General features: G+C 50.7%; 4 protein-coding genes and 1 long non-coding RNA gene across 32 annotated transcripts; 3 read left to right on the forward strand and 2 right to left on the reverse strand.

Annotated features, from left to right (window-relative positions):
- Positions 1–50,236: 50,236 nt before the first annotated feature.
- JPH4 (junctophilin 4) lies at positions 50,237–60,565 on the forward strand. Of its 2 annotated transcripts, XM_001928670.7 has the most exons (6): positions 50,237–50,932; positions 51,460–52,009; positions 52,675–53,446; positions 56,801–56,919; positions 57,241–57,773; positions 58,988–60,565. In XM_001928670.7, the coding sequence occupies exons 2-6, from the start codon at positions 51,631–51,633 to the stop codon at positions 59,069–59,071; spliced, it is 1,887 nt and encodes a 628-aa protein (XP_001928705.3). In that variant the 5' UTR covers positions 50,237–50,932; positions 51,460–51,630; the 3' UTR covers positions 59,072–60,565. The 2 variants fall into 2 exon arrangements, with proteins under 2 accessions (XP_001928705.3, XP_005666308.1); XM_005666251.4 differs by lacking the exon at positions 58,988–60,565 and having other exon boundaries at positions 57,241–57,973.
- Positions 60,566–60,910: 345 nt separating this feature from the next.
- AP1G2 (adaptor related protein complex 1 subunit gamma 2) lies at positions 60,911–77,146 on the forward strand. 15 transcript variants are annotated; one of them, XR_014810808.1, is made up of 22 exons: positions 60,911–60,964; positions 61,378–61,582; positions 61,984–62,108; positions 62,252–62,393; positions 62,515–62,611; positions 62,784–62,860; positions 62,979–63,074; positions 63,856–63,936; positions 71,231–71,329; positions 71,500–71,555; positions 71,686–71,799; positions 71,939–72,079; positions 72,164–72,218; positions 72,297–72,419; positions 74,267–74,426; positions 74,514–74,641; positions 74,884–74,988; positions 75,279–75,390; positions 75,476–75,611; positions 76,289–76,452; positions 76,677–76,775; positions 76,863–77,146. XR_014810808.1 is itself a non-coding variant. In XM_084969180.1 (22 exons), the coding sequence occupies exons 11-22, from the start codon at positions 71,699–71,701 to the stop codon at positions 76,962–76,964; spliced, it is 1,356 nt and encodes a 451-aa protein (XP_084825306.1). In that variant the 5' UTR covers positions 60,911–60,964; positions 61,378–61,582; positions 61,984–62,108; positions 62,252–62,393; positions 62,515–62,611; positions 62,784–62,860; positions 62,979–63,074; positions 63,856–63,936; positions 71,231–71,329; positions 71,500–71,568; positions 71,686–71,698; the 3' UTR covers positions 76,965–77,146. The 15 variants fall into 15 exon arrangements, 13 of the variants coding, with proteins under 13 accessions (XP_084825306.1, XP_001928692.3, XP_084825303.1 ...); XR_014810807.1 differs by having other exon boundaries at positions 74,337–74,426; positions 74,753–74,988; XM_084969180.1 differs by having other exon boundaries at positions 71,500–71,568; positions 74,337–74,426.
- On the reverse strand, positions 76,094–80,568 carry THTPA (thiamine triphosphatase). 2 transcript variants are annotated; one of them, XM_001928723.8, is made up of 3 exons: positions 80,195–80,568; positions 79,266–79,817; positions 76,094–77,986 (listed from the first exon to the last, which is right to left on the reverse strand). In XM_001928723.8, exons 2-3 carry the CDS (start codon positions 79,810–79,812, stop codon positions 77,841–77,843), a joined length of 693 nt encoding a protein of 230 aa, XP_001928758.1. In that variant the 5' UTR covers positions 79,813–79,817; positions 80,195–80,568; the 3' UTR covers positions 76,094–77,840. The 2 variants fall into 2 exon arrangements, with proteins under 2 accessions (XP_001928758.1, XP_013833657.1); XM_013978203.3 differs by having other exon boundaries at positions 80,137–80,242.
- Positions 80,569–83,440: 2,872 nt separating this feature from the next.
- Positions 83,441–114,462, forward strand: ZFHX2 (zinc finger homeobox 2). 12 transcript variants are annotated; one of them, XM_084969183.1, is made up of 12 exons: positions 96,555–96,790; positions 97,167–97,293; positions 97,808–97,948; positions 100,160–102,240; positions 102,431–102,948; positions 103,524–103,764; positions 105,335–105,409; positions 105,869–105,939; positions 107,817–108,017; positions 108,416–108,542; positions 108,712–112,176; positions 112,409–113,761. In XM_084969183.1, exons 4-12 carry the CDS (start codon positions 100,209–100,211, stop codon positions 113,386–113,388), a joined length of 7,710 nt encoding a protein of 2,569 aa, XP_084825309.1. In that variant the 5' UTR covers positions 96,555–96,790; positions 97,167–97,293; positions 97,808–97,948; positions 100,160–100,208; the 3' UTR covers positions 113,389–113,761. The 12 variants fall into 12 exon arrangements, with proteins under 12 accessions (XP_020954891.1, XP_084825318.1, XP_020954886.1 ...); XM_021099232.2 differs by lacking the exons at positions 96,555–96,790; positions 97,167–97,293 and adding an exon at positions 83,441–83,870 and having other exon boundaries at positions 105,869–105,927; XM_021099229.2 differs by lacking the exons at positions 96,555–96,790; positions 97,167–97,293 and adding an exon at positions 83,646–83,870.
- LOC146401700 (uncharacterized) lies at positions 86,799–121,584 on the reverse strand. Its single transcript, XR_014810811.1, has 3 exons — positions 121,066–121,584; positions 120,675–120,830; positions 86,799–86,974 (listed from the first exon to the last, which is right to left on the reverse strand). It is a non-coding gene; the product is annotated as an uncharacterized LOC146401700 (long non-coding RNA).
- Positions 121,585–134,130: the final 12,546 nt, after the last annotated feature.

The raw sequence follows: 134,130 nt of genomic DNA on the forward strand, positions 1-134,130 counted from the left end.
ATCATTAAATAAAAAATTTTTAAGGGTGTCTCAGGAGTTCCCATCGTAGCTCAGTGGAAACGAATCTGACTAGCATCCATGAGGATGCAGGTTCGATCCCTGGACTCACTCAGTGGGTTAAGATTCTGGCATTGCTCCAAGCTGTGGCATAGGTCATAGATGTGGCTCGGATCCTGCATAGGATAGGATAGGATAGGATAGGAAAGGAAAGGAAGAAGGGAAGAAGGGAGAGAGGGAGGGAAAAGGAAAGAAAAGGAGAGAAGGAAAGAAAGAAAAGAAAGAGTTTCCCAAGAAGACCATGGGGAGAGTGAAGAGGCTCCATGCTGGCCTATTGTGGATGGTGGTTCTAGACAGGCCTGATGGGGGCAGCAACCAGAGGAACAGAAGCTGGAAGAGGAAGGAGAGGAGGAGGAGGGGAAGTAGGGAAGGAGGAGAAATCTTACCTATGAATAAAGTGTGAAGTGTTTATTATTTTGGTTGGACATTTCTTTGAAGTTTTTTTATCATGAGGCTGTTTGACCATATAGGAAGATCCATCACCTAGAGTTAATGATTCAACTTGGTGTTTGTACATTTCCTTCATCTTTTTCCTAATGGTGTTTTGGGGTAGAATGCAGACATCTGGGATTCCATGTTTCTGGATGCTTTAGACTGATTCTGCAGAGAACTGGGGCGCTTTCTTGCAGCCACAGCAATGCTGCTATACCTATTGGGGTTAATGGCACCTGACACCTGTATATTTCCCTCACTGCCTCCTCGGTGTCTATTGGGGGTGTGTGTATGATAATTTTATTGAAGTATAGTTGATTAGATGTTTTCTATATGGTTGGTTTGTTCATACTCAGGAAGATAAACTGGAAACTTTTAACTTCTAAATTGAGTCTGCTCTTTGTGACTTAAAGTGACACAAGACTCTTCCCAAAGAAGGAGCAGAATGCCATTCAAGAGTGGAGGAATGTTATCTCTGCTAAATAAATCTAAAAGAAATGACAGAAAGCAAGGAGGCAAATGGATATTTTCATAATTTCCAAAAAGAAAGATATTTGTATTTTGTGAAGGTACAGACACAGCCAGAAAGATGCTCTAATAAGTTTATTCACGTCCTGGTGACCCAGATGTTCAGACACTGCACAGGAGTCACATACATTCCTGATATGTGTGTAAATTGGTACAATCACTATGCAGGGTGAATGTGGCAGTATCTATCAAAATTTTAAAGGCATACGCTCTTTGATCCAGCCATCTCTTCCATAGAATTTATTCTGTACATATCCCTGCCATGTGAAATGACTAAGTAAAAGGATATGCCTTGCAGCATTGTTTGCAGATAACTGGAAACAATCTCAAAGTCCATCAGTAAGGGATTAGTTTTATATATATACGTATGTAATGGTATATACAATTTATATATACCTATATATCCATATATTTCTATAAGTGTACACTTAAATAATATTAAAATTCCTTCTTCTTATTTTTTTTCGTTTTATGGCCACACCTGCAGTGTATGAAATTTCCAGACTAGGGGTCGGACTGGAACTGCAGCTTCAGGCCTATGCCACAGCCATGGCTACCCCAGATCCCAGGCACATCTGCAACCTACACAGCTTGCAGCAATGCTGGATCCTTATCCCACTGAGTGAGGCCAGGGATTGAATCCACATCCCCATGGACACTATGGAGGATTAACCTGCTGAGACACAATAGGAACTCCTAAATTTTTTTATTGAATGAATTTGACATGTAACATTGTAAGTGTAAAGTGTACGGTGTGTTACTTTCATACATTAAATATTGTAATAAGGTTGTCCATGTAGCACTATTTATCACATTACGTTATTTACAGTACAATATTTTTTGTACCGTAGCCATTATACCATGCATTAGATCTCCACGTCTTATTTACTACTCACTTCAAGTTTGCACCCTTAAACACCATCACTCTTATCAGCAAGCCCCTCCCTGGTCACCATTTTACTCTCTGATTTTTACAGGTTAAACTATTTTTAGATTTCGCATATAAGTGATATCATGCCATGTTTTTCTCTGACTTATCTAGCTTCGCATAATGTACTCAAGGTCCATCCATGTTGTGACAAATGAGAGGATATCTTCCTTTCTCATGGCTGAATATCAAAAATAAATTTTAGTTTAATTTTTAGAAAATAATTTAAAAAATAAAAAGACTGCAGAGGGACGAGGTGACAGAAGGTGTCACATGCAGCTGTGCCTGCCATGCCTAGAGCCCTCCTTCTGTCTGTGGGGCCACTGCCTGTCCTGGCAAGTATTCCAAGCTGCCAACTGAATAAAGAAGGAAGGAAGGAGGGAAGGAAGGAAGGCAGGCAGGCAGGCAGGCATAATTAGCAGGCTTCTTCCACTATACGCTACAGTCTAGAGGTGCAATGTTTTGTTGTTTTGTTGCTATTTGGCTTTTTAGGGCCACATCTGCAGCATGGAAGTTCCCAGGCTAGGGGTCAAATCAGAGCTATAGCCACTGGCCTACACCACAGCCACAACGCCAAATCCAATCCATATCTGCAAGGTATACCACAGTTCTCAGCAAAACCGACTCTCCAACCCATTGAGCGAGGCCAGGGTGTGACCTGAAACCTCATGGGTGCTAGTCAGATTCATTTCTGCTTCGCCATAACGGGAACTCCTGGAAGTGCAAATGTTTTGAAAACAAATTGGCACATTAACTCCTAAAGCATTTTCCGATGCTCATTGGCAGACAAGGGGTTCCAGCTAAGGGCAGGAATTGCACAACCCCCATCAGCAGGTGTGTTGACCAGACCTTGTCCGTCCCCCGTGGAGGTCAGAGTCACAGTGACTAGGATAGAGTCTGCTCAGGATATTCACGCAGGCCCACTCTTTAATCCCTCTCTGACACTCTTGCCGCCCCACCCACAGAGCCCGAACCAGCCCTGGCCTGAGTCATAGCAACAGAGCGGGAAGTCTGGCTGGGAGGCCCTGTCCACCTGCCCCAGACTGGGCTCCTCCTCCTCCCATTCCTCCACCGCAGCCGGCCCTTCACTCAGCAAGTCTCTATTTTTATCATGCTCATTATACTGTGGGGCTCTTCATTTTCATCTCATTATTGTTGGCAGGGTCATCTGGAGGCTTCGTCGCCCAGGAGACGGGATGGGAGACTGCACACTCAGCTCTTCCCCATCATCTGACAATACACAGATGGGCTTGCTCTTCTGGTAGCAGGGTGACTGCCAGAGCTCATCGGCTGTCCCAGCTCTTCCTCCTTCCAGAACCCCTGGTTCAATCACAGTTCCTTGCATTGCTCCTTCCCTGCTTAACCAGAAAGGGAGAAACATATCTATATTTTATAGGCAGATATATAATTGATAGAGAAAACAGAACATCCATACAAGTCGTCGGTGTGAATCTTTCAGAGGAGAAAAATGTCTAGAGGTAACCGACTGCAGTATTAGAAGCATATGGAATAGAAACATGCCTGCCCTAAAGAACTGGTGTCACTGCCACTTCCGAGAGCTGTGACTAGAAGAACAGTCCCCAAAGCACATTTGCATAAAGGCTCCAGTACTTTTGCTCCAGACTCCACTGCAGCAACTGGAAAGAGATTGAGGACTCAAGGAGGTAGCCACAGGGAATAGGAGGGGACAAGGCACTGCTGTTGAAAGGAACTGAGGCCTTCACCTCTGTCCCCAACACTGTTTCCATCTGAGGTTCCTGCCCCTCCTCCCTCACACTCTGCTGTCCTATGACAGGAATGGGGGTCCCAGGCCTGCTGCTGTTTCCTGTGCCTTTCCTGGCATGACTTCTCGGCTGGAGCTCCTCCTTTTCATCCTGTGAAACCCCCATTGCCAGCGTCACTTGTTTAGTGAATGTTTTCTGGACCCCCTACCCTAACCCCTTGGGCAGAGTTAAACATGCTTTCCTCTGAGGTCCTTTGCTCCAGGATCACTATGGTTGGTTGTCCACTGATTCTCCCACTGCTTTGTATCATCAGACTTTGCTGGGTACCTGATGCACAGAACACAGCTTAGTTGAACAGTTCTGAGCCCAGAGAGATAATTAGAGGCAATTATGTAAAGCACCTACAACTGATGGTTTGCTTTGTGCCAGGCTCTGTGCTGAGAACTTCGCGGGCACACTGCCCCTTAATCCTCACCACAGCCCAAGAGGCAGGTGCTATTACTCCCCATCCAGCAGGGGAAGAGACTAGATGAGGGTAAGTCACACACTCAAGGCCATGCAGGTAGAAATTGATAGAAATTCGGCTTCAATCCAAGTCTGTCTGATTCCATGGCATTTGCTCAATTCTTAAACTTTTTTTTTTTTTTCTTTTTGCCTTTTCTAGGCCTGCTCCCACAGCACATGGAGGTTCCCAGGCTAGAGGTCTAATTGGAGCTGTAGCCACTGGCCTACACCAGAGCCACATCAACTCGGGATCCAAGCCACGTCTGCAACCTACACCACAGCTCGCAGCAATGCCGGATCCTTAACCCACTGAGCAAGGCCAGGGATCGAACCCGCCACCTCTTGGTTCCTAGTCGGACCCGCCAACCACTGAGCCACGATGGGAACTCCTTAAACTTTTTAAATTCAGAAATAATACCGGCATGTGGTAAGGAATAAAAAGAATCGAAACCCCATTAAAGTATAAAAAGTAAGCCATCCTCCTACCTAGATCAACAATCCGTTCCCAGAGCCAACCATTATTGTCATCTTCCTTTTTCCTTCTAAAAACTGTGCACAGACCCCCCTATAGATTTGCTCTTACTGCACACACAGCAGCCTACTCTACACGCTGTTCAACATCTCGCTTTTTTCCCTTTTTTTTTTTCTTTTAGGGCCGAACCCACAGCATATGGAGGTTCCTAGGCTAGGGGTCCACTCGGAGCTATAGCTGCTGGACTACAGCACAGCCACAGCAATGAGGGATCCAAGCCATGTCTGCAAACTACCCCATAGCACCAGATCCTTAACCCATGAGCGAGGCCAGGGATCAAACCTGCAACCTCATGGTTCCTAGTCGGATTCGTAAACCACTGAGCCACGACGGGAACTCCTATAGCCAAATATCTTACTTGGTTTATAGTAGGTGCTCCTGAGTGATTACCAGTGACAATGTTGGTGGTGATAATCATATCCACTGTATCACACCATCAGGGTGTGTTTGTTGAGTATACGAGCATACAGTTCATCCACATTAAGCATTAAGGATGGCTACCTGGTAGTCTTCTAACCCTCAGAGTGACCAAGTCCCAACCCTCAGAATGAATGAGTTTGCAAACTTCCTAAAAGCAGGTTTTGGCGTGGGAGGTGAGGAAGGCAAGGATACCATGATGGGCTACATCAAAGAGTAATGGCCCCGGCGGTGCTCCTGAAGACAAATGCTGGGTGATTTGTATAAGACATTCCTCGTAGAATGCTTCAAAAGAACCACCGTTAGCAGGCTAATTGGAATGTCCAAAGGCTGGAGGAAACAGGCAGGTACTTGTGCTAGGTGAGGTGATGGGTAAAGAGGCAAGGCCACCGGGGGTCAGATCAGAGCTCTGAATGCAGAACTGAGCCTTGGGTTACATGAGAACATAAAGGGCCTGTGACAGACATTTGGAGGCTTGTGATCGGTACCTGGTGGCTGGGAGATGGAGGATGCCATGAGAGAGAAATGTAATCTCCATCAGCTCTAAGGATGGTCAGAGGGAGATGCTCTCTTATCCAGATGAGCTGAAGTACAAACCCCACCAGCTGGGGCTTCCTAGGAGATGCAGGTGAATAGCTCTGGGGTGAGATTGCTGCTGCCCAGATGCTGGGTGAACACAGAGGAAGAGCAGGGCAAAGGCTGCTCCTCAGCCCTGGAGTTGATAGAAATAAGCAAACCCCCTACAGGGCAGAGGTGGGCGCATCTACGGAGAATAGTCAGTCATGTTCCAAAGGTCTGTATGAGGGCTTGGTAATAAGACATCATAACAATAGCTGAAACATAAACCAGGCCTGTGTTAATTCACTTAATTCTCACAACAGCCTTACAAGTTTATCCCCATTTTACATATGAGAAAACTGAGTCACACAGAGCTTAACCTTCCAGAACTGGAGTCATGTAACTTGTACCTATTATCAAAATTTTATTATGAGTTTTGTCTTGAGTTGGGTTTTTTTGGGGGGAGGGGTGTTTTTTTTTGGTTTTTAGAGAAGCCCCTGCAGCATATGGAGGTTCCCAGGCTCGGGGTCAAATCAGAGCTGTAGCCACTGGCCTACAACATAGCTCATGACAACACTGGATCCTTAACCCACTGAGCAAGGCCAGGGATTGAACCTGTGTCCCTATGGATACTAGTGAGATTTGTTTCTTCTGAGCCACAATAGGAACTTCTTGAGGGTTGCTCTTACAGATCACCTACTGTCCCCTAAGATGTGGCCTTCACAAGGCCAGCACCCAGCAGGATAATCAGGCCTTAGGTCACGTCTGTGACTTTCCTGAGCTGCTCCAGGTGCAGGCAGATCTCAGTACCACTCAGCTCCTCCCCAGCTCTCAGGGTGAGGCCTGTGGTAGAGACGCAAGCTGATTGTCTGAATAACCCAACCATGAACAGTGGGAGTTAGAGCATTGGGCTGGGAGTCAGGAAGCCCAGGGCCAAGGGATGGATAGAATGGAGAATGAGCCTGAGAGGAAGGCAGGAGATGGGCAAGGCTCCCGAGCCACCTCTGCTGAGTTACCAGCTATGGGCAGAACATAGAAGTCATGGGACCCACCTGGGTCTGGCAGGCTCCAGTAGGAGTCAGGCAAATGCTGGGGACAAGGAGGGAGGGCACGGCAGGCCACCAGCCTCCTACCAAAAACACCTCATCACTGGCCAAGCCAGGATACCCACCATGGGAATCAGGAAGTTTCAACTTGCCAGCAAGTTCTTTGTCTTGACCATCCTGGGAGGGGTGGGGTAATTTCTGCAGAAAAGCACTTTCTTTTTTTGGCCTTTTAGGGCCACATCCACAGCATATGGAGGTTCCCAGCCTAGGGGTCGAATCAGAGCGTAACTGCCGGCCTACATCACAGCCGCAGCAACACAGGATTTGAGCCACGTCTGCGACCTACACCACAGCTCACGGCAACGCTGGATCCTTAATCTACTAAGTGGGGCCATGGATCGAACCTGCATCCTCACGGATACTAGTCAGTTTCATTACCGCTGAGCCATAAGGGGAACTCCAAAAGCACTTATTTAGTTATGGGACACCTAGGAATGTGCCACTGCCTCCTCCACACCCAGGGCTGGACAGATATGCTCTGCTCCGGCTTTGCTACATCTCCAGGTACATATCAGCTGGCCTGGCCGGGGACAAGCAAAACATGAAGTCAGAAGAAGAACGAAGCCGTCTGCCTTCAGCAGCTCCAAACCTCAATGCCGCCAGCACCAGGCCCGCCCATCACACCCATTCCTCACTCACTGCTCACAGAGAGCAAGGCAGTGAAGAGTCAAGCTGTCCCCTTTCATCAACCACTTTTGTGACAATCATAATGTCCCCAGGCCTCTGTCCTTGCTCTGGTCTGTGAGGTGCTTTGGAGCTATCCTTCCAACCCTCACAGGTTGTCATGGTGCCTGCTGCTCAGACTCCTCATTGGACAGAGCAGCAGACTGTCTCCATGGCAATAAGAAGAATCTGTGGAGGAACGGCTGTTGGCCTTGGAAATTAACTCACAGGAACACTCCTGGGAAATAAGCTCCTCTTAGTGGGTCAGGAGACATTCCCCTCCTGAAGATGATAGTCCTTAGCCATTCCACAGGCCTGGGAAGCCCAGCTGTCTAAAGGCAGTACCACCATTCCTGTCGGCTCTCCAGCCATAGAGAATGCCAGTTCCAAGTTCCTGGCTGCAAGTCAGGAGAGTATGGTTGAGGTATAGAACACCTGCCCTCCTCGCACACCACAGCAGCATCCCTGCCCACACCACTCCCTCTGGCATCCCTCCCTGCTAGCCTCTCTCCACATCTGACAGGACCCTGGGCCTTCCTGCTAAGGTGTGAGCTGATAGAGTGGAAAACAGTGTCTCCCTCCCTCCCGCAAATACCTGTGTGTTATCCCAGGACCTTTAATCACAAAACAAAACAGATTCTGCTGGTCCAGCCCTTGGGGAATATTTCTCTGTCCTGTGTCTGTGTCTTTCTCTTCTGCCTTTCATGCCTTGAAGCTTGGTTTTTGCACAGTTCAAGCTAACAGGATAGCAGGGAGGTCACTACGGCCCACTGAAACACCCAGTCCCTTTCTAAACTGACACGTGCACACCTGCAATCAGGCTGAGCTAGGTTAAGAGAGAGGGCCTTTGCTACTTCTGCCTCCCAGGCAGGAAGCTTTTCCCCACCTACCTCAGGTCCAGAAGCCCTCATCTCTCCCCATCAATACTTGCTTTCACGGAACGATCAGAAACCCTTTCACACTTGAAGGTAACTAGTAACAGATTAAAGCATATTCTCTCAGGGAGATCAGAAGTTAAATTCTAAGGAATAAGTTCCTGTGTGGAATTTCAGCATGTTCAAGGAAGTGTTAAAAGAGAAGACTATGGACTTGACTCATGGCAAGGAAAAGAGGAATATCCCTGGGGGCTCAGTGGGTTAAGGATCTGGTGGTCACTGCTGGGGTGTGGGTTCAATCCCTGGCCTTGGAACTTCACATGCCAAAAACAAAAACAAAACAGAAAAAAAGAGGTAAGAAAGGAAAAGAGAAGCAATGCAGATCTTCTTTTCACCAAAGCATTTCTATATACTTGCTGACTCCCTTGGATGATTAAGGGAGTTTCTTTTATTTTAGGTCCTATCTCTAAAGGCAAGGAATGTGATTTCTTATAAAATCCTACCACTCTAAACCTAGTGTGGTGTCACCACAAAGGAATTTACCTTCACTGCCCCATGTTACTGGGTCCTTCTCAGCTGCTCAGAGCACAGCCTTGTACCCACCACATCCACCAGAGCAGCCCACAACAAGTACAGCACCCCCAACCTGCTCCTTCTCACCTCCACTTAGTGACCCTGGGTTTCTCCTGGAACTTCTCACTTCCTAGAAACAAATCAAAAAGTCTTTATCACATACACCTCATTTCAAATAGCAGCTTTGCGGAGTTCCAGTCATGGTGCAGCGGAAATGAATCCGACTAGGAACCATGAGGTTCGATCCCTGGCCTCGCTCAGTGGGTTAAGGATCCGACATTGCCGTGAGGAGTGGTGTGGGTCACTGACGCGGCTCAGATCTGGCTGTGGAATGGGCCAGCAGCTACAGCTCCAATTAGACTCCTAGCCTAGGAACCTCCATATGCCGAGGGTGTGGCCCTAAAAAGCCAAAAAAAAAAAGGCTTTGCCATTTATTTCACTGTGTGACTATCTTCACTTAAGTTCCTCTGAGAGCAGAACCTAACACAGGTACAACATTTGTGATGTGATCATTAACCTAAAACAATAAAAGAGCTAGTTATTTTATCAGCAAAAATGGGTTATTCCAGAACAACAATGAATTGCAATTTGGCACAAGCAACCTACAGCTAACCACAGACAAGTGCAAAGAACAAAGAGGAGAAACTTCTTTTATAAAGGAGAAGAGGGAGCTGAGAGGGGATGTTATAAACAGAGAGCCCACTGGAGGGAACTGGGAGTTCAAAGTGTAGTGGCTTTTCATTGGCTGAGTTGCAACAGCCCTCTTATTGGCTGGGCTGTGGCTGGGCAAGGAGAAGTTCTTTCTTCTACCTGCTGGGTAACAAAGTAGTAATCTTCTTCCTGTTGGAGATGTAAAAGTATCTCTCTTCCTATTGGATCTGCAATTGATGTGGAGTGGTAGGATGTAAGAGCGCCCCTTTCTAGCCTCTCAAGTCTATTTTAAATGAGGTTTCTGTTTATTAATTTCACATCATCTTGGGACACAGTAGTGAGGGAGAAGTGTCAGGGGAGAGAGATGCAGATCAGCCTTGTAGAGGTCCCTGCTGTGGGCAACAGGGATTGGCTCCATATGGACCCACTGAGAAAATATAGAATGTCTTCTGGATTTTTCCTCCCATAGGGCCAAAACTGCACCCACCAGCTCCTGTCCCCCATCACATTAACCCTGCCCTCTGGATTCCCAAGCAGGGCTTCCTGGAGTCAAACAAGCCACAGGGCATAAAGCAGATGATTTGGAGTGTGCGTCTGAGGCCAGTCTGTGCTCCTTGGGAACAGCCCCTGTGTGCTGTGGCCGACATCTGAGGTGGGCCAGGGGATGTGACCACACATAGGCCCGTTACTAAATCTTTCTGGAATCTCAGGTCCCCTGCAGGTAAGATGGGGCTAAGACCTGCCCTGCCTCACAGAACCATTACAATCTCCAAAAGAGAATTCCTGAGAAGTACTCAACACTGACAGCTACTGATCTCTTCCTGTGACTGGGGCCACTGGGGACCCCTTCTGTTTTGCTGTATGGCCCTAAGGGTCTAGTCCCTGGCCTCTTCCCTCTCTTTGATAGGACACGGATTGAGTGGGGCTGAAAGTCATGTACACAATGGATCCTGAGGAAGCAACTTGAGATCCAGGTCTAGAAAATGCTGCCACGAGTTTTCCCTTTGTTTCCCAAGGGACAGACTAACTTTTGTGGAATGAATGAGGCAGAGAGGGCTGTAGCTCTGGAGTGGCCCTCGTTTTTTTGTTTTTGTTTTTGTTTTCGTTTTGAAGTGTTTTGCCACTGTCATTTCCAGCAACTTGAGGTCTGAGAAGGGGTTTCCAGAAGGAAGAGTTAGACACACTAGACTAACCCCTCTGAAGAGGAATTCACTTGTTCACAATTCATTCATCTACTCAACAAACCTTCACTTTCTGTGCCAAGCTTCCTTATAGGGGCTGGGGCTTCAGAGATGAAAGACCATTCCTCAGCAGAAGGAGAAAACAGAAAGCTCTGACAACGATGCCTGTGCACAGGATACGCGTCGTGGTGGGTTCTGGCAAAGGCAGCGGCTTGTGCAAAGTTCTCACAGCAAGAGAGGGTGTAGCCCATGGTACCTGGGAACTGCAGGTCCTTCAACCAGCATGAGTAAAGCTCCTGAGGGTAGGTGATGGTTTGGATGCCGACAAAGAGGCGGAGGTCAGGATCTGAGGGGCTGTACCCCACCCAAAGGAATTTGGCCCTCATCCTGAAATTGATGGAAAGCTGCACCAAAGAACCCATTCTATACCCTGAGTCCATCCTCTCATCGTTTATAAGCTGCAACTTCAGAGTTTGTGTGGTGGCACAGTGGTAACCAACCTGACTAGTATCCATCAGGATGCAGGTTCGATCCCTGGCCTTGCTCAGTAAGTTAAGGGTCCAGCGTTGCTGTGAGATGCAGACATGGCTCGGATCTGGCGTTGCTGTGGCTATGGCGTAGGCTGGCAACTACAGCTCTGGTTTGACCCCTAGCCTGGGAACTTACATATGCCGTGAGTGTGACCATAAAAAGACAAAAATAAGATAAAACTTTTAGAGTTCCTGTTGTGGCTCAGCGGAAACAAACCTGACTAGCATCCATGAGGATGCAGGTTTGATCCTTGGCCTTGCTCAGTGGGTTAAGGATCTGGCATTACAGTGAGCTGTAGTGTTGTAGTTTGCAGACATGGCTCAGATCTGATGTTGCCATGGCTGTGGCATAGGCCAGCAGCTGTAGCTCTGATTCAACGCCTAGCTGGGAACCTCCATATGTCATGGGTGTGGCCCCCCAAAAAATAAAGACCAAAAAAAATTTAAATTAAAAAATAAAATTTTAGGAGTTCCGGTCATGGTGCAGTGGAAACAAATCCAACTAGGAACCATAAGGTTGCCAGTTCGATCTGGGGCCTCACTCAGTGGGTTAAGGATCCGGTGTTGCCATGAGCTGTGGTGTAGGTCACAGACGAGGCTCAGATCTGGCGTTGCTGTGGCTGTGGCGTAGGCTGGCAGCTGTAGTTCCAACTCGACCCCTAGCCTGGGAACCTCAATGCTGTGGGTATGGCCCTAAAAAGCAAAAAATAACATAAAATTTATTTATTTATTTATTTTTTTGTCTTTTCTAGGGCCGCATCCATGGCATTTGGAGTTTCCCAGGCTAGGGATCTAATCGGAGCTGTAGCCACTGGCCTACACCACAGCCATAGTAACGTCAGAACCGAGCCTCGTCTGCAACCTACACCACAGCTCACAGCAATGCGGAATCCCCAACCCATTGAGCGAGGCCAGGGATCGAACCCACATCCTCAAGGTTCCTACTTAGATTCATTAACCACTGAGCCATGATGGGAACTCCACATAAAATTAAATTTTAGAAAATAAAATAAAAATAAAAGCTACTACCTCTACCTCAACAGTGATATTCTGATCTATACTATAAGGGAAGGGAGAACCAAAAGCAATCCCTAAACCTCTCAGTAAAGTTTTGGCAACTGCTTAAAACACTACCAGCCACTTTCTTCCCTTGCCTTTACTTACTGGAAAACGGTCCACATGCTACCCTGAGTCACCTTGAGAGTTCCACTGCCTGAGACAGTGCATAGCATGGCTCTGAAGTCCCAGGTACAATAAGTATTGGATGAACAGATGGATGAAAGGGAGGACAAACAATGATAATAATAATAAATGAGATTATCCCTAAATTGATAAATATACAAGACCGCCTCTGTGTCTTTGGGAACAGCGACTGCCTCTGGGGAAAGGAACCAGATTCTAGGCTTAAGTGTGGAAAGGACTTAGCTTTCACTTTTCACTCGTTTGAAGTGCTTCAACTTGTTATTACGTTCATTTAAAATATTTTTATTTTATTCTCTTTTTTTCCTTTTTTTTTCTTTTCAGGGCCACACCTGCAGGATATGGAAGTTCCCCGCCTAGGGGTCAAATTGGAGCTGCAGTTGCCGGGCTACACTACAGCAACTCCAGATCTGAGATTCATCTGCAAGCTTTGCTGAAGCTTGTGGCAACACAGGATCCTTAACCCACTGAGCGAGGCCAGGGATAGAACCCACATCCTCATGGATACTTGTCAGGTTCTTAACCCACTGAGCCACAGCAGGAGCTCCTTTTTTCACTTTTTTAAAATTAAGGTATATTTGATTTACAGTGTTATGCCAATTTCTGCTGTACAACAAAGTGACCCAGTCGTTCATATATGTGTGTGTGTATACATATGTGTGTGTGTGTGTATTTATCTATGCATTCCCTTATATTATCTTCCAGCATGGTTTATCCTAAGGGAATAGATAGAGTTCCCTGTGCTATACAGTAGGACCTCATTGCCCATCCAGTCTAAATGTAATAGTTTGCATCTACTAACCCCAAACTCTCCCAGTCCCTCCCACCCCCTCCCTCTCCCCCTTGGCAACCACAATAAAATACTTTTTTAAAAATAAATGTGGAGTTCCCGTCGTGGCGTAGTGGTTAACGAATCCGACTAGGAACCATGAGGTTGCGGGTTCAGTCCCTGCCCTTGCTCAGTGGGTTAACGATCCGGCGTTGCCGTGAGCTGTGGTGTAGGTTGCAGACGCGGCTCAGATCCCGAGTTGCTGTGGCTCTGGCGTAGGCCAGTGGCTGCAGCGCCGATTAGACCCCTAGCCTGGGAACCTCCATATGCCGCGGGAGCGGCCCAAGAAATAGCAAAAAGACAAAAAATAAAAAATAAATAAAACAAAATAAAAATAAATGTAAGTGCCGTCAATACCCTCCAGCCAAAGACCGCCAGAACTCAACTGCAGTCAAATAAAACTGGGTTTATTGACTCGTGGCAATGAGGGAAAACACAGCACAGGAAAACATGGGGTGTCTCAATAGGAGAATGCTGGAAAGGACTTACAGAATTGGGCCTGTGTTAGGTGACTTTGGAAAGGATTCAAAAAAACAAGTCTTTTGTGGTACTTGTGGTGGCTCAGCAGTAACAAACTCGACTAGTATCCATGAGGATGTGGGTTTGATCCCTGGCCTTGTTCAGTGGGTTAAGGATTCAGCATTACCGTGAGCTGTGGTGTATGTTGCAGGCACTGAGGCTCGAACCTCACGTTGCTATGACTGTGGCTGTTCTGGGAGAACAAGTCTGCGAGGACAACTGGTCGACCCGTGCCGACTGGCTCCAGCAGCTACAGCTCCAGTTCAACCCCTAGCCTGGGAACTTCCATATGCCACAGGTGCAGCCCTACAAAAAAAGACACACAAATATACACATGCAAAAAATAAAAAATAAAAAAATAACCCCAAGGCTTTCCTCTGGATTGGATCCTGGGGTAATTCTATGATTAGAATCTGAATCACATCTTAACTCATTATGCAGAAGGAGAGAAGATGGCACCAAAACTAAGGATGCTATTGATGAAGCAGCAGCTGTCATTCCTGTTATTCAGGATGGAGGGTGGATGTTTTGCCATTTTGGGACAATAATTTTTTTTGGTTTGTGCTCAGATATGATTACAGAGTGATCTTGTTTTTGTTTTTATCCATCAAGTTAACAGAGTGAGTTTGTCTGATGTTCATATTTCCCAAAACTGTTTATGTCGAACTCAATACCCTCACCCGGCTGTGAGACCAGGCCAGCTCCTACCAGCACCAAGGTCTGGGTAACAGTGCAGATCAGCTCCTGGCTGCCAGAGGCCGCTTTTTATCCTTTTCAGCACCTTTCAGACTAACGAGTACAAATATTAATTCAATTCATTACTTTTACTTTTCTCCCTGAGTAGTACTAATATGGAGCTAATTTTCTTAAAATATGGATTCAAGACTAAGTAAGATCACTTCAGCAACTCTTTGAGGCAGGAGAGTTCTTTGATAGAATATATTCTAAAACCCAGCCAGGGTAGCACCTGAGGATGGGTCCCTGGTGCCTGGGATAGGTGGCCAGACTCTCTGACCCTTCAACACCACAGTGAAGTCACTTGGGCAGAGGTTAACATCAGCTCCATGGTCTTAGCTTGAGTTATTATAACAAAAATACCATCAGGAGTTCCCGTTGTGGCTCAGCAGAAAATTAATCTGACTAGTATCCATGAGGACATAGGTTCAATCACTGGCCTCGCTCAGTGGGTTAAGGATCCTCCCTTGCCATGAGCTGTGGTGTAGGTCATGGCCCTAAAAAGCAAAAACAAACAAACAAATACCATCAACTGAGGGACTGAAAAACAGAAATTCATTCCTCGCTGTTCTGGAGGCTCAGAGCCCAAGATCAGGGTGCCAGCATGGTAGGGGCCCCCTTCCTGGTTTGCAGATCATCATCTTGCTGTGTCCCCACCTGGCAGAGAGAAAGAAATATCACATCTCTTTTTTTATAAGTGCACCAATTCCATCATGAAGGCCCCATCCTCATGACCTCATCTAACCCTAATAACCCCCCAAAAGGCCCCATCTCCAAACACCATCAGATTGGGGATTAGAGTTCTAACATATGGATGTTGCAGGGGTTGGGGGGACACAACTTTCAGTCTATGGCATCCCTGTTCTGACCCTGAGGCTTCTGCCCTGGAAAAGGGAACTTCCTAGGCATCATCAGTGCAAGAGGGAGGGGACCGAGAGAACTGGGCACAGGGGTTTCCCATGACGGCTGAAAGTGAGAATTAGGAACCTGATTTGGGGACCACTGCTCCTAACAGCCCATCACATTAAGTCCCTTCCCCTCCACGGGGCCTTAGTTTCCTTAGCTGTAATATGACAGAGAAGAGGAAGGGGGGAGGGTACACCAGATGTTTTTATCTTTTCTAGTTCCCTTGCGCTTGATTCTAGGGTACAGCTGCCCCCGAGGCAGGTGAGGAGCAGGTTGCAACCTCTTTAGGAAAAGGTCAGAGACCAGGTGCACTGGAGAGAAATCAGCAAATCTGGCAAGAAAAACACAGCCTCTATGACAAGCAAGCGGCTTGGATATTATAAATCCTCAGGGGGCCACGCCTCCACACATCTGCATCAGCTCTTAACCCCCAAGTGAAGGAAGGCGGGAGAGGCATGGAGCCCCCGTGAAATGTCAGGCAGGGACTTGGCTACTAAGCATCAGGAGGATGGGGAAGGGAAGGAAGGAGTTGGTGGAGGATTCTGGAGATGGCTCCATCCGACGTGGGCTGTTGGGGCCCATATTTAAGTTGGCTGGTAGGAATGATGGCTTCTTTTGCTTGACATCGCACACCTCCCTCCTTCTCCCTATTAAAAGCAACTCTCCTTTTTTTTTTTTCTTTGTCTTTTTTGGCCTCCCCAAGACAGATAGAGTTCCTGGGTCAGGGTTCAGATTCAAGCCACAGTTGCAAACTATGCCACAGTTGTGGCAACGCCAGATCCTTAACCAACTGTGCCAGGACAGGGGTTCGAATCTGTGTCCCTGTGCTCCAGCGACACCATCGATCCTGTTGCACCACAGTGGGAACTCCTATTAAAAGGACCTCACCTGATGTGGGCCCACTCTCAGGAATCTGTTCAGCTAGCCAAGGGGACCATATGCTTTAGAGTAAAATCTGACCCAGGCCATTCAAGACCAAAAATGCCTGGTTCTCTGGTTGGGGTTACTGGTGATGTATCCAGTAGTTAAGCTCCCTCTCAGCCCCACCCCTGGGGTCCCACAAGTCACCAAAACCACCGGGATCCTCTCTCAATTGTCTCCAGAAGCTGGGTCACCAGAAATGGGACTAAAGGATGGCCTGCCTTCCTCCCCTCCCAGGTCCTCACATTCTATACTGTCCTGATTTGTACTCAGGGAAAAGTTAAGGGAGTTTTTTAATTAATATGTAAATTTCACAGTACTAAGTGTGCTGCATTTAAATGATTCTATTTTTTGACAAGTAAAACATTCGGTAGTTGAAAGACCCCAGCCCGACTCTTTGCGCGTAATGAGTTTATTCAGAGCTTCCTCCCTGATCTTTTCCTACCTCCCCATCCTTTTAATCCTCTGGCTTCTTCCAGGAGCCCCGTGGGCGGCCACCTGGACGGCTCAAACCATTAACCTTAGATTTGAGACCTGGCAGCTTGAAAGCCTCCAGTGAAAATTCCTGAAGTCTCTCCCTCAGGGGAAGTGAACTAATCGTTACTTGGGTAAGAGGAGAGATTGTGTTTCTCCCCGAAGCCTCACTGGAGCAAAGCTTGAGTGTTTTGTCTCCAAAACATAATTGAGGAGTTCCCATCATGGTGCATCGGAAGTGAATCCGACTGGGAACCACGAGGTTGCGGGTTCCATCCCTGGGAATCATTAGGTTGTGGGTTAAGGATCTGGTGTTACTGTGAGTGGTGTAAGTTGCAGGTGTGGCTCGGATCTGGCGTGGCTGTGGCTGTGGCTGTGGCATAGGCCAGTGGCCCCTAGCCTGGGAACCTCCATATGCTGTGGGTGCGGCCCTAAAAAAAAATTTTTTTTAAATGCAAAACATATTTGAGACCATGGACTGTTAGTTCCTTGTGACAGACACTCATTGCCCTGACTCACCCCCTTCTGCCTTCTGACGTGGGCCGTTCCTGTGGTCCTTGACCCCTTACATCTTGGAAAGTATCTTCCTCTTTGGAAATGTGGGGAAGTTGATAAAACGATGAAGCACGGGGTTAAATTCTCTACCTGCCAGCCTTAGGCTGGGCACTTCATGTCTGAGAGGCACTCCATTCTCTCTGTGGGACATCATGGGGGCGGGAAGGGAGGGGGGTGTGATTGAAGTCTGTCGCAAACAGTGGCACCCTTCCTATGCAACCCTGTGTGGGCTTCACCCTGTATCCCTGATCACTCACCTGTTGCCTCACATCTGTCCCAAAGCCCTTGTCTCTACTTTTAAGAGAAACCAAACTAAGACCTGTGGAGAGAATTGGGCTGATAGAGATTGGCCATCATTTTGTCACGGAGGGTGGTTGAGAGACAGACATGGCTTCAAATATCAGTCTTGCCTTTTTAAAATTTTTTTTATTCTGTGGTCTTTTTAGGGCCGAACCCATGGCATATGGAAGTTCCCAGGCTAGGGACTGAACCGGAGCTATAGCTGCCGGTCTACACCATAGCCACAGCAATGCCAGATCTTTAACCCACTGAGCAAGGCCAGGGATCAAATCTGCATCCTCATGGATACTAGTCAGGTTACCACTGAGCTACAACAGGAACTCCCTCAGCCTTGTCTTTTATAAGCTGCAGGTATGTAGACGGACGACCCTTTCTGGAGCAGGTAGCAGTTGGAAAACATCAAAGATCAATGATAAGAAGTTCCCATTGTGACTTAGCAGAAACAAATCTGACTGGTATCCTTGAAGATGCAGGTTTGATCCCTGGCCTCACTCGCTCAGTGGGTCAAGCATCTGGCATTGCCATGAGCTGTGATGTAGGCTGCAGACGCAGCTCAGATCTGGCGTTGCTGTGGCTGTGGCGTAGGCCAGCAGCTGGAGCTCCAGTTCGACCCCTAGCCTAGGAACTTCCATGTGCCACACCCTCAGCCCTAAAAAGAAAAAAAAAAACAAGAAAAACCTGGGCCTGTCCACTTTTTATTCCCAGGAGGCCCAACATCCAAACAAGGCTGGTGCCCTCAAGGGTCACAAGACAGACAGCCCTCAAGCTGGAATGCCATCTCCCCCGTTTATCATAATCCTCACCTGTGGCCATCACGGGATGCCTTGGAATTCCTCCTTACCCTAATACTTCTTTCCAGATTTTTCTTTTTTTTTTTTTTTTTTTTTTAAGTGCTGCACCTGAGGCATATGGAAGTTCCCAGGCTAGGAGTCAAATTGGACCTGTAGCCACTGGCCTACACCACAGCCACGGCAATGCCGGATCCTTAACCCACTGAGCGAGGCCAGGGATCAAACCCACGTCCTCATGGATATTAGTTGGGTTCATTTCCACTGCGCCGCAATGGGAACTCCCCTTCCAGGTCTTTCTTAAGGGATCAGAGATGAAGAGATTAACTTGAAATGCATAAATACAGGCAAAATGCTCCCAGGTAGAGTCGGATCTGCCAAGGGCCCAGCACCAGAGTCTGACCCAACCTAAGGACCTCCCTGCCACACCTGCCAGAGCTACAAGCTAATTAGCCACCTCCCACCCCCCACCCCACTTCACCTCCCACCCCCACCCTGGTACCCTCCCTCCCTAACAGGCTCTGAGGCCGCCTCCTCCCCAGGCCTTCCAGGGCACAATACTCGCAAGTCAGCCGAAACTCTCTGATATGCCAAACTTGGTGAGTTGGTTTTTGTTGTTGTTTTGTTTGTTTTGTTTTGATTTGTTCACTTATTAGCCCAGGTGAAAGCATCTCAGCACCCCCCCGCCCAGGGCTGTTAGAAACCAAGTAAATACTGAGATTACTTATTCCAAGAAAGTACTTGTGTGGGGTTAGCCAGCATCCACAGCCTCTAGCTAGAACCCTGGCCTGAGGACGACTCTGGAGAAAAGGAAGGGGGAGACTCAAACAATCCAGCCTTTGCCCTCATCCAGCCTGGGCAACCAAGATCCCGGGAGCCCCTGTCCTCTTCTGAGGCTGCCAGGTGAGGGCAGTGACAGTGGTGGGCACAAGGGCCTGTCCTTCTCCCTGCTTCCTGCTCCACTCCCCTCCTCTCGCTCCTCCGGGACCCCTGTGGTCCCTCTGCAGCACTCCCTGCGGGTGTCTCCCCGCAGCCCAACAGGGCACTGTGCTGGGCTTGCCTGGTGACTTCCCTCACTGTCCCTGCCCTCAGCCCCTGCAGAGCATAGGAGATCTTGGGGCTGGAGATCTGATGGCATGGTGCTGCCCATGGCCTTGGCTCCTACGGGGCTGTGGGACACTCCAGCAAGCACATCTCTGGGCCTGGCTTTCTCACTAAAGGATTCTGTCCCCCACTGCCTCTCTGCATCTTCCCAGCAGGCTTCACTGCCCACCCCAGCCCCACCACCCCAACTCTTCCAGGCCTGTAAAATCCTGGCCTGCAACACCTGCTCTGCATGGAAAAGATGAGCGAGAAGAAATTCCCCTCAACGGACACCTGCGGCAAATTGCATTCAGGTGAAAGCAGAGCAGCAGGTAAATTCCTAACTCATTTTGAGAGCGTTTCCCCTCCAAGGTAGCAGCAGATGTGACTTGGGAAGATTTCTGTCCAGTGGTGCAGAATTACTTACAGAGCTGCAAGTCCTTGGGGAATAGGGGAGCAGCAGAGATCAGGTGTGCTGTGGGCAAGTGCCCCCAGCTTCAAGGGCGGGGCAGATTACAAGCAGTTGCGGGAAGAGTGGTGATCCCATGCACCAAGATTCAGGAGGGTTAAGAGACTGTCAGCAGTGAAATCCCAGCTACCGACTCATCACAAATGAAACTTTGGAGGCATTAAGGAAGCTGAAGAGCCCAGGGAGGTCACAGAGGGCTCAGATTTCAGGCCATCTCTGAGGATGGAGAGAAGGGCACCCAGCCAAGGGCAGACACACAAGCGGGACCAGCCTGAGAAGGATGCCGGCAGAGAGCTGGGGAAAAGGAAAGCTCTGGCTGGTGCTTGGGGCACAAGAGGATGCTAACAGTAGCGGGAAGAATGTGACCCCATCACAGTCCATCTGGTCTGTAAGAGGGACGAAGGGACAAAACGCAGGAGTGCATAGGAGTCATAGAAGAATAACAAAGCCAGAGATGGACCTCAAGATGTTTTACAAAGTCTCTCCTGGACCCTTGTGGACCAGGTGGCAGGGTGGCTAAGTGGCCCGTGGTGGTTGGAACATTCAAGCTCATGGAACCTCATAGATGGGTCCAGGCCTGACAGGTGCCACAGATTCTGCTGAGGGACCATGAGAAGCCCTTGTCTAGGAAAGATGAATGGAGAATCTTAGCAGCTGGTGCCAAAGAGGAGCACAACCACCAAGATACCTCCCCACCATAGGTTGTGAAAAACCTAAGCTGTTGGCATAGAACAGAGATCTTATTGTGCTTGACTCCTACCAAGAGCAGAGACTTATGCCACAGCTCTACCCCCAGGGCCTGGCCCATAACAAGCCCTCCCATAGATAGTCCCTGAATGAACCATGCAAAAAGGATGGGAATAGAAAAGAGCAGGGAAAGTGTCAGAATCAGCTTTAAAACCAAATAAGCCAGAAAATAGCATCGTAGCATGTTCCAGGGGAGATGTGATCGGTGTCTGCTTGAACATCAGGAAGGGGGAGGAGGCTGCTGACCTCCGCGTGGGCCCCATCCTGGGCCAGACACTGGCAGATTGCAAAGCCGATCCCATGGCAGAAATGGAAGGGACAGGATGGCTCCTTGTTTTCCAGGGCTGGGAGGGAAACTCGCCAATATCTGCTTCCTTCCCAGCCCTGGAAATCAACAAAGCTGTGTCCTGTTCTACAGTCCTGGGGGCCTTCTGTGCAAGTGAGAGTCCCTGAGAGGGGTCAAGACCCACACGATAATGGGGGCACTTGCCCATCAGTGGCCCCCGTGACCATGGCTACCTGATTGGCCAGGATGCCCCTTCGTTCTATCCCACTGCTGCTCAGGCCCCTGGGACCCCAGGCCACTGCCTGGAGCATAGAGGCCAGGGCCTGGTCTGCTTCCTGCTGAACTCGGCCCTGGGGAAAAGAATCAACTTCATGTTGTCCCTGATGTTATTATTGAGCCTGATGATGATCTACCCACAACTCCTCCAGCCACACAAAACCAGCAGCAGAGAGTGGGAGGAAGTCGGGCCAGTCAGGGTAAATTCCCAGCAAGTGAGCCTCAGGTCAGGGAAGCTTTCATGAATTTTTTTTTTTTTTTTTTTTGCTTTTTAGGGCCACACCTGAGGCATATGGAGGTTCCCAGGCTAGGGGTCAAACGGGAGCTATAGCTGCCAGTCTACACCACAGCCACAGCAATGCAGGATCTGAGCCACATCTGCAACCTACACCACAGCCCACATCAATGCCAGATCCTTAACCCACTGAGCAAGGCCAGGGATTGAAGCCACAACCTCATGGTTCCTAGTCGGATTTGTTTCCGCTGCGCCACTATGGGAACTCCTGAAAATCAGGTATAAAAGGGACAAATTCAGAGTTCCCATTGTGGCTCAGTGGTAATGAACCCAACTAGTATCCATGAGGACTTGGGTTCAATCGCTGGCCTCGCTCAGTGTGTTAAGGATTTGGCATTGCCGTGAGCTGTGGTGTAGGTTGCATATGCAGCTTGGATCCTGAGTTGCTCTGTCTGTGGTATAGACCGGCACCTACAGCTTGGATTCGACCCCTAGCCTGGGAACCTTCGTATGCCTCAGATGTGGACCTAAAAAGACAAAATAAAAAATAAAAAAATAAAGGTACTATGAACATTAAAAAAAGAGGGGGAACAAATCAGAATATGAGACCCAGCATTCAGTAGACAGGGTTACTTTCCCATTCACTCCATCAGCAAGCACGGATCGCTTGCTTGTCATAACAAATCCCTTTCAATTACACTTGAGTTTACATTAATAAGGTAACTTAACCTATAAATGGTAACTTAACGTGTATATTACCTTAAGTTAAGGACATAACTTCACCTGGCTCCAGTATATGCCAGGATCCCTGGTGAACCATAACCCCAACCCCTACCCATGGAGTTTCCCAGGGGAGTGAGGATGCCAGATACCAAACCAATAATTTCACCATTCATCAAGTTGAATGAACTGCTTCTTGTTGAAAAAGTAGAAATCAACAAAAACTCAGTCAAAACTGGAGGGAACATAAGCACAACCACTTTGGAAAATGGTTTGGGAATTCCTGCTATGGCACAGTGGGTTAAGAACCTGATTACAATGGCTCAGGTAGCTACAGAGTCTTGGGTTCAATTCCCAGCCAGGTGAAGTAGGTTAAAGGATGTGGTGTTGCCACAGCAGCAGCTAAAATTCAATCTGTGGCCCAGGAACTTCCATATGCCATGATTTGGTGCTGTCTGGGGAGGTTGAACAGAGAGACCCCTGACTCTACACTTTCACAGCCCAGGAGGATGATCACGTGTGCACTAAGAGCCTGCACACAGCCATTCACAGCAGCATGCTCTGTTATGGCCTCAAACTGGAACCAAGCCCAAATGTCCATTAAAGGTGACTAGATAAACAAGTTGGGATGCACTTATATAATGGAATACTATGCAGCAGTGAAAAGTAATGAACTGACACTACACTAAACTGTACAAATGAATCTTACAAAGATAGCTTTGAAGGAAAGAAGCCACACACACAAAATAATCCATTATTATGTGATTCCATATACACATGTTTCAAAAGCAGGCAAAACCTCTGTATTCTTGTTGTTTAAGAATACAAACTGGTGATAAAAATGCAGAGAAAAGCAAGGCAGTGATTATCACCAAAGTCAGGAGAGTGGGTGTTCCTAGGGTAAAGGAGATGTCATGACTGAGAAAGGACAAACCAAGGGGCTTCTGAAGTGCTGGCAGTGTTCCATTGTGTGACTACATGATGTTCATTACGATATGTGTGTATACATATCCTGTATGACATATATTTTAATGTATTTTATTTTACAATCAAAATGTTTACAAAATAAAGATTCTATGCTCATGGTAAAAAAATTTTTTTTTTTTTTTGGTCTTTTTAGGGCCGTACCCACGGCATATGGAGGTTCCCAGGCTAGGGGTCTAATCGGAGCTGTTGCTGCCGGCCTTATGCCACAGCCACAGCAACGCCAGATGCGAGCCATGTCTGTGACCTACACCACAGCTTAAAGCAACGCCAGATCCTTAACCCACTGAGCAAGGCCAGGGATCAAACCCTCAACCTCATGGTTCCTAGCTGGATTCATTTCCGCTGTGCCATGACGGGAACTCCACTCATAGTAAATTTTTAAATTCAAGCAGCTCAAAACTAGCTCAAAAACGAAATCTCTCCCACTTCACTTCTTAGAGGCAAACTTCCCAGTGTCTCCCAGAACATACTTTCTCAGAGATGCTCTATGCCAAGGGCTTTGTTTGAAACAGCAAGCTTTCGTGTATAAACACTTAATCCACAAAGGGTTTCCCGGGAGCATCCCTCCAGGTAGTAGAGAAAGCAGAGGACTGGCAGGCTCCTGGAAGGCAGATCCACTTGCTCCTTCTCAGGGCCCCAGAGCCCTGCCAGGGCTGAGGACAGGGGTGTTCAGTCAGGCCAGTGTTGTCCAGGGGCACACGGGTTGGGAGAATCATGAAGGAGGCTGCAGATCAACAGGACCTGGAAGGTGAATGGGGCGGCGGCGGTGGCGGCGGGGGCGGCGGGGTGTCCTGAGAGAGGAAGCAGCAGGATTGATGCTCTAGTCCCAGGGCACAGACTGAGAGGAGGAGGAGCAGAGGGGTGTGAATGTTCTCTCACAGTGTTTGAGAGAGAGCAAGGACACTTCTGTGCCTGGAGAGCAGAGAATGGGGGCTCCTGGCTGAAAAAAGCTGACTGCGGTCCCGAACGCCTGCATCATGGTTCCGCTAGGCTGTGCCGAAGTGAAGCTGTCTGAAGGCAGGCTGTGAGGAACCCCGGCCAGCCAAAGCAGCCCCCAGTCAGGCTGCAGCGTGGAGACCTGTGGCCCCAGGATGCCCCCAAGAAGGGAAGAGGTGGGAAGTGCCCCCCTAGCTATGCACAGGTGTGAGGGCAGGGTGAGAACTGGCATGGGAGCCTCAGAGACGAGGACACTTCCCTGATAACTGGAAATACATCAGAGATGCTCGGGGGCGGGGGGGAAACCCGCTTCCTCCCAAACCCCAAATTTTTCCTAGCTCCCCATCAGTGTGAGCCCAGGGGATCCTGCCTCCCCCATCCTGAGATTCCCATTTGCTTGCGGGGGAGCCTTACCCACTCTTGAATCAAGAATTTAATTAGCTTCCTGCCGAGGGAGGTGGGGAAGGCAGGGTTGGAGCAAGCGATTATCAAGGACACTCAGGGACTTGGGATGTACTTTTCGGGTGGGGCAGTGCCGGGATGCTGAAGAGAGGCAGGCTCTGGGAGCTCTGGGCCCAGGGGCCAACAGACATGCCCGTTGGGGAGTCTCTGGTGTGGGCTGACTCTGTCCACAGACCCTCATCAGTTCCAGACCAGCTCTGGCCACTCCATCACAGGGGACTCCTGGTTACTAAGCAACCCCTACCGTACCTACTGCGTCTCCCCTCGTTCCTTAGCAACCCTTGCATAACCCAGTTCCCTGGAGTTAGGGGTTGATATCTATACATGATAAGTGAATGGGTGCTGCTCAAGAATTGTGGAGAAATTTCAGATTAAATATCAGCGTGTATCAGTGTCATAAGAAAGGTAACCAAATGGACAGCCTCGGTTTTCAATTTATGTTTCTTCTAGCAGAGTATTTCCAAAAACACCCTTTGCAAGTCCTAGATCTCCTTGTTTTTTCATCCCAGCTGTTTTCACTGTGCACTCACGATCGCGTGCTCTCCCTCTCTCTCTCTCACACACACACAGGCTCTCTTCTTTGCAAGGTCATATTTAGAGCCTTTCCTTTGAGGAGATGAGGGGTTTCAGGTTCTGATGATTCTACCTTTCTTAAACAGGACACCAGATTCTAAACACTCTTCTGACCCCTGGGGAACTCCTCTCCCTCCAGCTGTGAGCCCAGATTAACCCCATCGAGTGCCAGGGGAATCAGTCTCCTTGGAAGGGAAGGCAGCAGGGAAAAAAGAGAACTCACATTTTGTCAGGACAGGACACCCCCTGCTGGAAGCCCAGCGCTATAGCACCTCTGAAAAGCTGTTTCCATCTCTCCGCAAGTCTGTAGCCTATGTAGCACTTGTTACCAAGGTCTCCTCTAAACTTGCTGCAAGGTGATTTGCCAGAAGGCTGCCCTACTTGTAAGGAAAATCAGCTTCTGGCCATTGCATGAGAAGTGCAGAAAGACTGGTCGGGCCCCATCTATCTTCTTTGATTTCCCTTCCAGTTCAAGGCCTGAGATCAGGGCCTGAGATTAAGCCACTTCCAAGGGCCCAGGTTCTGGCACCTTCCTCCTCATTTTCACCCACCTTTACTCTGAAGCAGTCAGAAAAAAGAGAGAGAGAGAGATTAAGATGTATAAAACTGACTGTTCCATCCCTCACTGTCTCTCCCTTTCTCTCTTGTGTTATCTCTGGCCGCCATGTTGTGAGCACCCTGATGGCAAGACCCATGCGGGACCCATGTGGCAGGAAAATGAGGCCTGCCAACAGCCATGGTTCATGGTAGCAAGCCTCTGGGTCCAAGTCTCTCTCTTTTTTTTTTTTTTTTATAGCCACACCTACCGCATATGGAAGTTCCCAAGCTAAGGGTCAAATAGGAGCTGCAGCTGCCAGCCTACACCACAGCCTCAGCAGCGCAGGATCTGAGCCAAGTCTGCAACCTAAACCACAGCTCATAGCAACACCAGATGCTTTTTGTCTGTTTGATTGGTTGGTTTGTTTCTGAGAGTCTTTTATTGGTTCCTTAAAATCAATCTTATTTCCTTTAAATTCTGGTCATATCTAAGTCTAAACACATTTCTCTCTGATATTGTTACTAGAAAGATGTTACTGGAATCCAGGTTCTTGTTCACGGAGCCAAATAATGAACTTTGAAAACACAGGCAGCAAGCAAGCTCAGATCCTTAACCCACTGAGCGAGGCCAGAGATTGAACCTGCGTCCTCATGGATACTAGTTGGGTTCATTACCGCTGAGCCACCACAGGAACTCCATGGGCCCCAGTCTTGAGATGATCACAGCCCCTGCTGGCAATTCACCAGACACCCTGAGCCAGAACCCCTGCTACAGTGCCCTCCTTCCTGGCTCTCAGAACATGCAAGATAATACATTTTCAAGCTGCTAAGTGTTAGGGTAATCTGTTATGTGGTAACAGAGAACTAGTACAGGAATCTGGGAGAAAATCAGCTCATTGAGGAGATAGAATAGAAAATCCTACCAAAGAGTATTTAAAAAAAATAATGTGGAGTTCCCGTCGTGGCGCAGTGGTTAACGAATCCCACTAGGAACCATGAGGTTGTGGGTTCGGTCCCTGCCCTTGCTCAGTGGGTTAAGGATCCGGCGTTGCCGTGAGCTGTGGTGTAGGTTGCAGATGTGGCTCGGATCCCGCGTTGCTGTGGCCCTGGTGTAGGCCAGAGACTACAGCTCCGATTAGACCCCTAGCCTGGAAACCTCCATATGCCGTGGGAGCGGCCCAAGAAATGGCAAAAAGACAAAAAAAAAAAAAAAAAAATGTAATCATGGGGAATTCCCATCAGGGAGCAGCAGAAACAAACCTGACTAGGGTCCATGAGAATGCATGATTGATCCCTGGCCTCGCTCAGTGGCTTAAGGATCCAAGTTGCGGTGAGCTCTGGTGTGGGTGGCAAATGCTGCTCGGATCCTGTATTGCTGTGGCTGTGGTGTAGGCCGGCAGCTATAGCTCTGATTGGACCCCTAGCCTGAAAACCTCCATATGCTGTGGGTGTGGCTCTAAAAAGACAAAAGACAAAAAAAAAAAAGTAATTCTTTTTTCTTCTGCCTGGAAAAACAAATATCTAAGCCAAGTCAAAAGAAAAGTACAATTTATATAAAATTCTAAAAAAAATTAATATACAGTGATAGAAATCGGAACAATGGTTGTCTGAGTATAAGGACACAGGGGGACTTCCTAGGGTGATGGAGATATTCTATATCTCAATTAGTGTAGTGGATACCAGATGTATACACTGGTCAAAACCCAAGGAAACATACACTTAAATTGTGTGCATTTTATTGTATCCACAGTATACTTCAGTGGGGTTGCTTAAAAATAAGAAAGGAAGGCAAGAAGGAAAGAAGGAAGACATGAGGGGGATGTGCCTGGGCTGTGGGATGGAAATTCTGTGAAATCAGATTGTTATGATCATTATACAACTACAGATGTGATAAATTCATTTGAGTAATTAAAAAAAAATAAACAGGAAGACATGAATGAACTGGGGGCAAAAACCAGTAGATCTTGGTTTTTTAAAAAGCAAGATTGGAGTTCCCACTGTGGGGCAACTTGATCGGCAGCATCTTTATAGCAGTGAGACACAGGTTCCATCCCCAGCCCAGCACAGTGGGTTAAGGACCCAGTGTTGCTACAGCTCTGATCAGGGTGACCAAATAGTTTAAGAAAGTAAGTAAAAGCTGTTGCTGTGGCTGTAGTGTAACATGGCAGCTACAGCTCAGATTCAACCCCTGGCTTGGGAACCTACATAAGCCACAGGTGCGGCCCTAAAAAGACAAAAAATAAAATAAAATAATAAAATAATGGAGTTCCCATTGTGGCTCAGTGGTTAACAAATCCAACTAGGAACCATGAGGTTGCAGGTTCAATCCCTGGCCTTGCTCAGTGGGTTAAGGATCCGGCACTGCTGTGAGCTGTGGTGCAGTTCAAAGGCAAGGCTTGGATCCCACATTGCTGTGGCTGAGGTGTAGGCCAGTGGCTACAGCTCTGATTAGACTCCTAGCCTGGGAACCTCCATATGCTGCGGGTTCGGCCCTAGAAAAGGCAAAAAGACGAAAAAATAAAAAGCAAAATTTCTCTGTGAGACATGTTAGTCCTGCATCCTGACCTACACCCAATCCCTTTCATCTCCAGTGGTGACCCTTCCCCAGCCTCTCCTAGGCAGAGATGATTGAAAGCTGATTTCCTAGAGAATGGGAGTCTGTTGTCACAGAGTTGAGGCCTTTAGGAAGCACAGCATCACTTTGCTTTGGTCTCTATACCAGACTGAAGCATCCTTCAACTTTTGTTTGTGGGATGGTGCTATCCATTGAATGTCTGTGTCCCCCACCCCCCGCCAAAAAATTCATATGTTGAAACCTAATCCCCATTGTGATGGTATTTGGAGGTGGGGCCTTTGGAAGATGCTTAGGTCATAAGGGTGGACCCCTCACAAATGGGACTAACACACTTAAAAAAGGGCCTCTAGGAGTTCCCGTCGTGGCGCAGTGGTTAACGAATTCGACTAGGAACCATGAGGTTGCGGGTTCGGTCCCTGCCCTTGCTCAGTGGGTTAAGGATCCGGCGTTGCCGTGAGCTGTGGTGTAGGTTGCAGACACGGCTCGGATCCTGTGTTGCTGTGGCTCTGGCATAGGCCAAGGGCTACAGCTCCAACTCGACCCCTAGCCTGGGAACCTCCATATGCCATGGGAGCGGCCCAAAGAAATAGCAAAAAGAAAAAAAAAAAAAAAAAAAGGGCCTCTAGGAGTTCCCATTGTGGCTCAGTGGTAGCAAACCTTACTAGTATCCATGGGGATGCAGGTTTGATCCCTGGCCTGGCTCAGTGGGTTAAGGATCCAGCATTGCGGTGAGCTGCAGTGTAGGTTGCAGACGGCTCAGATTCAGCCCCTAAGCTGTGATCTCCACATGCCATGGGTGTGGCCTTTAAAAGACAAAAAATAAACAAATAAACAAATAAAAGAGGTTTGAGGAAAATCCCTCTCCCCTTCTAATAGGAAGAGAATAGGCACAGGTGGTTGTAGAAGGCCCAGTAGATAAAGAGGGAAACCTGGGGGATGTTGGGAGACCACTGTAAGTTCAAGAAAGCCATCAGGGGAGTTCCCATTGCGGCGCAGTGGTTAACGAATCTGATTAGGAATCATGAGGTTGTGGGTTCGATCCTTGGCCTTGCTCAGCGGGTTAAGGATCTGGGATTGCCGTGAGTTGTGGTGTAGCTTGCAGACACAGCTTGGATCCCGGGTTGCCATGTCTCTGGTGTAGGCCGTCGGCAACAGCTCTGATTAGACCCCTAGACTGGGAACCTCCATACACCACAGAAGCAGCCCTAGAAAAGGCAAAAAGACAAAAAAAATAAAAATAAAGCAAGCCATCAGGGCAGCCTTGTTGACTAGTGGAGGTGCGAGAATTGCCTCAGGTCATTGGGTGGGGGATGGGATGAGGCCTGCATTCAAATTCAGACCAAGGGCAAGAGTTTGAAGAGTGCCCTTCAGCTGATTTGAATACACACCTTACTGGATACTAAGGAGGAGCTACTACTCCCGGAAAGGAAGAGGCGGGCCTTTCCAACCCCCACGCCCCTTGGATGATAAAACTATGGCCCGCCAGATCCTCTGGGCAGAGCTTCCTTTTCTGCCGACTTGCTTCTCTCACAGTGTCCTATCCTAATCTGTTTCTTGCCTATTACTTTGTCTCTTGTTGAATTCCTTCTGTGCTGAGGCATAAAGAACCTGAACCTTAGTGAGTCCAGACACAGGGTGAGTGATTCTAATTTAAAACTGTGGGTTCAAGCCCCAATCTGCGTTTTGGCTGGGTTTGAATCCCAGCATGTGGGTTCAGTGCTGTGTTCTGGCTAAGTGCAGGCCATTAGTGCTGTCAGTTTCACTTCTGCCATGAGAACACAGTGAAAAATCAGCGATCCATGAGCTGGGAAGCAGGCCCTCACCAGACAGTGCACCTGACATCTATGTGAGCTTGGACTTCTCAGCCTCCAGAACTGCAGTTGTTTCTTGTTTAAGCCACCCAGATAGCTCAGTCAGTTGGTTTAGTAGTTGGTTGGTTGTTTCAGTTTTCGTTTAGTTTTAGAAGTTGGTTGTTTAGGAGTTGATTGCTTCTTTGGAAGGTTGATTGGTACACAAATTGCAGAGATGATAAAAGCAAGAGAGATTTCTCTATGGTCAAAATCTGAAAGAGAGGAAAAGAGGGAAAAAACCTAAAAGAGCAGAACATCAAAAAAAAAAAAATCCAAAGAAAGGAAGGAAAAAAATCTAAAGGTTTTTACATTTGAGGAGGATACTGCCCATGGTGAAATTTCTTTTTTTTTTTTTTTTTTTTTGTCTTTTTAGGGCTGCACCCACAGCATATGGAGGTTCCCAGGCTGGGGGTCGAATCAGAGCTACAGCCGCTGGTCTACACCACAGCCACAGCAACTCCAAATCCAAGCTGCGTCTGTGACCCACACCACAGTTCACAGCAACGCTGGATCCTTAACCCACTGGGAAAGGCCAGGGATCGAACCTGCATCCTCATGGTTGCTAGTGGGGTTGTTAACCTCTGAGCCAGGATGGAAACTCCATTTTTTTTCAGCTTTTCAAAGTAGAAATGAAAAAGTTACTGAGGCATCGTGCAAGACAAGTTATCTCATGGCATTTGCTGGAGAAGTGCACACAATAGCTGAGAGATAATCAAGCCTCGTGCCTCGCCATTGCTGGACACCTGCTGGATGAAAAGTCGTGAAAGAAATCTGAGTCCTGCCACTTAACAATACAGTCACGGGTCACATTAAAGACTTAGCTGCAGACACGAAGACTGAGTTGATCTCTTGTCTGAAGAATTGTATTTTTGCCTCATAAATGAGTGAATCAACATACATGGGAGAAATACGTTGTTTTCTTGAAATCATCACATCAGCACCAACTAATCGTTAAAGATCTTCTTTAATGAGAATACTTGGCAATGACCAAAAGGGCTGGTGAAATTCTCAGTATCAACTAACCTTTTTGAACCTCATGGTTTCTCCTGAAACAAGCTTTGATATTTCCACCAATGGCATAAAAGCCACGGTGGGTAAAACTGCTGGCACGTAACACAGATAAAGCAGCAGCACCAAACTCTCTAGGGAGTCATTAGATTCTTCACTGCATACACTGGCCGTTTATGGAAAAAAAGCCAGTTTCACTTAAAATTATTTTATTAAATCTCAATCCTTTAAAGAAGATGTGGTACATATATACAATGGAAGATTACTCAGCCATAAAAAAGAATGAAATAATGACATTTGAAGCAACATGGATGGTTGCTTCAAATCATTATCAGAGACATCAAACTAAGAGAAGTAAGCCAGACAGAGAAAGAAAGACAGATGCCGTATGGTATCACGTGGAATCCAAAAATAATACAAATGAACGTATTTTCAAAACAGAAATAGAACCACAGAGGAGTTCCCATCGTGGCTCAGTGGTTAACGAATCTGACTAGGAACCATGAGGTTGCAGGTTCAATCCCTGGCGTCACTCATTGTGTTAAGGATCTGGCGTGGCTGTGAGTTGTGGTGTAGGTTGCAGACACGGCTTGGATCCCGCGTTGCTGTGGCTGTGGTGTAGGCTGGCAGCTACAACTCCGATTTGACCTCTAGCCTGGGAACCTCCATAGCTCCGATTCGACCCCTAGCCTGGGAACCTCCATGTGCCGCAGAAGCGACCCAAGAAGTGGCAAAAAGACAAAAAAAAAAAAAAAGAGAGAACCACAGAAAACCAGCTTATGGTTACCAAAGGGGAGGAGGAGCAGGATAAATCGGGAGGATGAGATTAACAGGTACACACTATACGTAACAGATAATCAACAAGGATCTACTGTATAGCACAGGGAACCATATTCAATATCTTGTAATAATCTATAATGGAAAAGAATCCAAAAAAGGATATAGGTAACTGAATCACTTTGCTGTATATCTGAAACATTGTAAACCAACTAGGATTTTTTTTAAAAAAGTTAATTAGCACAAAAAATCTTGATCCTTAAGAATATATCTTTTTAACTTTCTTTGTGAAGAAATGAGAAGTATACCTAGAACATTGCTACTGCGTACTGAAGACTGATGGTTATCTCAAGTCCAAGAAATTGTGCAGTCTTCTGAGATATGAAAAGAGCTGTTTGCTTTCTTCATGTAAAACTCTTTTTATTGAAATGAATGACTGATAGGCAAACTATGATTCTTCATACTTGGGTATTTGGCAGGTATTTTTTTAATGAACAAAGGTGACTGTCACTTTGAGGAAAATAATTGACAATATATGGTGCCATTCATAAAATTTGAATTTTTCCAGCAAAAAAATTAGAATTGCAGAAAATCTGTGTCTGCCATCCTGAATTTAACAATTGCCTGACACCATAAGGTTTTTCCAGGAGTTCCCATTGTGGTTCAGTGGGTTAAGAACCTGACTAGTATCCATGAGGATGAGGGCTCAATCCCTGGGCTCGCTCAGTGGGTTAAGGATCTAGCATTGTCACTGCAGTGGCCCAAGTTCGATCCCTGGCCAGAGAACTTACACATGCTGCTGGTGTGGCCAAAATAAAAAAGATTTTTCCGGTGAGATCAACATTGACACTAATAAATGTGATTTTTTAATATTGTGCAATAAAATATGTCAACATTTAGAGGGTATGCAGAGCTCAATGAGCTAAAATTTTCCAGATGACCAATGCATGATGTTACAAAATGAAGCATGGATCAGAATTTCCCTGGTGGCCTGGCAGTTAAGGACCTGGTGACACTGTGTGGCTTGGGTTACTGCTCTGGTGCCAGTTTGACCCTTAGCCCAGAAACTGCAGCATGCTGCATCACAGTCAAAAAAAAAAAAAAAAAAAACCCAAAAGATAAAATTATGCATGGCTGAATAATCCACTCAAAGTGTAAGACAGACCAGGGGAATTTTTTTTTTTTTTTTTTTTTTTTTTTTTTGTCTTTTTGCCATTTCTTGGGCCACTCCAGCAGCATATGGAGGTTCCCAGGCTAGGGGTCGAATCGGAGCTGTAGCACACAGCCTATGCCAGAGCCGCAGCAACGCGGGATCCAAGCCACGTCTGCAACCTACACCACAGCTCACGGCAACGCCGGATCGTTAACCCACTGAGCAAGGGCAACCTCATGGTTCCTAGTCGGATTCGTTAACCACTGTGCTGCAATGGGAACTCCAGACCAAGGGAATTTTAATATAACAGAGCAGAAAAATTCATTAATATAGTTTCAGGCTCTACATTGTAACTGACCCTTAAGAAACTACCAGTTGTCAAGTGTTGGTGTAATATCAAAGAAAAATATCCAAGAGTTCCCACTGTGGCACAGTGGGTTAGGTACCCAACTAGTATCTGTGAAGATGCAGATTCGATCCCTAGCTTCGCTCAGTGGGTTAAAGGATCTGGCATTTCTGCATAAGTCTTGGATGCACCTCAGATCCTGAGTTGCTGTGGCTGTGGCACAGGCCAGTGGCTAGGGCTCCGATTTGACCCCTAGCCTGGGAACTTCCATATGCCACACTTGCAGCCCTAAAAAAGACCAAAAACATAAAATTAAAATAAAACAGAAAAGAAAAATATCTGCAATTATCTGAGAAAGCTGATACTCCTCTCTGCATATCTGTGAGTGTTTTAGTCTAGATATGCTTTATCTACTTCTATCAAAACAGCATGTCGAGGGGAGTTATTTGGTGGCCTAATGGTTAGAAATTGGCACTTTCACCACTGTAGCCCGGGTCCATTCCCTGGTCTTGGAACTGAGGTCCCACATCAAGACCCTCCCCCCCAACCCCCAAAGAAACAACAAACAGCATGTTGGTAACCACTGAGCCATGACAGGAACTCCCAGCTCTCTTCTATTAAGCCAGACATTAACAGATTTGTAAAAATGTACCACACATCTGCTCTTCTCACTAATTTTTTTTAATTTTAGAAAATACAGCTATTTTTCATTTAAAATAGTGTTTATGAAAAAATGTCTGGTGTAGCCACTATGGGAAAGAGTGTGGAAGTTCCTCAAGAAATTAAAAATAGAACCACCATATGATCCAGCAATTCCACTTCTGGGTAAACATCCAAAGGAAACAAAACTGTTACCCTGAAGAACTCTCTGTACTTTCATGTCCATTGCAGTAGAACTTACAATAGTTAAGGTGTATTAACAATTTAAGTGCCTGTCAATGTGTAAATAGATCCAGAAAATACATATACATACACATTAATATTTCAGCCTTGAAAAAAGCAAGAAATGGAGTTCCTGTTGTGGCTCAGTGGTAACAAATCCGACTGGTATCCATGAGGACGAAGGTTCGATCCCTGGGCTTGCTCAGTGGGTTAAAGATTTGGCGTTGACGTGAGCTGTGGTGTAGATCTCAGATAGGCCTCGGATCTGGCATTGCTGTGGTTGTGGCCAGCAGCTACAGCTCCAATTCGACCCCTAGCCTGGGAATTTCCATATGCCAGGTGTGTGGCCCTAAAAAGACTAAAAAAAAAAAAAAAAAAAGACAAGAAATATTGTCATTAGCAACAGCATGAATGACTTTGGAGTGCATTATGCTTAGTGAAATAAGCCATGAAAAGACAAATACTGCATAGTATTACTTACATGTGGAATCTAAAAAAAAATAAAAAGTCAAACTCATACATCTTTTCCAGGAGTTCCCGCTGTGACATAGTGCGTTAAGGATCCGACATTGCCACAGCTGCTGCTGAGATTCGATTCCTGGTTCCATATGCTGCAGGTATGGCCAAAAGAGGAAAAAAAAACAGTCTTTTTCAGAGGCTGGAGGTGGAGAAAATAGGGAGAGGTTAGTAAAAAGGCACATCAATTATAAGATGAAAATTTCTGAGGACATAATAATATCTTATGACATGGTGACTTCAGTTGATAACACTGTAATGTATAATTGAAATTTGTGAAGAGAGTGGAACTTAAATGTTCTTACCAAAAAAAAAAAAAAAAAAGGTAGTTATGTGAGGTGGTGGATGTGTTAATTAACACAGTGGGAGGGAATGCTTTCTCCGTGTAACTCAAATCATCACATTGTATGTACACTTTAAATATCTTACAATTCTTTTTGTAAATTATAACTCAATAAAGCTGAAAAATGTTTATGTGAACATACAATGGGATTATTATTTTTAATGAATAAGCTTAAAAAAAATTTTTTTGTCTTTTTTTTTAACAAGTGGCCACACCTGTGGCATATGGAAGTTCCCAGGCTAGGGGTCCAGCCACAGCCACTGTAGGAGCAACTCTGAATAGTTCTGTTGTGAGCCACATGGGGAGTCCTTTTTTTTTTCCTTGGAGAGCCTCACCCGCAGCATGTGGAGATCCCCAGGCTAGAGGTGTAATCGGAGCTGTAGCCCCTGGCCAACGCTGCGCCTGCAACCTACATCATAGCTCACAGCAACCCACTGAGCGAGGGCAAGGATCAAACCCGCAACCTCATGGTTCCTAGTCGGATTCATTTCCATTGAGCCACGACAGGAACTCCAAGTTTTAAAATTTTTAATTTCTCCATTTTTAATTTCTATTATAGTAAATATTCGGTTATAACTCCCAATTACTGAAGACCCCAAAGAGTCTTCAATAATTTTTTTTTTTTTTTTGTCTTTTTTAGGGCTGCATTCGCAGTATATGGAAGTTCCCAGAGGAGGGGTTGAATTGGAGCTGCATCTGCCGGCCCACACCACAGCCACAGCAACACAGAATCCGAGCCTCATGTGCAACAGGTACACTGCAACTCATGGCAATGCCAGACCCTGAACCCTGTTAGCGAGCCAGGGATCACCTGTATCCTCGTGGATACTAGTTGAGTTCATTAGTGCTGAGCCACAATGGGAACTCCAAAATTTTAATTTCTCCTTTTTAATTTCTCTTACAGTAAATATTGACAGTAATAACTGACAAGTACCAAGGATCCCAAAGAGTCCTCGGTAATTTTCAAGAACATACAGGGGCCCTGAGAGAGAAATGTTTGAGAACCTGACCTACCCTGGTTTATTTAACTATTTGCCTATTTATTTATTTTGTCTTTTGTCTTTTTAGGGCTGTACCTGCGGCATCTGGAGGGTCCCAGGCTAGGGGTCTAATTGGAGCTGTAGCCACTGGTCTACACCAGAGCCATAGCAACACCAGATCTGAGCTGTGTCTTCGACCTATACCACAGCTCACGGCAATGCCAGATCCTTAACCCACTGAACAAGGCCAGGGATCGAACCCGCAACCTCATGGTTCCTAGTCAGATTTGTTTCTGCTGCACCACAATGGGAACTCCTTAACTAGTTGCCTATTGATGCTGTGCTTTTTGATTCTTCCCTTTTTTCCTGTAAGCAGTGCTGTAATAGCATTATATCTTTAAAAAACATACAGGGGGCTGGGGAGGAAGAATTGGATAAAGGTAGTTAGTCAACAGACACAAACTTCCCTTATAAGAGAAATAAGCACTAGGATGTACTGTACAACATGATAAATATAATCAGCACTGCTCTCTATTACATGTGAAAGCTGTTAGAGAAGAAACCCTGAGTTCTCATAATAAGGAAATTTCTTCTATTTAATTTTGTATCTGTATGAGATGTTGGATGTTCACTAAACGTACCATGATAATTATTTTATGATGTAAGTCAAATCATTATGTGATATACCTTAATCTTATACACTGCTGCATGTCAAGTACATCTCAATAAAACTGAAAGAAAATAAAAATAAACTTCTTTAAAATGAATATTCTTTAATTTAAAAATAATTTATTGCTGAGTTCCCATTGTGGCTCAGCAGGTTAAGAACTTGACTAGCATCCATGAGCATGTGGGTTGGATCCCTGGCTTCGCTCAGTGGGTTAAGGGTCTGGCGTTGCCATGAGCTGTGGTGTAGGTCACAGATGTGGCTCAGATCCTGCATTGCTGTGGCTTCAGTGCAGGCCAGCAGCTGCAGCTCCAATCTGACCCCTAGCCTGGGAACCTCCATATGCCACAAGTGTGGCCCTAAAAAGAAAAAAAATTTGGAGTCAGTCCTCTCAAACCCTGCTGCTGTTTGATCAACAAAATTTGGGTCATGTTCTAAGTCCTTTGTAGTCATTTCAACAAATGATTAAGTTCAGTATCTTAAATGGGTACTGTTCTTGTTCCCCAAAACAATGACAATGGTAACATCAAGGATCACTGATCAGAGATCACTGTAACAAAGATAATGATGAAAAAGCTTGAAACACAGCAAGAATTGCCAAAATGGGACAGAGACAGGAAGAGAGCAAATGCTGTTGGAAACATAGTCCTGGGAGGCTTGCTTGATACAGGGTTGCCACAAACCCGCAATTTGTAAAAACTGCAATTCCTGTGAAGCACAGTAAAGGAGAAATGCCCTAAAATGAGGTAAGCCTGTAAATGGCAGAATTAAGGTTTAAACCCAGGCGTTTGTTCTCAACTACAGTACTTTTCTGCCTCTGGAAAAGGCAGAGTATTATTATTAGTATTAGTATTATTTTCATGTGCTAGATAACAAAACCAAAGATCAGAACACATAAGTGATTTGCCCAATCAGACATGGCCAAGGTAGAATTCTTTTTTTTGCTAGGAGTCAAATCAGAGGTACAGCTGCCGGCCTACGCCACAGCCACAGCAACCCGGAATCTGAGTCACATCTGTGACCTACACCACAGCTCAGGGCAACCCCAGGTCCTTAATCCACTGAGCAAGCTCAGGGATCGAACCGCAACCTCATGGTTCCTACTCAGATTCGTTTTCGCTGCACCACGACAGGAACTCCCAAAGTAGAATTCTTGATTCCCACCCACCACAAAACCTGGCTTCCCATACCTCCCCCTCTCTGGAAGGAGTTCCAACGAAAAGCATGAGAGTTTTCATTAAAACATAGAAATTAAAATTTTGGAGTTCCCATCGTGGCTCAGCGCTAAAGAACTTGACTGTTATCCATGAGGATGTAGGTTTCATCCCTGGCCTCGCTTATAGGGTTAAGGGTCCAGCGTTGCCATGAGTTTCACCTGACCTCCCACATCCAGTCCATCAGCCAGTCCTGTTGATTTCACCTCCAAAACACATGTCAAATCCTCTCCTTCTCTCTGTCTCTACTGTTGTCTGTCATCTATACCATGAATGCAGCGCTCTTAACCCACCTCCTTCATTCACTCCTAAATCTTCATAATTCATTCTCCCTCAACCCTACAACTAGAGCTCCTTTTTAAACACCCCCAGGGGCAGAGTTCTCTTGTGGCTCAGCAGGTTAAGGATCTGGCGTTGTCACTGCAGCGGCTCAGATCACTGCTATGGCATGGGTTCAATACCTGGCCCAGGAAACTTCCACATGCCATAGGTAGAGTCAAAAAAATAAAAAATAAAAATAAGAAAAAGGAAAAAAAAAAGGAGTTCCCGTCTTGGTGCAGCGGAAACAAATACGACTAGGAACCATGAGGTTGCAGGTTCGATACCTGACCTCTCTCAGTGGTTTAAGGATCTGGCGTTGCTATGAGCTGTGGTGTAGGTCACAGACATGGCTTGGATCTGGCATTGCTGTGGCTGTGGCGTAGGCCGGCAGCAACAGCTCTGATTAGACCCCCAGCCTGGGAACCTCCATATGCCGCAGGTGTGGTCCTAAAAAGACAAAACACAAAAAAAAAAAAAAGAAAAAGAAAAAAAAAGAAATGAAAACTGACTCTCAGAGAAGTGATACGACCTTCCCAAAGAGACATAAATTGCAGACTCCAGAGCCTGCTCAGACAGCTGTGCCACTGGGCAAGTGTGCCCTGCAGCCTAGATAGAGCCCCAGCCACCTGTGCAGAGCCTGTAGACAAGCTGAGGCCTAACCAGAAGTCATAACTAAGGTAAAGGAAAGATGGGTTACTGCAAAATTGAATGTCAGGAGACTTCATCCCCCTGTTCAGGGGCCTTAGGCCTTCTGCCTGTCCCACCCAGGCCCCTCAGATTCCAAACCCATCTGAGAGTGGTATTAATTAGCTTGAGTGCTGGAGTTCCCGTTGGGGCTCAGTGGCTTAAGAATGCAACACAGGGAGTTCCCGTCGTGGCGCAGTGGTTAATGAATCCGACTAGGAACCATGAGGTTGTGGGTTCGGTCCCTGCCCTTGCTCAGTGGGTTAATGATCTGGCGTTGCCGTGAGCTGTGGTGTAGGTTGCAGACGCGGCTCAGATCCTGCGTTGCTGTGGCTTAGGCATAGGCTGGTGGCTACGGCTCCGATTAGACCCCTAGCCTGGGAACCTCCATATGCCATGGGAGTGGCCCAAGAAATAGCAAAAAGACAAAAAAAAAAAAAAAAAAAATGCAACACAGTGCCCATGAGGATGCGGGTTTGATCCCTGGCCTCGATCAGTGGGTTAAGGATCCGGCACTGCTGTGAGCTGTGGTGTAGGTCAGTCACAGACACAACTTGGATCCTCGAGGCTGTGGCATAGGCCAGCAGCTGCAGCTCCAATTTGACTCCTAGCCTGGGAACATCCATATGCCACAGGTGCAGCCCTAGAAAAAAAAAAAAAAAAAAGAGTTCCTGTCATGGCGCAGTGGTTAACGAATCCGACTAGGAACCATGAGGTTGCGGGTTCGATCCCTGGCCTTGCTCAGTGGGTTAACGATCCGGCGTTGCCTTGAGCTGTGGTGTAGGTTGCAGACGCGGCTCGGATCCTGCGTTGCTGTGGCTCTGGCGTAGGCTGGTGGCTACAGCTCCAATTAAACCCCTAGCCTGGGAACCTCCATATGCCGCGGGAGCGGCCCAAGAAAAGGCAAAAAGACAAAAAAAAAAAAAAAAGAAAAAGAAAAAATTAATTAAAAAGTCTTTAGAAACCAAAGGAATTGCTCTACACTAAGTAGCTATAAGGCCTAGGGCAGTGGTTCTCAAAGTGTACTCCTTAGTCCAGCATCATCAGCCTCACCTGGAAACTGATAGGGCTGAGTAGGCTCAGGTGGTCATGGAAGTCCCAATAGGGGGTTGTAGATAAAGAGGGAAACCTGGGGGGATGTTGGGAGACCACTGTAAATTCAGGAAAACTATCAGAATAAGGCAGGCTTGGTTGACCAGTGGAGGTGCGAGAATTGCCTCCGGTCATTGGGTGGGGGATGGGATGAGGCCTGCTTTCAAATACAGACCAAGGGCAGAGTTTGAAGACCACCCTTCAGCTGACTTGAATACACACCTTACTGGATACTAAGGAGGAGCTACTACTCCCGGAAAGGAAAAGGCAGGCCTTTCCAAACCCCATGTCCCTTGGGTGATAAAACTGTGGCCCAGCAAATCCTCGGGGCAGAACTTCTTGCCTGCCTGCTTACCTCTCTCACAAGAGTCCTTTTTTTTGGTCTTTTGTCTTTTTAGGGCCCACGGCATTTGGAGGTTCCCAGGTTAGGGGTTGAATCGGAGCTACAGCTGCCTGCCTATGCCACAGCCACAGCAACACTGGATCTGAGCCACGTCTGCGACCTACACCACAGCTCAGGGCAACACCGGATCCTAACCCACTGAGTGAGGCCAGGGATTAAACCCGAAACCTCATGGTTACTAGTCAGGTTCGTTAACCACTGAGCCACAACAGGAGGAACTCCACAAGCTTCCTATTTTAACATCGTCCTGTTTCTTGTCTATGGCTTTGTCTTTCACTGAATTCCTTCTGAGTGGAGACAGGAAGGACATGAACCTCGGTGAGTCCAGACACAGGGTGAGTAATTCTAATTTAAAACCAGGGGTTTAAGTCCCTGCACATAGGTCCAAGTCCCAATCTGCGTTCTGGCTAGGTTCGGGCCATTAGTGCTGTCAGTTTCAGAATTTATGAGAAATGCAAATTCTTGGGCTCCACCCCAGTCTTCTGGATCACACGCTGGGGTTGAACTCCGGCTGATTCTACCGAGTGCCAGATTTCTCTCTCTCTCTCTCTCTCCTTTTTTTTTTTTTTTTTTTTTTTTTTAATTTTTAAGGCCACACCCTCGGCATATGGAAGTTCCCAGGCTAGGGGTCAAATCGGTGCTGTAGCTGCCGGCCTACACCACAGTCACAGGCAGGATCTGAGCCACGTTTGTGAACTACATCATAGCTCACGGCAACGCCAGATCCTTAACCCACTGAGTGAGGCCAGGGATCGAACCCACAGCCTCATGGTTACTAGCAAGATTCTTTTCCACGGAGCCAATACGGGAACTCCCCATGCCAGAATTTGAGAACCACTAACCTAGGGCAGGGTTACCAATCTCTCTAATGCACATTGTTTTCTCTAATGCCTATGTCATAGGGTTATTGTGAGGATTAAATGATACTTCAAATACAGAATTTAGCATGGAATTTGGTGAGATTTCCATGCACATCAGTTATTAATATCATCTCCCACCAAGCCTGCAAAACCAAAAGAATCCAGGACCTAGTGTTGCCCTCCTCCTGGGCCACCTAGTCAGTGTCACTTTCAAGGGCCCTGTGCTAATGGGAAAATACCTAGGGCACGTCCTTCCAGGTGGGCGTGGAGGAAGGGGGTATGGAGGGAGCGGGAGGTGCCCTGGAGGGAGTGGGAGGTGCCCTGGTTCAGGCCCAGCTCCAGACCTACCAGCTGTGTGAAGCTGTCGGGTGTGAAGCTTCCCTTTGTACATCCCACACCATGGAACCAGGGACATGCTGGCTGCACAGTCCTCACCAAAGGGTGAAATTAACCTCAACTTCTCTGCATCTTGCATCTTGATCAACCTGGACCACCACCACCTATTTAGGGGGTGTTAGAAAGCCATGAATTGGAGTTCCCATCATGGCACAGTGGAAATGAATCCGACTAGGAACCATGAGGTTGCCAGTTGGATCCCTGGCCTTGCACAGCAGGTTAAGGATCCAGCGTTGCTGCGAGCTGTGGTGTAGGTCGCAGATGAGGCTCAGATCGGGCTTTGCTGTGGTTGGAGCTCCAGTTAGACCCCTAGCCTGGGAACCTCCATATGCCACAGGTGCAGCCCTAAAAAGCAAAAAAAAAAGCATGAATCAAATCACAGATCAGACAGGTAAATGTGCTTGTGCAGAGATGTAGGTAGAGGAAGCACGGAGAGGGGGGCTAACCTCATTGTATGAATTATGAATGCCCTTGCTCTCCCACCTAACGCTTGTGCAAGGGCAGGTTCTGGTCTCCATGGTTACCAAGAGCAGCCTTGCCCAGGAGGACCAGAGCTTAAATAGCTGGAACTGAGTCCATTGTTGCCAGGTCTGCAAGGAGGCATTGGACAAGGGCAAGGGAGGAAAGGGTGGGGCAGCTTTCCTCCAGCCTCAAGGGGCAGAAGGAGAAGCCTCTTCACTTGAACATGAATGTTACAGGGATGGAGATCTCCCTGCATTTACTCCTGGCACACTGTGTTTTGAACAGTCGGTCCCATTTTTCTTCGAAGATGTCACTTTTAAAATAGTTATTCAATTTTTCTATTTTCGTCAGAGAGAAAGTCAACTAGATGTTAATCTGTCTTTAACACATGCTAATTTCCTGTTTAATAGGAAACACTGTGAGAAGTAGCAGTTGCAGCTGCAAGAGGTGAAATTCCACCCTGGAAAATAAGATGGGTCTGGTGCTGAGTCCCGAGCGAACATCAGAAACTAAGAAGCCTAAAGCAAAATGTCCTGTATTCACACACGTATGATAACTGCAGCTTAACCACGAGTTCTCTACCTGCCTCCTGCTCTTCATGCAGCTGCCAAAAAAGGATGCAGGTAATGATCACAATTGTGCTGTATCCTCAGGGGTTTTTTGGTTTGGTTGGTTGGTTTGGTTGGGGTTTTGTTTTGGTTTTTTTTGCTTGTTTGTTTTTTGCTTTTTATGGCTGCACCTGTGGCATGTGGAGGTTCCCAAGCTAGGGTTTGAATCCGAGCTACCGTTGCTGGCCTACACCACAGCCACAGCAACGCAGGCTCCTTAACCCAGTGTATGAGGCCAGGGATTGAACCCATGTCCTCATGGATCGCAGTCGGGTTGACTGAGCCACGATGGGAACTCCCCCTCAGGTTATCTTTATGTACAAATATGATTATATATATATAAAATCATCGTTCTGAGATAAAATGGGGTACTAGTGTGGGATCTAAGAATGCTCTGGGTTTTTTTCTTCATTTCTGATGTGTGGGATTACTCTGGTCTTGACCCAGCCTCTCCAAGCCCCTAGCTCCTCTCTCTGCAGTAGGGTGGGCCCCCACTGCCCTGAGAATCTTAGGAGTCCTAACCTCCCCTCCCATCCACACGTGTACAGGGGCCAGGGCTTAGGTGAAATAAGACACAGAGCAGGAGTTCCTGTCGTGGCGCAGTGGTTAACGAATCCGACTAGGAACCATGAGGTTGCAGGTTCGATCCCTGGCCTTGCTCAGTGGGTTAACGATCCAGCGTTGCCGTGAGCTGTGGTGTAGGTCGCAGACACGGCTCGGATCCTGCGTTGCTATGGCTCTGGCGTAGGCCAGTGGCTACAGCTCTGATTAGACCCCTAGCCTGGGAACCTCCATATGCCGCGGGAGCAGCCCAAGAAATAGCAAAAAGACAAAAAAAAAAAAAAAAAAAAAAAAAAAAGACACAGAGCAGTGCCCTAGTGGAGAGGAGCCTAGGTGGTTTCTCTACCTCTTGGGCATCTTAGCCCTGCCTCCCAGAGGTACATGCTCCAAACCAATGGCCTGGGTGATCCCCAGCCTTCTTTCCCTAATCCTCTGCTTTCTGCACCGATCATTTAAAACATACAAGAGTTCTCCCCTGGTGACTCAGTTCTCCCTTGTCACTGCTGTGGCTCAGGTCATGGCTATGGCATGGGATCGATCCCTGGCCCGGGAACTTCCACATGCCATGGGCGAGGCCAAAAAATAAAAATTAATAATAATAAATTTAAAAAAGCATACAAACACATGTGCCTCAGTGTACACCCAAGTCTAATTCGACCCTAATAACTGCCCATCTCCTCTTCTGCTCCCCATCCCACCCCAGGGAAAATTCAGGCCCTTACTCTCAGCTCCACTGGATGATGGAGAAGACCCAATCTCCCAGCATAACTCCCAGGACCACTTTCTTTCCAAAATCCAGCTCCCCCCTCCATAGCCATAGGAAGCAAAATGGCTTAGGAGGGTTCAGGAGGGGGTCCCAGAAGATGCTGGATTTGCCGGGCATGGATCCCCCTTTCAGAATCTCACAAAAACTATTGTTCTCTCCCCAGAGAGAAAAAAATGGATATCTAGGCCCCATTTGCACATTTTCAGAGAGTTCACAGTCCCTAAGACCTGTCCTTGAGTCCCTCAGTCCATAGACTGAGGTTAAAAACCCCTGCTCCATGGAGAACCCAGTCCCACAGACAGTGTAGAGACAGGAGCAGAACCAAATTCTCGGAGTTCCCATCATGGCTCACTGGAAACAAATCTGAATAGCATCCATGAGGATGCAGGTTTGATCCCTGGCCTCACTCAGTGGGTTAAGGTTCCAGTGTTGCCATGAGCTGTGGTGTAGTTACAGACGAGGCTCAGATCCTGCGTTGCTGTGGTGTAGGGTGACGGCTACAGTTTTGATTCCACCCCTAGCCTGGGAACCTCCATATGCCACAGGTGCAGCACTCCCACTCCACACACACACACAAAATACCCTTTCCTTTCTCAGCAAGCAGGGAGAGGCAGGGGTCGTCAGGCAGAAAAAGACAGCCATCCAGAACATTCTGCAATCATAATCTGATGAGCAGAAGGGAGCTCAGTGTCCCACCAGCAGTAGCCAAAACAGGAAATTCAGTGTCCAGCCACTGACTATTGCTACCCTCTCTCCCACCATGGGGAGTTCTGGCCCACCCTGACCCCTGGTGGCTGCCCATTCCTAAGCTCCTCCCTGCCCTGGGGGCGCGCGGGGAGGTGGGGGGGGGGAAGAGCTACCTGGTCCCACCAGCACAACGCCCAATCCCACAAGCCCAGGCTGGTGTCCCTAGGAGGTATCAGCATGTTTCCAGGGGTCCTTCAGGGGGTCTGCCCCACTAAAGTCACCAAGTGCTTTCTTAGTATAAGTTTGGCAATCAAACAAATGTACGTGAACAGGAAGCACGTTTCATCTCTCAAGTTGGCAGAAGGGGTGTGTGTGTGTGTGTGTGTGTGTGTGTGTGTGTGTGTGTGTGTGTGACAACTGAAGGTCACCACAGCTCGTTGCCATGAGATGTGGTGTAGGTCGCAGCCATGACTCCAATCCCTCATTGCTGAGGCTGTGGCTCAGGCCAGCAGCTACAGCTCTGACTCAGTCCCCAACCTGGGAACTCCATATACCACAGGTGCAACCCTTAAAAAAAAAAAAAGGTAGCACTCTTACGTACAACTGGTGAGAATACAAATTAGTACAACCGGAGTTTCCATCGTGGCGCAGTGGTTAACGAATCCAACTAGGAATCATGAGGTTGCTGGTTCGGTCCCTGCCCTTGCTCAGTGGGTTAACGATCCGGCGTTGCCGTGAGCTGTGGTGTGGGTCACAGACGTGGCTCGGATCCCGTGTTGCTGTGGCTGTGGCCAGCGGCTTCAGCTCCAATTCGACCCCTAGCCTAGGAACCTCCATATGCCGAGGGAGCGGCCCAAGAAATAGCAAAAAGACCAAAAAAAAAAAAAAAAAAAAAAAATTAGTACAACCTTTCTGGAAGTGATTCTAGCAAAATACATCCAAAATCTTACAAAGTGTTTCTAACCTCTGACCCAGTAATTCTGGGTCTGTTCATCTGTTCATACTGTTAAGAATCCAACTGACTATTAAGAAATCAATAGACTGAAATAACATGATACCTGGGTTTTGAAATAAACAGAAGAGAAAACAAGATTACTTAAAAGTGATCATTGCTGAAGTTGGGGGATGGGTACATGGGAGTTCTTTATTCCACTTTTTGTGTGCTTTGGTATATGTTTGAAAATTTGCATGATAAGACATTTTTAAAAGAAGGCATCAGATATGTAAAGATTCATTTTTTCTGGGTTTTTTTTTTTTTGCTTTCTGCTTTTTAGGGCCTCACCCGCAGCATATGGAGATTCCCTAGAGGTCGAATCAGAGCTATGGCTGCTGGCCTATGCCACAGCCACAGCCACAGCCACACCAGATCCTAGCCCTGTCTTCGACCTACCCCATAGCTCATGGCAACACCAAATCCTTAACCCACTGAGCAAGGCCAGGGATCGAACCTGCAACCTCATGGTTCCTAGTCAGATTCGTTTCCACTGCATCACAACGGGAACCCTGAAATTAATTTTTAACAGCAAAAACTGTGCAAATGGCTTAAAAGTGCTACACTAGAATGGTTAAAAAATTATGCTGCATCCAAACTTTGGAATATTATGCAGCCATTAAAAATTCAAGGATGTTTTAATGACATGAAAAATGTTTATAGTGTAATACAAAGCAAATAAGTAGCACACAAAATTGTACATGTAGCACTCAACTATTTATGTTAAATAAAAAATGGCACAGCAGAGAGGATATGAAAATATGCTCAAAAGAAAATACACCCCAGTGTTTGTTATGCAGCAAGACTATGAGTGGTTTTTATTTATTTTTTTGCCTAGGCGCATGGAGGTTCCCAGGCTTAGGGGTCAAATTAGAGCTGCAGCTGCCAGCCTACACCACAGCCACGGTAACGTGGAATCCAAGCCGCATCTTCGACCTACACCACAGCAACGCCAGATCCTTAACCCACTGAGTGAGGCCAGGGATCAAACACAGGGTTCGAACCCCATCCTCACCCCTACTAGTCAGATTCGTTTCAACTATGCCACAATAGGGACTCCCAATTTTTATTCTTGATACTGTGCTTTATTTTCCTCTGTCTACAATGAGCATGTTTTACTCTTTAAATAGGCCCCCCAAATTGTATTTGTTAAATAATCCTCACTGGGGAGTCTGGTAGATCTTTGATATTCATATATTAGCTGTGCAACATTGAGCAAATTAACCTCTAGGTCCCAGATTCCTCCCCTATAAAGCTGGCATAATGCCACCTATTTTTCAAGCCCCATTTACTGGGCATTTACTATGTACTAGGCACTAGGCCAGGTGGTTTGCCTCGCTACATAATCACACATGCCATTCATACCCAATCATTTCCATCTTCATAATAATCTGGAGAGTAGGTTCAGTTGTTCCCATCTTAGAGATTCCCAAACAGCAGCTCAGGAATGTTGGGGACTGTGCTCAGGTATACCCAGATCCCAAGCCGTCGAGTCAGGATTCAGGCAGAGGTCTGTCCATCCTCCTAAGCCCAGCGCTTGGCCTCCAGCCTGGGCTGCCCCCAGCTACAGCTTTGTTGTGAGGACTGAATGAAGTCATGCAGCTAGAGGGCCACCCACGGTGGGGCTCCAAGCCCAGAGCTGCCTCACCTTATGTTGTTTCCCTTCTCTGTGGCCCCCAGACGCTGGGCAATTATAGCAGAACAAACCAGCGCATCCTCCAGAAGGGAAAACAGTCTTTTCCCTAAAAAAGGAGACTTTAGGGCTTGTTGGACAAACCAGAGAGGGGCTGGAAGCCTGCCTCTCAGGGCACTATGGGGGGCTAGAACTGCACCCCACAAGTTCCAGGGTAGTTCTTGCCAGTGATTTCTTCAGGGCTTTCTCAGACCTACGCCCTGATTTTTGGCTTAGAATTGCCACTTAACCCTGCCAGCCTTCCTCCTGAAAGAACAAAGCACAAGTTTCCCCAGGCCCATAGCTTTGTTTTCTTGCTTCCTTCCCCACCACCACTACCCTTTTTTTTTTTTTTTTTTTTTCTTTTTTAAGAAAAGGGGACTCTTAGGGTCTGAGTATTACAAGGCACTGTGTGGGGAAGGAAAGCCTGAATATCTCAGGGTGAGTGAGGTGATGCAGCTGGGCCCAGAATTCCCTGCTGGATTCATCTTCAGTGGCTCTTCCCCTAGGGAGCCAGCCTGAGTTAGGTTCCATCCCTATCCCCTATTTCTACCCCCCAAAAATGTCATAACACTACTCTTTTATTTTTCTTTTTTTAAAGGCCACAGGTGCAGCATATGGAAGTTCCCAGGCTAGGGGTCGGATCTGAGCTACAGCTGCCGGCCTATGCCACAGCCACAGCTCCTTGAGGTCTAAGCCTCATCTGTGACCTACACCACAGCCCATGGCAATGCTGGATCCTTAATCCACTGATCGAGGCCAGGGATTGAACCTACATCCTCATGGATCCTATTTGGGTTCATTACCGCTGAGCCACAATGGGAACTCCAACTCTAACTACTCCAGAATTGCTTTTTAGTTGTCTTCTCTACTAGACAGTAAGCTCCCTGTGAGCAGGCACCACAGTGTCTACCATTGTAGCTCTAGCCCCTGGCAATGTGCCTGGTACAAAGTTATTTATGTAAATTTCTGATGGATGGAGAAGGGAAAGAAGGGAGGGAGAGGACTCTCCACCACCAGCTTTGTCCCAGGTAGACTGGCAGTTGCTCTGTTCCATGCTAAGCACTTAGAAAATGTGGTCCCAGCCCTAAAGGCTAAAGCTTTCTCCAAGCTCATATCCACCTTGGGAACAGAGTACAGAGCTCCCATTGAGCCTCAGTGGGTTAAAAACCCAACATAGGATCCATGAGGATATAGGTTCAATCCCTGGTCTTTTTGGATTAAGGATCCAGCATTCCCACAAGGTAGGTTGCAGATGCAGCTGGGATCCAGAATTGCTGTTGCTGTGGCTTAGGCTGGCATTGTCCAGCAGCTGCAGCTCCGATTCAACCTCTAGCCTGGAAACTTCCATATGCCACAGGTGTGGCCCTAAAAAGAAAAAGAAAGTGCAAGGGAAATCCTGTTGGTTCCAAACTTCATACTTTTTACCACCATAATCAAAATGGAGCTCCTGAGTTTAAGGGAGGTTCCCATGTACAACGACTCCCGGGAGGAATTACGGGGTTTTAAAGGTCTGAAGCCTGTTCTGGCTCCAGCTCTGCCACCTCAACTGCATGACCTCTCAGCTGAGTGACTCTCCCACCCCCACCCCACCCCCACCTCCAGCCTCAATTCTCTTCTCTGTAAAATGACAGGGTAGACCAGACCTTGTACGAAAATAAACCAACTGAGTGCATTTGACTATTCACCCTGTGGTAACTGGGCAGTGTCCTCCTTCCTAAAAGCTTAGGGGCAGGATAGATGCAGCATCTAAGTAAGCTGAGGGGTGGGAAAGACAGTGTGTGCCTATTTCTGTCTGTAAACAGGCCCAGTGTGGGCTGCTGCTCTGGTCAGCGAGGGGTGGAAGGCTGCAGGAGGACTTGGCACAAAATAAGCTCCCCCTCCCCAACAAATGTGTCTTTGCCTCTAGTTTTGCAAAAGAGAAGACTCCAAAGCCCCCGGATCTTCATGGCACTGCCAAGTATGACCCCCTGTTCCCTGTTCAAAATCAATACACCCCCTCATGCCCTCCCTCCCCTTTCAAAAGGACAAGCCAGGGAGAGAGAGTTGGAGGGAGTCGGAGGAAGGTTAAGCCTGGAAAAGCCAAGCCTCCTGGCAGGGACCCGTTTCCAGTTTGCTCAGATAGTGCAAGTGGGGAGCCTCCTGGTCCCCGTCAGCAGTTTCTTAGGGAGGGCAGTGGACTTGGTGGACACAGACGTCCATGCCCAGAGGTTTCTTGGCTTTAGTCCAAGCAGCTGGCAGGTTCATCCTTCTCCCCACAAACACCACTTCCGGCCCTCCAGCCCCTGCTTGGGCTCTTCCTGCCTAGACGTCCCTGCCCAAGCCCGCCCTCCTCCCGCAGAGCTGGCTCCCTCCCTTCACAGCCCTTTTTTTCGCTCTCTCAGTCTCCATATCTATTTCTTCTCCCTCCTTCTCCTCCTCCCCTGCTTCTCTCCTCCTTGCCATCCCTCACCAGTCCCAGAATGGATTTCCCTCCCTTTCTCCCTCTCCGACAGTATCTCCCCCCGCCTTAGCTCTCACCCCTGCACCTCTTTCTTTGTATTCTTCTCGCCCTCTCCCGGCCTCGCCAGCATCTCTCCTCCCCCGGCTGGCTTCGGCCTCCCCCAGCCTCCCCATCTTCAGCTCAGTCTCCTCCCCCTGCCTCCTCTCCCCTCCTCTCGGCCTCACCCCACTCCCTACCAGCATCCCTGGGTTCCTTTCCACACTGGGGGTCTCTGCGCCTCCCTTTCGCCTCTCTCCTCGCCTCCTCCCTCACCGCAGGTTTAGCAGGCACCCATCACTTCTGCCCAGGCATCCCCGCCCCCCAACGCTATCCACGCCACTGTCTCTTCTTCCTCTCCTCCTCTCCCCACCCTCTCCTCTCCTCTCCCTGTCCCTTTAAATCTGCCTGGCCCAGCCTCCCCCGTGATGCTGCGATGGAGCAAACATTGATTTGTGCTGGGATGGAATCAGAATTTTGATTTTTTTTTCTTTCCCCCAACCATAAGAAGAAAAAAATAATAAAAACACCCCCTCTTGATAGCCCCCTCTCTCTTCCATCCAGCTCCCAGCACCTCTTCCCTATCTCCGCCCAAGGCAGATTTTTTTCCCCCTACACTATTCTCATCTCCCCCTACCCTTGCCACTACCTCGCCCCCCCACCTCCTCCTCCGGCTGGAGAGAGAGGGGACTCTCTCCTTGCGGCTCCCCCACCTTGGCTCTCTGGGTTGGAGCAGGCTCTCCGGAAGGGGAGGGGGCTCGGCTGGTCTGGGCGAGGTGGGAGTGGAGGTATCCTGCCATGGATGCTGTGCCTGGGAGGCAGCCTGAGCCCCAGCCCACATGGTGAGTACCTGCCCCCTCCCTTCCGCCCGTCCGCCCATCCCCACCCTCGCCTTTTCCCTGCGGAGCTTCCCCCATACTCTCATTTCCCCCCCAAACCCTGTGCCCACCTTGTTCTGATCCCCCACCCCCACGTTTTCAACCCGCCCCCGACTCTTGCCAGGGTAGCCAAAGAACAGGGGCAGAGGGGTCCTGACAGCAGCCAGGGAAGCAGGTGGCCTGCGACTCTGTCCAGCCCCCTCTAAGGACCCTCCCCCAGACTGCCATCCACACTCGACACTTTGGGGTTCCAGGTTGGAGAAGTGGGATAGACTCCCGCTTGGGGTTAGGACCCCAAGCCCTGGGAGGGGCCCTCTACAAGAACGGAGGGGTGGGGGATCCCTGTGCCTCTGAAGCTTAGGAGATGCTGGAAGATGCTGCTGAAGGGTGGGGGATTGAGGGGCGGTGCTGAGGCCCCGGAGCCACTGGGCCAGGGAGCGGCGGCAAAGAGGAGGGGCCTCGCTCGCCACTTCCCCCCTCTTTCTCCGCAGCCACTCAGGATGAGGGTCCGGCCCTGCCAGCCCGCGCTGGGGCCCCCCCGACTGGCCCCGGTCTAACTGCCCCCGCCCCCAGGCCTCGCCCGGCTCCCAGGCCCCCAGCCGGCTCTCCAGCCCCAGGATGCGCTGAGCTACCGGGGGGCTGAGGCCGCGCCAACTACATGCATGTCCCCCGGGGGCAAGTTCGACTTTGACGACGGGGGCTGCTACGTGGGGGGCTGGGAGGCGGGGCGGGCACATGGCTACGGCGTGTGCACCGGGCCCGGCGCCCAGGGCGAGTACAGCGGCTGCTGGGCGCACGGCTTCGAGTCACTGGGCGTCTTCACGGGGCCCGGCGGACACAGCTACCAGGGCCACTGGCAGCAGGGCAAGCGCGAAGGGCTGGGCGTGGAGCGCAAGAGCCGCTGGACGTACCGCGGCGAGTGGCTGGGAGGGCTGAAGGGGCGCAGCGGCGTGTGGGAGAGCGTGTCCGGCCTGCGCTACGCCGGGCTCTGGAAGGACGGCTTCCAGGACGGCTACGGCACCGAGACCTACTCCGACGGAGGTGCGGGGCCCTGCCCACTACTGTCTGTCTGCTCGTCCGCGTGCGCCTCCCCGCCGGCCTGCCCTGCGTCTGCCTTCCCCTGCCATACGCCCCTCGGTGCTCCGCTGTTACCCTACACGCCTTCCCCATCGATACGTGCCCCTGCGCCCATTGTTCTGTTCTCTCCTCCCATCATCACACACGCCTTCCTCATCTGTCTGTCCCCTGCCTGCTTTTCCCTCTCCCCAATCTACCTGAGCGTCACACCCCGCATCTACCTAACCCTCACACACCCCCATCTGCCTGTCCCCTCACATTTCCTCGGTCACGTTACCCCTCATAGTTCTATTGTCACATGCCATCTATGCACCCTTGTCAACCTGTCTTTTGTACCCTCTGGACTGTCTGTCCTTCACACACTCCAGTCTGTCTGTCCCTCCCCCTTTCCCCTGTCTACCTGCACGGCCCAAATCCACAGAGCTGCTACCTGCCAGTTTTCAGTGTTCTTCCCCCACCTTCCGACCCAACCTGGCCTGTCCCCAGCTCCTAGTGCTTTTCCCCGACCTCCACGCTAACTGCCTCCACCTCTCCCACCCGACTCTTAGGCTTTCAGGGGTGCATGGGGCGGGGGGAGGTGCAAGGAGCGGCGGGTCCTGACTCTTTCTCCACTTCCTACCCCGCCGCAGGCACCTATCAGGGCCAGTGGCAAGCAGGGAAGCGCCACGGCTACGGGGTACGCCAGAGTGTGCCCTACCACCAGGCGGCGCTGCTGCGCTCGCCCCGCCGCACCTCCCTGGACTCCGGCCATAGCGACCCCCCGACGCCGCCCCCGCCCCTGCCCCTGCCCGGCGACGAGGGAGGTAGCCCGGCCTCGGGCTCCCGGGGCGGCTTCGTGCTGGCCGCGCCCGGGGACGCTGACGGCGCGTCCTCCCGAAAGCGCACCCCTGCGGCTGGCGGGTTCTTCCGCCGCTCGCTGCTGCTCAGTGGGCTCCGGGCGGGAGGACGCCGCAGCTCCTTGGGCAGCAAGCGGGGCTCCCTGCGCAGCGAGGTGAGCAGCGAGGTGGGCAGCACAGGACCCCCAGGCTCCGAGGCCAGCGGGCCCCCGGCCCAGGCTCCACCCGCCCTCATCGAGGGCTCGGCCACTGAGGTGTATGCAGGCGAATGGCGCGCGGACCGGCGCAGCGGCTACGGCGTGAGCCAGCGCTCCAACGGGCTGCGCTACGAAGGCGAGTGGCTGGGCAACCGGCGGCACGGCTACGGGCGCACCACCCGCCCCGACGGCTCCCGCGAGGAGGGCAAGTACAAGCGCAACCGGCTGGTGCACGGGGGGCGCGTGCGCAGCCTCCTCCCTCTGGCCCTTCGGAGGGGCAAAGTCAAGGAGAAGGTGGACAGGGCTGTTGAGGGCGCCCGTCGAGCCGTGAGCGCTGCCCGTCAGCGCCAGGAGATCGCCGCTGCCAGGTGGGCATGGGTGCAGAGGCCAAAGCGGGGCTAAGGGGTGAAAGTACGCTGAGGACAGGGAAGGGGGGGCGGTGCCTAAAGGAGGCCTAAGACCCAAGGCCGAAGGCCTGGTGGGGAAGAGTGAGGCCTAGGGCCAAGCATTTGCAGCCCAGGGTATTTGGAGTGTTTATATCTGAAGCTACAGGTGGACGTGGGTGTAACCGTGGGTGGCTGGGTATTTGAGGGAAGCCCTGTTAGACTGTAAGTGTGTCTCAGTGTCTTTGGTGGGGATGTGTGTCATTGTTGTGTGTGGGAGTACCAATGAGCGCTGCCTTGTGCCCGCCCAGGAAACCTCTTGGGTGGAACTCAGGCATGTCCCTAGCCTTCCTCTTCTTGCAGTTGACCCAGCCTCCAGGACTCAGGCGGGGAGCAGCAGCCCCAAGCAGAGAGACAGGCAGTGTGCATATGCCACCATATGCAAGCCTGCCTGATATCATTTTAGCCTTAGGCCTTGGGGAGTTTGTACGGCTGATCGATCCACTTGAAAAGATAGTCCCTCTCGCTTTGTCTCCTCTGCCCCCTTTACCCAAATGATAAAGATTTAAAGGGAGGAGACTTGTCTGTAAATGAAATTTTCTTTCTGTAAATCAGATTACCGTTTCCATGCCTCAGGAACCTTGTTATCTAAAGCAGTCCTGTCCAGTAGGAATATAATGTAAACAAAATACAATTTTTTGACTCTTCTAGTAGCCAAAACAAAAACAAAAACAAAACAAAACAAAACGGAGAAACAGATGAAATGAATTTAAGTAATATTTTTATTTAAACCAAAATATCCAAAATATTATTTCAACCTAAAATCACCTTAAAATAATTGAGATATTTTACATCCCCACTTTTTTACTAAGCCTTTGAAATCCAATATGTATTTTACACTTACATCATTCAATTTTGACTAGCCACATTTAAAGTGCTTAATAACTGCATGTGGCTTGTGACTAAAGAAAGCCAAAAATCCATTTGTAATGAGATTCAGAGGCCCCTGACTTATACAATTTATGCATAGGAATTTTTAGATATTATATTTTCTTTAAAGGGGATGGCACAGTAGAATAATCTTATTTGAATTTGAGAGTGTTTCAGAAAATGAAAAGTCAAGGTGTCTCCAGATTTGCTTCAGTGAGTTTGCATAATGGGTGACAAGTGTGTGTGTGTGTGTGTGTGTGTGTGTGTGTGAGAGAGAGAGAGAGAGAGAGGTTATATCCAGAGTAGATTCCTGAACCAGAGAATGTCTCTCTGTAGATATATCTGAGTGTCTGGGTAGTTCGAGTCCAAGGCCTTAAGCCAGGGAAGGGGAGGGCCAGGGCACCAAGGAGCATTTAGGCTAGATGGGGAGTGGGCATATGCAAGAAAAACTGATCTTAGTAGCTAGGAGGATCAGGCAGTGGGAGGAGGCTGGTTGGTCTCCCCAGCAACAGGCCTGGCAAACATGATTGGCTGCTGGCTGCCATGGAAGCAGCAGAGCCTCAGCAGCAGGTAGCCTGAGCCTGGCCTGATGCCTGAGCACAGACTGGGTCTGTGGACTAGGACTTGACCATCCATATCCTCCAAACTCAAAACACAGGCCAGCGCTTGTCAGTGTTTCCTTTTCTTGGCCCCCAGAAGAACTCAGTGCAATCCAAGACCACGATCCTCATCCCCTGCTCTAAACCCTGAGACCAGCTCAGTTTCAGAACAGGGCTAGTCATAGAGTCCAAAAGTCCTAAGACAGAAGAGCAGAGTTATCTGAGACCCCTCTAAGCAGGATTCAGAGGTCCATGAGGCCCACCAGGTTTGAGGGGAAGAGGGCTGACCTTATCTCCCAAGGTATATTAAGGAGAGGTTGACCTAAGACAGCAACGGGACACCACCACCCTTCTCCCTCTCCCCATACCATACTGCTTTCCAGGACAGATAAAACAGCCCCTGAGCCAGAGGGAGTCATTGGTCTTGATCCATTCAAGCCCATGGCAAGTATGTCTGATTACCTCTCCCTCTGATCCTTTATGCCCCAATTTCAGTCAGGATTACAGAACTAATTTAATAATTACAGTGAACCTATGATTAACAGCAGAGGGCAGGGGAGTTCCCTGGTGGCCTAGTGCTTAGGATTCAGCATTTTCACCACTGCAGGCCAAGTTCCCTGGTCTGGAAACTGAGATTCCACATCAAGCCACTGCACACCAAAGCCAAATTGAAAAAAAAGAAAAGAAAAAAAGGGAGTTCTCATTGTTGCACAGCGGAAATGAATCTAGCGAGTATCCATGAGGACACAAATTCGATCCCTGGCCTTGTTCAGTGGGTTAAGGATCCAGCATTAACATGAGTGGTGTAGATCACAGACGCGGCTCAGATCCCACATTGCTGTGGCTGTGGTGTAGGCTGGCAGTTGTAGCTCTGATTCGACCCTTAGCCTGGGAACTTTCATATGCTGTGGGTGTGGCCCTAAAAAGCAGAAGAAAAGAAAGTAAAGGGAAGGGTAAATTGAGGAAGTGTCTGACATCAGATGGAGAATTGGGAAATAACAAAGGGGAAAAGATTGATAATGCCTCGGGAGATCCTTTGTGGTATAGTGGGTTTAGGATTCAGCACAGGTTCGATCCCTGACCCTGGAGACAGATAATGCTTCAAGGTTACCTGTAACTAAGCAGCAGGGCAGGACGAAGGCAGGCGGGTTGTGGGAGACTAAGAGCTCACCCAGAAGGTGTAATCACAATGGTGAGAAAGCACGCATGTTAGCAGGGAGAGGGAATAGGTAGATGGGAGCAGAAAGGGGACACGCACCCATACTCCAGTTCCAGAGCTCAGAAAGGAGGAGGTGGGGCAGGGGGCAGGGACAGTGACCAGGGGAGGGGAGAATGATGTGCTACAGAAGTGAAATGAAGAGAAGCAAGATGTGAAATTCTAGTAACAAGAGGTACTAACACAGCAAAGAGGCATAGCTTGTAAGCACCCAGCAGGTGCAGCTGCAGAGAGATGTGCTAAGAGAGTGAGGTCTCATTTGTCCCCGGGAGAGAGCAGGACAGGAATAGAATAACAGAGCTGAGGGCATTGGGGAGGGCCTGGGGCCCCTGCAGCTGGAGGAAGGGATGTGTTACTACAGGACGGAAAGGTGGAGGGGTGTGAGAGGAGCAGGAGGGTGCGATGACACGGCCATGGCCCTGGTCTAGGAGAGGAGCCAAAGGCCTGCTGGCCTGCCAGGCTGGGGAAGGGGAGTAGCCAGCCGGGTATGAGCAAAGGCAAGGTGAGCTCCAGAGGTGAGCTCAGATCTGGGGGATATGACTCCGTGGGGGGCTGGGGCCGGTCTGCTAAGACCCTGTCCCTGGAACCCAACAGGGCAGCAGACGCCCTTCTAAAGGCAGTGGCAGCCAGCAGCGTCGCCGAGAAGGCTGTGGAGGCAGCTCGAATGGCCAAACTGATAGCCCAAGACCTGCACCCCATGTTGGAAGCCCCAGGTGAGGTTGGGGAGGGATAGGACTGGGGGCTTTCTGGGCAACTGGAGAGGCCCGGGCATGGAGAAAGGGGAAGGGAATCCTTGGAGGGGCCTGGGGGTGGGAAAGACAGGGTCTGAGGGTCTAAGGGGACAGAGGATGGGGGCCAGCCCCATTGGGGAATAGAAGGAATTCATGAAATAGGATAACAAGGATGAGGGGATTGGAGTCTGGCAATGAAAGGCTGTAACCTCCTGGGAGGCGCCCGGACAGAGGGATACAGCTGTAGCTTCTGCAGCCCCAGGCCAGTGAGGCCCCTCTGATTCTTAGCTCTCCCTGCCCCAGGCCGCAGACCCAGGCAGGACTCGGAAGGTTCGGACACAGAGCCCTTGGACGAGGACAGCCCTGGGGTGTATGAGAATGGACTGACCCCCTCAGAGGGCTCCCCTGAACTTCCCAGCAGCCCCGCCTCCTCCCGCCAACCCTGGCGCCCCCCTGCCTGCCGGAGCCCACTGCCTTCTGGAGGGGACCGGGGTCCCTTCTCCGGCCCCAAAGCTTGGCCCGAGGAGTGGGGGGGCCCAGGTGAGCAGGCAGAGGAACTCGCTGGCTATGAGGCCGAGGATGAGGCTGGGCTGCAGGGGCCAGAGCCCAGAGACGGCTCCCCACTCCTCGGAGGCTGCAGCGACAGTTCCGGAAGTCTTCGAGAGGAGGACGGGGAGGATGAAGAGCCCTTGCCCCAGCTGAAGACCCCAGGGGGCGCCGAGCCTGAGCCTGTGGCCTCACCAGTCCTGAGGGGCCTGTCCTCGAGGGGTCCTGATGCCGGGTGCCTGACCGAAGAGGCTGAGGAGGCTGCTGCCACCGACAGGCCCGCGCAGCGGGTGAGAGACCCACCCTCCCAACCTTGTGCCCTCAGTCTTTGCTCCTTGCTGGCCCCTCTTCTCCTCAAAGCCTGGCCTCTCGTCCTTTCCAGACCCCTCAGAGGGGCTTGATTCACACTCAGCTTCCTGTCTGCCTGCCTGGTTGGACTATATCCCACCTCCAAAAAAAAAGAAAAAAAATAGAGGAGAAGTTCCTGTCGTGGCTCAGTGGTTAACGAATCTGACTAGGAGCCATGAGGTTGCAGGTTCGATCCCTGGCCTCGCTCAGTGGGTTAAGGATCTGGCGTTGCCGTGAGCTGCGGTGTAGGTCACAGATGCGGCTCAGATCCAGCGTGGCCGTGGCTGTGGTGTAGGCCTGCGGCTACAGCTCTGATTAGACCCCTAGCCCGGGAACCTCCATATGCCACGGGTGCAGCCCTAGAAAAGACACACACACAAAAAAAAAAAAAAAAAAAAAAAAAAAGAGAGAGAGAGAGAGAGAGAGAATTTGCAAGCTAGAAGGAAACTTAGAGACCTTTAACTCCCTCATTTGACACATGAGGGAACTGAGGCCCGGAGCGCTTAGAGTAACTCACCAAGGTTTCCAGCTAATAATTAACAGTAGAGTCAGAACATCTTTCCCTGTTCTCCTTTCGTATCATTTCCAGCTCTCAGTTTCCTACTCCACCCCCACCCCCACCTCCACACTTTCTCTCTTTGGTGCCCAGAAATAAAAAAGGAAAAGCTTGTTCCCTCCCTACCCTGACTCTCCCTCCCTCTCGGGGGAAGAAGGGAAATAGGAAAAAAGGCAGAAAACCGAGAGGGGTGGAGTTTCCCCAGAACCCTCCACTCTGATTGGACTCCCAGCCTTCTCCTGTTTCCTAGCAACCACCTCCTCACCCCTTCATCCCTCTCTGCTTCACTGCAGTAAAGGCGGCTGCTGCCAACGTCTGCTACTAAGGCCAGGCACCTTCTGCCTGGGCCACGTGCTGCTGGGAGGGGAGGGGAGGGGAGGGAGCGGGGGAAGGGCTGACTCGAGGGAGCCAGAGGGAAGGTGGGGCCCCGCCTGAAAGCAGAGGGGTGCTTTGCAATCCAAAAAAGCAAAGATTGGAGATTTCCCAGCTCTGGCCTTTGAGGAGAGGTGCCTGGGACCCCCTCTGCTTTGCCACCTCAGGAAGGTAGAGTCTGGACCTGGTCCTCAGGCACTGAGACTGCATTTCCCCTCATCTCTCTAGGGAGCTGCCAACCCGCTGGTGGTGGGAGCCGTGGCCCTCCTGGACCTCAGCCTGGCGTTCCTGTTCTCCCAGCTCCTTACCTGAGGCTCCTGCCTGGCCTACTTCTCTTCACTCCTCTGACCTGCCTTTTTCTCTTTCCTTCCTCCTGGTTGTTTTTGCTCCTTTCTTCCTCTCCTCCCTTCCCTTTCTTTTCTGTCCCCCTCTGGTTTTGTCTCTTGCTTTTTCTTTCTCCTTTCAGATTCTCTCATTTCTCCTGGCTCCGCCTCTGTCTTCCTCACTCCCCTCCCCACCCACCCCTTCTCTCTCTAGATTGTTTACATATGAAGGGCTTTTCTCGCTCAGAGTCGCTCTCTTCTCTGAGACACACAATTCTAAGTCAGACCATTGCCCCACTCCCTCCCCTGCCTTTTCTTTAGACCTGAACTTGGATGAGGGTGGGGGGTTGATGTCCTGAGGAGTCTCGTGGAAGCTGAGTGGAAAGGAAGAAGAAAATGGAGAAGGGGGATACTCTGTATTGGAGAAGACTGCATACCGGGCAAGGCCCTGGCCGAGCTGCTGTGACTCCCTGACCCAAGGGGCCTGGTGTCCCTCTGAGGCCTAGTGATCAAGCTGGAGGGGGGACAGCCTCCATCTCTGAACTTGGAGGATCCTATCTCATCCCCAAGCACTGAGCTGGGTTCTTGCCCGACTCTCTCCTTCCCTGAAGGAGAAAACGGGAACGAAAAGCAGAATGGCTCCCCAGCATCTTCTCGCTCTTTCTTTCCTCAACAGCCAGCCCCTCGTCCAACCCCCCTGGGAGCATGCCATGTGAAGAGCAATGTGTAAAGGAAAGAAAATGTCCAATGTGGCCATGCATCCCTACCCACTGACCTCTCCCACCTTTCTCTCTTCCCCTAAAAGTTAATTTGGTTAGTCTCACTTGTGGCCTTTGATTAAATTTCTAAGGGGCCTGGAGAAGACATTTCTACTGCAGAGGGTTAGAGGCACCTGAGCAAGGGCCCCACTCCCTCTGGCAGTAGTGGCCGGGGGGGAGCGGGGAGGCAGTTCTGGAGAACGATCCAGACAAGACAGTAGGAACTCACAGGGCAGCAGGAGCTGTTTAATAGCCTCTAAGTGGGTTCCATCCCTTCCCCACATCAGATCAGAATCTTGTGAACCGGGAAAACAGCAGAAGGAGGGGATCAAAGGAAACCAATCTCTCATACTTTGCAGGCATCGCAGAGGTGGGAGTCAAACCCGGGTGAGAGATGGGTGGAGAGCCCTGTTTGAGGTTGTGGCCGATCCCTGGTAGTAGCTTTTCCCCTGGGAGCAGGAAGCCCCAGGAAGAGGGGACTGCAGGGTCCCCAGGGGATCCTTTCTCCCTCCCCTGCATGAGGCAGAGGCAAGCTGCCTGCCAACCCCTCCCTCAAGGAATGGCCTTGCCTGGGAATGCCCACCACACACAACCTCCTCTTTTTTTCTAGTCAAACTCTGTTTACTCCTTGGCCTGCCTCCCTCCTTCCTCCCCTCTCAACCTTTACTTCTGATTTCTATTTCATGGAATTTGGGATTGAAATTAAACTACAACAGTGCCGCCAACATCAAGTCTTGCAGGAAAAAAAAATACAAAGAAATTTAACAAAAAAAATATATTAATAAAAAATTCAAAAAAAGGGGGGGGAATTGTCCTCTCCTTCGGGTGCGATGGCTGCAGACCCAAGCTCTCAGAGGCTCTCCAGGTGAAGGAGCCCTCCTTGGAGACCCCCAAGCCTGTTACACAGTCCCACCTCCCCTAAGTAGTTAACAACTTCCCTTAAGTTGCAAACAAGAAAAGCCTGAGGTCAGAGCAGTTCTGGCTGCTCAGCAGGACTGCCCAGGAGGGGCGGGGTCCCGCGATGGGGGCGGGGAGAAGGAAGGACCGGACCAGGCACCAACCCCCGGTGGGGCTTGCACCAGGAAGCGCTGGGGGGAGAGGAGCGGAGTTGAGACTGAAGCCAGGTGAGGCTGGTGTCAGGGTTGGCGTCCCGGTGTGGGGACGCCGAGGCCGCCTGAGACGTGAACGCAGATTGCCGCGAAAGAAACAGCGCTGGGCTTTAGAAAGGAGATGGCTGAGCTAGGGATGGGAAACCAGGTGGAGGCGGCGAGGGGTAGCGTGGGGGGCGGGGGGAAATGGGCGGGATTCCGGCGCATGCTCAGTAGAAATGGGCGCGGGGACGCATGCGTAGTGGAGGTCTCCCGCGGTGAGGAGGGGGCGGAATTTGGGAACCCACATGGGGGGAGAGCTCGGTTTTCGGGGAGCTGTGGGACCCGAACCCTCAGAATTTTGGTATAGGGGCAAACCTGGGCAGGAAGCCCGGATACTCCCTGCCAGAGGGTCAAAGCCCTCTCCGTTGCGGGCTCTGCACCCCCAGGATGGTGGTGTCCTCGCTGAAGCTTCAGGAGCTAATCCAGGAGATTCGTGAGGCCAAGACCCAGGCCCAGGAGCGGGAAGTGATCCAGAAGGAGTGCGCCCATATCCGGGCCTCCTTCCGCGATGGGGATCCTCTGCACAGGCACCGCCAGCTGGCCAAACTGCTCTACGTCCACATGTTAGGCTACCCCGCCCACTTTGGACAGGTATTGACCAGGGACGCCTCTCTTCCGAGTTTGATGAGAGAAGCTAGTGGGGCAGGGTCTCGGACCCTCTTACCTATTTGTGCCCCGATTTCTTTATTCTGCATGGTTGCTGAGCCCTCACAGCATACACCGCAGTCCTTCCCCATTACAGCCCCTCTTGGTCATTCCCTTCCTTCTCTGGCCAGCGCCATTCAGGGCACCTCTTACTCTGTTTCCCATTCTCCTGTTTCCTTGAAACTACCCGCTAATTGAATCTCCTAAACCTCTCTTCTTGTTGAAGGGAGGGTGGTGGGATACCTGCCTTCACAAGTTAATCTGGTGTTAAGGAGAAGGCTAGAGAAGGGACGTTAGTACCTCCAGTTTCATCCCTGCCCCTTCCTGGTCTACCCCCTTCCCTGTAGATGGAGTGCCTGAAACTGATCGCCTCCCCCAGGTTCACAGACAAGAGGGTGGGCTACCTGGGGGCCATGCTTCTACTGGATGAAAGGCAGGATGCCCACCTGCTAATTACCAACAGCATCAAGAAGTGAGAGGGTTCTGGGAAGTGCTTGGAATCAGGGAGATGGGAGAGTGGGAAACTGGGAAATCCCAAAGGGTTGCCTGCTGCAGGTACTGGGAAGGACTGGATTTCTCAGAGGCTTGCCTGACCGTCCTCCCAAAACTCTGCAGTGACCTGAGCCAGGGGATTCAGGCCATACAAGGCCTGGCCCTGTGCACTCTAAGCACCATGGGCTCTGCTGAGATGTGCCGGGACCTGGCCAATGAGGTGGAGAAATTGCTCCTGCAACCTAGCCCCTACGTGCGCAAGAAGGTGAGATGGCAGGTTCTAGGCACCTGCCCCTCCAGAAACTCACCCACCTGCCATGTGGTGGAGGTGGGGGATGGGTCCATCCTGGCAGACCCTCGCCCTGTCTGAGCCCCCACCTCTGCAGGCTGTTTTGACTGCAGTGCACATGATCCGGAAGGTCCCCGAGCTCTCCAATCTCTTCCTCCCACCCTGTGCCCAACTGCTTCGGGAACGCCACCATGGTAAGACTACGGGGATCCTTGTCCTCTGCCTCAGCTCTGGCTGAGGACAGAAGGAAAACACGGGCAGGAACACCAGCTTCTAGGAGAAGAGTAGCAGGTGCATACAAGCACACACGCACAGTAGGCCCCCCTGGGCCCCGGCCCACCGTTCACCTCCCCTACCCTGACCCAGGCATCCTGCTGGGCACCATCACGCTGATCACGGAGCTCTGCGAACGAAGCCCTGCAGCTCTCAAGCACTTTCGAAAGGTGGGCTGGTGAAGGGTGGGGCCCCGGGCCAGGAAGAGAGAGGCTGCGGGCTTGGAATGGGGCTGAAGGCTGAGAGGATTTGGAAAAATGCCCAGGTTGGGCTGTGCCCTCCCTCCAGGTGGTGCCCCAGCTGGTGCACATCCTCCGGAGTCTGGTGACGACGGGATACTCCACAGAACACAGCATATCTGGAGTCAGCGACCCCTTCCTACAGGTGGGCTGACCCTTCCCTCCTGTATCCCTGAACAAAAAGCCTAGTAAGCCCATGGCCAGTGGTCACCTCACAGAAAACACTTTTTTTTTTTCTTCTGCTTTTTAGGGCCATACTCACTGCATATGGAGGTTCCCAGGCTAGGGGTTGAATCGGAGCTCCAGCTGCTGGCCTATGCCACAATTCACAGCAACGCTGGATCCTTAACCCACTGAGCAAGGCCAGGAATTGAACCTGCAGCCGCATGGTTACTAGTCAGATTCGTTTCCACCGTGCCACAATGGAAACTCTACCTCCCAGAAAACACTTTGGCTTAGTCAGTGTCTTGGGCAGGAGAGTGGCAGGCACAGACTGCCCAGGTTATCCCAGGACCGGGGTGGGAAGGGAGATGCCTGAAGGTCAGAAAATGTATTTTGGTAACAATCAAAAAAAAATAATCCTGTCCTGGAGTTCTCTTGTGGTGCAGCAGGTTAAGGATCCAGCATTTCACTGCAGTGGCTTGGATCACTGCTGTGGTGTGGGTTCTATCCCTGGCCCAGGAATTCCCACATGCTGTGGACACAGCCAAAAAAAAAACAAAGCCTGTCCCCAAGTCACCCGGCCTCACACACCTCTGATCCCCTCATAGGGCCAGTGGACCTGAAGGGGTGGGGTGGAGACGCTCTAGGAAACCAGCCGGACCCCTCCCAATCCTCTCCTCAGTGTTGAGTTTTTCTCCTCCGCCCCACAACTCCTTAAGCTAAGAACCACCCCACCAGCCTTTCAACCTCTAACTCCATTTCAGGTCCAGATACTTCGTCTGCTTCGGATTCTGGGTCAGAACCACGAGGAGAGCAGTGAGACCATGAATGACTTGCTGGCCCAGGTGGGGCAGTGGTGGGGGCTGGTTAGGTGTGTTGCTCTGTGAACCCACTGACCGGGCGCAACATCCCTCATATGACCACTCTCCGTGAGGTTGCCCGAGGTCTCCGTTTCCCTCTAGACTGATCTCCCTGAGGACTGGGACACCGTCCACCTCAGTGCAATGCCTTTGGTGCATAGCAGGGCTCGGTGAACTTTTTTTTTAATTCAGTGAATTGAATTTTATTACATTTATAGTTATACAATGATCATCACAACCCAATTTTATAGCATTTCCATGCCAAACCCTTAGTGCATCCCCCCACCCCCTAACCTGTCTCCTTTGGAAACCATAAGTTTTTCAAAGTCTATGAGTCAGTATCTGTTCTGCAAAGAAGTTCATTGTGTCTTTTTTTTTTTTTTTTTTTTTTTTTTTTTTTTTTGTCTTTTTGCTATTTCTTGGGCCACTCCTGTGGCATATGGAGGTTCCCAGGCTAGGGGTCGAATCAGAGCTGTAGCCACTGGCCTACACCAGAGCCACGGCAACTCGGGATCCGAGCCGCGTCTGCGACCTACACCACAGCTCACAGCAACTCTGGATCGTTAACCCACTGAGCAAGGGCAGGGACCGAACCCGCAACCTCATGGTTCTCAGTCAGATTCGTTAACCACTGCGCCATGACGGGAACTCCTTTTTTTTTTTGTCCTTTTTTTTAGATTCCACATGTCAGTGATAGCATATGATGTTGGTGTCTCATTGTCTGACTGACTTCACTTAGCATGATAATTTCTAGGTCCGTCCACATTGCTGCAAATGCCATTCTTTCTTTCCTTTTAATGGCTGAGTAATATTTCATTGTGTACATGTACCACATCTTCTTCATCCACTCCTCTGTCAATGGACATTTAAGTTATTTCCATGTCTTGGCTATTGAAAATAGTGCTGCAATGAACACTGGAGTACATGTGTCTTTGCGAGTCATGGTTTTCTCTGGATAGATGCCCAAGAGTGGGATTGCTAGATCAAATGGTAATTCTATTTTTAGTTTTCTGAAGAATCTCCGTACTGTTTTCCACAGTGGTTGCACCAATTTACATTCCCACCAACAGTTTGATAGGGTTCCTTTTTCTCCACACCCTCTCCAGCATTTATTGTTTGTAGATTTTTTGATGATGGCCATTCTGGCCTGTGTAAGGTGGTACCTCATAGTGGTTTTGATTTACATTTCTCTATATAATTAGTGATGTTGAACATCTTTTCATGTGTTTTTTTGGCTATCTGTATGTCTTTTTTGGAGCACTGTCTGTTTAGATCTTGTGCCCATTTTTTGATGGGGTTGTTTGTTTTTTTGGTATTGAGCTGTAGGAGTTGTTTATAAATTTTGGAAATTAATCCCTTGTCAGTCACTTCATTTGCAAAGCTTTTCTCCCATTCTGTGGGTTGTCTTTTCGTTTTGTTTAGGGTTTCCTTTGCTGTGCAGAAACTTTTAAATTTAATTAAGTTCCATTTGTTTATTTTTGTTCTTATTGTCACTACTCTAGGAGGTGGATCTAAGAAGATGTTGCTGTGGTTTATGTCGGAGAGTGTTTGGCCTGTGTTTTCCTCTAAGAGTTTAATAGTGTCTGGTCTTATATTTAGGTCTTTAATCCATTTTGAGTTTATTTTTGTGTATGGTGTTAGGAAGTGTTCTAATTTCATTCTTTTACATGTGGCTGTCCAGTTTTCCCAGCACCACTTATTGAAGGTGCTGTCTTTTCTCCATTGTATATTCTTGCCTCCTTTGTCATAGATTAGTTGACTGTAGGTGCATGGGTTTAATTCTGGGCTTTCTATCATGTTCCACTGATCTGTATTTCTGTTTTTGTGCCAGTACCATACAGTTTTGTTGACTGTAGCTTTGTAGTATAGTCTGAAGTCAGGGAGCCTGATTCCTCCAGCTCAATTTTTCTTTCTCAGGATGACTTTGGCTATTCTGGGTCTTGTGTGCTTCCAAACAAACTTTAAGATAGTTTGTTCTAGTTCTGTGAAAATTGTCCTTGGTAATTTGATAGGGATTACATTGAATCTGTAGATTGCCTGGGGTAGTATAGTCATTTTGATAATATTGAGTCTTCCAAGCCAAGAGCATGGTATGTCTTTTCATCTATTTGTGTCATCTTTGATTTCTTTCATCAGCGTCTTAGTTTTCAGAGTACAGGTCTTTTGTCTCTTTAGGTAAGTTTATTCCTAAGTATTTTCTTCTTTTTGATGCAATGGTAAATGGAATTGTTTCCCTAATTTCTCTTTATGATCATTTGTTGTTAGTATGTAGAAATGCAGTCAATTTCTGTTTGTTTGTTTGTTTTTTGCTTTTTAGGGCTGCACCCACAGCATATAGAGGTTCCCAGGCTAGGGGTCTAATCTGAGCTACAGCTGCCGGCCTATGTCATAACCACAGCAACACCAGATCCGAGCCGCATCTGCAACCAACACCTCAGCTCATGGCAACACCAAGCAAGGCCAGGGATCAAACCTGCAACCTCATGGCTCCCAGTTGGATTTGTTTCCACTATACCACAATGGGAACTCTGGTATTAATTTTGTATCCTGCAACTTTGCCAAATTCATTGATGAGCTCAAATTCATTGGTGGAGCTACCAGTTTTCTGGTAATGTCTTTAGGATTTTCTAGGTATAGTATCATGTCATCTGCAAATAGTGATAGTTTTACTTCTTCCTTTCCAATTTGGATTCCTTTTATTTCTTTTTCTTTGCTCGGACTTCAAAAACTATGTTGAAGAGTAGTGGCGAGAGCAGACATCTATTTCTTGTTCCTGATCTTAGCGGGAATTCTTTCAGCTTTTCACCCTTGAGAATAATGTTAGCTCTGGGTTTGTCATATATGGCTTTTACTATGTTGAGGTAGGTTCCCTCTATGCCCACTTTCTGGAGGGTTTTTGTCAGAAATGGCTGCTGGATTTTGTCAAAGGCTTTTTTCTGCACCTATTGAGAGCATCATGTGGTTTTTATTCTTCAGTTTGTTAATATAGTGTGTCACACTGATTGATTTGCAAATATTGAAGAATCCTTGCATCTCTGGAATAAATCCCACTTGATCATGATGTACAATCCTTGCCTACTACTTTGTTGAGGATTTTTGCATCTATGTTCATCAGTGATACTGGCCTGTAATTTTCTTTTTTTAATGGTATCTTTGTCTGGTTTATGGTATCGGGCCTCATGGAATAAGTTTGGGAGTGTTCCTTCCTCTGCAATTTTTTGAAATAGTTTCAGGGTAGGTGTTAGCTCTTCTCTAGATGTTTGGTAGAATTCACCTGTGAAGTCATCTGGTCCTGGACTTTTGTTTGTTGGAAGTTTTTTAATCAATTTCAATTTCAGTACTTGTGATTGGCCCATTCATCTTTTTTTTTTTTTTTTTTTTTTGTCTTTTCTAGGGCCGCACCCGAGGCATATGGAGGTTCCCAGGCTAGGGGTCTAATCGGAGCTGTAGCCACTGGCCTATGCCAGAGCCACAGCAACACAGGATCCGAACTGCGTCTGCGATCCATACCACACTTCACGGCAACGCCGGATCCTTAACCCACTGAGCAAGGCCGGGGGTCAAACTCGCAACCTCATGGTTCCTAGTTGGATTTGTTAACCACTGAGCCACGACGGGAACTCCTCCTTGTTGATTTTCTGTCTGGATGATCTGTCTGTTGCTGTAAGTGGGGTGTTAAAGTCCCCTGCTGTTATTGTGTTATTGTCAATTTCTCCTTTTCAGGTTGTTTGTAGTTGCCTTATATAGCGAGGTGATCCTGTGTTGGGTGCATATGTGTTTACAATTGTTATATCTTCTTCTTGGATTGCTCCTTTGATCATTATGTAATGCCCTTCTTTGTCTCTTATGATAATCTTTATTTTAAGGTCTATTTTGTCTGATAGTGAGCTTTGCTATTCCAGCTTTCTTTTGGTTCCCGTTTCGATGCAGTATTTTCTTCCATTCTCTCATTTTCAATTTGTATGTCTCTAGAAGTGAAGTGGGTCTCTGGAAGATAGCATATATATGGGTCTTGTCTTTGTATCCTTTCAGCCAGTCTACGTCTTTTGGTTGGGGCATTTAGTCCAATTGCATTTAAGGTACTTATTGATATATATGTTCTTATTGCCATTTTATTAACTGTTTTGGATTTGTTTTTGTTGTTCTTACTTCTCCCCTTCTTCTCTTGTTCTCTTCTCTTGCGGTTTGATGAATATCTTTAGTGTTGTATTTGAGTTGATTTTTCTTATTTGTGTGTGTATCAATTGTAGATTTTTGGTTTGTAGTTACCCCGAAGTTTGACATAGGAATACACACACACACACACACACACACGAGATTGTTTTAAGTTGTTGGTCTCTTAATTACAAGCACATCTCCAGTGTCCTGCGTTTGTACCCTTCTCTTTTCACAATTTATGACTTTGGTAGCATATTTGTGCGTAGATGATTTCCTGCCTTTACTGCATATATGCTGTTACTGGTGAGCCTTGTCATTTGTAGCATTTTTGTTTCTAGTTGGGGCCTTTTCTTTTCTGCCTAGAGAATTCCCTTTGGTATTTGTTGTAAAGCTGGTTTAGTGTTGGAGTTCCCATCATGGCACAGTGGAAATGAATCCGACTGGGAACCATGACGTTGAGGGTTCGATCTCTGGCCTTGCTCAGTGGGTTAAGGATCCAGTGTTGCTGTGAGCTGTGGTGTAGGTCACAGATGTGGCTCAGATCTGGTGTGGTAGTGGCTGTGGTGTAGGCCAGCAGCTGTAACTCTGATTAGACCCCTAGCCTGGGAGACTCCATATGCCACAGGTATGGTACTTAAAAGCAAAAAAAAAAGAAAAAAGAAAAAGCTGGTTTAGTGTTGTTGAATTCTCTTAGCTTTTGCTTGTCTGTAAAGCTTTTGATTTCTCCTTCAAATCTGAATGAGAGCCTTGCTGGGTAGAGTAATCTTGGTTGGAGGTTTTTTCCTTTCCTCACTTTAAGTATTCGTGCCACTCCCTTCTGGCATGCAGACCTGCAGAGTTTCTGCTGAAAAATCTGCCAGTAGCCTTATTGGGGTTCCCTTGTATGTTACTTGTTTCTTTTCCCTAGCTGCTTTCAATATTTTGTCTTTGTCTTTAATTTTGGTCAGTTTGATTCAAATGCATCTTGGGGTGTTCCTCCTTGGGTTTATTTTACATGGTATTAGTTGTGCTTCCTGGATTTGAGCAAGTGGTTCCTTTTCCATGTTAGAGATGTTTTGGGCTATTATCTCTTTGATATTTTTTCTGTCCCTTTCTGTCTCTCTTCTCCTTCTGGCGCCCCTATAATATGGATGTTGGCGTGTTTAACATTGTCCCAGAGTTCTCTGAGACTTTCTTCATTTCTAGACTGTCCTCCACCTCACTTATTTGTTCTTCTGCCTCCTATATTCTGCTGTTGGTTGCTTCTAATGAATTTTTTATTTCAATTATTGAATTTTGCATCTCTGCTTAAGTTTTAAATCTTGTATATCTTTGCTCAGTGTTTGCTGTAATTTATCAGTCTTTGCCTCCAGTTTATTTCCAATGTCTTGAATCATCTTCACTTCATCAGTCTAAAGTCTTTTTCCTGGAGGCAAATAATCTCCAGATCACTTAACGGTTTTTCTGGGTTTTGTTTTTTGTTTTTTGTTTTTTTTTTCTTGCTCCCTTATCTGAGTTATAGTTCTCTGCCTTTTCATTTTGTATTGGTTTTGGGTGTGGTCTCCTTTTTGCAGACAATAGAGTTGTAGCCTCTCTTGCTTCTGATGTCATTCTCCCCCCCCCCCCCCCCCCCCCCCCCCGCCCCCACAACCCTGCCTCCCAGTTAGTATGGGGGCTTGCTGTAGGCTTCCTGATGGGAGGAACTGATGCCTGCCAACTGGTAGGTGGAGCTTATTCTTATCCCTCTGGTGGGTGGGGTTAGAATCTCACCCTCTGGGTGAGATTAGAAATGGCATTTGCCTGGGGGAGGTCTTTAGGCAGCTTCTTACTGATAGGTGGGGCTGTGATCCCAACTGGATTATTGTTTGGCCTGGGGCTTCTCAGCTGATGTGGGACCATATTTTCCCAAAATGGCCACCTCTAGAGGAACACATGCTGATGAATATTCCAGAGAACCTTGCCTCCAATGTCCTTCCCCAACAACGAGCCACAGTCACCCCATTTTCCCAGGAGATCCTCCAAGAACTACAGTCAGGTCTGACCCAGATTCCTATGGAGTCCCTGCTTTGCCTGGGACCCAGTGTACATGAAAGCCTGTCTGCATCTTTCAAGAATGAGGTCTCTGTTTCCCCCAGTCCCGTAGAGCCCCTGCTCACAAGCTCCACTAGCCAGATGCTCCAGGGGCTCCTTTTCCCAATGCCAGATCCCCAGTCATGGGGACCTGACTTGATGCTCAGAATTCTCACTCCCAGGAATTCCTGTCATGGCACAGCAGAAATGAATCTTGACTAGGAACCATGAGGTTGCGGGTTCAATCCCTGGCCTCACTCAGTGGGTTAAGGATCTGGCATTTTTGTGAGCTGTGGTGTAGGTCGCAGATGTGGCTCAGATCTGATGGTGCTGTGGCTATGGCATAGTCCAGCAGCTGTAGCTCCAGTTGGACCCCTAGCCTGGGAACCTCCACATGCCATGGGTATGGCCCTAAAAAGGAAAACAAAACAAAACAAAACAAAAAACTCTCACTCCCGTAGGTGAGTCTCTGTGATCCAGTTACTTTCCAGTCTGTGAGCTGCCCACCTGGTGGATATGGGGTTGCTTATATTGAGTAATTACCCCTCTTATCATCTTGATGTGGCCTCCTCTTTGTCTTCTGGAGTAGGATATCTTTTTTGAAAGTTTGCCATCGTCCATTTGGTTGAAGGTTGTTCAGCAGTTGGTTGTAGTTTTGTTTTTATGAGAGAAGGTAAGCTCCAGTCCTTCTACTCCACCATCTTTTTGTTGTTGTCTTTTGTCTTTTTAGGGCTGCACCCATGGCAGATGGAGGTTCCCAGACTATGGGTCTATCAGAGCTATTGCTGCCGGCCTATGCCAGAGCCACAGCAACACCAGATCTGAGCCACGTCTGTGACCTACACCACACCTCACGGCAACGCCGGACCCTTAACCCACTGAGCGAGGCCAAGGATTGAACCTGCAACCCTAGTCGGATTCATTTCCTCTGCTGTGCTAAGATGGGAACTCTTTACTCCACCTCTTAATCCTGTCTTTTGGGGAACTTTGTTAGAGGATTAAGGGATGATATCCAGAGACCTGAGGAGAGGACAGACCCCTTAGAGCTGCCTCTTCGCTCCCATCCACACAGGTAGCCACAAACACGAACACCAGCCGAAATGCGGGCAGCGCAGTCCTCTTTGAGACGGTCCTCACCATCCTGGACATTCGCTCAGCAGCAGGCCTGCGGGTACCATCCCCCCACCTCTCCCCCTCGGCCCCTCTCCCCTCACCCCCACCAGGCTGACCGTCCTGTTCCCTAGTCTCTCCTCATCCCTGTCACCCTGTGCCATGCACTCCCTACTCCTGAGTGAGCAGGTTGCTCCTTCCCTGACTGTCCCCAACCTCTGCCTCCCATAGGTTCTAGCTGTCAACATTCTTGGCCGCTTCCTGCTCAACAGTGACAGGAACATTAGGTAACAGGCCCAGGTGGGCTGTGCCCTTGGCCCTCTGCCCTCCTTCCTCCAGATTCTTAGACCCAGGGCAGGATGGGATGGGGAGGGGCCTGATGGCCAGGGTGTGATAGGGCCTCGCCCGCTCTGACAGGTACGTAGCGCTGATGTCCCTGCTGCGGCTGGTGCAGTCTGACCACAGCGCTGTGCAGCGGCACCGGCCCACCGTGGTGGACTGTCTGCGGGACCCCGATGCTTCCCTCAGCCGGTGAGCAGGACAGAGGTCCCATTGCCCAAGATCCAGACCAGCTCAGAGCAGCTGGAGAAAGGGGACTGGGGAAGGGGGCCTGTGGCATGTCATGGGGTGACCTAGGCTGCCTTGTATAAACACACACTCCTCCTGCCAGGCGGGCCCTGGAACTGAGCCTGGCTCTGGTGAACAGCTCCAATGTGCGAGCCATGACCCAGGAGCTGCAGGGCTTTCTGGAGTCCTGCCCCCCTGATCTGCGGGCCACCTGTGCCTCAGGCATCCTGCTGGCGGCTGAGAGGTGAGCGGATGGGTGCCCAGGAGACAGAGAGGGTGGAATCCATGGTGGCTCAGCACCAGGACTGAAGAGCCACATGTCCCCTAGGTTTGCCCCATCCAAGCGGTGGCACATAGACACCATCCTGCATGTACTGACAACGGTGAGGCAGGGGCTGGGCTGAGCTGGGCGGGAGCAGGCGGGGGTTACCACGCTGACTCGGTCACGTTCACCCCTCCAGGCAGGCGCCTATGTGCGTGATGATGCGGTAGCCAACCTGACCCAGCTGATTGGGGGTGCCCAGGAGCTCCACGCCTACTCTGTGCGCCGCCTCTACAGCGCACTGGCCAAGGACATCTCTCAGGTACTGCTCCACCACTAGGCCCAGGGCTGCCCACCCCTCACCGCATCCCCCAGCCTTTCCTGGGCCACTTGCTTCCTACACCTGATTCCTAATTGTTTTTCCTTCAAGGTCACAGCTCTCTGCTTAGCAGAAGAGACACTCAAGGGCAGATCCCTGTTTTTAGTTAGAACACCTGGACTCCTGTCCTGGTTCTGATACTACTGTCTGTGCAACCACAGACGACTCACTTAACTTCATGCTAGGTGTCCTCAGCATCCTACTGAGCCTACCTGCCAGAGTGGTCTTGGTCAAGTGAGATAGATAAAAACACTTCCTACATGCATTAGGTTTTGTTATTACCTTGAATACTGAGTGAATTCACAGATGCCAGCCAGTGTCTATACTGTAGCCCCCTTTTCCAGATTACTTAAGTAGGGTAGGAAACCACCCATCTCTCCCTCAAGGGATAACTCCCTCACTTCCTCATCATCGCTGCACCCCTTGTGGTTAAGCCATGTAGTTTTTTGTTGTTGTTGTTAAGGTGGTACCTGTGGCCTATGGAAGTTCCCAGGCTAGGGGTTGAATTGGAGTTGAAGCTGCTGTCTATACCACAGCATGACAACACCATATCTGAGCCACATCTGTGACTTACACTGCAGCTTGTGGGAATACCAGATCCTTAACCCACTGAACAAGGCCAGGGACTGAACCTACATCCTTACAGACACTATGTCGAGTTCTTAACCTGCAGAGCCACAACAGGAATTCCCTATTCTAGGATATTTTTTAAAGTTGAAATAAGGCTGATTTATATTGTGTTAGTTTCAGGTGTCCATCAAAGTGATTTAGTTATATATCTTTTTTTCTTCAGATTCTTTACCATTATAGATTATTACAATATATTGAATGTGGGAGTTCCCATTGTGGCTCAGCAGTTTAAGAACTCCGCATAGTGTCCATGAACATGTGGGTTTGATCCCTGGCCTTGCTCAGTGGGTTGAAGATCCACCGTTGCCATAAGCTGCGGTGTAAGTTGCAGACATGGCTTGGATCTGGTGTTGCCCTGGCTGTGGTGTAGACCAGCAGCTGCAGCTCCAATTCGATCTCTAACCTGGGAACTTCCATATGCTGCAGGTGCAGCCCTAAAAAGGAAAAAAGATATTTCATACAGTTCCCTGAGCTTTACATATAGTAGGTCCTTGTTTCTCTTTTTTTTTTTTTTCCTTTTTGCTATTTCTTGGGCCGCTCCCACGGCACATGGAGGTTCCCAGGCTAAGGGTCCAATCAGAGCTGTAGCCACCGGCCTACACCAGGGCCACAGCAACGCGGGATCCGAGCCGCGTCTGCAACCTACACCACAGCTCACGGCAACACCAGATCGTTAACCCACTGAGCAAGGGCAGGGACCGAACCCGTAACCTCATGGTTCCCAGTCAGATTCGTTAACCACTGCACCACAACGGGAACTCCTGTTTCTCCCTTTTATATATAGTAGTGTGTCTGTTAATCCCCAAACTCCTAATTTATCCCACCCCCCTTCCTTTTCCCTTTGGTAACCATAAGTTTGTTTTCTGTGCCTGTGCATCTGTTTTTGTTTTGTGTATAGATTCATTTGTATTATTTTTTAGATTCCACATATAAGTGATATTATTTAATATTTGTCTTTGACTTCACTTAGTATGATAATCTCTAGGTCCATCCTGGGCCATGTAGTTCTGATACTTGGCCACCAGAGGGCAGAGGAAGCCCAGGAGCCAGGACAGAGGCGTCAAGAAATTAACAAAACCCGCTCTGTAACAGCTCCCTGTGCTGAAGGCCTTCCCTTTTCCCCTCTCCTCTAAACTCCACCATCTCTGCACTACCTAAAGGGATGTCACAGGGTCTGGAAGTGAGGAGGGGACCCAGACGCTGGCCCAGCACGTTTCTTACCCCATGCAGCAACCGCTGGTGCAGGTGGCAGCCTGGTGCATTGGGGAATACGGGGACCTCCTGCTGGAGGGGAGCTGTGAGGAAGCTGAGCCCCTGCAGGTGGGTCCTGCACTGGGGGTAAACTGGAGGGATGGGTCAGGGGAGGCAGGGCTGAACCCAGGGTCACTCCCTGTGTCCCTCCAAAAGGTGGAGGAAGAGGAGGTGTTGGCATTGCTGGAAAGGGTGCTGCAGTCTCACATGTCCCTGCCAGCTACCCGAGGATATGCCCTGACAGCCCTCATGAAGCTCAGCACCCGGCTCCGTGGGGACAACAAGTGAGACTGGGGCCCAGCCGCTCTCCTAGAGCCTTTCTCCACGGTGCCCCCACCCCCAGTTTCTGGTTTCTCTCCAGGCCCTCACCCCCCCCACTTCCCCGCAATCCTTAGGTATTTTCTTTTGAGCCAAGTAGTGTGGGTCTCTCCCTGCTCCATGGAGCCTCTTCCTTCCCTGCCGCATCCTGGAGGTGAGGGGCAGGGGCAGAGCGCCATTCCCACTTGCACACCGCCACGCGGCCCAGCCGCATCCGCCAGGTGGTGTCCATCTACGGGAGCTGCATGGACGTGGAGCTGCAGCAGCGTGCGGTGGAATACAACACTCTCTTCCGGAAGTACGACCACATGAGGTGCGCACCACCCAGCCGCAGTGCGGGACCCACCCCCCTTGGCCATTGTCCCTTTCTGGGCACAAAGGTCTCATCCAGTCAGAGCCTCCCACCCACAGTTCATCGAAGCCAAGCAGGCTTCCCACCCTCCTTGTTCAGACAGCAGCAGCATGCCTTCTTAGGAAATCAGAGGGGCACTTCTGACCCACCCTAAGCCCAGGACTCTCCACGTTCTTACCCTCCTCCCACACCTCCTGTGTGAAAAGCCCAGGGCCTGCCCAGAGGGTTATACCTCCCTTCCATCCTCCCAGGGCTGCCATCCTGGAAAAGATGCCTCTTATGGAGCGAGGTGGCCCTCAGGTCGATGAGAAAGCAAAGGAAAGCGAAGAAGAAGAAGCGGCCCCTAACCCCACAGAGCCCCAGGTGAGGAGGTGAGGAGCTCCGGAGGAAGAGCATGATCCAGCTTCCTTACTCAGCCCTGACTCTCTGCCTTCTCCCCCTCTCCCAGGCCTCGAAGCTCCTGGATCTCTTGGATCTCCTGGATGGCCCTTCTGCAGATGCCCACCACCCTCCCCCTCTGGATCCCACCCCAGGAGGCACTTTAATAAATCTCCTGGACCTTCCTTGTGCTCCCCCACCCCCTGGTAAGCTCTGCAAAGGGGCAACTTCTTAAAGAAGAGGGGTGGAAAGACTGCTTCTCCTTTGAAGCCAAGGACTGAGGTTCAGGTATCTTCTTCCCTGCGGTGTGCCCCCATCACAACCCTGTCCTAGTGTCAGGGCCCATTGGATCATGCCAGTCCCCTCCTGGACACCCTCCTGTGTCTTCCCTTTGTTCCAGACTTCTTACCCTGGCCTCTGGGCCCTGCTTCCTCCTCACTCACCTCATAGGCTTTCCCACTGCCTGCTCCACTGGTCTCCTCGAAACCCCTCAGGCCCTTTCACCTCAAGCCCTTGGCATTCATGTTCTTTTCTCATGGAGTGCTCTTTCCTCAGCACATCAAATGACTGCCTCATTCTCACTCTTGGGCCTTGCCTGAAATGTCAGATGCTTTCCCCTACTGCTATTTAAGTTAGTTCCCCCCAGTTATCCTGACAGTTTATTTCCTTCGGAGCACCAGTGACCATCTGTGATTATCTCGTTTATTGTCCTCTCCCCCCACTAGGCTGTCCGCTCCAGCAGGGACCTCATATCCTTGTCCACTCTGTTGCTAGCCTCTCGAGCAGTGCCCTGCACCCACTGGGTGCTCATTTAATTTTTGTGGAACGAATGAACTATTATCTTCGGCTCATACACTGAGCTGCTTTTCTCTCCCTACCATAGCTCCCATCCCAAATCTCAGAGTGTTTGAGCGTGAGGGACTACAGCTGAATCTGTCTTTCGTTCGACCCCCTGGAACCCCTGCTTTGCTGTTAATCACTGTCACAGCCACCAATACCTCAGCGGGTGATGTCACCCACTTCATCTGCCAGGCCGCTGTGCCCAAGGTTTGTAGAAGACTAGGATTCAGATGTTGCCTGGGCACTCCAGGAGAAAAGGCCACTAAGTAGAGGAGGTGGGTCAGGAAGAGAGTGAGATGAGGAGGGAGTGATATGCCAGGACAGGCACTTGGGGATTTAGGGGAAGAGGGTTCAAACTACTGGGTGTGGAGGGGTTGCCTGAGCCCAGCCAGTTGCCTTACTGTGGGATCTGTCCAACCTTCTGTGTTCAGAGTTTCCAACTACAGCTACAGGCCCCTAGTGGGGACACAGTTCCAGCTCAGGGTGGCCTTCCGATGACGCAGCTCCTCAGAATCCTCAACCCTAACAAGGTGAGCTCCAGGAGCCCCTCAAGGCTAGGACCCAGGAAAGGGGGCTGTCATAGGTGCTAACCCTGGTCTCTGCTCTCTTATCTCTAGGCCCCCTTGCGGCTGAAGCTGCGCCTCACCTACAACCACTTTGGCCAGTCGGTGCAGGAAATCTTTGAGGTGAACAACTTGCCTGTGGAGACATGGCAGTAACTCTGCCTCCACTCACAGTATGAAGTCTTCCTAAGAACCCAAACCACAGGGGCCCCAGCTACCTGGAGGCACATCTGAGCGCTACCAGCAGGTGGCGCTCTGGTCCTGTGCTTGCCACTGCAGAACCTGTTGGGGGCTCCCCCTCAACCTCACAAATAATAAAGCCTGAGGAGGGAAAACCATATTTGAGGTAGAAAACATATGTGTTTAACACCCAGGGAGGAGTTTTCTTACATGGGAAGTAGGTATCTTGCCCTGAGCCTTTGGAACTGGTTGCAGCAAAGGAGGGTTTTCTTTCTACCCCTCTCCAGGGCTGGGGAGCAGATGTGCCCCTAAACTTCCACAGGAGGCACGCTGCCCTCTGGGCCAGAGCAGGACACAGTGGCAACAGCAAACCAGAATTTCTCGATTCCTAACAGGGATTCCTGCCTGTTTGCCCAACCTGCTGCTATTCCCCATACCCCAGGGCAGGGAAATCCCTGCTGCCTCCCCTCATCTCTAACTCAGCTGTAAGGCGGTTTAGGAGCCGCTGGCAGAATCAATGGCATCGACCAAGGGAGGGGGGTGGCAAGGGATTTTCCTGTGCTTAACTACTGATCACGGCTAAGTGGAAATCCTATAAACACGAGCGGAAATCAATGGAGGCTGCTTAGCGGCCAGGGGAGAGGGGCGGCCCGCAGATTGCATCTGACGGATGAGGGAGAGGACGCAACCAAGGAGGGCTCCAGGAAGGATGGCTGAGGGTAGGGTGAAGGAACAGGCAGAACCGAGAGGGTCACTCCCTCCAAAGGGAGGCCAGGGAGGAAGAGGCACGGCAAGGCCAAGAATGAATCTCAGGAGACCCAGGATGCTCTTCCCCACAGAGGAGGGGACACCCTAGCCCAGTCTCACGTCCAGATCTTCAGTCCCCTCTGGCTTCCTTTTGGAGCTGTACACTTCTAGCAGGCGCTGATAGTCTTGAGGCCGGAAGCACTGTAGGTACACGATTAGCTTGGCAGGTGCCTCCTCACGCACCAGCACACCTACAGGCAGAGGAGAATGAGGAGAGAACCAGATAGCCGCGAATGCTTTGACTCTCCCTGCCCACGCAGCTAGACCCCAAAGTTGTTTCCAAGGCAGCACTGGGCTTCTGAAGGCCATTCAACCAGGAGTGGCCCTGGGAAGCCAAACATGAGCCTCTCCTCCAGCAAGAAGCGGTGAAGAGGCACTCAGGTGCCATGAAGACAGAGGACCTCAGTAGTGACTCGTTTTTGTTACTGCTCTGCCCTCCCCCCCATCAAGATTAAAGCCCATCCAGGCAGGCCGAAGCTCATTAGCTTGGTAATGAAGCACATACGGAGAAGCACACAGAGAGGAAACAAGGGATGTAGAAAGAAGAGAGAGAAAGCAGCTACAGCCATGGGGAGGGATTCACAGAGAATTCTAGCCTCTGTGTGGTGTAGAGTCACGATAAGCCAGTGTCTGATTGTTAGTGCCTGGCAGCATGCTGGGCGGAAAGCAGGGAATGGCATAGGTTTGCTGAGGAGGCAAGAACAGCATCCAGAGCTGTAAGGCCCCATGGGACACATAACCCCATACTTCTGTGGATGAACTGTCTACAAGGGAGCTAAGCCTGGGAACAAAAAAACCTGCCATTGCTTGCCCCGCGGTCTGTCACAGACACAATGTTCCTGCCTTTTACTCAAGCCAACAGGACAAACTGAATGAGGATTTGGTTGTAAAAATGAGAGGACAGGAGTTGGAGGAAGGAAGGATGGATGGAAGGACTGAAGTAGAGAACTGACAAATGGAACTGTAGGACAGACTCATGCAGTGGCTGGAGGTAGAGAACTAAGACAACCACTGGGCTAGATCAGGGACACATGGAAGGATTAAATCCAGGTTCTACAGCTATTGCAAAAGAGGAAACGATTTGATAGAGCCCTAAGCAAACTAAAAATACAGAGTTCCCATCGTGGCTCAGTGGTAACAAACCTAATTAGTATCCATGAGGATGCGGGTTCAATCCCTGGCCCCACTCAGTGGGTTAAGGATCCAGCGCTGCCATGAGCTGTGGTGTAGGTCACAGACGAGGCTTGGATCCTGTGTGGCTGTGGTATAGGCCAAGGGCTACAGTTCCGATTGGACCCTTTGCCTGGGAACTTTCATATGCAGTGGGTGTGGCCCTAAAAAAAAAAAAAAAAAAAAAGCTAAAATAACTCCCCTTAGAGAAATAGCCTCGGAGACCCTCCCCACTAACTGGCCCAGTGGGTACATCCAGAAGAGGGACAAAGGAAATACAGAAGGGCCTATCTCCCTCACCAAGCATGCTGCTGACGCTGTGGATCTTTTCTAGGGCAGCTGGGACTTCAGCCTCCTCACGCACCAGGGCCTCTACCTCACCCACAGCGTAGCCAAAGTCAGCTGTATCCAGGTCCACTCTGAGGGGTGGCTCCTCTTCATCAGCTCCAGACGGCACCAGTTTCCAGCCACTGCGCTGGGTCACAAAACTTGCTATTTCCTGCAGCCCCAGACGGTCCAGCACAGCAGCCACACCCCCAGCCCTGGGGACCTCAGCCCTCAGCACCTCACAGAGCTGGGCCACAATTGCAGACTTAGCTGTGAGCTCCGTGTACTTAGTGCAGGGTTCTGAGACACTTGCTGCCCCAGCATATTTGAGCTGCCATCCACTACCCTCTCGCTGTCGCAGCCAGTGGTCAGACCGCATGAGGCTCAGCTCAGGGGTATCATAGTAGCTGTCTCGGAAGGTGATTCGGTGCTCCAGGATACCTCCCAACTCCTGCAGCCGCTCCTCTATGCCGGGCCCGGGAAGGAACTTTCGTTCCACTTCAATCAGGCCCAAGGCCATGTTACCTGCAATCAGTCCATCAACAAACATTACTGAGCTCCCAAATAACCCATTTCCTTCCCCCCTCCCCAAGAACCTGTGAGTCGCACACACTGTCCCAAGGCTCTCTGTTGGGGGCCCTTTCTCCCTGCCTCTGTGATGGATGGCCTTCTCTGTCTGATGTTTTAAGGCTCAGCAACAGGTATAGGTCTGGGGTTAGACCCCTTCCACTGCTAATGATGTCCTCAATCCAAAAGGCTCCCTAGAAAGCAAGCCTTGTAGCGGATGTCCTTTCAATGCGCCCCCTCTATACCTCGCTACTCTGGGAGGTCGGCGGCTCACTACCTGGGAAGACTCAGCCCGACCTCCCCATAGGACTAGCCAGCGGAGCTTCGGGTCTCACCTGAACGCGCCAGAGTCTCCCTCTCGCGGGACCTGGAGAAGAGAGAAGGGAGGCCACGCCACGCACGCGAGGAATGCCGGGAGCAGATCCTGGCCCAGGACCTCGGCCGGCGCTCTGCACACGGGGGAGGTCCCGGTATAAGCGGCCATGTTAGGCCCGATGTGGCGGTGCCGAAGGCAGGCCAGGGCCCGAGATACCCGCTAGGTTACGAGGGGCCGCAACCTCCGCGGTGAGCAAGGAGCGAGGTGGTACTCCCGCGCTCTGCTCCTCATCCCAGAGCCCTCGGGGCTCCCGGGGCGGGGATGTGGGGAGAAGGGGTAACATATGGGTCTCAGGCCGCAGGCTGAGCCCAGCACCTTGGGGTTCAGGTGCATGATGGGAGATGTAGTTCCATAGCGAGACTTTGCTTTCTTGCCCCACCCGTCGCTATAGTGACAGGAAAGCTGCGATTAAAGCCAGCCAGACTCTACGTAAAGTTGAGCTGGGGCTGGTGGGGAGAGACGGGTGCGAAAGGAGCTGAGGCCCCAGTCCTGTGTCCAAACCCCTCACTCTGTAGGCAGATGGGGCTGGAATAGAAGCCACTCACTCTCTGTCAGCAGGTATTTTATTGACTATTACCATGGCCTACTAAGTGCAGGCCAATGGCAATGAGCTGGGTGTGAGGGGAAGATAACTGAGACCAGTTTAGCCACTCTGGAGTTTTAAAGGGGAAATAATACATCCCCATGAATGTTCAGGATAAGGGTGGGTGGGAGACTTCATAGGAGGAGGAAGAGATATTATTGGATGAAAACTAAACTCATGATGGGATTTCAACGGTTGGAGACCTAGATGGAGCTAGGAACAGTGTAAGCAATAGCCCAGAAGCTGGAGAGCATCTGGCCATTGGGTAAAGGAAAGAAATGAAGGAGCGGGTTGGAAAAGGCCTTGAGTGCCCAACTGAGGAGTTTGTCATTGAGTTTCCAGTTGCTACTGAGCAGGCTTTGTCAGGAATAGAAATATTCATGTTCACTTAAAACACAGGTTAAGGATCTGTCGTAGTCACTGCAGCAGCTAAGGTTGCTGCTGTGGAGTAGTTTGATCTCTGGCCTGGGAATTTACACATATCATGGGGCAGAGAGAAGTAAATTTAGAAAATAAAAACACTGGAAGACCTGAAAATGGCCCTTCGACTGCTTTGGGAGACAAAATAGAGAAGGCTAAGGAGTTCCCTGGTGGTCTAGTGATTAGGATTTGGGGCTTTCACCACTGCAGCCTGGTTTCAATTCCTGGTTTGGGAGGACCAGGCTGCTTACTCCCATATCAAGCTGCTTACCACCGCCCCCCACCGGTTCCAAAAAATAGAAAAGACTCCTTCTCCTTACTCCTTACTGGGACTATGGTTACCTGGAAGCATCAACTGTATGTCTGACTCTTGGGTAAGGTAGTTTGAGGAGGAACAGCAGCAGCTCTTGTCAACTCCTGGGCTCCCTCTTATGATGAGTGAGAAGTGCTAGGGTGGGCACCTGCCCTCCCCAGTATGTTTCTAGAAACATGTGACCTGTGGGAGGTACTGTGGGGAGGACACCAGTTTATAGACATGGCATCTTCAACTTAGAGTGTCTTGGATGCATACCCCCCCACACCCCACCCTATGATGGGCACCAATGGGCAGGGAGGGGAGCAACCTCAGCCCCTAATTCCTTTTGCTGGTCTGCTTGTCATCTGTACTTTGCTTTTCGGTTTTGTTGCTCAGGGGAAGACGTAATCTCTCCCCCCCCCCCCCCCCCGCCCAGAGTTATAAGGTCCAATCCAGTGGGGCTGAGGCGTAAGTTTAAGGAAAAGAAAAGACCAGACTCTAAAGCTGGATAGACCTGGAGTTGACAACTCCCATCTTCACTTTATTGGTGTTGGGCAATGGGCAAGCTACTTCGCCTCCTTAAACCTGTTTTCTCTTTGGTAAAATATGGGCTGTTTCACAGTTAAGTGTGAGGGGTCAAGGACAAACTGTCACACCACAGAGATTCAAAATGTTAGTTTCTTTCTCCTTTTTTCCTGTGAACTCCCCAAGATATTTTTCTTTTAAGGGAATTAGGCTATAGCAGCCAGTGTGGGCTCTGGAATGAAACCATTAAGAGTGGCTCAGCAGGTTAAGAGCCGGACTAGTATCCATGAGGATGCCGGTTCTACCCCTGGCCTCACTCAGGGGGTTAAGGATCCAGCACTGCCGCGAGCTACAGTGTAGTTCAAGGACAAGCCTCGGATCTGGTGTTGCTGTGGCACAGGCTGGCAGCTGCAGCTCCAATTCCACCCCTAACCTGGGAACCTCCATATGCCATAGGTGTGGTCCCAAAAAAGAAAGAAAAATATTTTTGAATCCTGGGAATTCCCTGGTGGCCTAGCAGTTACAGACTGGGCATTGTCACTGCCGCACTGCTGCAGCTTGGGTCACTACTGTGGTACAGGCTTGATCCCAGAATCTAGCAGCCACATGCCACAGACACAGCCAAAAAAAATTTTTTTTTTGAAATCTGGCATGAATGATGTTCACTTATTGGCTTTGTGACCTTGGGGCAATTAGTTAGCTTGTTTGTGTCCTGGTTTCATCAACTGTAGAAGTAGATTAAGTAAGTTTATATATGCAAAAGTGCCTGGAACTGTGCTTATGCACTCAATACATTTTAGCAGTTATCATTATTAGAATACAGGAAAGCTTATGAGGTGATAAGATGAGAATGGGGAGCCAGAACCTCCCCTCCCTCTCCCCCAACTCTGGGTACTATGGTGCCAGCTCCAAGCCAGTGCCACCAAGAAGGGCAGGATCCTTTAACACTTTCCCATCTTCTCCTCCTTTTGCCTACAGCAGTCATGTGTTTTGTTATTTTGCTTTAAATCAGTTCCATAACGAGACTTGGCTTCTACCAGCTTCCCAGAGCCATCAGAGGCCTCTCTCTATTTTTCCCACTCTTTTTTTGCCTTGTTAGTTCCCCTTCCTTCCTGTTAGGTGCTAGAATCTTATCCTCCATAGCAATTATTCTGAGTCCCTAGGAGCTTCAATCTCCTCCAAGCACTGACAGAGTCGAGCAGGTGGCCAGGACTGCTGGCCTACCTTACTTCAGGCCTCAGGTCCCTCACACGGTCCACGAAGGCATGCGGACACCACGCTCTAGGGCGGTGGGCGGGCAGGAGCCAAGTGACTACAACTCCCGGCATACACCGCGGCGGGTGGGCCGCTGCACCTGCTCAGTGGGGCCGCCCCGGGCGCCTGGGTATTGATTATTCCATTGTGTGGGACGCCTCGTCTCCAGCCAGTGAATGAGGCGGAGGAGTGAGGGCGAGGAGGAGGAGGAGGAGGGCGAGGAGGAGGAGGAAAAGGAGGAGGAGGAGGCAGGGAGCGAGCGAGTGCCCAGGGTGAATCAATGGAAACCCCCTCACGAAGCCGGGAAAACACTTCAGCCGCAGCCAAATAGCATTGATTATTTTCCTTCACTTCCCTCACCGCCGTGAATTTATTTATTTATTTTTTTCCTTCTCCGTCCCCGACGCCCCGGAGTGAGCGCTGGAGGGAGGGAGGAGGAGGGGAAAAAAAGGAATCAACACATCGGAGAAGTCCCTTCCAAGAGCCACCCCCTCCCCTCCCCGCCTCGCGCTGCTCGGCGGCCGCGGTTCGACTCCCGTCCCTGCTTCCAGCTGAGGTGTAAGTGCATCGATTTCCGATGCTGCTGGGTTGGTTTTTTTTTCTCCTCTCCCTCTCTCTCTTCTTCTCTTCCTTGCTCTTTGGAAGCTTGAGACGGAGGGGAGAGGAGGCGCTCGGAGACTGCCGCTGGAGGGCACGGAGAGGGACGGGAAGGGGCTGGGGGAGGGGACCCAGACAGACGGACAGACTGAGAGCCTGAGCAGGAGGGACCGGGGTGTGGGAGGGAAGGAGAAGGCCTGCGGGCGGGAATGGGGGCAAGAGAGAGATGCCGGGGAGGAGGCAGAGACTGGGAAGGGAAAGGCATCGAGGCTGGACCAGGAGCCAGCCAAATAGACTGAGAGTAACGCGAGCCTAGACGGACTGCGCCGAGCCGTGCGGGGAGCTGGGGTCCCGGAGGGAAGGGGAGGCCGGGTGAGTGAGGGGGGCTTGGAGCTGTCAGCCTTGAGGGGCCTGGGTCTCGGCGGCCCCCCGCCGGCCGCAGGATGGGGGAGGAACCGCGGCTAGCGGGCGGGCTGATGGATGGGCAAAGCGCGCTGTGGGGGTGGAAGGATGGGAGGGGACGTGGATACCCTTAACCTTCGATCTTAGGTTTTGCCTGAAGTTGAGTTTTTTGTTGGGGTGTTGGTTTTGTTGTTGTTGTTTGCTTGTTTTTTGTTTTGTTTTGTTTTGTTTTGTTTTTTTCGAAAGGTTCAAGTAGTAGGTGAGGGGAGGCCACTGCTCTACTTCTATTCAAGGTGAAGTGTGTCTCTCCTGGCTCCCCAACTCTCCATCCGCTCTTGTCTGCCCCTCTCTCTGAATAGCCCTGTCATTGAACACTGGACCACGCATCTTGCTTCGCCTGTTGCCCTGCTGACCTCTGTCCCTGTGTCCCTACTTCTGGATTTTGCCATTCTTCACCTCATTCATTTTCCCCATCTGTCCGTGTGTCACTGTCTTTGGATGTGACTTCCTATCCAGGTGATCCTTTCCCCTTGTGTCTCTGTCACTATGTGTCACACCTTGGCTGCCCAACTGTTCTACCCATCTAGGACTCCATGCCCTTTCCTTCAAGGTCTGAACGAATATTTCTGGCCTTTGCAGGTTGCTTTGGAGTTTGCTTATCAGTCATGACTGATGACTGTGGTAGTTACTGGTCAGGGGCCTAGAAGAGTGGAGGGATGGAGCAGCTGTGTCCCCCAAGGACTCCAGTGCCCTTTCAGCATGGCCAAGTTGGCCTTCTCTTCTGTCTTACACCCAGGAAGCTTTGGAACTTCCAAGCATTGTTGGCTGCCCCCTTAGCCATGTGCCTGTGCCTCCCGTCAGGACCCCACCTCTGATGTCTTGTGTGTCACCTGCGTCTCCAGGAGCTTCCCACCACAAACCTCTTCCCTGCCCTCACTTTACCATTGTATGGTTTTTCACTCCCCATTTTGTTTCACTCCCTTTATTCCCCCTCCCTATCTCCCATGATTCCCCTTTACCTATTCTTCATCTTCATCCCCATAATCTGTCTTCTTCCTGCCTTTTCCCCTTGCTCACCCTAAGTTTCTTATATTCCTTATCCTCTCACCCCACATTTTAACCACAGCAGCAAAAGGTACCAGAGAGCAAAGGGGCTGGGAGAGGTGGGGAGTGTGGTTTGTGAAGGCACATAAACAGGCCAAGAAATCAATTTAATGGGCTTTCGGGGGCATATAACCCCTTCATCAGTCAGGGCCATTATGCTCATTTACTGTCAACTTTGATTTTGTAAGGGGATATTCCTTGGGACTCTGAGCTCCACCCTGCTTGGTTGCCCCTTATCTCTCAGTTCATTCTAGATGTCAGTGGCTTTTTCTCTACTTTCTAATTCATCTTTTTCCTGGGTCCCTGCTCTTATCAGATTGGGATTCAGCATGATTCTTTACAAAGAAGTTTTCGTTAGTGTGACAGAAGCTATCTTATATGCAAGGGGCCAGGTGTATTCAGCCTAAAGAATGGGAAAGGTGGATAAGGAGTCTCGAGCATTTACCTTGTTTTAAGCCAATCATTGTTTTTCTAGACTGCAGGAGCTTGAAGGGTATAAGGAAGAGGTAGAAGTGGGCAAAAGATGGAAGATTTCGGAGATGAAGAGAGTGACAGAAAGGAAGGGGAGGCAGTAAACGCAGGGGGTAGAGAAATGCGTGATGCGAGGGCTGTGCAAAGGAAGGGGAGAGGATCCATGCAGAATAGGGGGCAGGGGAGGAACCAAAGAGGGATTAATGGAAAATCAGGAGAATAAGATAAAACCTGAATTAATAGTGACACAGAGGAAAGAGGGAGAGAAAGGCTAGAATATTTCTGAAAAGGAAGGTCAACAGAGAAAGCAATATGAAATGAATACAGTGGTAACATGGGGAGGGAGTAACCGAAGAACTGGATGAGGTGGGGAAAGAGCATGGTACAAAGAAGGGAGATGGAAGGCAGAGGGAGGAGTGCCGAAGCCGATCAGAGCTGCACAGAGCTTGGTAGGGGGAAAGAGGAGAGGATGAGGTATCAAAGAAAACAAATGCCTCTGGTGTGAGGAGGACACAGCATGATGGATGCAAAGAGAGCACTGCAGGAGGGGCGATTTGGAAAGAAAAAGGCAAAGCAGACACACTACTGGGCGAAGCCCCAAAAGAGCGAGATGCCAAAGATGAGAGAGCGGGCAGGGATATCTGGTGAACAGAAGGAGAGGTTTGGTTCATTCCCCCAGCCAGACCCCTCACTGCCCCACCAAAGGCCTTTGCATTTCATTCCCAAGCCAGGGCAACGTGAGCAAAGAGATGAAAAAGTAGAATTCCCATTTACTTTAGCCGATAGGAACTTGAATCTTTCTAGCCCCCTGAGCACCAAAGACCTCAAGCCTCTGATGTCATAAATTGCTGGTGTTGCCTTGGCAACCTGACAGGGTTCCTCCCTCCATGATGTCAGAGCAGCCGGTGTTACCTTAAGACCCACAGAGGAACAACTTGCTGCTTTGCTGGAGAGCTGTACGCACATGGGGCTGGGGCCGGAGTCACATCTGTGGGATTCCTGGGTCTGGTAACTTGACCTTGCCTCCCTGGAGCTGTTCTTAGTTCTGAATGAAGTCTTGTTTGTGAACGCCTGAGGTTCAGGCAAGCCTGCAAGAGCCAGAGAAAGGGACCTCAAGAGACAGGGGGCATTGAGGACAGGATGGTAGGACTGAAAAGCAGGCAAAGGAAGAGCTGGAAATGGCAGTTGCAGAATGCGAAAGGAGAAGGGCTTTGTGAGCAGAGAGGACAGTTACTGAAAATGTGAGATGCACCTCCTCCCTTTGCGCTTAGGAATGGAGAGCTTAGGAATGGAGACCGGAAGCTGGAAATGCAGATTAGAGGGGATCTCAGCTGCGGCAGAGAAAAGGGAAGGGTTCTGGAATGCCAGAGGGCATGGTGGAATGGGGCTGTGGGGAAGGGAGGAAAAGGAGAACTCCGAGGGAAGCTGTCAGTGAGAGACCCAGGGTTAGTCCTGACGGCCAGGGAACCGCATAAGGGCTGCATCTTTCTAGTTTCCGATTATTTTCCAGCACCTCACCCAGTGTCTGCCACACAAAGGATGCTTAATATCTATTGATCAGATGTCGAATTAATAGAGAGGGGCTCGGGGAGAGTGTTGCCCACCTTCCTTTGACCCCACCCCTCAGGCCTGGCTGGTAAATGGACAGGTTGGGAAAGCAGGCACACATGAGCAGCTGTGAGATCTGAGGCCGAGGGAGGAAAGGCTGGGTTAGGGGCACCCTTGGAGGCAGCCAGGGCTGACTCTACAGGTTGATCTGGGGTGTCTTTGCAGAGATAACGGGGTGGGGGGGGGACATGAATGAACAGTCTTAGGAGCCCAAGAGGAAGATACGGAGGAGGGTAGAGAAAGGAGGTGGTTTCCAGAAAAGGCTGAGTGTTGTTTCCAAAGACAGAGTCAGCAGATTTGAATTGGGAGTAGCACTCCTACCCCACTCCATTCCCACTCATGAAACCACAAGTGAATCTGACACACACACACACACACACACACACACACACACACACACACACACCTCCCGCGCACACACACAGGTTAACAAAGAATTCATAAATCAATACCCATCCTAAACACCCTGTCCTAATGCAGACAGTTCCAAGGAAGTCAGCATTGGCTAACTGGGCCAAAAGGCAGAAGGAGGCACAGAGTTGGATGTAAGAAACCCCGTGAGCGATGGCCTTGACATCTGACTGCGTGTTGCATTGTTAGAGTCTCGGGGTATAAAGGAAATGAGGGAGAGGTAGGAGATGCAGAGCTCATCACAACTCGGAATGAGATTTGGAGAGAGAGGGAAAGAGAGGTCTAAGTACACAGAAGCCATAGAGGAGAAAAATGCCCCCAGTCTGGAATTATAACTTGTTCCTGTGATGAAGAGTCAAAAAGCCCCTGTGTGGATCGATGAATCTAGGAAAGAAGCCCTGGAAGAGAGGGAGTGCACCGGGAGCCCTGGGGGAGAGTCTGGCTATAATAAGAAAGGCCAGGACAGCTGGAGAAGGGGCTGGTGGGCGGAGGCCTGCAGGGAGGACAGTGGCGGCTGGATGCAGTGTCAGCCGCCGCCATGGACTTGGGCAGCTCATATTTTGCAGCAGGCGACAGGCTGTCGACACGGCGGTCCTTTACCTCACCGTTAGAAACTCATTTCATTGATTTTTCCATCTTTCTTCTCTGGCTTCTCAGTCATCCCACCACTCACTTTTCCAGAGCCCCTTGCCTCTCTGAGGAAAGCCCCAGGGGACCGCTTGCCCACTCCTCCTCTACCCCAGGCTGGGAAGACTTGGGGTGAAGGATTCAGAGGTGCCTCTCAGCACCCTGAGGTAATCCCATTGGCTCTTAGTGTCCCCCTCTTGCAGGCACTTGTGCGGAGACAGGGCCTCTGTGTCCAGGTGTTTAGGGTGCCCAGTTAAGGGGTGATAGGGCTGAGATCCATCTGCTCTTCATACTACTGCCCTGCGGGCTGCACATACCTAGAAGAAGATAACTTTTCTTAATTCTTTCCAAGACAGCTCGGCACCCTTCAATATTCAAAGTCAAATGAGCTCCCACTGTGGTGCAGTGGGTTAAGGATCTGGTGTTGTCTCTTGCAGCGGCTCCAGTCACTCCTGAGGCTCGGGTTCAATCCCCGGCCTGGCATAGTGGGTTAAGGATCCAGCATTGCTGCAGCATGGGTCACAGCTGCAGCTCGGATTTAGTCCCTGCCCCTGAACTTATATATGCTATGGGTGTGCCCCTCCTGCCAAAAAAATGAGAGAACAGGGACTGCCTTTGTATTGGGGCAGAAATGTGGCATTGAAGCTAAGGTTCCAGGCTTGGGATCACAGCAGGGCCACCCACTGAACCGGTGCTGGCACAGGGGCCTGTGCAATTAGAAGGCTACGCAGAAGTAGCAAGCGCCCCCTGTGGAGGGAAGAGGGCGTACATATGCAGCTTCTGGTCCTGTGTAGCGTGTTGCTGTGCAGAGCTGTGGGCAGAGGTGGGTAAAGAAATGCTCACTCCACATGTGGACATTTCCCTGATGCCTCCTCCAGTCGCAGCCAGCTACCCTCGATCTGTCCCTTTGGGGCTGGGAGTGGGCTAAAGGTCAAGAGTCAATTGCCAGTCATTTGGCTTCTCAGTGACGGAGGGACAGGAGTGTTAGATTGTGTTTCCCTAAGGAACTGATGGGCTAAACGCCGTTTCCATCCTCAAGTTTTTCCTTCCTGTTTTGGTGATGATCCTGGCACCGCCCACCCCCACCCCACCCCCAAGTCTCAAGCCCAAGGCCCATCCTACTTTTCCTCTGGCCTTGGGAAAATTGTTTCACTTGGTCTAGCATGCCTCAGGTCTCCAGATGTCTAAGCCTAGATTCTGCTGCTTCCTTTGAGTGGTGTGTGCCTAGCACCCCATGGCAGTTATCTTCCTTACTATCCAGCCAATTCCATATTCTGTATCACTTTTCCTGCTTGGACCACAAACTCCTCCTGCCTCCCATCCCCACCAGCTTCATCAGGCTACGTGGTTTTCAAAACCTAGAGATAGATTCTAATGCTCTGGGAAGGGAGTGTGCTTGAGGTTAGGAAGAGGGAAGACCAGGGACGGCCAAGACACGGGTTCCAGGATGGCTGGGGCTGGGAGGACGCGGGGTGGGGGGTGGGGGGGACGGAAACCAGCTGAATCGGACGAGAAGGAGGGAGGGAGTCAGAGGTAAAAACCATGTGACTTCGAGCCGGCCGAGAGCCCGAGAGAAGGCCACAATTTGAATGAAAAAGGAAGGAGGGCGGGAGGCAGAGGCAGAGACTGCGGGAACTAAGAAACGGAAGAGAAAACCCGGGAGCCTGACCCCCTGCAGAGAAATGAAGGAGGGAGGCCGAGCGGTGGCGGGAGAGGCTCGAGGCGGAAAAGGCCGGCGGCCGGCTCAGCCTCCTTGTCAGTCCTGAGTTCAAGCCGTGCCGGCTTTGACCCTTGTGGGAGGAACTGAAGTGGCAAATTAACGACGATAATGAAGTCACTGCTCCTTGTTTGTCTTTGCTGGTTTCCCCTTGAGATTTGTCCTTTGGCCAGACGGGGCACCGTGGGGGAGGGGAGGGCCGGCAGCAGGCAAGGGCGGGGGAGGGGTGCGGAGCAGAGGCCGGGGCGGTGCAGTCGCGGGGGACCGACGCACCCGGGGAAGGAAGAGGGAGGGTGATGGGTGAAGGGAAGAGGAAGCCAGGGAAGGGGAGAGAGGCGCCGAAGGACGAGGAGGGAAAAGAACAATGGGGAACGGGAGAGGGAAGCCTGGAAGGAGGAGCAGAGTAGCAGGAAGGAGTGCAGCGGCGGCACAGGGAGATGGCGAGCTGGAGGGAAGGAACGTGGCCGGGGCTGCGGGCGCTGCAGCTGGCGGGGCCGGGGGCGGGGCCTCATCTCCATCTCTAATGGCTGTGAAATGAGGTTAGCTCCATTAGAGGCGGTGAGAGTGTAACGAGATCACACTCATTAGGGCTGGGCCATCCCAGTAATTACCACCACCCAAACACGCCCGCGCCAGCCAGGCCACCGAGCACAAACAGGCACGCGGCAGCACACCCGCACAGGACACCCCGCTGTTGACCTGGAAGCCCAGGACCCTTGCGGGTATCACCCAGAGCCTCCGAGAGCTCCTTCCGCAACCCCGAGAGGTGCTGGGGCAGGGCTACACCCAGACCCTCAGCCACACACACGATCAAAGAGCAATAAACATGCACGTACACCCCCACTCTGGGAATAAGACACGTGGATGAGCAATTATCGTTTCCATTTATTGATCACATACAAAGTGCCAGTCTCAATAATGATCGTCTCAGTAGGCACAGCTCCATGAGGAACTATGCCCCATTCTATTCATGAAGAAACAAGCTTGAAGCAATCCACCCGAGGACATTTACATAATAGGGAACAGAACTAGAATTTGATTCCAGGTCTGTCTGACCTTAAAGGCTATGTTTTAAAGAAATACCACACTTTTTTCTGAAGTTCATATGCTGTTATGAATACACATGTATAGACTTTCAGCTTTCAGAGAGGTTATCACAAATGAATATACATATCCTCAGTCGAATAACTCAATCAGCAGTACCTATCTCCACCCCACACCCAAGCACACACACTTACACGGAGTGGCCAGGGCCCCTGCATAGACTACAGTGTGAATAGCGCCCCCTGGAGCTGCATAAAGCAATGGCCTGTTCTGGCCCATCTTACACTAAAAAACCAGTTGGGAGAAGGTCGTTGAAAACCTTCAAACTTAGAGGATAGCATGACAGCACATATGCTCAAAGCAACACACAAAAGGGCAGACTAACACTCAAACTCTGAGATCTCGGGAGTTCTCGTCGTGGTTCAGAAGAGACAAATCTGACTGGTATCCATGAGGACACGGCTTCGATTCCCAGCCTCTCTCAGGGGGCTAAGGCTCTGGCATTGCCATGAGCTGTGGTGCGGGTCGCAGACACAGCTCGGATCTGGCGTGGCTGTGGCTGTGGTGTAGCTTGGCAGCTACAGCTCTGATTCGAACCCTAGCCTGGGAACCTCCATATGCTGTGGGTGTGGCCCTAAGAGACAGGGAAAAAAAAAACCCAAACCCTCTAAGATCTCATTCAAAATGCTTACAGCCAGAGCTCAGAAGCTTGCAAATTAACTCAAGAGCAGAGTGCTGGAGTCAGGCTACCTGAGGCCAGTCTCAACTCTACTTTTCCAAGTGTGAGACCATGAAAAATTATATAACCCATCTAAGTCTGTTTCCATGTTTGTAAAAATGGGAATGAGTATATCTATTTCGTCAGATCATAGTGGAGGGTAAGTTAAGGTGATGCTTCCAGGGGGCTCAGCATGGTGCCTGGCACAGGGCAAACATTTAAAGTTGTTATTCTTATCATGATTATTAGTTGTTTTAATAGTATTTAGATGGAGTCATTACCATCACAAGGGTTCATGCAGAATCGAAAACTAGAGGGATTTATTTATATACACAGCCACTTATAATGGTATTCTTCCAAATAATTCCAGAAGAATTGCAGGTCATACTTTTAAGGCTCAGGGAGATCAAAGGTCTTCTACAGAGGTCCCTCATGCCAGCATCAGATTGGATCCTGAATCTAAATTCAAGGGCACGACTCCCTGTCCCTTACTCCCAAGTGCCCATACAGAAGAAGGGTTCAGAGCTGACTTGATGTGGTCATCTAAACTGGGTCTCCAGTGCACCTACAAGGTCACATAGCCCCATGCTGCAGTCCTAACGCTGGCGGCATCATCGAGGGAGATGCATTGGCAAGAGGCTCACTCTTCTCCAGGACATCCTCTCCTCCAGCAGCAGACACGCTGCAGCACATCTCAACAAAGCCCCACAAATGTGGATGGATGTTCCTTTCTGGTTGTGGTTTTAATCCACATCTTCCCTTGTAGCTCTGTCTTCTCCCTCCCCACCCCCATCTTTTACCTCTCAGCCTCTCCTTTGTCGTCACACCCCACCCAGTTCTCTCCTGCCCACTTTAAGCAGCTTTCAAAGTGGAAGACACAGCCTCCTTGCTCCATCCCTCTCACTGGGGATAGGCCCCCTGCCCAATCCGATGCCAAAGTTGAGAGATTACATATTTATACATATAGATCAAGATCCAGCTCCTGCCTCTTTCCTACCTCTCCCTCTCCCCCCCTTCCTCTCTCCCCTTCCCTGCCTTGGCTGTGTCTTCACCCACATGAAACTCCTGTTCCTGCCTGTCTCATTCTCTGCCATTCTCATTTTCTCTCTTTTGTGCAAAACTTCTCTTGCACAGAGTAAGCTCCCCCTAAATGTTGGAGGTAGGGGGGAGGTCTAAGAGAGATGGTAGAATTAAAATGGAGGAAGAGGAGTACCTTTTTCTGTTTCTTTTTTCAATATAGAAGGTAAGATTTAGAGACAGAGAAAGTGATAGTTTTAATGCAAGGAGAGGTCATAGCGGTTTTGAGCCAAAAGCTTCCAAGCTCTGCTCCAGGACAATGGGGTGTCTCTAGACACAGCAATCAAGAGGGCCTGGTGAGAAATGAACTCTGCTGCCAAGCCAACTAAATTTAAATCGTGCCCATGGAAGAACTTGCCCTCAGTTGAAAAGGGCATCGATGAGAGGGTGAGTCTAGGTCAAGAAGAAGCAAGGCACAAGAAAAGCATCAGCCTACCTGCGCACATCTTCGCTCTCAGGGTAGGGGTGGGGAGCCGAGAGAAGGGAAGGAACCAACCTGATGGACACTAGGATGTGCACTTTTCACGTTACCTGCGCAAGTTTTCACAACCGCCCGGTCAGGACAGCATTGTGGAGCTGTGTGATCTTGTAGGCACCCTGGAGAGACCCAGGCTTGGAAGACCACACTCTGAACCCTGCGTATAAGCACTCGGAAGCGAGTGCGATGGAGTTCCCAGATGAGAAGACAGACTGCTAAGTAACTTAACCGGAGTTGCACGGGTTGTGTAGGGGGAGCCAGGACTGACCCTGGGTCTGTGTGAGCCCATAGCCCATGTTCTTCTACTGCCTTAGGAAAGAAATCTCATCTGGTTAGACTCATTTGCTGTTGGTACCAACCGAGCCCTGTGACATGGGCACGCACCCTCCATCTTTCCTGCCTCTCTGTGGCTAACCTCTTGAAAGCAACAGGCTGAGACCAAAAGGAGAGAAAGACAGGGTAAAGTGAGTGTGGAAGAGGACAGGCTGGTGGCAGGGATTTCAGAGAGAAAAAAAAGAGAAAAGAAAAGTTTCCAAAAATGGGTTTCAGAGAAAGAGAACAGGTGGGACAATTGGAAAAGTGAAAGGCAAAAATGTCTGGAGAGCTCCAAGGTGGAAATCACTGTATGCAAATTATAAGCAAATGTGCCAGTGCCCTCTGGCCAGTTTTGCTGGGAAAGACTTTGCCCTGTCATTGGGTTTGGGGAAAGAAAAGAAAAAAAAAAAAAAGAAGGGAGAAAGAGTTTTGTTTTTGTTTAAAGGAGGGGAGCCTGAAGAAGAAAGGCAGTCTGAGCCCTGGCAGGGCTGTCCTCTCCTGGGTGATGCTCTCTCCGTGACCACTAGGGAGCAGTCGTGTCGCTTTTCTGCTCAGGCTCCTCAGGAGTTGGGAGGAGGCTCCAGCCTAGGGGAGCCCTGGTCTTGCTGGGGCTCCTGCTCCAGAGGGAGCACCCATGGCCAGCTCTGCCTCCAGTTCTACTGGCCAACCTGAGCCCACGCCCTGGCACCTCCTCGGTGAAAGGCACATTCTTTCTTCCCTCGGGCCTCACTTTCCTCTGTCCTTCTTTTGCCCTTGTCCCTCTGGCTCCTGTGATTCTTGGGTTCTTAAACGGTCTCACTTGTTCTGAGACTTGTGTGTTCTGTCTTGTGTGCTCTCAGAGCCTGCTTTTGCAGCTTTCCACTGCACATCCAGCCCTTTCTGTCCTTCTCATAACATCTTAGTATCTCTCTGGGTCCTGCTGTATATCCTGAAGCCTCCTGGTTCCCTGGCTTCTTCCTGTTCTAAGTATGGTGTATCTGCCCCTTGAATAGGGAGCCCATATCAAGAACAAGGAAGTTTTGAAATCCCCTAGTGGCTCAGCGGGTTAAGGATCCAGTGTTGTCACTGCTGTGGCTCAGATTGCGGCTGTGGTGTGGGTCTGATCCCTGGTTCAGGAATTTCTGGCATGAATGGCCAAAAAAAAGAACTAGGGATTCTTGTCCAACTATTTACAGGGTGCCTTTCTGCCCATTTCTCGAAGAATACTGCAGTTCAGGGGTTATGTTGTTGGGGCAGCAAGGCCCTAGCTGAACTTTTCTTTTTCTTTTTTTTTAATGATTTTCATTTTTTCCATTATAGCTGGTTTAAAGTGTTCTGTCAATTTCTTTCTTTCCTCTTTTTTTTTTTTTAATGGTTGAACCCATAGTATATGGAAGGTCCCAGGCCAAGTACTGAATCCAAGCTGCAGCTGCAGCATCACCGGATCCTTTAACTCACGGTGTCAGGCCAGGGATCGAACCTAAACCTCCTCAGCGACCTGAGCCGCTGCAGTCAGATTGAAGAACCCCCACTAGCTGAACTTTGAAAGCAGCCATGCCATCCTTTCCCTCTCACCTTGAGGAATAACCAGGGACCTGGGTCTGGACAGAGGAAGAGAGCAATACCACCCCCCCCACCCCCGCTCCGCCCCATCTCCCTGTTTGCTCAGAGCTAGCTCTCTCTGGCTTCCCCTTTCTCCTCACCCTGGGTGGGAAGGAAGCATTAGGGAGGGAGATGGACTGAAGGGGCAGGAAGGGAGCTCCAGAGACAGAAGGCCATTTTGGAGCTGGAAGATCCATCCTAGGGTGGCTACCCCCTCAGAACTCTCCACCCTCCCCGGCTCCAGGCCTGCCTCCTCCCATCCCCCTCAGTGGCAGCCGCCTTGTAATTTAAAGCTCTCTCTGTCGCCTCTAATGTGATCCTCTCGTTTTATTGACTCTCTCTGCCGTCTGTGGCGCCCCTTCACATCAATCTCCGCTCTAATCACACCGCCGCCACTGCCTGCTCTGTCTCCCCTAACCCCTCTCCTCCAGGGCCCCCGGCCCTGCCTCTAGCCAGGTCATTCCTTGTGACTGTCCCTCCACCTCATCAGCCCTCCTCCTCCGTCCCTCGGCGGCGCCACACGCCGGAAGGTCAGGGCCCTTGAGGGCTCACCTTCTCCCTTTTCCCACTTCTAAGATGTGCCCTGAGGGAGAGATGTCCTTAAGGAAAGCCCGGAGCTAAAGGAGGAATGGCAGAAGTCTGGGGGAGGACGGGACTCTGGACCTGGAGGTGGTGGGGTGACTTTTAGGTCATTTGGTTCTGCATCGTCTCTAGAAAGACATGAAAACTGAGGTCAAGGTAGGAAGGGCAAAGATTCAGAGAGGGACGGAAGATAAGCTTAGGTGGAGGAAAATGGAAGGAGGGGCAAAAGTGAAAAAATAATTGCTGCGGTTAAAGGTTTGTAATAAATAGTGGGTGATGGGAGCAGCACGGAGCAGAAGGGGGAGGGGAGTTGGTGGCGGTGGGGGGGGGGCAGATCTTCGCCGAGGCTGAGATAAATTTGCAATTGAAATTCTTTCCTGTAGAGGAGGGGGGCGATGGGGAAGAGATTTGCAATTTTAAACAGCTGCAGACCTACCCTCCCTGCGCCCCTCCAGGTCTCACCCATTGGCTAGCCCAAAGCTAAGCTCCTTTGGTTTCCAGCTAGGAATCAGCTGTGTCTTTTCCCAGTCCTCGGAAGCAAACGCTTTGGAGGGGGGATTTGCGGCTTAGGTCTTCCCAGCCCTTCTCTGAAGTTTGATCTGGAGTTGTGAGTCGGGAGCCGGGGAGAAGGTGCTGGTGGATGTGAGGTGGGCCTGCGGGGAGAGAGCACCCACCCCACGGGTTCAGCCCTCAGTGTCAGGGCCCAGGAAAGGCCGCTTTCACCCAGTCTCGGCTCTTCCTACCAGGTGAGCCCCATCATGGGGGTGACAGTAGAATGTCAGACCCTCACAGTCCAGAGCACTTATCCTCCCCAGGGTTCTGTAGGAGGAATACCTTTATCCCATGACTTCAGGGCTTCCGCTTTCGGGTTTCCTCACCCCCCTCTAATTCCTTTACTTCCCTGTTAGTTCTCTCAACAACCCCCGGCCCCACCCCGCCCCCCTTTGCCCAGGTGCTGATTTGCATCCTCATTAGCATGAGGGCCCAGCCCCTCGGGCTGCTCCTTAATGGCTCCTACTTGGACTTCACGCCTGGCTGCCCCCTCCCCACGAGGAGGAGGGAGTGGAATTGGAGGCCTGCAGGCTGAGTGGGGCCAGACCAAGGAACCCATTCCAAATCCAGGCATCTGAAGGCGCGGGTTCGAGGTAGCTCAAGCAGGAAGAGGCCACACCACTTCTGGAAGCACTCAGGCCCGAGTGCTAAAGGTTTACATCACTGGGTATCTGCGATAGTAAGAACTGAAGAGGAGGTAGGCTACCTGGGGCACTGGCAGAAGTGTGGGATGGTGAGGCAGGGGGAAGTGGTGAGTTTGAGGTGGGGCACCAAGATTAAAAAGTTGGGAATGGCATGGGAGGCTTCGTAATTCTAGTCAGCTGGAGGGAGTTCTGGGATCCTGATTTCTGGATTTTGGAGGTTCATGTGGCCTGGACTGTGACTAAGGGGCAGTCCAGGTGGATGGAGGTGCCCAGGCCACAGCTTTGGGGTCCAGCTCTGTGCCTCCTAAGTCCTTTTCTCCTTTCACTACCTTGGAGCTGTGTGACCATCAGCAGCTCATTCGGCCTGTTTCTACCTCACCCATCAGATAAGCTGCTTGTGAGATTAAATGAGATAATTGATTAAAGCATTTAACACAATGCCAGGACCATGGTATATGTACCTTAATAGCTATTAGTAATATTATTACACTTTTTTTTTTTTTTTTTAATCTCTGGGGAGGAGGAGGCGGCTAATCTCATACAAGCTGTTGTCTTTCAACTGGCCAGGAGGCTCCCACCTGTAACCAGAGATGGATCTGGAAGGCATCTGAGAGTAGCATGGTGCCTGCAAGCCAAAGGAAATTCACTACGGCCTCTCTGGCAAGAAGACCTGATTTAGGGAAATTACCTCTCCAGGGTGTGGAAAATGTGAGGTTCTTTCCCAGAGTTTCTCTCTCTCTCTCTCTCCCTCTCTCTCGGCTGCCCCATTGCATGTGGAAGTTCCCAGGCCAGGGATCAGACCTGAGCCTCAGTTTCAACTTATGCTACAGCTGCAGCAAGGCCAGCTCTTTGACCCACTGTGCTGGGCTGGGGCTCAAACCTACATTTTGGCACTGCAGAGACACCGCAGATCCTGCTGAGCCACAGCAGGAACTGCTCCCAGAGTTTATTTATTCAACAGACGTGTATAGATATGTGGCAGGCATCTGTCTCTGTACCAGTGACAGAGCAACCAATAAGGCAGAGTCCCTGCTCTCATGTAACTTACCTTGTAGAAGGGAGAAATAAGGAAGCCAAGAAATACCAGGTTATGACAAATCTCTAAAGAACTCCCCTCCCCCTGAAGCTGTGTTAGTGTCTGTAGAGAGAGGAGGCCTTTTGGAAGAGGTGCTGTTTAAGCAGCCACCTGAGTGACCAGGAGCCCACCAGGCAGAAGACTGAGGGAAGAGCATTCCAGCACAGTAAACAGCTTGGGCAAGTGGCTAAGGTGGGAATGAACTTGGTGTGTCTGAGGAACCGAGAAGGCCAGTGGGCTGGAGTTAGCCAGCCAGGTGGCGCAGAGAGTATTAAAGATGTGGGGCGGGGGAGTTCCCCATGTGGCTCAGCGGGTTATGAGCCTGACTAGCATCCAGGAGGATGTGGGTGTGATCCCTCGCCTCACTCAGTGGGTTGAGAATCTGGTGCTGCTGTGGCTGTGGCATAGGCGATTCGACCCCTAGCTTGGAAAGTTCCATATGCCATGGATGTGGCCCTAAAAAAGCAAAAAAAAAAAAATGTCTGCAGTAAGCAGGTACCAGATGAGATAGGCCTTTTTTTTTTTTTTAATTCCTGCCTTGCCAGAAGCCTCTTTTCTCCCTGGGGCTTTTTTTGTCTTTTTAGGGCCACACCCGCAGCATATGGAGGTTCCCAGGCTAGGGGTCAAATCAGAGCTGTAGCTGCCGGCTTACACCATGGCCACAGCAACGCAGGATTCGAGCCACATCTGCGACCTACACCACAGCTCACGGCGATGCCAGATCCTTCCAGGGACCTGCATCCTCATGGATGCTAGTCAGATTCGTTTCCGCTGAGCCACAATGGCAACTCCAGATAGGCCTTTTTGTAGATCAGGGAGTAGAGTTTGGATTTTATTCACGGTGTAGTAAAAATCATCGGGTTCTAAGCAGAACATAGTATGCTTTACATTTTGAAAGGTGATTCTTTTATGACGCCTGAATTTGCTTTAAAACAATACAGGAAAACAGGAGGTAGGTGAGGATATAGATAAAAAACAAAATCGGCCATGAGTTTGGAGACTTCTGAAGCTGGATGATGAGTATAGACTGGTCCCTTATATCCTTTGGTCTCTGTTTATGTATGTTTGGCATTTTTTATGACTGAGAATTAAATGAAAGATTATTCTAGGGGGGAGAAGGAAACAGAGCCCAAGGTGGAGAATCCCTTGCACTAGTTCAGGAAAGAGATGGTAATGGCTGGGCCAGGGCGGTGCTGACAGAGATGAGGACAGGTGGAGGAATGCGACGCTCACAGAGGATGCTGTTGAATTGCCTATGGGTAGGGGCAAGAGGAAACTTCTAGGTTTTTAGCCTAAGCAACCGGATACATGGTGGTACCAAGTTCTGAGGTGGGAAAGATGGGAAAGAAGGGGTTCTGGGGAGAAAAAGAGTTCTGATTTTGGGCTGGTTAGTTTGAAGACTGTTTTTTGTTTTTGTTTTTTTGGGGTTTGGTTTTTTTTTTTTTTTTTTTTTTTTTGTCGTTTCATCCTTTTAGGACCGAACCCGTGGCATATGGAGGTTCCCAGGCTAGGGGTCTAATTGGAGCTGTAGCCACCAGCCTACACCACAGCCACAGCAACTCTGGATCTGAGCCACATCTGCGACCTACACCACAGCTCATGGCAACGCCGGATCCTTAACCCACTGAGCGAGGCCAGGGATCGAACCTGCAAGTTCATGGTTCCTAGTCAGGTTCATTTCTGCTGCGCTACGATGGGAACTCCTGAAGACTGTTATTAGAGACTAATGAAGCTTCAAGTTGGCAAATGGGAAGAGGGTGGGGCTGGAGTATCCAGAGAATCCACGCCTGACCAGCTACCCCCTGTGCCGCCTCACAGCGCCGCTCTCTCTGTCTCTCCCGCAGGGTCCTGGCTGTCACGCTGAAATGAACCCCCAGCTCTCCTCCGTCTGCCATGGCCACCCTTAACTCATCCTCTACTGCTTGCGCCACCCCCTCCCCTGGGCACGATGCCCTGTCCCCGCCTCTGGACGCCTCCCCCCCCAGCACCCCCTCTGATCCTGTCACCAAAGATCCCCCTGCTGCCCCCTCCACCTCTGAGAGCATGAGGTCCTCAGAGCCAGGGGGGCAGCCCCTGGAGTCAGGCTGTGGCCTCATCCCACCAAAGGAGATAGGGGAGCCCCAAGAAGAGCCTGGCTGTGGTGGCTTCCTGCCAAAGGACCTGGGGGTGGAAGAGGACAGGGAGCAGGAGGAGGAAGGAGGAGGACTCCCTCCTGTGGACCTAAGCGACCACTTATTCTTCACAGCTGGTGGTGAGGCCTGCCTAGTGGCCAGGCTGTCCCTGCCGGGGGGCAGTGAACTCCCATTACCAAAGGGCTTCCCCTGGGGTGAGGCAGGTGTCAAGGAAGAGCCCAGCCTGCCCCTCCGTGCCCACCCACCCCCTGCACACCTCACTGCCCTTCACATCCAACATGGCTTTGACCCAATCCAAGGCTTTAGCTCTTCTGACCAAATTCTGTCCCACGATACCTCAGTGCCATCTCCGGCCACCTGTGAGGGAAGGGATGGAGCCTTCTGGAGCTACCAGCTGGCTCCAAACCCACCCGGAGATCCCAAAGATGGCCCCATGGGGAGCAGGGGAGGAGACCCCAGGGCACGCTTCTGGCTCTGCCTCCTGTGCCGCCTGGGTTTCGGCAGCCCCCAGGCCTTTGTGGGTCACACAGAGTCTCATGGGGTAAAGCTAACCGCTGCTCAACACCAGGGCCTGCTGGGCAACCCAGCCATGCTCTGGGAGGGGGGCGAGGGTTGCATGGCCCTCCTAAGCTTTCTGGAACCAAAAGCACCTGCTCGCTCCCTTGACAACAGCAGCACCGTGAACATGGAGGCCAGTGCAGCCCAGACTGAGGATGGCCCCCCTGCGGCCGAAGCCCTGGCCCCCGTCCTGCCCGTGGAAGAAGTCATGGCTCTCAGCCCACCCTCCCCCTCAACCACCCCAGCCACCTGGAACCCCAGCCCAACCCAAGCCAAAGAATTGCCAATGGCGGCCGGCGAGGCGGGGGCAGATTGGTTCCCCGAGGGGCACGAAGAGGATGGAGGGCTCTGCACCCCACTCAACCAAAGCTCACCCACCTCCAAGGAGGGGGGCACTCTCCCTGCCCCAGGGGGCTCCCCCGAAGACCCCAGCGACCCGCCCCAGCCCTACCGCTTAGCGGACGACTACACCCCAGTCCCTGCAGCCTTCCAAGGCCTCAGCCTGTCCAGCCACATGTCGCTGCTGCACTCGCGCAACTCCTGCAAGACTCTCAAGTGTCCCAAGTGCAACTGGCATTACAAGTACCAGCAGACCCTGGATGTTCATATGCGGGAGAAGCACCCCGAGAGCAACAGTCACTGTAGCTACTGCAGTGCCGGGGGCGCCCACCCCCGCCTAGCCCGGGGGGAGAGCTACAACTGCGGCTACAAGCCCTACCGCTGCGATGTCTGCAACTATTCCACTACCACCAAGGGCAACCTCAGCATCCATATGCAGTCCGACAAGCACCTGGCCAACCTACAGGGCTTCCAGGCAGGGCCTGGGGGGCAGGGGAGCCCCCCAGAGGCAGCGCTCCCACCCTCCACAGGGGACAAGGAGCCCAAGGCCAAATCGAGCTGGCAGTGCAAGGTGTGCAGCTACGAGACCAACATCTCCCGCAACCTGCGCATCCACATGACCTCTGAGAAGCACATGCAGAATGTGCTCATGCTGCACCAGGGGCTGCCGCTGGGCCTGCCGCCGGGGCTGGTGGCGCCGGGTGCCCCTACCCCAGCAGGGGCTGCCCCCACCACCCCCCCTGAACTCTTCCAGTACTTCGGATCCCAGGCTCTAGGGCAGCCTCAGGCTCCCTTGCCCGGCCCTGGGCTGAGGCCAGATAAGCCCCTGGAAGCCCAGCTGCTTCTCAATGGCTTCCATCACCTCGGAGCACCTGCCCGCAAGTTCCCCACACCTGGTAAGCTCCCCAGGCACTCTCCTCCTCTCCCTTCCCCAGGGCCAACCTTTTCCCTGCTTTCTCCTGAGGGCCAGCCCCCCACTTAGGTAACCCCACTCCCTCAGCACCCACCCACTCCTCCCATTCCCACCCAGCAAGCCGACCCTGCCCCATTCCTTCCTGGGACTGCTAACCTATCTCTGTCCCCTAGCCCCTGGCAGCCCCTCCCCGGATGCCCACCTGCCTCAAAGTCAGCTCCTGGGCTCCTTGTCCGACGGGCTGCCCACCTCGCCGCCCCCAGATGACAACCCATCCCTGAAGGTGTTCCGCTGCCTCGTGTGCCAGGCCTTCAGCACGGACAGCCTGGAGCTGCTGCTCTACCACTGCAGTGTGGGCAGGAGCCTCCCGGAGGCCGAGTGGAAGGAGGTGGCCGGTGACACCCACCGCTGCAAGCTCTGCTGCTATGGCACCCAGCTCAAGGCCAACTTCCAACTCCACCTCAAGACCGACAAACATGCTCAGAAGTACCAGCTGGCGGCCCACCTGAGGGAGGGGGGTGGGGTCACGGGCACCCCCTCCCCAGTGCCCCTGGGAGATGGGGCTCCTTATGGGTCTGTCCCCCCACTGCACCTGCGCTGCAACATCTGTGACTTTGAGTCCAACAGCAAGGAGAAGATGCAGCTGCACGCCCGGGGTGCAGCCCATGAAGAAAACAGCCAGATCTATAAGGTGAGTGTGGGGTAGGGAAGGTCTGGGATTCAGAGGGCACAGCACGGAGACTCTTGGGGAAGAGAAGAGATGGGACTGGGAGTGGAGCGAGGCGATGCAGAGTGGGAAAGTGAGGCAAGATCCCCGGGGTTGGGGGCAGAACTGGACAAAGAAGGCGAGGGCACCAGGGTAAAAGCTATTTGGAGCCCAACATGGAGAAAGAGACCAAAGGATGGGTGGACTCTGACCAGTGACTCCAGCAGTTTATTCAGCTTTTCTGGTGTTTGCAGCCAGGGGAGGGTTCTCTGTCTGCTCAGTCCATCTTGTCACCAGAAGTTCAAGAGGACGGAACCAAATTCCATTCAAATACTAGGAGGGGGTCCAGGGTTGGAAGGAAGAGAAGGAGATGGGGGAGAAAAGGTAGTCACACTCAGGTGGCCAAAGGAAGGAAGAGGAGGCTGCAAGGGGGAGGAAGGGAGAGGGGAAGGGTTGCTGCCAGTCAGGCTCCCCTGGGGGCGGGGGATGGCAAAGGAGTCCCCTGAGATCTGGGAGTGTCTGTCCTTCTGGGCCTGAGCAGCCTCTTTCTGTGCTTCCAGTTTCTGCTGGAGATGGAGGGGGCGGTGGCGGGGGTGGAGCTGGGGCTGTTCCGCTGTCTGCTGTGCGCCTGGGAGACGCCCTCCCGCCTGGCTGTGCTGCAGCACCTGCGCGCACCTGCCCACCGTGACGCCCAAGCCCAGCGGCGCCTGCAGCTGCTACAGAGCGGCCCGGCGGCCGACGAGGGGCTCTCAGCTCTTCAGAGCATCCTGAGCTTCAGCCATGGGCAGCTCCGGACTCCCGGTGAGGAAGAGGGGACTGGAAAGGAAGGGCTGGGCTGGGAGGGCGCCTAGGGCAGGAGCTGGGGGCAGAGGAGAAAGTGGCAGGGGACCAGGTCTGCGCAGTGCAGAGCAGGTGGAAAGGCTCTGGGAAGAGGTGTGAAATCTGGCTTTCAGGAACCTTGGGGCAGCTGAGGGAAGTGGGGAATGAGAGGCTCTTGGAGGGAGGAGACAGAGAAGGGTAGGGATTTTGTGGGTGGAGAAAGAGCAGGAAGGGACATCAGGAGGAACCGCCCAGTGATTCAGAGTAGTGACTGTGCTAATAATGCTGGGGGTGGGAGGGTGGCAGGAGCTTGTCAGGGAGAAGAGGGAAAAAAAAAAAAAAACAGAAAAAAAGGATAAAATCCCCTCTGTGCCAGGCCACGCCATGCCATATCAGAAGTAAACGAAGGAGCTGGGGGCATCAGGAAGCCCTTGAGCTCCCCAGCCTCTTCCTGTCTCCTAGGAGGTCTTCAGCCCAAGGGATGGGCTTAGGGTCCCCCTTAGGCAGCTGAGGTTGTGCCAGAGAGACCAGGTCAGCTCACCAGGCACCAATGATGCAGAGTGCTGAAGAGCCTGGAAGGGGCTGTGAGAGGTGGGCACAGGCGTCTGGGCTTCACTGAGGCCGGTGGTGGGTGAGGTGAGGGCACGGGCAGCAGGAACCAGGAACAGGCAGCATTGACTGGTGCTAATTGAATTGCCAATACACTGGCTGGAGTTAAGTGCCGGAGGGGCCCAGATCAATAGCTAACGATTCTGGCGCAGGGCTGAATGGAGTTAAGGAACTTTAACACTTTAATTAGGCCGCCACCGAAAATAAATTCCTACACATCTGTCAATTCTTGCTTGAGTGGTAATCTCCTCTCCCAGCTAGACCGGCCGCCTCCCGCTCACCGCAGCTGCTTCCTTCCAACCTCGCCTTCCCTCCTCGGTGCCCCTCACTCTGCATTTCTGGGCTCCCTGCTTCCAGGATCAGTCAAGACAGGGAGCTGATCTTGGACCTGCTTCTGTCACCCAATGCTGTCACCCAATGCTGGTCTTCTGTCACCCAATGCTGTTTTCTCATCTTTAAATGATGGGGGCTAGACATGCAGAGATGATTTGTTAGCCCGACTACTTCTAACACTGTCACTGTAATTTCCCCCTCACGCTCTGTACTTTTTTAACTTTTCAGGGGTGCACCCACAGCATATGGAAGTTCCCAGGCTAGGGGTCTAATGGGAGCTACAGCTGCCAGCCACAGCAACGCAGGATCCGAGCCGCATCTGCGACCTATACCACACCTCACAGCAAGGCTGGATCCTTAACATACTAAGCGAGGCTAGGGATCGAACCCACATCCTCATTGATCCTAGTGGGTTCGTTGATGGCTGAGCCACTAAGGGAACTCCACCCTCTCTACTTCTTTTGGCAGCTTTTTGTCCTCTCCTGCCTATTGATTCCTCTATCCGTTTTCTCCTTCACTGCCGGGCTGCTTGTCCTGCTTCCTCTGCCCTGTGTCCTCCCTTCCTTGATGCTTCATCCTTTTAAACTGACTCTCCCCTCATTCTACACAGGGAAGGCTCCTGTCACCCCCTTAGCTGAGCCACCAACCCCTGAGAAAGATGCCCAGAATAAGATGGAACAATTGGGTGAGTGGCTTATCTGGGGCGTTTTTCCTCCATCCCTTCCCCCCCCACCCCGCCTCCCCCTATCCTCATACATTCTGAGATGCTCATGGGACTTTGTGGTAATCCAGACGCCGAGCAAGGCCTCCTGTGCAGAAGGAGCTAAAGAGATCAAAAGAAAGGGCTCATCAGAGGGAAGGGAGGTGGAACCACAGAAAGCTGGGTGCTTCTACCCTCTGTGAGGACCCAAACCCGGCCATCCCGCCAAGCTGGGGTCAGCCCTGCTCGGCTCCCCTCCCTGGAATGTGTTCGGTTCCACACTTTCCTGCTCTTTCTCCCTCTCCCCAGAGCCCATCCCCTTCCAAGGAAGCACTCAGCTACAAATCAGGTCATCCTGAGGGCTGGGGGGGGGGGGCGGGGGGGTGTGTCTGTGAAAGGGAGGGCTGTGGGAGGGAGTCTCTTAATCTCTCCTTTCATCTTCAGCTTCTGAAGAGGCAGAGAACAAAACTGGCCCTCCTGGAGACAGTGCCAACCAGACCACGGTCAGGACTGGGGTAACTGGGAAGACCTGGGGTAGAGGGTCTAATTTTAGTGAGATTCTAAAGTCTCATGTTCTAAAGGATGAACTTCTAATTAGTAGGGCTCGACAGACAAGAAATTTCAGACCAGATCTAATTTTGTCATGATTGTGCCTTATGTCACTCTGAATACAACATTGCAGAAACTGTACCTAAGTCTAGGTACAGATGTGAGCAGCTGCTGAGGGATGGGGCACAGAGGGAGATGATGGGAAGGGATGGCGGGAATTTGAAGGAAAGGTGAAGACAGAAAATGTATTGAGGGGAAGACTGGAAGTGGTTGGAGGGAGGTGGGAGGAAGTGAAGAAATGAGAAAGGCAAAAAAAACACAACACGAGCTGCTGCCCTGCTCTTTATTCCTCTGGGAGCAGCAAGACAACTGGACGTGAAGTTCATCTCCTGCAGAGCCCTGAGCCTGGGGGGGAACTGCCCTCACACCTCCTTCCTGAGGGCAGAGGAACTGACCCAGGGATCCACACAGATAGCAAGCTTGGCAAGTCTCTGAGTCTCCAGGACTCAGGTCTCTGCCTGACCTGGGTTTGGCTCTGCAGCCTAAAAAGGCTGATTCTGAGGCGGTTCCCAGCTTTTTTTTTTTTTTTTTTTTTTTTTTTTAGGGCTGCACCCACAGCATATGGAGGTTCCCAGTCTAGGGGTCAAATTGAAGCAACAGCCATAGCCATGCCAGATCCAAGCTGCACCTGCGATGTACACCACAGCTCGCGGCAACGCTGGATCCTTAACCTACTAAGCAAGGCCAGGGATTGAACCCACAACCTCATGGTTCCTCGTTGGATTCATTTCCTCTGCGCCACTACAGGAACTCTCCCAGCTTTTGGTTCTGAGGTGCTGTCCTGTGCCTCACAGCTCTCCAGGCTGGACTGTGATATGGGTATTGTTGCAGCGGGTAAGCAGTATTGCTGCAGTACTGCAAACTGCTGCAGCAGTGGCTGCTGTCCTCCTAACCCCTGTTCCCTCCAACAAGACCTATTCCAGCTGTCTGCTCCCAGGGCTAGGTGCATTCAGATGAGCATCTGGACACCTTTCCTTTACGGCCAGCCCCTCCCTGACCTGCGGGCCTGGACCAAAGGCACAGGCTGCAGGAGAGGAAGTAAGCCCGGGAGACAGAAATGCAGGTTAGAGGTCAGGCAGGTGACTGAGGCGGAAGCAGAGGGCCCTTCCTGCCCCTTCCCAGGCTCCCCAGCCCCACCCTTCAGAGGTGTGGGCAGTGTGGGCGGGAATGCGCCAACAGAGCCAGGCCAGAATTTTCCTGGGCCACTGGGGGCGCTGTGGTGTTTGTTTACATTAAAAAGGGAAGGGGGGAAAAAGGAAGGCAAAAAAAAGTGGGAGCTGCTGAGACTCTTGAGGGAAAATGGGCCTGCTTCTGGGCAGACAGGTAGGGAGCACCCCCACTTCTTGAGATGCTTAGTTCAGGGACCTCGGAAAGGCAGAGTGGGCAGGGGTTCGGGAGCCTCTAAGTCCAGAAAGTGCCAGAGAGAAGGGAAGCCATTTCACAGAAGAGATAGAAGCAGGGTGGGGGCAGGTAAGAAGAGAAAACTAAATCTGGGGGTGGTAGGCACTCAGCCGGCCTGTGAGGCTGCAGAACCGAGTAGGGAAGCCAAGACAGGGAAAGAGATGCTGGGATGGAGGGTGAAGGCAGGACAAGAAGGCAGGCAAGGGGACAGTCCTGCCTAGGCCTTTGTGCTCGGCTAAGGGAAGCAAGGGCGGAGCCTGCTTTTAGGACTGGGGCTCCTCCTCCACCGGGAGTGGGGAGACCATGCCATGTCTAGGAACCACAGGGTTGAGTGATGGTGGTTCCCACCCCCCCTGACACCCCTCTACCTGTGTGCCCCCAGGTCTTCTGCTGCCCATACTGCAGCTTCCTGAGCCCAGAGTCTGAGCAGGTGAGGGCTCACGCGCTCTCCCAGCACGCAGTGCAGCCCAAGTACCGGTGTCCGCTGTGCCAGGAGCAGCTGGTGGGCCGGCCCGCCCTGCACTTCCACCTCAGTCACCTCCACAATGTGGTGCCCGAGTGCGTTGAGAGGCTGCTGCTCGTGGTGAGTGCAGGCTGGGGCCTGAGCAGGAGGGGAGGCAGGGGCACCTGTGTGTGTGCTCAGGGAGGCTGTGGGGAGGGAGCACCTCTGCACCCAGCTGAAGGTGGAGCTCAGGGTTGGAGGGAACCTCAGAGCCAAACTTGTCCAGTTGCTTCTGGCCAGTGAGGAAGCGCCACTGGGTCCCAAGAAGGGCCGTTCCACAGCTGGCGTGGCTGCACCCTGGAGAGGTGGCAGCCCAGGCCCTCTCCTCGTGGGGACAGCAGGAGTTGGGGTGGGTGCGTGAGGTTTGTCCAGAGTGGAGACCAGAGCTGGGCTGGACACACACACAGGTACAGAATAGGGGGGGTCGGGGGAGGAGGGCGGTACTGGGAAGTCACAGGGATCTCTTCTGTCTGCCATAGGCCACAACTGTAGAAATGACCTTGACGACCAAAGTGCTGCCTGGGCCCGCTCTAAGCCCTCTGGGGGATGGCCCAGAGCCCCCTGCTCCAGGGCCAGAGCCTGAGCCCAGCAGAGACCAAGCAGCAGGTAAGGAAGGGGATGGCAGACCTCCCAAGTGCCAGGAAAGGGGACCTGGGCTCCTGGGCCAAGAAGGTCTAAAGAGGCAAGGATGAGTCGCCTTAGATATTGCTGGGGGGAGGGTGGTCTGACTCGGACGAGGTTCCCTTCTCATTGCACCCCCTTCTATCTCTCCTAGAAGGCCTGCACCTGACCCTGGAAGCCAGTCCCGATCCTCTTCCTGAGCCTCTGCCACCTTCAGCTGAGGCTCCAGACAAGCCCATGGGAAGCCCTGACCAGGCCCCTTCTCCAGCCCCATCTCCTGTCCCGAGGCCCGAGGCCCAAGCTGATGAAGTGGCTCATTCAGCCACGGCTGAGGAGGAAGAGGGGGCTGGCGGGGAGCCCCGCCCAGCAGAGCCAGCTCCGGCTGACTCTCGCCACCCTCTGACCTATCGGAAGACCACCAACTTTGCCCTGGACAAGTTTCTTGACCCTGCCCGCCCCTATAAGTGCACTGTGTGCAAGGAGTCCTTCACGCAAAAGAACATCCTCCTGGTCCATTATAACTCCGTCTCCCACTTGCACAAGATGAAGAAGGCTGCCATTGACCCCTCCGCCCCTGCCCGGGGAGAAGCCGGCGCTGCGCCTGCCACCGCCGCCGCCACCACCGACAAGCCCTTTAAGTGCACGGTTTGCCGAGTCTCGTACAACCAGAGCTCCACCCTGGAGATCCACATGCGCTCCGTCCTGCACCAGACTCGCTCCAGGGGAGCCAAGACGGACGCCAAGGCCGAGGCGCCAGAGCGTGGCCCAGAAGAGCCCAAGGAAGGCGAGACTGAAGGGGAGGTGGGCACCGAGAAGAAAGGCCCCGACTCTGGTGGCTTCGTGTCAGGGTTGCCCTTCCTGTCTCCTCCCCCACCTCCCTTGGACCTGCACCGCTTCCCAGCCCCCCTCTTCACCCCACCTGTCCTGCCCCCCTTCCCTCTGGTGCCCGAATCACTGCTAAAGCTCCAGCAGCAGCAGCTGCTCCTGCCCTTCTACCTCCATGACCTCAAGGTCGGGCCCAAGCTGACCCTGGCTGGGCCTGCCCCCCTGCTGTCCCTGCCAGCTGCTGCCCCTCCTCCCCCGCCCCCACCCCCTAAGGCTGAGCTGGTGGAGCGCGAGTGGGAGCGGCCCCCCCAGACTCAAGAGGGTAATGAGGCAGGGCCCACCTCACCCCCCCACCCAACACCCAATGAGGCAGCCCGCACTGCAGCCAAGGCCCTTCTGGAAAACTTTGGCTTTGAGCTGGTGATCCAGTACAACGAAGGGAAGCAGGCTGTGCCCCCTCCCCCTACCCCGCCCCCACCAGAGGCCCCGGGGGGTGGGGACAAGCTGGCCTGTGGGGCCTGTGGGAAACTCTTCTCCAACATGCTCATCCTCAAGACCCACGAGGAGCACGTGCACCGCCGCTTCCTGCCCTTCGAAGCTCTGAGCCGTTATGCTGCTCAGTTTCGAAAGAGCTATGACAGCCTCTACCCGCCCCCTGCAGAGTCCCCCAAACCTCCTGATGGGTCTCTGGACTCACCTGCTCCCCAGCTGGGCCCACCCTTCCTGGTCCCAGAGCCTGAGGCAGGGGGGGGCCGTCCCCCTGAAGAGCGAAGCCGGGCAGGAGGGCACTGGCCCCCAGAGGAGGAAGAAAGCTCCAGAGGGAATCTTCCTCCCCTAGTGCATGCAGGCCGCCGCTTCTCCAGAACCAAGTTCACTGAGTTCCAGACTCAAGCCCTGCAGTCTTTCTTTGAGACCAGTGCCTACCCCAAGGACGGAGAAGTGGAGCGGCTCGCAAGTCTCTTGGGCCTGGCTAGCCGTGTGGTGGTGGTGTGGTTCCAGAACGCCCGCCAGAAAGCTCGCAAAAATGCCAGTGAGGGTGGGCCTGTGCCCAGCGGAGGTGGTGCTGGGAGTGCCTCTGGCTGCAGGCGCTGCCATGCCACCTTCTCCTGCGTTTTTGACTTGGTGCGGCACCTCAAGAAATGCTATGACGACCAGCCTCCTGAAGAGGAGGAAGAAGAGACAGAGAGGGGGGAAGAGGAGGAAGACGTAGAGGAGGAAGACGCAGAGGAGGAACGGGGCCCAGAAGCCCCAGCAGGGCCTGAGGGCCCATCACCAGAACCTCCAGACCGGGAAGAGCTGAGCCAAGCAGAGGCCATAAAGCCAGGAGGCAAAGAGCCTGAAGGGAGGGCGCCCCCCTCGCCTTCCCCAGTCCATGCCTGTGACCAGTGTGCCATGTCTTTCCCCAGCCAGGACCTCCTGACCAGTCACCGCCGACTCCATTTCCTGCCACCTGTGCAGCCCGGCGCTGCTCCCCACCTCTTAGACTTGCCCTTGCTGGTGTTTGGGGAGCGAAACCCACTGGTGGCAGGCACTCCGCCGGTGCCAGGGCCAGCCCTCAAACGGAAGCATGAGGATGGCAGCCTGTCGCCCACGGGCAGCGAAGCAGGGGGGGGCGGGGAGGGCGAGCCCCCCAGGGACAAACGCCTGCGCACCACCATCCTGCCTGAGCAGCTGGAGATCCTGTACCGCTGGTATATGCAGGACTCCAACCCCACTCGCAAGATGCTTGACTGCATCTCTGAGGAGGTGGGGCTCAAGAAGCGGGTGGTGCAGGTCTGGTTCCAGAACACCAGGGCCCGGGAGAGGAAGGGCCAGTTTCGAAGCACCCCCGGGGGAGTGCCCAATCCAGCAGTCAAGACCCCCATCACACCCAGCCCTGCACCCTTCCCCAAGTTCAACCTCTTGCTGGGCAAGGTTGAGGATGGGGCTGGGAGGGAGGCCCCAAAGAGGGAAGCACCTGCTTTTCCCTGCTCCACAGTCACCCCTGCTGCCGGGCCCTTGCCTTTCTTGCCACCTGGGAAAGAGGCCACTACCCCAATACCAGAACCACCTCTACCTCTCCCTCCTCCCCCTCCACCCAGTGAGGACGAGGGCCCGGAGGAACCATCTAAAGCTTCTCCAGAGAGTGAAGCTTGCAGTCCGGCAGCAGGGGATCTAAGTGATTCGTCGGCTTCCAGCCTGGCGGAACCAGAGTCCCCTGGAGCTGGAGGGACCAGTGGGGGCCCAGGAGGTGGGGCCGGGGTCCCAGATGGAATGGGGCAGCGGCGCTACAGGACCCAGATGAGTAGCCTGCAGCTGAAGATCATGAAAGCCTGCTATGAAGCCTACCGCACCCCCACCATGCAGGAGTGCGAGGTGCTGGGGGAAGAGATTGGACTGCCCAAGAGAGTCATCCAGGTCTGGTTCCAGAATGCTCGCGCCAAGGAAAAAAAGGCCAAGCTGCAGGGGGCAGCAGTTGGCGGGGCTGGGGGCAGCAGTGAGGGTCCCTTGGGAACCCAGCGCACCGACTGCCCCTACTGTGATATCAAGTATGATTTCTATGTCTCCTGCCGAGGCCACCTCTTTTCTCGACAGCACCTGGCCAAGCTCAAGGAGGCGGTCCGGGCCCAGCTGAAGAGTGAAAGCAAGTGCTATGACCTGGCCCCGGCCCCGGCTCCCGAGGCCCCACCTGCCACCACACCTGCCTCTGTGCCCCTCGGGGCTGCCCCAGCTCTGCCTCGCCTGGCTCCGGTCCTCTTGTCTGGCCCAACTCTGGCCCAGCCCCCACTGGGCAGCTTAGCTCCTTTCAGTTCAGGTGAGTGGGAGGTTGGGAGGAGCTGGACCGCAGAGGATATCCCCCTTCTCCTGCCCTTCTTTTCCTTCTTGACTTCCGTCTCCAAGCTCCTCCCTGGTCTCCCTTGGGGAGGGAAGGGAGCATGGCGGCGAGGTGGTGGGAACGTGTGTGTGTGCAGCTGGAGGTGGCCTCCAGCAGGAAGGATGACCTCGCCAGGAGGCGACTAATCCTCCGTCACTCTTCATCTTCCTAGGCCCTGCAGCCCCCTCAGGCCTCCTCGGCCTTGCCACTTCGGTCCTGCCTGCTACCACAGTGGTCCAGACTGCCGGCCCAGGCTGTCCCTTACCTCAGAGACCTATGCCCGACCAAACCAACACCTCCACAGCAGGCACCACCGACCCTGCCCCAGGCCCACCTACCGAACCCTCTGGGGACAAGGTCTCTGGTGAGCGAAAGCCAGCGGCAGCCCCCACCAACTCCTCCACTGATGCCCTCAAGAACCTCAAAGCATTGAAGGCCACTGTCCCAGCCCTGCTGGGGGGCCAGTTCCTGCCCTTCCCGTTGCCCCCGGCAGGGGGGGCCACACCGCCAGCTGTCTTTGGCCCTCAGTTACAGGGGGCCTACTTCCAACAGCTCTACGGCATGAAGAAGGGGCTGTTTCCCATGAACCCCGTGATACCTCAGACCCTCATCGGACTGCTCCCCAACGCCCTCCTCCAGCCACCGCCCCAGGCCCCGGAGCCCACAGCCACGGCGCCTGCGAAGCCGCCGGAACTGCCCGCTCCAGGGGAGGGGGAGGCCGGGGAGGCCGATGAGCTGCTGACGGGCAGCACTGGCATCTCCACCGTGGATGTGACCCACCGCTACCTGTGCCGCCAGTGCAAGATGGCGTTTGACGGGGAGGCCCTGGCCGCTGCTCACCAGAGATCCTTCTGCTTCTTTGGGCGGGGCTCCGGGGGCCCCCTGCCCCCGCCACTGCGGGTGCCCATCTGCACCTACCACTGCCTGGCGTGTGAGGTGCTGCTGAGTGGGCGTGAAGCCCTGGCCTCCCACCTGCGCTCCTCGGCCCACAGGCGCAAGGCGGCCCCGCCCCCAGGGGGTCCTCCCGGCACCGCCACCAACGCCGCCACTGCCGCCACGGCTGCTGTGGCTTTTGCCAAAGAGGAAGCAAGATTACCTCACACGGACTCCAACCCAAAAACTACTACTACCTCTACACTTCTAGCTTTATAAACAGATAAACCAAGATTCAGGGGGAAGAGGGGGCCTCAGGGCTTCTCCTACCCCAAGGGGTGTTTGGTGGGAGCTCGACCCTCACCCCGCCCACCTCACGGGAATCTTTCCGTTCCCACCCTCAGTGGGCTCCAACACCCCGCCTCCAGCAGAGTCCTGCCTCCTCCCCCGCCCCACAGACACACCGGTCCTTTGCAAATCCTTTCCCCGTGATCTTCATGGGCATACATATCCATCCTACCATCTTGATTATCCATTCACGTCCACCCTGCCCACCAGACACAAAAATCTATCCTTGGTTTCATCTTCTGACAACTTCTTTCCTATCGAATTCCAGGCATCCTTCCAACTCCTATAAACATGCAAATACTTGTTATCTCACGCTGTTCCACTGACTGAGAAAACACCAAAAAAGAGAAAAAAAAAAAAAAAAGAAGAAAGGAAAAGGAAACCCAAGACAAAGAAGGGGGAAGGAAAATAAACTTTGCCACCCCACCCCCCTTCTTCCTACCCCCTTGTCTAGAGCACCATACCGCTCACAGACTCTTTACAAATACCCATTTGGCTCCTAAGGTTGGAGCCTGGGATGGGCAGGGAGCCCACGAAACTCTAACCAAACTGGAGATGGGTGGGGAGAAGTGCTCCCAGCTCCCTCCTCACTCCCCTCCCTCCTCACCCTCTCCTCGCCAGACAGGGGGACCCCTGTGGCTTGGACTCTAGGGGAAGCCGCCACCAGGAACCCCTCTGCCAATCCCCACCCTGCACCCTGGGAACTGCAGTAACTTATTTTCAAAGGCTTTAAACACAGAGATCCTCTCAGCAGCCGTGGGCCTGCCCTTGTCCCAGCCCTGCCATGTCGGGGTCCAGCCTCCGGGACCGGCGCTGCCCACCAAACGGCAAATCCAAAGTTCTTTTAAAACTGAAACACACACACAACCAAAAAAAAAAAAAAAAAAAAAAAAACGAAAGCGAGAGAGAGCGAGCATGCACACACGTGCGGGAGAGATGGAGAGACCAGAGGAATGAACTAACAAAAAACAAACTTGGAAAATACAGAGAGAAAAAAAAAAAAAACCTGAAAACTCTCCCATCAAACAAGTGGTTTTTTCCTGTTTGTGTCACTCCCCACCCTGCCCCATTCTAAGGGTTTCTTTGAACCACCTTGTCTCTGGAAGATCAAATGGCTTTAAGTCCTTGCTTGGGTAGAGTGGTCTGCAAGGCTGACAGCAGTGCAGCCATGCCAAGCCTCAAAGGCAGGAGCTGGTAATGGGGAGAACAGCCTGGAGGCTAGGGAGAGACCCATTCTTGCCCCCTGAATTGAGGATTAGGGCAGGTAACAGCCCCTCATTCTCAGCTGTTAGGAAAGTGTCACCAGAAGAAACTTGGTGGTCTCGGGAGGAAAGGGGTGGGATGGCCAGGCAGTTGGGTTTCATTAGCTGCCACCAGCTTTCATTCACTCTCACAAACCTCCCTTCCTGGTGTCCCTTTCATATTTCTGACACTTCTCAAAACTTTCTGCTTTTCCAGGGACCTTCCCCATCTATGTTCTTCCTGTACCACCCTATCCTCTGCTCCAGCTTCCTTCAGCCTGGTTCCCCTTCCTCCAGGAAGCAGGAGCTGCTGGAGGTATCAAGGCCTCCCTGTGAGGCTCATGGGGTCTAGAATTGATGATACCTGAGGGGAAGGGTGGATGAGGAGATGCTTGAAGCACAAGGTGAGTCTTTGATAGAGTCGTATACCGAGGAAACCAGCAGATGAGGAATGATTTAGAAGAGGGTGCCCACCTCTAACCTTATTTCTGTAAGCAAAGTCATAACTGTGGCAACCCCAAAGCCCAGCTAAAGTAGCACTGGGTGAAGCAGGTGTTTTAGCAAAAAGCCGGCAAAAATTTCGCAGTCCTCCAGATAGTTTGCTCTTAAGAACTCCCCTTTGTGGGTAGTCTCCTTCCATGCTTTCCCCCTTCCGGCTGCTTCCACTGCTAGTATCCATGTCATGTGCACACTCATTCAGCCAGCCCTGGGATTTAGATTTCCTGGTCTGTTGCTCTGCTCTATGAACATGGTAATACGGAAGCAGTGGCTTATGTGCAGAAAAGGTAGGAGGGGAGAGAGGGGGAGAAAACCAGCTCAGTCCCTAGTCGCCATATGTTCTATGAATCTTACTTCTGGTCCCATTTATTTCTAAAATTAAAAGCTCCAACTCTAGCAAGTCAGGGGTGGAATGGATTAGTTATTCTGATGATGCCAAAAATGCCAGTTAGAAACGCAGGCAAGAGGAGTGAAATGCCAGCGTGGTCTTGCTCTTGCTGCTCCTTCCCTTCCCCACCTCTCAACATCTCTCTTGCACCCCTCCCTCCCTATGCTTTTCTCTCTGTTGAAATTCTGTGTATAAAACTATTTTCTTAGCAGCATGTGTATGAGGAAAGAAGCTTTTTCACTCTGTGCTTTCTGGGAATGTGATTTGTGTATAAAAGTTGCAAAGAAAACAAAACAAAAATTCAGAAAAAAACAGGAGAAAAGGAGGAAACGTTTTAAAGAAAATCTTGGCAAACACCTGGCGTGGGATGATTAGAGGTGTGGTATCATGCATTTTAGGGATTTACAGCCAGAACTAAATTGGCTTTAGTTTGAACTATGAATGTGTTTACCAGGAGTTAATATTGCCAGAAATTCCTCCTCTTTTTGCCCTTCAACATAACGTCCTTCCCCAGACACCCTGGCCTGGAGAGACACCATGTACATGCACAGTCGTGGACTAGAGCTGACTGAGCTTCTGTCCTTACCAGGAACCCTGTAATCTGGGGGCAGGAGGACCTGGCCGACAATGTGCTTCTGGAGGGACTGCCATTCCATGTCCTCAGCAACCAGAGCACTTCTCCCCAAGCCCCGTCCCTCAGACTGGAAGTCCTCAGCAGTGAGTGAGTGGTCCCTGCAGACAGAAGCTGTCAGCACAGCCCTGCTGGAATGCTAGAGGTGAATGCCAAGTTGCCTAGGTTAAAATGTGGTGCTTCTGTGAAGCAGTAAACCAACTCAAGCGTGTGGCACACTCACACCTATCTTGTAGTGCTCTCCACCCCCCCAGCTCTAAAGTGAGCCTGAATCAAAGGCTCATAAGATTGGTCTTCCACGGCTTGGGGCAAAGGCCTGGGGTTTCTGACATACGTGGGTCCAAAAGCCTCTAAATCTGGTCCACCCTACTTACTGTCAGGGTCAACACCAGGGGGATGAAGGGATGGAAATGATCTCGGGTGTTTTGCCCTAAACCAGACTCTACGGGGGGGATGGCTTAAGGCATCCAATTTTCAACTGGGAACAAAAATCAAAGTCTGTGAAAGAACATGAAAAAATCTGAAAACTGAGTAGCTAAAGAGGGCAGAGTCTTCCCTAGGACTGCACCTGTTCTTCCCCCAATGCTCTAGCCCCTGGACTTATAGAAGCACGCAAAAACCAAGAAAGCCAGTTATTCCAGCGCCAGTGGCACCCACCTACTTAATTCCTTCTATTTGTTCCTTCATCACTTTCAGGGCTTCTAGACCTGATCACTGATTCCCCAAATCTTCACCACCCTGGTCTGTTTTAAGACATATTGCACAGAAGTTCCCACTGCACAGTAGGTTAAAGGATTTGGTGTTGCCACAGCTGCAGTGTAGATCGTAGCTGTGGTTTGGATTCAATCCCTGGCCCAGGAATTTCCATTTGCCATGAGAGCAGCCATCAAAAAACAGAGAGAGAGAGACATCCCCTCATGTAATCACTCATTCCTGTATAGATATTCACATCTGAAATACAGAGCTCTGTGTATTCAATTGCAACAATGAAACAAACAAGCCTACCATCAGAAACAGCAGCAGAACCATGTAGAGGGAGCTACACAGATACACACAAATGCCAGCAAGGATAGGCTCCACCAGCATATAGGCACAAGGGCCCCGGCCCACATCCATCAACTACACTCCTGTAAGTAGAAACATCCGCCAATACCATGGTAATTTTCTTCACACAACAGTAGGTAAGAAAAGCTTATAAACAGAGACTTGTAACCAGTGTCAAGAACCATGACCAAATGTTGAAGGTGAATCCGTGGGAAGGACCTTAACTTCCTCTGGAGTGGGATGCTAGGGAGGGGAAGGAGGTAAAAGAGAAACCAGGAAGATACTCTTGGGGATAAACTAGGCTGGTAACCCTGTGTTACAGGAAGGGCCAGGTATTGGGGAGCAACTAATGCCAAGCTTGTAAGCCCTGAGGATGTCACTCCTAGAGGACTGAGGAAGGAAGAAATTCCCAATTGCAAGAAAGCTCTGGCTACAACCCAAAAGGCTGCAGGCCTAGCCTCAGAGGTCTACGGATTATAGGTGGATACACTGTGAAAAGATCAGATGAAAGAAAAGTGGGAGGGGACATTTGCAGAAGACTTAGACCATGGCTCCTTAAAATTAGGGGAAAGAGGAATTCCCGTCGTGGTGCAGTGGTTAACGAATCCGACTAGGAACCATGAGGTTGCAGGTTCGGTCCCTGCCCTTGCTCAGTGGGTTAACGATCTTGCGTTTGCCGTGAGCTGTGGTGTAGGTCGCAGACGCGGCTTGGATCCCGCGTTGCTGTGGCTCTGGCATAGGCCAGAGGCTACAGCTCCGATTCGACCCCTAGCCTGGGAACCTCCATGTGCTGCGGGAGCGGCCCTAGAAATGACAAAAAAAAAAAAAAGGAAGTTAGGGGAAAGATAGGAAGTGATCCCTAGGGAGAGCCTCCCAGGGAAAGACATCAACTTCCAGAAGAATATAACATTGAGGGAGGACCCACCCCCTCATTCTCCTTCATAGAAAGAATCCCCATAGCCCTTTGGACAAAGGAGAGACAAGAGGTCAATGGCATTATTCCTGGACAGCAGTCTGAGCCTCGTGTATCTTACAGCTCCCAGCCGCAGAGAGGAGGCTGGCTAGAAGCTAACCAGGTAGCAGGTTGATTAGGTGAAACAGGAAGACGGCGAGGGGGAAAGGTGACTGGGATTGACTCATGATTGTAACCCAGCCATACACACTCTTAAACAGTGGCTAAGACTGGACAGGTTGTCGGCAGGAGCCCAGCACCCTCCACGTCTATAGTCCTTTCCTGACATCCCACCCCCGTGAGGTCTGCCCCACTGGCCTGGCCTCTGTTGCGCTCGCTCCTGGAGCCTGCCCAGCGCACAAACCACAGCACCGCCTCCAACTCGCCAAGCATCGATTCTTCTGTGCTAAGTCCTGCCAGGGAGAAGCATAGCTCTAACGAGTCAAATCTGCCTGATTTGACTTCATAATCTCTCCTTTTCCTCCTGCTGCCCCCACCTAAAACCCACACCCACACACCCCACAACTCTTACATGCCATGCATGACAGCATAAGGACATGGACACAGTTGGGGGGGAAGAAGATGCAAAAGGCGTGGGACATCCAGCAAGGTGAACTGTCCTACAGGGTGACTGCCATCTCTTAGAACAGTGTTTCTCAAAGCATCGCAGTCACCTGAGTGCTAGCTTAAAATGCACATTCCTGGACCACATGGCAGACCAACTCAATCAGAAGTTCCTGAAGTGATTCTGTGCTCTCTGGAGTCTGAGAACCACTGATTTAGACCTCTCAGCCTGGTATACATCTGTGGCCTGCCCCCCAACCCTCCAGCACCCAAGCCCAAACCTGCTACACCTGGACCTGCCATACAGGGTGCTAGCATCACCTCAGATTGTCTTCATTACCCTGACATTTGGAAATCTGACTGTGTCTTCTGCTTCTGGTGGCTACTCACAAACGAGAAAAGTTACAAGCATTGCTCACTCACCCCTTTGCCTGAAGGCCACCCTGTTTTCTCCTCTGCTGTGGAAACCACTTTGCTTCTTCTGAAGCTGCCTCCACTTCGAGGGATGCTGAAATCAGAACTCCTCCAGCCCGGGCAATAGCTTCACTCCCCTCTGGGCAAGTCCTACTCCCATCAGAGCCACCCAGCCTTTCCCAGCATCACCCAGAGCCACCAATTCTTCCACCCAAAGACCTTCCTAGTCCCTGACCCACAGCCTCTGGCTACCCAGGAAGCAATGAGAGCCCAACCTGCTAGAAGTTCCTCCACAAGGAGGCCTGAGGTCCAGTCTAGGCAAGACTGCCAACGGCACTGCGTCTAGAGATGTAGGGCCAGTCTGTGTTACCAGCTGCAGGCGTTCTGCTCCTGGGGGCCTACCTTTCTAACAGGGAGGACACATTGCTGATCCGTGGTCTCTCTTCCTGGGGTGGATTTCAAAGAGGGAAATCTGTCCCCTCCATGAGCCATGGAGAAATTCCTAAACCCCAGTTCTCCTTGGATGGTCTTTCTGGAAGGGCAAGTCCAAGGCACCTTTGTCTTCCCAACACCTGCCTGTAGCTCAAGGCCTAGAGCACCTCTCTCTTTCTAGGACTGTTATTGAATATGGGCCTTTTAACAAGGGAGAAAGAACCAGTTTGACTCAACCCATAGCTCAGCCAATCACAAGGCACAGGGCAGAATGAAATACACACAGGCACCAACCACCCCACAGCAAGGCCTGAGGGGCTCCCCTGCTCCTTCCCTTCCAGTCTCTTCCAGCACCATCTTTGTGATGACACAGCCGGTTGGCCTCTCTCCAGCATCTCATTTCACCCTCCTAGGATTTTTTTTTTCTGGCTTTGCTGCCCAGAGAGGGCATTGGCCTGGAGTGTTGGGTGTGACTTTCGAATGTGTCCTTGTCTCCCTGGGCTCCAGCTTCCCTTGGAATTCTGCCCAAATACTCAGTGTCACCATCTAAATCCCTTTCTTGGGAACGGCGGGGATAGGAGGGTGGTGTCTGGTTGGGAGGAAGGTGGGTTGGGGTTGGCATGTAGCCCCATTGTTGAAGGTGTCCTCATGCCACTCCCCAGGAGGGCTCCGCCCGGTGCCCAACACACCTGTGTGCGCCAACCCCCTCTCACCGCCACCAAGTGGCAGTCGTGAGCACGTCTGGCGGCTTTGGGTTTGCCGCAGTGCCAGGATCTGAGACATCGTTCACGTGCCAGTGCAGCGCTGCCAAGCGTGGCGGCATCTAGTTGGTTGGGTGCCAAGCGGTAGGACCCAGGTGGCGATAGCGATGAAAGAGGGCTGGGGGGGGAGGGGGAGGAGGAGAGGGCACCAGGGAGAACACCAGACACCTCACTTGTTAGAGTGGAGAGTCCAAAGGGGATCCACAGAAAGGGGCCCTTCCCATTCCAGATCCCAGCTCCGCAAGCAAGCCCGGCCCTCCCCCGCCACGCCCGCACAGTCACATATACAGACCAGGCAAGAGGATTTGGCCATCTTTAGCAGGAAACTGGCTGGGGGCCAGGCAGGACTGCCAGCCTCTCCATCCTCCTTCCTTGGGGTCTTGGCAATGGTGTGCTTTCTCCTTTGTGTCCTCACGCCTCTCTCCGTCTGTCGCTCTACTCCCCACGCCTAAGAGGGAACGGGAAGGAGGTCCTGGCAGAAAAAAGTCTGTTCTCCCAAACAACTCACATGCACACACACATGTACACGCACACGCACACACCCAACATCTTACCTCCTCCCTTCTCACTCCTGGCACAACAAGCCTCTCAACCAGATTGGCAAGAGCATTGCCACCCTCCCCCACTCCACACAACACCAGAGCCTGTCCCAGGCTCCCTGGGTGGTGCCAGCACCCACCCACCTCATGCCGGGTCCCGTTGCCTCTTCGGTGCTCTGACAAAGGGCTGGTCTGCCAGCCCAAGGAGCTCTCCCTGGAGAGTGGGGCATCACCTCTCCTCTTGGCTCTTAGATGCTCTCTTGGCACTTCCCTGGCTACCCTCTCCACCACTTTACTTTCCCAGACTGGAAGAAGACTACCTCCTAGTCCAACCATTTCGCAGAGCGGAGCTCTAGAGGGACGGCAACATCAGCAACACATCCTTGCCCCTCCTCTCTGCCTCCTGGGGCCCATTCCCACGGCCCCAGCCTGACAGATGTGATGCCAATGGTCCTCGGGTACCGAGACTTCCTCCCAGAGCACCAGGGCTCCTGCCGCTGCCCCCTCCCCATTCGCCTCCTTCCATCTTCACGGGCACAAGGGTGGCAGCTGCAGTGCCAATGCCTGTAAGCAGGCAGCGTGAAGCAACTCAAGCACCCTCTTCTGTCCTCCCAGGCCCCAGACCTCGCTCCTCCTTCCTCCACTCCATCCCTCTGTCCTTCTGGTTGGACACTAGATTGGCAACCGCAGTGCCAACCCCCACCCATGCCCAGGAGGCTCACATACAGCACGCGCTTATGCGTCCATGTACATGCGCGCACATACACACATACACACACACACATACACACACACGGCCCCATGAGTGCCAGGCAGCGGTGGCAGACACACAGCAATGCATAGTGACTGGTATACCCGAGGAGGCAGCCAGATTCGGCACCTGATCCAGCACCCATTTGGGATTGGGTGGGTAGGCGGGCGGGCAGGCGGGCGGAGGGGTGATGGAGGCAGACGATGGCCCTAGGTTGGCAGCCGATGGAGCTGGGAGAATGGAGGGAACAGATGCTCTTTGCCCAGCCTCCCTCCCTCTCTCTCCGAGATCAGTGCCAAGCTGGGGGGATGGGGAGAGGCAGGATGGGGGAAGGGTGGCATTTGGAAGCTGGCAGGCGGGGGGAGCTGGGTCCGCCCAGGCTGGGCAGTGCCGGCACTGGCTGCCGCCTCTCCACTCTGCCATCTGTCTCGCTTCTCTCCCCACCCCCTTTCTCTCTCTTTCTCTCCCTCTCCTTCATCCACAGCAAAACGAAAAGAGGAAAACAGGGTCCTCATTCCGCCCACCCCCAACCTCTGCCGGACCCCTCTCCTCCCCTCACAACTCACCACACCACACCACCACCAAGCCATCTGTGCTCTCTCCTCCTGGCTCGGTCACCTTCTTTCCTTCGCCTTCGCCCTCACACCAAAATGGGTGCAATGTTTTTAAAAAATAGATACCTATATATTTTACAAGGCAACTTAAAAGGATAACTATTTTCTTTGGGAATGTCCTGTCCTTCTGAGTCTGGGTCCTCGGTGCCACTGTTTATGGCAGGCAGCGGGAGGGGACCCTGTCCTCAGCTGGTGCCCATGAATCCCATGCCAGGGAGGAGGGGTGGCTGGGGTGGGGTGGGGGTGGGGTGGGGTATCGGGAGAGCTCTCTTCTCTCTGCGCCTGTGGTGGTTTCTTTTTTTTTCTCCTCTTCCACTTCCGGAGCAGATTCAAATAGATCTAGAGCCTTCCCCACCCCCAGTTCCCAGGGCCCCTGTGCCCTTCTCTCCCTGCTTTTGATTTTATTCCTCGATCACCCTTTCCTTTTTTGTGTGTGTGTGTGTACGTGTGCGTGCGCGTGAGTGTTTGCATCCATGGCGGTGGGCACCGTGCCAGCCACCGCACAGCCATCTGCGATGCCTTCTGCAGCCTCCGCTATTTCTCCCTGCCACATCCAGCCCCCAACCCCCCTGCACCCCAGCTCCCCACCCCCAGTCCCCAATCATTAATTAGCTACTGAATTAATTAAATCGTGAATGCTAATTAACATTCCTAAAGGGCAGGCTGCCATCCTGGGGGGGGGCACAGAGGGAGTGTGAAGAGGAGATTGGGATGGGGGAGGAGGAAGGAGAGCCAGTCTGCTTAGGAGAACAGGGTGGGGGGTCGGAAAGAACCCCAAAGAAGGATGAAGGTGAAAGAGGGCAGAGTGACGAGACAGTGGCAGGGAATATGGGGTGTAAAAACCCCCCGAGTCCAAGTGAGAGCAAGCCAGCCTTTCCTACCCAAATGAGACACAGCCGATTTCCTCATCCCCAGCCTGGAGAAGTATATATTCCTAGGGTGGGGGCCTCTGGCAGCTTTTTCCTGTCTCTTAGAGAAACCAGACCCAAACCAGAGTCAACAGTTACTATCTGTCCATCCAGCTACAATACCCTCCCACCAGCTCATGAAGACCAGACTTGGGGCTCAGAGGAGCCCTCTTGCCTTGGCCTTCGTGACAAAAGATGGTCTGTCTTTAGGATTCCAGAATAGGAAAAGTGGACACTTCTGCTCACCTTGAAGGTCAAGAATTTGGGGAAAAGTGAGTAAGGGTATCTAACTTTGAGTTGTGTTTTTTTTTGTTGTTGTTGTTTTTGTTTTTCCCTTGTCTTTTTAGGGCCACACTCGTGGCATATGGAGGTTCCCAGTCTAGGGGTCTAATTGGAGCTGTTGCTGCTGGCCTACACCACAGCAACACCAGATCCCAGCTGCATCTGTGACCTACACCACAGCTCACGGCAACGCCAGATCCTTAACCCACTGAGCGAGGCCAGGAATTAAACCCACAACCTCATGGTTCCTAGGCGGATTCACTTCTGCTGTGCCACCACAGGAACTCCGAGTTGTTGTTTTTAAAGAAAGATCCCAGTATAGTGAAACTGCTTTCTGGGGATGCTCTATGACACTTGAATCTGATGGTGCTCCTCAGAAAAACAGGTCCCACAATAAAAATTATTGGGGAGATACTGTATATTCCCCCTCTTAAGAGATTCAACATGCATAGTGGTGTATTAAAGGCTCTGAGCAGTCCTGTAAAAAAAAAAAAAAACTGTTCAATGCATTTAATCCTGATTCTCAAACTCACTGGTCCATGGAATGGAATGCTCATTTAAGATTTTTCTAATTTAATGAATTTGATTCTACAGAAGCAGACTCATTTTGGGGAAAGCTCTTATCGAGCAATCGGGGTGGTTCTGACCTGGAAGCTGGCAGATGGATGAGCTGGCCCCAGGTATAGCATTCCATAAATAAAAGACAGCATCCAGGCTCTGGCCTTCCAGATGTAATGCTGCAATGTACAAACCCAGCTCATGGCGGAGAAATCACATCGCCTTAGAATCACAGACCTCTATTTTCAGAACTGGAGAGACACTGGAGCGACCATTAAGCTTAATCCCTTCATTTTAGAAGCAACTGAGACTCAGAGAGGTAAAGTGATTCATCCAAGGTCACAGAGTCACGAAGGTCTGAGATTAGGTCTGACACTAGGTCTGAGATTTCTTGACCTCTAGCCTAGCTCCGTTCCTCTATTTTCTGTTGTTAAAACTTCAGGACAAGGCCAGCACGGGTTTATCACAAACATACACTGTTTAAAAGCTTCACCTAGAAGCCTTTTCACTCTGGAACTGGTCTCTTCCACCCTGCCTTGGCCCTGCCTTGGCCCCCATCCCCTCTCTTTGGAGACCTGCAGCATCCACCTGCCTCTGGAGAGCTTACTCCAGTGCGAGTAGGGATGGGGGCAGGAGTTGGTGTTTTACAAAATCTCCCCAAGTGTTCCTGATATCCTGGATTCAGATCACTACCCCTGCCCACCCTTCTAGGTGACCCCCGACCCCACTATATATCATTGGTATCAACCCAAAGCTTCAACTCCCATCACAGCCTCAGTGCCATTCTATGCCTCCTGCTGGATTCCTAGCAACCTTCCCTTTCCTGTCCTTCTCCTTCCGGCATCTGGAGCCCCTAAGGTTGCTTAGACTCTCCATCAGAGTTCTCAAGAAGACAAGCTGTCTTCCACCTGCAGGGACCCACGACTCACGAAACTGAGGAGGCCTGGGAGCCAGGCTCGGAAACCTGCTGGGGGCCCCCGAGCTTCTGAACACCCACCCTCCTGCCTCAGTGTGAGCCCATCTTTTCTAGCTTAGCCCTTTGAGGAGCTGTGGGACAATGGAGACATATGGAGTCCAGCTCATTTCAAAGGTGGAAGAATACTATTAAACTGGTTTTGCTGGAGTTCCCGCTATGGTGCAGTGGGTTAAAGATCCAGTATTGTCTCTGCAGGGGTGGGGGTCTGAGCCTGGCCCAGCACAGTGGGTTAAGGATCTGGCATTGCTGCAGCTGTGGTGTAGGTCACAGCTGCATCTCGGATTCGATCCCTGGTCCAGAAACTCCCATGTGCCATGGGTACAGCCAAAAAAAAATTTGTTTTGCTCTCTGGGTCCAATAGTGTGAGCCAGCCTCCCAGTATACAGACCCCCCACAACTTCACAAGGTAACTCATCATACCATTTTAAAGACAGAATAGCTTTGAAGTACAATTTTGATTTTTTGATGAGATCAGTTGGGAGTTGAAGCTTTGGGTCGATATCAATGATATATACAAACACCCAAATTTCCAGAAATCACAGGGTCCCTTGGAGCACTAATCTAAGAATCTACAAGCACACTGGCTGACCCCATCTTCTCCTTCTTCCCGCGTTCCTGACAGGATGGCCTCTTGTCATGGGGCTCACAGAGACACTTCAGTCCACCTGCTGACTACTCCCCCTGCTGAAGAACTATCTGATAAAGGGGGGATAAAGTGGAGTCAACTACCCCCACCAGGGAGAGCAAGAGGTAAAACCTAGGTGTTTTCACAGGTCGCAATAAAAAAAAAAAAAAAAAAAAAAAAGGCATTTCAGGGCTGCTTTTATTCTTGGGTGGCATATTTGCTAAATTATCCCCTCTCGGTGGTCAGTGAGTGAGGCCAAAGACCAGCTTTCCAGGGTCATGGGTTCCAAGCCAGCTCACTTTCCCTTCTAGAGCCTGTTTTATCTCCCCAACACCCAGGCACCGAACTGCTGTCAGTAGCAGAGGCACTGGGAGCTGCGATATAAATGATGATCATTCTATTATCAAATAACAGTGCCAAGCCTAGCTGTCTCCCTCCAACGGCAGTAACAGAAACGAGCTACCAAATTCAATATTGATAAACTGTATATTGTCTTCTAGGACCATCACTCTGCCTGACAGCCTTCCTCTAAGGCTCTCACCATTAGCACCAAAGAAGAGGGAGACTAGTTAACGATGGCCCCTGGGGGCTGGGACCCTTGGGGAAGATGAAAAGTTCTCTATGCCCACCGCCACAGCCCAACGGGAACCAGCCTATCCTTCATGAGGGTTAATCTCAAACAAAACTTCTCAGAAATATCTAACACTAGTGAGCATGAAGGGGGCCCACCGTCTTGTCCCATCTCTGCCACGCCTTCAGTGCAGCACTGGCCTGCCTGTATTCTGTTAAGAAGGGGACATGCTTCAGCTTCCTCCTGGCACTGACCTTCTCCAACTCCATGTCATGGCATGTCTTTTAGACTATGTCAGATTTCTTTCTGGTCCTGAGCACAAAAATAATTACAGTCGTAGTAGTAAGTTTTCCAGGGGCTTAAGACCCTGAGCCCCAGACTGAAGGACACAACAGACCTGCTCCCTGTGGCAGGGCCTTGGCACTGTGTTCTGTGCTGGCAAGTTTCCCCAGAAAGTGCCTGGCCAGCCCCTTACCTCCCCTTGCTCCTTCTCAGAAGGCCTACCTGACCTCCCATTTATTGTATTTATTTTGCTTTTTAGGGGCACGGCACATGGAAGTTCCCAGACTAGGGGTTGAATCAGAGCTCAGCTGCTGGCCTATGCCACAGCAACAGCAACTCGGGATCCAAGCCACATCCGGCATTGCCATGAGCTGTGGTGTAGGTCACACGTTGCTGTGGCTGTGGCACAGGCTGGTGGCTACAACTCTGATTAGACCCCTCGCCTGGGAACCTCCATATGCACGGGTGGGGCCCTAGAAAAGACAAGACGACCAAAAAAAAAAAAAAGGTTTGTGATAGGGACTATTATACCCATCTTACAAACAGAGAAAATGAGGCAGGAAGCTAATTTTTTTTTTTTTGTCTTTTTGCCTTTTCTAGGGCCACTTCCCGCAGCATATGGAGGTTCCCAGGCTAGGGGTCTAATCGGAGCCATAGCCGCCAGCCTACGCCACAACCACAGCAACGTGGGATCCGAGTTGCATCTGCGACCTACACCACAGCTCATGGCAACACCGGATCCTTAACCCACTGAGCGAGGCCAGGGATCAAACCTGCATCCTCATGGTTCCTAGTCGGATTCATTAACTACTACGACGGGAACTCCCAAGAAGCTAATTATTGACAGAAGAGTTCCAACCAGGCCACCTGGGCTCCAGAGCCCGTTCTCTTAACTGCTTTGCTCGGCCAGCTTTTGGGCCTGGAGATGGGATGGCAATTGCAGCAAGTGACAGATTCAAGGCTAAGTCTCAGAAGAGTGCTGAGACTCATGTCTCTAACCACAAAACCAAGAGCAGAAGGAATTTTAGAAAGTCAGTAGGATTCACACAAACTTTCCACTGGGGTGACTTGAAACCTTGGGAATGAATGATATCATCCAGGGAGAAAAAGCCAAGTGAGAAATGAAGAATAGGGCAGACTCTTTAGATATCTTAACATTAAGAGGTCAGAGATGTTGAGAGGTTGCTTGAGCCAACAGAGGCCAAGGAGGACCAGAGACACGCAAAGACAAATGAGGGCATGTGCGTCACAGAAACCAAGGGAAAAGAGTTTCAAGAAGAAGAGACCAACGGTCAAAATGTTGGGATCAGGTAGGTTTGGGCTGATCTTGCCGACACTCTAATCTATCCCCACTCCACCCTGGCTATTGACACAGAACACTGCTTAGGACCGCTATGCTTCATGATCCCCATTTTAATGCCACTGAAAAACAACAACAATTTATTTATTCATCTTGAAGCTCAGTAGAGAATCGTGCCAGGACAAACTACAGTGCTCCAAGGGACGCCCAGGGCAGGGTCACCTGGAAGTCTCCTGAGGGCCAAGACCCACATCTGAGGAAGGAGCTCATGCAGCAGACCCAGAACCCTGAAAAAGTTTCCAACTCTCTGAGGATAAATCCCTCAAGCCTCAGTTCCCTTGTCTGAAAAATGGTTGTAAAGTGGTCCACGTGGTTGTGTAGAATAATATGAGCTATCCAGCAATCCCACTCTTGGGTATCTATTTGGAGAAAACCCTAGTTTGAAAAGATACATGCTCACTGCAGCACCATTTACAGCAGCCAAGACATGGAAGCAACCTAAATGTCCATTGACAGAGGAGTGGATAAAGAAGATGTGGTACATATATACAGTGGAATATTAGCCATAAAAATAATGAAATAATGCCACTTGCAGTAACATGGATGGACCTAGAGATTATCATACTGAGTGAAGACAGACAGAGAAAGATAAATATCATATGATATAACTTATATGTGGAATCCAATAAAAATGATACGAAAGAACTTATTTATAAAACCGAAAAAAATCACAGATTTCAAAACTAATCTTATGGTCACCATAGGTGAAACCGTTGCAGGGAGAAGGGAACTGCTAAGGTGGGGATAACATATACACACTACTGAATAAAATAGGTGATTAATGAGAACGTACTGTGTAGCACAGGAAAATCTACTCAATAGTTTATAATAACCGATATGGGAAAAAAGAATGGATGTATTTATATGTATGACTGACTCACTTACTGTACACCTGAAACTGATGCAACACTGTAAGTATACACCAATAAAATTTAAAAAAAAAAAAAAAAGAATACATGAGCTAAACTGATGAAAACGTCTTGGAGTTCCCCTTGTGGCTTGGTGGGTTACGAAACTGACTAGTATCCATGAAGACATAGGTTTGATCCCTGGGCCTCACTCAGTGGGTTAGGATCCAGCATTGCTCTGAAGTGCGGTGTAGGTCACATTGTGGCTCGGATCTGGCGTTGCTGTGGCTGCCAGCTGCAGCTCCGATTCAACCCCTAACCTGGAAACTTCCATATGCCACAGGTATGGCCCTAAAAAGACAAAAAAAAAGGAAAAAAAACATCTTAATACTGTGGCTGGTACTTAGGAGTCATCCAATAAATGCTAATAAATATTCATTTTCCTCCTTCTTTTATAGGTTTTAAAGACTTTTAAACCTATGATCTCACAAGATTCTTACAACCTAGAGAGGAACAGGCAAAGCCAGCTTTAGAGAAGTAAATGCCTCATCATAAGCCACCCAGAAAATGAGCTGCAAAGCCAAAAATGTAACCTGGGGCTGCAAAGCCAAAACTGTAACCTGGGGCTGCTAAATCCCAGTCCTCTACAGCACATGAATGTCCAGAATCCTTTCATAAGTGAATCATCCCTCTCTCATTAATCATTATATCTTGCATAAATCTGAAGTTTCCATATGGTAGCCTTATTCATAACTGGACAAACGCATAGAATTTGCTCCAGGGAAAATGAGCCCTCAGAACCCTTCTGGCCTCCTTCAGCACGACAGAGCCCAGGGCCAAGCACAAGAACAAAGGAACCCCAGAGTCCTATTTCTTAGACCTCTTCTTCCAAACAATATCTACTACTGGCTTTATCCCTGACCTAGAAGCTGAACTCAGCTAAGCAGACTTCCAAGACCCTTTGACTCAGCAGAACCCCTTGTCAGCCAGAAGACAAAGCCCACGGCCCACAGCATTCCTGCTCACTCTAATCACTGTATTTCTTTCCTCTGCTTCTGAAATGCCAACCATAAGACCATGGTCAGTAAGTAAGACATCTCGAAGTATACATAAATGTTACACAGTGATAGTGCTATGGAGAAAAAGAAGAGGGACAGGGGTTTGTATATAGAGAGAGGGGAAAGGGGCAATTTTAAATGGACTGAGCACAGAGTAGGTAGCATTTCAGTAAAGAGCTCTCTCAGAAATAAAGATTAACTTGAAACATAGTCTGTAAGTTACTGAACCTGTCCAGGCTTTAGTCACTTCACCTTGTCCCGTTACAGGACCTGAACTGCCTGTGGCTTCAGTCCAGGCCATGTGGGGTAGAGAAAAGCACCCTTGATCATGGGCCAGATGACCTGGGTTCCACTTCCACTTCTGCCACTTACCAGCTAGGTGAATTTGGGGGAGTCAGCCCATCTTTCAGTTGTTTCATCTATAAAGAGGGAATAATATCTAGTATCTCTCTTCCTATCTATATCTCTAGCTATCTCACAACAGGACAAGGGCTTCCCAGTGACATTCCCAGACTAATGACAGCATTCTAATTTAGTTCACCATCTCTCTCCAAGGATTCTACAGCTCAGGGAGTTTTCTTTGTTTTTCTCTTTTTTCTTTCTTTCTTTTTTTTTTTTTTTTTTTTTTTTTTTTTTGTCTTTTTAGAGCTGCACATGTGGCATATGAAGGTTCCTAGAATAGGGGTACAATCGGAGCTGTAGCCATCAGCCTACACCACAGTCACAGCAACACAGATTCTGAGCTGCATCTGCAAACTCCACCACAGCTCACGGCAATGCTGGATCCTTAACCTACTGAGCAAGGCCAGGGATTGAACCTGTGTTCTCATGGAAACTAGTTGGGTTCGTTAATGGCTGAGCCATGACAGGAACTTTTAAGTGATGCAACATCACTTTACCGAGGCCCTCAGAATGGCATTACTTTCACTGAGATAACTTAATCAACTATTTATCGAGGGCTTTGTGAAGTACCTGGCTTCAAGCAAGGAGCTATAGAGTACTTATTAAAAAAAAAAAAAAAAAGATATAATTGTTTGTATTGCATTTCCTGCCATTAAGTTGTTTTAACAGTAATTACTAAACACTTACCCTTCCCTTTTAGGACTTACAAGCTTTGCCCAGAATCTTGGCCATGGGCTTTTGGGGTCAGGGAAGGAGTCTATATGTCTGATTCCCAAATCCACTTTGCACAGGATTGGTGCTCAGTAAAACTATTCTCTAGGTAAGAGATGTGGATGAATGAATATGAAGACTGAACCTACCCCTGGATGGGACTAAACACTATCAAGGCTTCTGCTCCAAGAATATTCCTCTTACAAGGTTGTGCTTGTTCCAGAACAAACTCCCCTCAAGTTCTGCTCCACCACAATATCAGGTTTCCATATGATCCTGAGTCTACAGGTGGCTCAAGAGAGGGTCCCCATCGCTACCACCCAGGCCTGGATTGCGGCCAAGATCCCCCTGACATGGCTAATAGATCTGCTCAGCTCATGTCATACAGGACCTTACACAAATGGTCTGCTTCAAAGTACCACGCCCAACTCCCTGCTAAACTGTGAACTCCATAAGAGAGCTCATGTCTTCTCCCGGCACCTGCCAGTGCTTAATACAAAAGAGCACATGCCTAACTACCTGTTGCAGTCACCACGCTGCCCAAATTACCCAGGTCTGGAGTCATTGCCTCTGGCTTTCTGCAGGCAGATGTGCTTCTCTTACCTAGGTTAAGGTAGAAGTCATGGGAAGGATATCATGAGAAATCACCCATTAGCAGTGATGAGCTGATTTCATCTATTGTCTCCTAACAAAAAGAAGGCCCTTTGGGAAGGGGGGATAGGAAAATGTAAAATATGATGCAGAAAGGCAGGTAAAGGCCCAGAGCATATGGTGCCACAGTAAAGGATCTGGCAGCCATGCTAGTCAGCACAGGATACAATAGTCCCTGACAGAGCTCAGGAAGGAGCATGGTTAAGTGTTGCCAACTTCCTCCATCCAGAGCAATCTCTGCACAGAATTTGGCCATAAGGGAGCCAAGGATTACCAGGCATTTGCATCTTTTTGCTAAGGCCAGTGCTTCAGGCTTGGACCTTCCAGTTTTCACCCCCTCCTCCCTTCCAGCAGCAGAATGCAGAAAAATCCAAGGCCAATCAGACATCTCCTCTCAGCAGCTCCTGGTTAGGAAGAGAGAGTTGGCCAATAGGATGCTGGCTCAAATCAGCCTCATCCATTTGGAAGTCCTGGCCAACCAGAGCCTGCAAGTGCAGGAGGGAAGAAGGGAGAGAGTGGAGGAGCTCCAAGTATATTCCTCACTGCTCACAGCTAGAGCTGGATCCAGGATCCAGCTTGGCAAAATATTTTGATAAGCTGGTCAATTAAGCCTCTCCAATTGAATACTTCCTTCTATTTGGTACCTCTGTAGGGTTCCTGTTCCAATTATCTCTTTATACACAGAGAAGAACGTGTATGGCGGGGAGAGGAGGGGAGGAGTGATGGCATGCCTTTTCTTTTTCTTTTTCAAATAAAGAGTGAATGAAGAAAAAAAAAAAAAAAAAAAGACTGCATTGTGGGGTGGTAGAAAGGAAAATGGCCTAAAAGTCAAGAAATCTAAATCCAGGTCCTGTCTCTGCTATTCACAAGCTCATGAACTTGTGCTGTTCACTTCACTCCCTGAGCCAGTCTCCTTATGCAAATAAGGGTGACAACCAACCACACATACGAAGTACCTTGTGTATGCAAGGCACTAGGAGAAATGTTTTATACTTATTTCTATTCCTCATAAAATCCTATGAAATAGTTATCTGCATTTTGCAAATGAAGCAACTGAGATCACAGTAGACAGGTGACTTGTCAAAAGCTGTACAGCTAGGGAGTAGTTGAGTTTCAAGGTTAGTTCTTTTCAGATCCCCAAACCCATTAAGCTATATGACATTGTTCAATGACCTCCGAAGTTCCTTTTAGCTCTATGCTCTGGAATTTCTTCAATGATGCCTCAGTGACACTTTTTTCTTCATCCATCAAGATCTGGAAGCTAAATTACTCAACTGCTCTTTCTATGGCCATAGAGACAAACGCTCCAAATTATTCAAGGACCTGAGATCCCCAAGGCTGCAAGAGGCTCTTACCCCTTCCACATAGGTTTTCTTCCATTACTCACAAAGGAGAAAAATCAAGGAAAGCTTTAAGGAATAGAAGGCTTTCAGAATCCATCTGTTTCTTTTATTTTTTCTCTAATAACTATTAAGGCAACTGAACTTGTTAATGTAATGTAGTAAATAGTTTCTTTCTTCTCATTTTAGAATTGTTTGTTTCTCTTTTCTACTTATTCCTGTGCATATGATCCTAAAGTTCAGCGGGGCAGGCCCACTCACTCTGGTTGCCAGCCAAAGCTGCCCTATAATCAAATGCCTTCCCAAGGAACGGATGAAGATCCCACCCTGCAGTGGATTCCATTCAAAGTAGCCTAAGTCACACATTCTAAGCAGATCACAAATAGGTTATAATAATAGCTACTAAACAAAGAAAGTGTTAAAGCACAAATAAGCAATTTGTTAAAACAAAGTGTTCTTTAATTTTTCAACATGCCTCTCCCCCTGTGCCAAGAGGTAACTGAGAAGTCATTCTGACTGTAAGCAGGGTTATGCCTAAACTATTCCAGGCATAGGACGATGCTGACAGCAAGCGGAAGAGGCACACAGATGTGAGGATGTTCCAGAAGAGACAAAAGATTTAGACAATTAGACTCTTAAAAAATAAGTCTATGTATCTCAGAGAACAGACCCAGGACAGAGGTCAAAAACAATAGGGGAAAAGTTACCCTAGAGTTTAATCAAAAGAGATCTGTCAATATTTGGCTTGTTCTGCAAGAGACCATCCAGAAGAAGCAATTAACATAAAGCAAATTCAAGCGAAGAGCTGCAGTGTGTCCTGTGCTGGCAAGGGAAATGACACTCTCAGACACTGCTGGTGGAAGCATAAGCTGACTGATTAGCCTTTTTAGAGGGCAACTTCAGTCTCCATTAACATTTAAAACTTCCACCCAGCAATTCTACTTCTAGGTATTTATGAGAAAAATAGCTTTTTTTTTTTTTTTTTTTTGGTTTTTAGGGCTGCACCTGTGGCATGTGGAGGTTCTTGGGCTGGAGGTCCAATCAAAGATACAGCTGCTGGCCTACGCCACAGCAACGCCACATCCGAGACTCATCTGCAATCTACACCACGGTTTATGGCAATGCCAGATCCTTAACCCACTGAATGAGGCCAGGGATTGAACCCGAATGCTCATGGATCCTAGCCACCGAGCCACGATGGGAACTCCAATACTTTTTTTTTTTTTCTTTTTTAATGGCCACACCAGAGACATATGGAAGTTCCCGGGCCAG

Source organism: Sus scrofa, chromosome 7 (assembly GCF_054392235.1).
Source record: "Sus scrofa isolate SSC_HxYL_T2T_F1_AM1 chromosome 7, Sscrofa_HxYL_maternal_Yorkshire_Landrace_v2.0, whole genome shotgun sequence".
Lineage (NCBI taxonomy): Eukaryota > Metazoa > Chordata > Mammalia > Artiodactyla > Suidae > Sus > Sus scrofa.

Excerpts from the sequence above, each read along its gene's own strand:
- JPH4 (XM_005666251.4), top strand. The coding sequence starts at position 51,631 with ATGTCCCCCGGGGGCAAGTTCGACTTTGACGACGGGGGCTGCTACGTG. Across the intron at positions 53,447-56,800 it reads CAGGAGATCGCCGCTGCCAG|GGCAGCAGACGCCCTTCTAA; the intron begins GTGGGCATGGGT and ends GGAACCCAACAG. Across the intron at positions 56,920-57,240 it reads CCCCATGTTGGAAGCCCCAG|GCCGCAGACCCAGGCAGGAC; the intron begins GTGAGGTTGGGG and ends TCCCTGCCCCAG.
- ZFHX2 (XM_021099227.2), top strand. The coding sequence starts at position 100,209 with ATGGCCACCCTTAACTCATCCTCTACTGCTTGCGCCACCCCCTCCCCT. Across the intron at positions 102,949-103,523 it reads AAAACAGCCAGATCTATAAG|TTTCTGCTGGAGATGGAGGG; the intron begins GTGAGTGTGGGG and ends CTGTGCTTCCAG. Across the intron at positions 105,940-107,816 it reads AGACCACGGTCAGGACTGGG|GTCTTCTGCTGCCCATACTG; the intron begins GTAACTGGGAAG and ends GTGTGCCCCCAG.
- THTPA (XM_001928723.8), bottom strand. The coding sequence starts at position 79,812 with ATGGCCTTGGGCCTGATTGAAGTGGAACGAAAGTTCCTTCCCGGGCCC. Across the intron at positions 77,987-79,265 it reads CAGCGTCAGCAGCATGCTTG|GTGTGCTGGTGCGTGAGGAG; the intron begins GTGAGGGAGATA and ends CTCTGCCTGTAG.
- AP1G2 (XM_084969172.1), top strand. The coding sequence starts at position 61,184 with ATGCGTAGTGGAGGTCTCCCGCG. Across the intron at positions 72,080-72,163 it reads ATCCTGCTGGCGGCTGAGAG|GTTTGCCCCATCCAAGCGGT; the intron begins GTGAGCGGATGG and ends CATGTCCCCTAG. Across the intron at positions 74,427-74,513 it reads AGGAAGCTGAGCCCCTGCAG|GTGGAGGAAGAGGAGGTGTT; the intron begins GTGGGTCCTGCA and ends TCCCTCCAAAAG.